Source organism: Perca fluviatilis, chromosome 20 (assembly GCF_010015445.1).
Source record: "Perca fluviatilis chromosome 20, GENO_Pfluv_1.0, whole genome shotgun sequence".
Lineage (NCBI taxonomy): Eukaryota > Metazoa > Chordata > Actinopteri > Perciformes > Percidae > Perca > Perca fluviatilis.
In genome coordinates, this window is record NC_053131.1 from 7,320,655 (window position 1) to 7,464,833 (window position 144,179).

Here is a 144,179-nt window from a genome sequence, read left to right on the forward strand (position 1 = left end):
CTTTTGCACATTAACTCTTTTTACTTGACTCTAAGAGCAAAGAGAATTCAGAATAGACACATTCCCTGTGCCTGGACTGTTTAGTGTATGCACAAATGGCAAATAAAAAATCTTGAAAAAACGTCAACTAGTTAACTAGTAGAGGGTAACTGTTTACGCTGTCTACTAGTACCACTAGTAAGGTCAAAATAGTGCACTAGTAGTACTAGTGGCATCCTTTTTGGTCTTACTAGTTAATAGTGGGACAAAAAATGTCCACTAGTAGAACTAGTGGTGTATTTGCACTTACTAGTTAGTTTAGTTAGTGAAGGGTAAACAGCCTCTACTAGTTAAACGTACGATAACCCCAAAATATATAACATGGGTATAGTCCTTTTTACACATTTTAATGCATAAATATTACATATTATACCTCAAACGAGTTGACGTTTTTTTTGGTTAACTAGTAGAGGAAATTGTCCTTTGACACTGTTGATATGTATTTAATACTCAAACGGCTTTTCATATATTTCACTCTGCTTTGACAGACAATAAGGTAGGAAAATATATGAAACATCCCCAAATACTCTATAATCACGTAACACTGCAGCTCCATGGAGACACCTGCAGTCTCTGACAAAAAAAAAAAAAAGATGGAAAGTATATGAAACTGGACATAAATGTATGTTCACTAGGTATAAACGCATTACAATTTTGAGTAGGTGTTTCCTCCATCAATAAAAGCACTCTACCATGATACACTATATTTTTTCCATCATTTTAATTGAACTCCCCTAACAGTGCTCGCGGTGCTTTCCAACACTGTAACTCCATATTCATCGCAGAGAACAATGGACGCCTGAAGGGGCTTTGTAGCCCGGCTCTTGACAAAGGGCCTGGTGCCGTTTGGAGACACACAGAAAATGCAGCGTGGAGTAGAGAGCCGCTGGACTCACCTGTCACTGCACACTGAGCAGCGTTTCATCTCGCTCACAGCTCATCCATCACTCGCTGACAGCGCTGGAGACAGCGCCGAGTGTTCACTTCTTAACCTGGTTGCTGGAGTGCTAGCAATTTTTACTCTCGGGGACAAGTAAAGGACCCTTTCAGTAAGTAATACTTTGATTTATGTCCAACGCACATATCCGTTGTCCTTGCTTTGAATGAAAAACAATTACACGCTGAGAAACATTTTCTAAGATATATTTCATTTGCATGCAAAGAAGCAACCCGGGTTTGGATCAATGCATATAAATGTCATAGTTCTGAATAACCTTGCTATACGCTCATAATTTAATTATTGGTCATAGGTAGATTTGGATGTCAATAAAACGGCATGGCAAGCGAGCCCTGCTGCTATTGGAATCCTCATTTATTTCCCCTGTAGGCTATTAGAGAAAGCCTCAGTCACTAAGGGAGCTCGCAGCAGAGTCTTTCATATATTTCATGGAAAAGACTTTTAGGAGAAGACTCGGAGCAGACGAGAATATTCTATTAAGTTTTTTTTTGACAAGAGGGAAACTCAATCCCACAGTATTAAAGGTTCATGTAAAGGTCTGACAGCTTAACCTGAATAATACTGAATAAGAAGTATGAACAGTAGCAGGGTGGCTCTGTACAGGCATATTATATATATATATATATATATATATATATAGTTGTACCAATGCTGGTAGTGCTGGATGGATTTCTATTGTGTTTCGTGTGGCTTAGGACAGATTTTTATTATGCATTTTGTTCTTCTCAAAAGGCTCTTGTAGCAATTGTACCATAATGCAGTTTGAATTTTCTTTTTCCTATATGGCAAACACCATTTCCCATAAGCCCTAGACCTTTGTGAGCTAAATGTCACGCCACTGATGTAGTGAAGTAACAAGTACAATAACTGATTCCAAAATGTTGTCAAGTAGATGTTTAAAGTATAGCATTCAATGGAAATTGAGTAGTACAAGTACCAAAGTACAGTAGTAAATGGACTTTCTATTCACTGCCGTTCACTTTAAAATTTTTGCTCTGAATTATTTTAGATTTAATCTGAGTCCCTTGAGTGTGTGCGTACAAGAGCGACCTGTTTAGTCAAGGCTTTTGCTTCATTCAAATGGTTGGAGTTGGACCAGATTAAAGTTTCTAAAGTCAAGAATTAAAATGCAAACGGATGATTTGCAAACTTTGCAAACAAGTTGGCCGCACTGTTGAAAAATGCATGAGCTGTGCTGTTATTTTGCTGCATAAATAAGTGTGTTTCATCATGCTTACACTGGCTGACAGCAGCATTGTGCAAACTACAGGGGGGGATGTTTACATCCATTTCTGTTATTGATCTGTTTGCAGGATGATATCTCAACAAGTTGCAATCTGATTTGGCTGTGATGCATACGGCTCATGATGGAAGCCCATTTTCCACCAGAAAAAAACAAACAAACATGAAAGTTAATCATAATAAAAATGAAACTACTCACGGGAGGTGAAATGTTGACTAAGTACTGTTGGTCAAAACTTTATAATAATAAATATTGAGCTAGTAATCCAAATGGTTACTTGCCATCTAATAATTTGGATTTAGTAAATCTAAATTAGTTAGTCCAAATTGTTACCTAGTGAAAATCGTGAAAAAAAGCAAGTTAATATTTTGAGATAATTCGAAATTATTCTATCTGAGATAGTAAATCAACATTTTGAGAATTTGGAATTCTGTGGAGGTCAAGTCAATTTTGACTTATCTCACAATTATGAATTAATAAGTAACTATTTTAGTATCTCCTGCTCCATCGGCGCAGCGGGTGCGGTATTACATTCAATTTATCGCACCGTTCGTTCCTACCCTCACCTATGGTCATGAAGGCTGGGTCATGACCGAAAGAACCAGATCCAGGGTACAAGCGGCCGAAATGGGTTTCCTCAGGAGGGTGGCTGGCTTCTCCCTTACTGTACGTACACACCGCCGCCGACTTGAGCTGCAAAGAAGCTCTGGCCGCCCTGTCGAGGACGCGTGTCCAAAAGTACGGGGAAGCTTATTGACGCTTTGGCCGCTCTGACGTAGCAGCATTCTTCGATCATGTTCAACACACGATTGAAGAAAAAGCACAAGCAGCCACTGCACGGCCAACACACTGACACTAGAAACCTTTTATGAATTACATATATAATGACAGAATTTGTATTGTTTGTTAGCAGTTAGCTCGCTCGTTAGCCGCTGAACCGCAGCAGAATGCAGGCAGAGCAAGCAGCTACCAGCTGTTGATCCGTGCAGGACTTCACCGTGAGCGGACTGTTTAGAGACCATGTGACCGGCAGGTAACGTTAACTGGTCCCTATACGCAAACAACCTCATATCATAAATGATAGGGGAACCCAGCAACGGCGATTATGAGATTTTCCTTCATTTTCATGGAACTATGTCTTGGTAGGAACACAAGTTTACACAAGTTTACAGCGCGAAGGACGTCTATATTCCGATTGGTTGCTGCCGTTTGCCGCTGATTGCCGCTGAACCGCGTCATAGCTCATTACCATAAAGTTGACCAAAGTTCAACTTTCTGATTGACGCTCTGGACGCTCAAAACGCCCAAAACACGACGCCGACAGATTTGACGCTCCTTGCAGCTGAGAGAAGCCAGCTTCCATTGAAAATGAATGACTTCCGGTATCTTTAGAAGCTCAAGTCGGCGGCGGTGTGTACGTACAGTTAGAGATAGGGTGAGAAGCTCAGTCATCCGTGAGGAGCTCAGAGTAGAGCCGCTGCTCCTTCGCGTCGAAAGGAGCCAGTTGAGGTGGTTCGGGAATCTGGTAAGGATGCCCCCTGGGCGCCTCCCTAGGGAGGTGGTCCAGGCACGTCCAGCTGGGAGGAGGCCTCGGGGAAGACCCAGGACTAGGTGGAGGGATTATATCTCCAACCTGGCCTGGGAACGCCTCGGGATGCCCCAGTCAGAGCTGGTTAATGTGGCTCGGGAAAGGGAAGTTTGGGGTCCCGTGCTGGAGCTGCTCCCCCCGTGACCTGACACTGGATAAGTGGACGAAGATGGATGGATGGATGGATATTTTAGTATCTCATTATTTTGGCTCAAAATGTTGACTTACCAATTTTGACTTATTCTGTTATATTTTTGATTTGCATATGCATCTCATAACTCCATTACCATCAGTATTCGAAGTTTGATCATGCATAATAATGCATGATCTACTACAGGCCTCCATTACTTAAAAATCACAGTTTAAACACGTTCACATAATGTTTGAAAGAGAATAATCTGAGTGAGATCACAAATGATCACATCCCATTCTGTCAGAAAGGAAAGATGCCATCTTCCTGTTCACACCATCTATCCATCGCCGTGTGCCCCGCCCCGTGTGCACACTCCGCATCAGCTCCATCTTGACGGTAGTAGCTAGGTTTCACAGGCCCACTTTAAATTCCCCAGCGGTAGCATTGTGTTGCCTCTGTCATCAGTCATGATCATTTCTGTGTGTGTGTGTGTGTGTGTGTGTGTGTGTGATCAAAAACTCTTTGCAAGGTCAAACTAAAATGTGAAATGTGAGGAAAAAAGGATGTATTGTTGGTGGTGTACATTGTTAAGTCTGTCATTGATGCAACTTTCTAGGTCAGACGTGAGAGGGAGATTTGTACTTTCAGTGGGGCTACCTGCAGCTAGCCTAAGGTTCTAAAAACAAAAGAGTCGGGGCACGAGAGAGAGTGAGCGAGTGTGTGAGAGGGAGAGAGAGAGCGAGAGAGCTGTCTTTCTTTGTTGTTTACCTTGAACGTGAGATGGAGGACGGTTTTAGCATGTGGAACCATTTTCCCTGGCCTTAATGACTCCTAATTTCATGGCAAATAAACTAAACAATGATGCCTTTGAGTCTCTACAAGACAAAATCACATTCCTTTCCAGTTAAAGTGCAGCTCTAAATGTTCCTTTCTTATCTAACAATCGACCTGCAAGTGCACTCGGCCTGTTGTTGTGATCTTGTTTTTCAGGTTGTGCAACGTGTTTGAGGTCCGTCGGTGCCTCAGGTAGGGAAACTATCACTGCAACACTTCTATTACTAAGTGATTTATTTGGTTATTGGCACACTGGTTACTGCAGTGTGTACAGGCTCAGCAGTTAAACTTAAAGGGATAGTTCGGGTATATTGAAGCGTGGCTGTATGAGCTACATCTCCATAGTCAGTGTGTTAGCTCCAGTAGATGGCAGTTGGCACGCCCCCAGTTTGGAGAAGCAGGCAGGAGTACCGAAATGCATTTTAGGCACCTCAAACATCTCTATCAGTTTAGTCTATATATCAACGACATTTCATTTTTGGGATTGTTCAGGTGCCGCCGGAAAATCCTCCGGATGTCCCTCACCTTCCACTTTCTTTGTGTTGCCGTTCGCAATGCTAATCTAGATAACATTGTCAGCTACAGTGGATATGTTGTGTTTAAGAGGCACAGGCTGATTAATTCTCCAGGAACTCAAAAGAACCCTCAATAATCTCCTGTTTGAGGTAATTAGTTTAAACACATTTTTTAGGAATATTAAATGTTGACACAGGGCCCCCCTACAACACAGGAAGACCCCACTTTGTCGCCCCTAATCTCTTGTGCATTAGTGGGTTTGTTAACATCTCTGTTTGTGTATCAGGGGAATGTGTGACTAGGGACAGAAAGCTATAGAAAAACTTATTTCTTTTGCAAATGGAAGTGTAACAGAACATATGAATAAAACAAACATTTCATGTCTTAATTAGCAACCAGGATGCATCTAATGTATCGTTAACCAGTCATTTCCCACAGAGCCACGGCGTAGCTGCAGCACCAAAATGGAAAAACAAAAATAACATAATAGCAGATTTTATCTATAGTTCTGTGACAGCCCATTCTGTGTTTTCCATTAATGTATTCAAATGACAGATGGTATGCATTGTCTTGCCTCTAGCCTCTGTTTTATCGCTGATTGTAATTCTTGCATATGGTAAACAACTATTTAAAAAAAAACCTAGTTAGTAAATCTGTTGTAACACCCAACATTCATTGTATCTGTTGCTGGGTGCTGTGCTGTGCTAAAAAAAACACTGGTTGTAACCAAAACATAAAGCCTCATTGTACTGTTGAGCGTATTTGAAATCAATTGTCTAAATAGCGAGCATGTTATTTAATGCATGTGAAGCTTTGCATGGAAATGTTGAAGCAATACTATAGATGGAAATGTCATGTAATTGCAAGGCACTTTTTTGTAGCTGCACACAAGGAGTTATGATTTGTTTGCAGGACCTCTCGCTCTGTAAATCACCAAGGACAGCTTCAGAAAAACACCAGAGGGAATCGTAAACACGCCATGCCCTCCTCTCCCTCGAATCATCCTGCAAAATGCTATTGCACACTGAGATACCATGACCTGCACCAACATTTTTCCCTCATGATCGCACATCATGGGTGAACATGTCAAAACAGCTCAGAGACGACTCTCAACAACCAGGGCCTTCCCGTCACCCTCTAATCCAGCAATTAGAGACCAGGCCATAGAGATGGAACAGATGTTCCATAAATGGGAATGGCAGAGGGAGTCCTGGCCGCCGATGGTATTCCTAATCTCTCCGAAGAGGACGGCCGAGGAGAGAAAAGGGAGCAGCCACCCTGCTGCAGCACAGACTGGGGTCAAACAGTGCTCTTCTAATCATGGGGCTGTAAGGAGCAGCCACCCTGCTGCAGCACAGACTGGGGTCAAACAGTGCTCTTCTAATCATGGGGCTTGTTTTAAGCACCATCAGTTGCCATTGATGGATCATTTTTTTGAAAGAATATTTGTACATTACGTAGTCTATATCCACGACGTTCCACTTCCGGGATTGGTCTGTTGTCACTCTTTTTTTCGTCCGGATGTCCGTCCCCTTCCTCTTCCTTTGTGTTGGCGTTCTAACCTCTGGTGGATTTCTGAGGACTATGGTTAACGCTCCTCAGATCTCTGCAGGGTAAATCCAGATAGCTAGCTAGACTATCTGTCCAATCGGAGTTTTCTGTTGCACGACTAAAACAACTTTTGAACGTACACACGTTACACCAAAACAAGTTCCTTCCCGAGACTATTTTGCAGAGGCACCGTGGCTCCGTCTGGCGCCCAAGAAGATTGTGATTGGTTTAAAGAAATGCCAATAATCCAGATAATTTTTTTCTCCAATCCCGGAATATTGTTCGGACTAGCCAGACCCTCCTCTGTGGCGCTGTGAAGGAAGGTCTGGCAATGCGAGATTACATTACGCAAACCCACCAGCCTGTCCTCGCAGCTATGACCTACCCATGACAGACTTGGTTATGATACTAGACTGGCCGTAGGTTATGGCTTTACCCGGCCAATGTCCAGAACCACAGCTTTTCTTGATGTGGGAATTTTGGGTACGCGTCCAACAATTTTTTTAACTTTCTGAAACCAACAATCTGACAAGCACGGCCTCATGCAGTATTTGGCCAGGAGTTTATGATATTTAACATTTGAAATGCTCTACTCTTTTTTTCATGATTGACTGACTCAGTCCACAACCTCTTGGTAACCTTCCATTAACAATTAAGCAATACCTTTTACATTACTGTTTTGTTAGATGGGATCAACGTGTGTCAAAATGCCTTCGTTATAGAAAATGACAAGAACAGCTTTCCAGCTTACGTTATACGCTGAAAATTGAAAGTTTTGGCAAAACTTAGAATCGTGCAACAAGATAGACAAAGAAAATGTTTACGGCATTTCCTCTCTAACTGGGAAATTTTGGGATTGACTGGTGGGATTACTGTGGATGAACTACACACGGCGATACACTGGCAGAGGCACTGTCACTACGTCTGGAGCTTGGTGCCGCCCAAGATGATCGTGATTGGTTTAAAGAAATTCAAACAACCCAGAGTTATTTTCTTCTATCCCAGAATGCGTGTGTTGTAGCCAGACCTTACTCCACAGTAGGGTCGGGCATCGTTTAGATTTTAACAATTCTGATTCTAATTCAGATTCTTCCTTTTGATTCCGGTTCTTATCGATTCTCGATATCGATTCTTTGAGGGGTGGAGCTGAAACAGGTCACATGCTTATTTCACAGACAAGAGGAACGTTTTATTTTGATTCAATGGTGATTTACAGTTTTACCGCTTTTTCAATGTAAAATATAGCCTAACTTACTGTAACTGTCTGAGGGACAGTGTTATGAAGATTTGCTTTTGTGGTCTATATTTTTGATAATTCGATATTTAAAAACATTAAAAATGTAATAAATAAGAGTAAAAGGGGATGTTATATATGTTAAATATTTTACTTTAAAAATAAGTTGGTTTAAATGTTGTTGTTCTGTATCACAAATACCATTTTTGATGTGGAGGTCAAATGACCAGAGTTTAATGAAGGCCACACCTGTTGCATTGTGGGTCGAAGACAGACAGAGAGAGCAAACGTGGCCGCAGAGACACAAATGTACGGCTTCAAACTAAGATTATGCACGGTTCAAGAGGCGCACACGGTCATTTTGCACTTGTATTTCAGCCTTGTCATATTTATGTTTAATATTGTTGTACTTTCTTAACATTTAACGTATTGTTGTGAAGCTAACATTGTGGGCCCGTCTAATTGGTGAAAGGTGCTTGAGAGAGTGTGAAATGACTGACAGAATTGCATTTGACTTATTGTATTTTATGTGTTTATTTTTCTTTTAGTTTTCACGGTGTCTTACGATAAAACGTGGAAATAAATCAACAAAGGACATCTGTATGGCCTTACTCAATTGGACCAGTGTATTTACACTTAGTGTTCCGCTTACTGTGCTCCATGGCTGCAACGCAACAAGCGTCTCGAAGTACGGTGGTCGCTACGGAAACCAAAACTTGCGCGTGTTAAATTTGAAACCGATGATTGGATCTGAAACCAAATTTTTCCAAACGATTCCATCTTAAATGGAATTTTTTTAAATGAAGTTGGAATCGGTTCTTGATGCCCAATCCTACTCCACAGCACTGCGGCAACACATTCTCACTCCCATCGCGTAAAATACGGATGCTTTGTCAGGGGCCTTTGGTGTTGTTATTGGCGCTAAAAGTCTCCTTTAGCGTCATATCTAAACACGCTTTATCTAAAAGCGCCGGGTCGGGACTATTGGCGTCACCTTTATTGCAGTTATGTAAAGGAAAAGGTCGTGGGTGGGCTTATAAAAAGGTACGTTTCCATGACACGCGGGACAAGAACGGGACGGTTGGGTTTAGGAAAAGAAGAACGGGACGGTTGGGTTTAGGAAAAGAAGAACGGGACGGTTGGGTTTAGGAAAAGAAGAACGGGACGGTTGGGTTTAGGAAAAGAAGAACGGGACGGTTTGGTTTAGGAAATGTAAACACGAGGGACACGAACCCCGGTCTCCTGGGTGAAAGTCCTGTGTTGTTTGACCCATCCACCCCCCCAACCAACCTCCCTATGCAGATTTTTGGGCTTTCATAATACACCTACCGTTCGTTGCGCCTTTTGCTACTCCATCTTCAAGCGGTTTTTTTAAAAAAATTGCATGGTGCTGCTTCCGGGCTCGTACAACCATTGAGAGTTAGCACCAAGCTCTTCAGCTCTACTGAGCCTTTTAGCCTCTTTCAGCTCATTGTTTTGGTTCTCCAGTGGCACACAGGCTGTATGGTTGAATTTCACAACTCTTATCAACCCCCCCCCCCATAAAACCGCCCACAGACGCCACCCACCCCATACCAACAGCACTGTCTTAAAACGGTAAAGAGCTTGTCTGCACAGCGCTGTTTCAGGTGGTGTGAAACTGATTTGTACAGTCTGGGTTAGGTCCAAACGCTTTATGTTTTGAAGTTGTGTCCAGCAGTTTGACAGTGATCGGCCTTTGGCTGCAAAGTCAAAGACTTTAATGTGCTACAAGTACTTCTGGTGTCCAGAAATCCAAACGCTGTGAAATCAGGTTACAGAAGAAACCTGCTGTGAACACAAAAGCAAGAGAGGAGGAGTAGCTTGAAATGTGTATGTTATGTATTTAGGCATTCATCATTCTTCTATTAAAAAATGTAATAAAGTTGCTTCAAACGTTTCCTCTTTGTAGACTGTATTGTGTTTCCAGTGAGCTGACCCCTCATCACTGTGGAGTCCCTGCACTGAGCAGTCACCTGTCAATCAAACAGTATGGGCGGGACTGTAGTCTTTTCTCCATAAATGGATTTCCTGTCGCTGCAGTCTGAGGATCTTTTCTTTGTTTTTACTCTGTTTCCTTATTGTCCCCAGAAATTATATTCAGCAGTTTAATCTATTATCTATTTATTTATTCATAGAGTATTTCCCTTTTTCTTTTCTTGTTTTTCTGCCTTACTTTTGAAAGAAAAAACGATTGAAAACGAATAATATAGAAAACCAACTGTTGCATCTCTGACCGACATCCGAGAAGAACCCCCGCTGTCAGAGGGGCATCCACAACCTAAGCAGCAAACAAACTTATGTTGGTCCCTAAACTATCATCAGGTCTATTCCTGCTGCTCAGTGGGACTGGGGTTCTCTAAGGAGCGCTGAAAACCGGATTGTTTTACACACACCTGTTCCTGAACGTCACTCGGCTACACGCCTGTCTCACAGGGAGCGCAGTTAATCGCTGATTTGGCACACTTACAGTGACAACATACCAAGGTCCAGTTTCAGAAACTTAGTACACACACACACACACACACACACACACACACACACACACACACCTCATGATGAGACGACCAGTCCGGCCGCTCGGCAGCCATCTTTAATTTTCTGTCAACTGTTGACACACCAAAATAACTTCACAACATGAAGCTATTTAAAAAACAAAAAACAAAAAGAATCCCAACAAATTCAAAGCCAGGCTGAAACTTGCAATTTTTGTTGTTGTCTGCAGACGAAGGCCGATAGTTTGCATATACTGGAACGCTCAAAGCTTTGTGGCTTTGACTGAATGGGAAACAATTAAGTGCTTCTTGGCAGCACATGAAACCAGACAGCGATAAAAATGGCTGAGCTTTTCAGTGAGTGAGGCCCCTCAGCCCGGCCTGTCTGAGTCATGAGAATCTTCTAGAAAACTCTCCTCCTGAACTCCGTTTGTGCTCTTCTGGAGGAAAGAAGAAATTCTTTCCTCTTCCGTTTCGGGAGCACACTGCATCTGCAAAATACAACTTTCTAATCACTGGGAAGACAGTAAATAAATACAAGTTTGTTTAAAAGCTTGTTAGAGAGAACCATTTTTATTTTTAATTTTTCTGAAATGTTATCTTTCAGTCAGCATACAGTCGGGACTCCTGGTGGGCCACTACAACCTTTGAGGATCAAGTTACCGACAGTCATGGGCAGAAGAGCTAGCATGACAACGAGCAGGCAAATCTGCTAGCATTTGAGTTGCGCTTATTGTCTTTTTACCACAGAGGCGTGGCGCTGTGCTCTCTTCGTAATCTCTTCCTGCACAGACATTCTGACCAGAGTTGGTGGAAATCTTTGCCTGGGGTGACAAACCCACACTATTACACATTAGAAGAAATTGAGAAAAAAAACACTGGATCGTAATGTCTTTTGTTGTATGTCTGACAAGAGACGGTCACATGTCATGTGTTTTGTTTATGAAATGATCTCATGTTGCCCATTGCTTGCAGGTTGCAAATTTGAAGCAGATTATAAACTTTATCTGAAACTATCCATGGCTATCTTGTGTTGTCTGAATGTCTTTGTAACCATATTTGAAAATCTGAACATATTCATGTCATCTGCATAAACCTTTATCTGAAATAGACACGAACAGATCAACCCCCCAGAGTAGCCACTCCCATGGTCTTGTTGAACTACAGAAACATACAGTCCACTCGCAGGCGTATCATAATCTTCCATCCCAAATCTCAAGTATTTGAGATAGAAGTTATTTTTGCTTGCACATTCTTGAAGGGGAAAATGTCATATTTCGAAAGGGAGATCGGCATCTTCATTTAGTTTGTTTCTTATCATTATTCGTTTGGGAACTGTTGCATTGTTTACATTGGTAAAAGGATAAGGAAATGCGGCAGGTTGATTACAGTTTCTTCCGATTTCTAAACGACAGGGGGCACAACTGGAGTCACATGTGCAAAACTCAAACTACAGTCTGCACTACCAACAGTCACCTGAGCTAAACAGTTCACATCAGCTGCAAAACTCATTCAAAGCAACACAACTCTTCACACACGTCTCAAAACAGGCTCAGTGCAGCCAAACACTATGCACAAGCCTCACTGAGCTAACACACACTGTCACTCAGAACACACTGAGGGTAAAAACACTAGCATCAAACACCAATACAGAAATTACAAACTTTCTGATCTTTACAGTTTGAACAATTTGAGTGACTTGACACTACTCAACAGTTTATTTAAGGAAAAAATATAGATTGTATAGCATACCAATTTTTACATAAGGTAAACAAGAAGGAATGAAAATCAGCAGTTTTCTTCAATAAAGTATTTTGTCTCTAGTAATTTATGGAATTACTGGGAAAAAAACTAAAGGTACTGTTTAGTAGTAACAGTACCAGAGAATAGTGTGACTAATCCTGCCTCTCTCCAGCATCATGTGGCAAGTTTTCTTCATCACATTGGATATCTGCATCATCTCTAAATAGAAATGAATATGGTGTTTCTATTGCTTTCACCTCCATTACTTTCTGAAAAACAGTAAGAATGCAGTTTTACTATTGTAAAGATATAGTGTTTTTCACTTTTTTTTATAGCTGTGTATATAACCTCAGACATCTTACCTGGACATATTGGTATCTTTGCTCTTTTACCCGTTTCTCTCAAACGGTACAGTGTAGAATTGTTTCATTCTTATTTGGTGTTGTATACAAAAAAAGACTTTCTGAGCTTTCTCTGTATAAATACCATATATGTTCACTAACTAGTCTAAAACAAGACACCTGCTTAGGCTTTCAGCTAAAATTGCAATCAGCAGTGTTTGATAGGCACCAGACTGAAATCTATTCTGTTTTGAATGTGTGGTCAACAGTTTTGACAGCAGTGTGTTAGCATTTGAACAAAGTGCTGTAAATCTACAGTGTTGTGCACGTTGTGGTTAAAGGCATGGGATAAGTGTGTAGAGTTTTGAAAACTGTGTTCAAGCAATGAAAAATGAACTAGAGTTTGGTCCACATGAACTGCTGCTGTGGAGACTGTAGTTAGAGTTTTGCACATGTGACTCCAGTTGTGCCCACTGTCGTTTAGCAATCGAAAAAAACTGTAATAAGCATCACCGCATTTTCCCATTTGCTGTGAAAGAGTTTTACAAAACAATCTATTAAGAATGAATTTGCTGTCTGCGTTTCCATAGTCTGGATAAATGGTACATTTCCGGTATAAAAAAACCTGTCAGGCTTTGCCCCTTCCGCTCTCTGTTTGTTGCCGTTCTCAAAATCCACAAAAGAAACAAACTCCGAGCCAGCAAGCTACACGCTGAAAATGGAAAGTTTCCAAGAAAATTTGGATCGTGCAACAAGGCAGGCCTGCTTGGTTCTTTCGGGGAGTGATTGTAAAGATTTACATGGGACAGTTTGGGACCGATTGGTGGGCTTGCTGTGGAAGAAGTACACACTGAGATACACTGGTAAGAGCCAATGAGGTTTAACCATGTGGCCAGCTAATTTAAATAGCTCACGTTACTGCATTGTGTCAACACTTTACTTCATTTAATATTGTATGTGACGTTTTCTTTTGCAGAGTGCAAATGTTTCACCAAAACAAGTTCCTTCCTGAGACTATTTTTAAGAGCCACCGTCGCTGCGTCCGGAGCTTATCACCGTCAAAGACGATCGTGATTGGTTTATAGAAATACAAACAACCCAGAGTTTTTCCTCTTATCCTAGATTGTATCTGTGGTGTAGCCAGACTGGAAACGCAAGACTAATCCTGTAGAGAGCACCCAAAATTTCACAAATCATGTTTTTCAGGCTTCCCATCGCTTCCCTGTAGTTCCCACCCTGGACAGGCCACTCTTGTCCACATACTTGTCTACTTTTGGTCTTGGGCTGTTACCATTTCATGGTTTGGTGCCCCTTAGTTCCAGTTAAAGGGGGAATCATCATTACAGCAAGCAATGATACAGTATTTTAGGCTTTAAAGAAATGTAACAACCCAGAGCGTTTTTTACTCCTGTCCCAGAATGTATCTGTGGTGTAGCCAGACCTTAAAGACTAACAGGAAAATATCCCCCAGGTTCTGCCGGATGTCTCTCATTTTCTGCTGGATGTTCATCACCTTCCTCTTTCTTTGTGTTGGAATTTTGAACTCAGCTGGATTTCTGAGGACTATGGTTAACTGCTCCTCAGATCTCTGCAGGGTAAATCCAGACAGCTAGCTAGACTATCTGTCCAATCTGTGTTTTCTGTTGCACGACTAAAACTACTTTTGAACGTACACATGTTCCACCAAAACAAATTCCTTCCCGAGGCTATTTTACAGAGGCACCGTGGCTCCGTCCGTTGCATAGATGATTGTGATTGGTTTAAAGAAATGCCAATAAACCAGAGCACGTTTTCCTCCCATCCCGGAATGCTGCGTGGAATAGCCAGACCCTCCTCCGCAGCGCTGCGGAGGAAGGTCTGGCAATGCGAGACTAATGTATCACTAACCCATCACCTTGTAGATGCTGTGCAGCCACACCTCCTCCTCCTCCTCCTCCTCCTCCTCTCCAGCTCCTCCTTCTCTGGTCGGACAGTGAGTGGGTGGTGTGAAGGCATAGACTGTATATATATGAATCTAGTTTAAAGGTTGCAGAGCAGCCTAAAGAGGGACAGTGGGTTTGGCGACCAACAGCCAATGGTTAGCAGAGAGAGGAGTGGGGAGGATGTTGAATGTTGGGGTAAGAAGAAGGAGAAAAAGAGGGAATGGGATGGAGAGAGGAGAGAGGAGGAGGAGGAGGGGAGCAATGGAAAGCATCCACCAGCGCAAACACCTCTGAAACAGAAACATCCATTTAGCAGTGAAAAAACAAGTCCCCCCCCCCCCTCACAAGACCTCCGTGAATGGGCCACTTCAGCGGGCCGAGGAAGTTCCAACGAGGGGCAGGATGTTCCCCTCAGGACGCACTCCAGACCGGGCCGAGGGCCAAAAGCCTGTATACATAGACCCCTCTCTCTCCCCTTGTCACTGTCCAGCTTTGCCCCCCCCCCCCAACCGGGGCAGAGTGGCTTTAGTACCTCAAACAACCCCCCCCCCCCCCAGCCTGCTCCTTCCCCTCCCACCGGGCATTCACTGTGCCGCGGCCAGCGAGGCGGGGCGAGGGAGGGGCGTGGAACTGTCCTCGGCAAACAAAGACACGGGGGGGGGCAAAGACTTTCCGTGATTAAAGAGCAGTTAAGATGCTATGAGAGGCTAATTTGTTCACTGTGGGACAAAATCAACAGGAAACTGGGGGGCAGAAATCTGTGCCGCCTGCATTTCCTGCTGCAAGTTAAAGGAGAACACCGCTTGGATTGGGAGTCACTGAGATCTACATCCAGTTGACTTTTCCCTCACTGCATCCTTGGTGCATGTCTTTATGCGATTCCATTTATTTTTTCCCATCTTAAATATACATGTGTCAATACTATATTGAATTGAAGTGCTGTCAAACAATCCTTGAATTAAATCAATGTTCACATGCACACCAGTAATCAAATCAGGTGAAGAAATCAGATTATTTTATGGAATCAGATGTGTTTACAAGTGCAGCAATGGTCTTAAACCACCATTGACGTTGCAGATGGCCTTCAGTCTTCAGTTTTTTTATTAAATAAACTTTCTTTAATGAATTTATCCCCGTCGGTTTTGTCAACATAAATACACATAGGCAGCAGGCTAATCCAATAAGGGCATATATAATAATGAAATAGCCTAACAATCGCGCCCTGAAGCTAATAGCAACATTATGCTACTACATCACGAGTCAGAAGCAATCCTACGCAGCCACAACTGGAACACAGTTCTACAAGTAATATAATGTTAATAGAATGACGATTTAGAATATGAATGTCAACATTACAGGGTTTGCCTGAAGACGTCTTTGATGTTAGATGTAAGATGATTGGGCCTCGTTCACCAATGTCTTCCTAAGTTTTCTCTTAAATACGTTCTTAAGGAAGTCCCTTAAGAAAAGTCTACGTCTGATTCATGAGGTGTTCTCAAACAGCAGAATTGTTCGCAGGTGTGTTCTTAGAATGATGAATCCCAATGTAGGGGTGGTACGGGTCATGAAAAAACATCCGTTCCCTAGTCTCGGTTCGGAGCGTGTGTGTACCGCACGGTCCGTCAGTACACTGTTAATGGTCACTAACCTCTTACTGCCGTAGCGCCCACTTTATACACCTATGTTAAAACACTTACTGGAAATGACGAGCGGGATGAGCGTGACGAACCTAACCCATGGCAGCTGATCGGACGACCATGGGTCTGCTGCTCCCGAATTTGCAAAACAGACTTTAATGGCGGCTCGTTCAGAATACGATCTCGTATTTTACGAAAGTAGTTTACGGAAACGTGTTTCTGAAAACATTTTAAGCGAGAAATAGGCCGTGCAGTTGCTGAATCTGTCTTCATTTCAGATCGACAAAGGTCAGTTTAAAAGATTTTCGTCAGATTTTGAGAGGCACCGAGCCGACCGCTCCTCAAGTGGAGTGGAGGGTGCTGCTGCAGGTCACGTCACCTGCAGAAATGTCAAGTGGGAGAGATAAGGAAGGCTGCCCGGAGCTGGAGGATGCGCCAGCGTCGTTTATAGTCTGGTGTGTGGGAACATTTTGGATTTCATGTTACCTATGATGAAATAAAACAATATATAGAACTGCCACTGTGTGCATGTATTGTGCAACATGCATTCAATATGCTAATTTTAGCTATGTATCAAATGCTGAAGTATATTCTGGAGTGTTAAAGATTAAAAGAAAAAATAAAGGGCTTTGTGAACCGAAAACCTAACCTTATCCCAACGTCTTCGTAAGTTGAAAGCTCCGTGCCCGTTGGTCCTATTTAACAAAGGGAAAGCTCACGTTATCCCATAAAAGGGCATGAGATGGCAGGGCCGTGTCGTGGCAGCAATAAGAAATGCGTGTTTCTTTAGAGGTACTGCTGAAAAAAGGCCCTTCATATTTAGTAGCGTCAGCAGTGGATACAAAGCAGCAAATAAAACCGATGCAACCTAAGAACAAATCCCAAATAAGAAAACATCGGCGAATGCCAGAATCTTCGTGAGAACTGCGTAAGTGGGGGTTTAAGAACACATCCGTTCTTCAGATGTGAGATGGTGTCAGACTTTAGTCTTTTCAAAGTCTGTTTAAAGTCTGTTTGAGTCTGTATGTTCTGCCATCCATGTCCACAGATTGTTTGTATTCCTCCCCCCCCCCCCCCACGGTTAGTTTGTGTGGAAGGAAAAACGAGCCTCGATATCCGCCACTGTTTGCCGACAAAGAGTTCAGACAAAACAAACCGAGACACTCTGCAAAACAAACTCACTGTCGTGCGTATTCTGTGGTATTTTGGTTTTTGGTTTCGCTGACATAAACTTCCAAACTTCTACCATTTGCTCGCCATAAATCACAAAGTCTGTTTTGAGTTTTTATGTTTTTGCCACGGAACCTGTTTGTTTTTTCCAAAATACACACTCTCTCAGCCTCAGTGACAGACAACAGCAATGACAGCAAACGCTATTATAACATGTTTATTGAAAACCTTTTTCGACAGCATAGTTTGTCAGGCACAGAGAGAGAGAGAGAGAGAGAGAGAGAGAGAGAGAGAGAGAGAGAGAGAGAGAGAGATGTGAAATAGATGTGTTTTTTTCCCCCCTTAGTGGGAGAGGTTTGCCCAGAGGGGTTGTTGTGGTGGAATGTTACAAAGGATTCATCTTGATCAAAACAGGTACATTGCAACAAAACAAGCTTATGAATTACAAAATATGACACAAAAAAAAAAAAATGACACAATGCCAAATGGTTAGTTCCACCTTTCTATGTTAGAAACATGAATACAGAGGGAGGAAAAATAAATTATGTGGGAGTGGAGAAAGAAAATCAAAAGGACAAACATGGTTTTGTCTTGCTGTTGTTAAGAAAAAAAAATATATATATATATTTGGAATGCCAAATTATAAACGGAAAGAAAATAAACTGTATATGAAAATCATTTCCTCTCTAAGATTCTTACAAAATAGCTCACACTGCTATATAAAACTCTACTCATGTACACCAGCAACGTCAAAGCATATTTCAAACTATAAATTAATCGGCACTAACATTGTCGGGTACGAACGGCACGATAAAATGAAAGTTGGGATGAAAAACTGTGAAAAACTACCCATTCCAAAAAAAATTTTAAAAAAGGACTAAAATTAAACCCAAAACATGTGAAATATGTATAGTTTTGATATCTCTGGAAGGAAAGGTTTTAATCTTCAATCCTGATTTTCTTTATGTTGAGCAGAAAAGAGAATAAATAATTCAGTCAGAATAAAGACGACAACGGGGGGGGTCTGTACATACAGTAAGAGCCCCTCCCTGTGGAGCCAAGAAAACATCTTCACTCTTAAGAAACATGTTGCTGTTTTTAACATCTGTCCGCTGTCTCAAGCTTTCAAGAAAAACAATTCTGGTATTTCTGCATTAGAGCTGATTTTTGCTGATACAAATACTGTTGAATTTAAAATTTGTTTTGAGAGTTTCCCCAAGCAAGGGCCCAGGTTTTGTTTCAAAATTGGGGAGGGGGGCACATTATAACCGGAGGGGGGGGGTCAAAACCTTTTGACCATCAAACACCTCAATTCCTGTGTCTGAAATGGTTGGACACCAGAGATTTACTGGTAAGAAGTCAGGCTGGATCCGATTATCTGACTGTTGGAACGTTCGTTTGTTCGGTAGGTATTGGACTTTCAATTTTGGGATTCAAATAGTCGTTATTGGTTTGGTTTTTCCTTCAATACTGTAATACAGAAAATCTACCTGCAACATAATTGCATCCTTTTTACTGCTTCTAGCTTCTGAAATATGAGGATTATTTGCATATTCTCTAATTTAGCTTCCACGTTCTCAGTGGAGGCTAGTTAGCCTAGCATGCAAGTTTCCATTTTGCGAGTGGAAAAAAAACCCCAAAAAAACTTAACAGCCAAATGTGTAATGTTGTAAAAGGGACAGATGTCCTAAATCACTATGACAGTATGAAACCAACACTATGTGGGCCGGTCGCTAGCTGTTTTGAGGTCCGTCTCTTAGCAACGGCAGGCCAGAAGCTGGTTATAGTTATTTCTTTTACATTATGGCAAATTCACACTATAAAAAGAAAGCCAAATTAGCTGGTAACAGTTGTTTGCAATGTAGCTATAGTTGTACAGACAACTAGAAAGTCTCACGTGCCCCAAAACCTCTGCTATAGATTACACACAAACAATATGGATATCAAAATTTCAGTTTGATTTTAAAACACTATAGGGTTATCTAAAAATAAATGTCAGAAAGCTGGAAACAGGCCTGTGTTTCTTAGCATGTGAAACATTACAATTTTGGAGATACAACTTTCCCACGACAGCAACGAAATATATCAGCAAACAGATCGGCCTAATATAGTTTCAAAATAGGATTTTTTTTCTCCTTTTGAAAAACCAGAATCCCAGAAGTTTTTGGAACATGGAATAATGCTTTACTTTTGTCGCCATAAACAACACAAGTTAAAAACAACACGTGCTCTAACAGAGAGAGAGAGACAGAGGCCGTCAGAATCGAGTAAAAAAGCTCGACAGGGAAGCAGAAGGAAAGCCAGGGAGGGAGTCCAAATAAAAATAAAATAAAGGATAAAGGAGCAAAGCCTGATGGGGGAATCAGTATCTAGTAAAATGAGTACTCTACATCATCTTCATTATCTTCTGGCTCTTTAATGAAGAAAAACAAACACTGAAAAGAGGATAGCTATGAATAAAAAATACTCTCACCATAGGGAAAGCTTTTACCCAGCATGGAAGAATAAATAAAACCAAACAGCGTTTCATTAGATCCATCCAACCTTTACACAAGTGCCTTTTTCTCTGTCTTGTTCACTCCAAAAAAAAAAAGACAAAAAAAAGAGGCTAATACTTGCGTAGCCTGCTTCTAGGGACAACTGCTTCTTTTTATTAATTTTTTTTATATATTTTTGCAATTATACATTCAAAACATGATCAATATGAATCAATTAATCTCCTTTTTTTTTGTTTGCGAAATTATAACAGGCACTTTAAAGATTCTGGGCCAAAACTGGAAAACTGTACTGTAAACAGAACTACCAATAACTGGGTGTAACCTTCCACTTTACAAAGGCCTTGTTTCGGTGCATGAACCAATGATAATTTGGTGCTAAACAACATAAAAAGTCTCCCAGTGTAGCAATATGATTAAATACAGATTTCCACTCGTTTAAGTACTTTAAATATTGGGGGGGGTGTGTTCATTAAGTACTGACACAGTCTTGTTGGGTGATAATACAGGTCTCTACATAAACACAGTTCACACACTGGGATAAGGCCGTTGCACAGCGAAGGGTTCCGTTTCCATTTAGCAGCGAGCGAATCATGTTTCTAAACCCTTCAGTTCTGCTTGAACGTCGCTTTCCCCTTTCGTGACCTTTGCTAAAAGCGACGGTGTAAACATTTCAACCCTAACGCTTTCTCGGGGGGTCGGCTGGACCGCATTAATAAAAATTCACCAGTGCAGCGTTCGGTTCATGGGTCTGGAGGACGAGGTGGGTTGGGTTGCGTCCGAAATAGCATCCTCTGCACTACACAGTCGATACGTGCACTATCAATCAACGTGCTTTTGTGTAAATAAAAAAGCAGCGTGTATCTTTTCGCACGCACTAAGCTGTCATTTTCAACGTCGCTTCCTGAGAGCCTCCTTGCCGTTAACCGTGTTAAAGCGGCATCGCCAGACAACGCTTAAATTACTGAAAGAGGTGAATACCTGGGCCAACCGTTGTTTAAATATGTAGAAATGTAAATTAAGAGTCATTGAGGCTACAGAGCTAACGAAGAGCTTGCGAAATAGTATGCAATTTGGTTTCATATTAAGGTTTGGGACAGACTCAAAATGTTGACATGCTGTTTAAGCCTACTAAATAGCACGTTTGTATGGAATTTCGGACGCAGCCATTGACTTTTAAGACTAATTTGGCACATTTCTCCCCCCCAATCCCTCGCAAACTAAGCTAAGGATCCACCACAGACTTTTCTTTTCTCGAGTTTTCTTTAACAAACCAAGATATATATATATATATATATATATATATATATATATATATATATATATATATATATATATACTGTTTATATGTTTCTTTTTTGCTGTGTGATTTGTAAGTCGCACAGCATGCCTTCATTTCAGTATTAATACTATAGAGCAGCGATAAAATCTCAAGCGTCTGGGCAGGTTTTTGTTAGCAACACTCGAGCGCAAAAGGACATGACAGCTTTACCTTTCTGCCTTAAAGGTCCCATGACATGACAATTTCACTTTATGAGGTTTTTTAACATTAATATGCGTTCCCCCAGCCTGCCTATGGTCCCCCAGTGGCTAGAAATGGTGATAGGTGTAAACCAAGTCCTGGGTATCCTGCTCTGCATTTAAAGCTACAGACACAGAAATGGCACATCAGATATAGTATTAGGGGACCACTAAGGTCTATATAAAAGACTTCAGATACAGTATTAGGGGACCACTAAGGTCTATATAAAAGACTTCAGATACAGTATTAGGGGACCACTAAGGTCTATATAAAAGAGACTTCAGATACAGTATTAGGGGACCACTAAGGTCTATATAAAAGACTTCAGATACAGTATTAGGGGACCACTAAGGCCTATATAAAAGCATCCAAAAAGCATCATGTCATGGGACCTTTAAAGCTGCCGAGTGTCTTGCTCAAGGGCACTCTGACACCGCATGCAGCTCGTTAGCATCGACCCTGTGACCGTTCTGTTACAATATAAGAGGCTGAAGCCTTCAGAGTGACCTTTAAAAGGAAAACATCCACCTAAAAAACCCACCTCCACCATCCTACTCTTGTTTATTAAAAGGCAAAGCCATTGACGTTTAACAATCATGCGTGATGGTTAAAGCGGAACGGAGAACCGGTTCTGCACTTTTACTTGACCTAAAAACCCCCAGAATGCATTGCAGCTAAAGTAAGTTTGAGGAGAGAAATTAAACCGTCTCCCTTAAAAGATCTCTCGCTAACACTCGCTCCCCTTGCGTGTTTTCACTTTTTTTTCCTTTTTCTGAAAGCCGCAAGTTGCAGCACGTTCTCCGAAAGGCATTCTGGGAAATGTAGTCATCGCTAAAGTTGTGTCCATCCTGGAATTCATTACCCCATAACAGACCGAGCAGTGAAACCGTATCAGTAGGAGGCTTTTTTCTTCCCTTCGACAGGCCGCTGAGGTTTCTCTGAAGGCTCTGTAGGACTCCCAGCTAGTTGCTGCTGATGTTCAGCAGCGGCGCCGGCAGCCGTGACCCGGTACACACTGGCTGCACAGACGAGCAACGCGTCTAATGATAACAACGCGTAAATGTGAACAGGAGCAGCGGCCGACAGCAGCTCTGTTCTGCTCCCTGCTCCGTTCCCAGTCATCATTTTGTCATGAATTATACATTATGTCATCCACTATTAATCACAGTGATCATTTTTAGGACTCGATCCGTGGATTAAAGGCTTGCTGGACGCCGAGTAGCGCTAAACCCACGGACGGAGCTATAGCGTGTTGTTTGAATCGTGTGTGTTAACATAGACATGAATTTTGCAGTTATGAGGCCTATCCCGTTTTTGATCATATTCGGGATATGATGTTTACATGCTACTCAGAGAAATCATGTTATTCATATCTCCGTAAAGGCTCGCCGACAGCCGTCTGCTCTGAGCTTCTCTCTCTCTCTCTCTCTCTCTCTCTCTCTCTCTTCAGTAAAATATTTTCATGATCTGGTCACCAGGATATGATAAAAGTACGCTAGGAGCTCACTCTCATACACATGAAATATTATAAGAACAGCTGATTTCTGGCGCAGTAAACCGCGGTTTTTGTGCGTGCTATGAAATACAATCCTGCCGGCGCCACTGATGTCCAACACGTCTTTAAGTACTTCAGTCGTACTTAAAAAGGCCTCCCTGTACACATCCCCAAGCGCTTGCTATTTTCTTGCCCAGCAAGAGTTAATCGGTTGCTTCGATATTGCAAACGTCAACTTTTTTTCAAAACCAGAATTTGAACTCTGGCGGCAACATCCGGCTTCCCTTCGGCGGGAGCCTTCAGTTCACGAGTCGCCCCCCCCCCCTTCTCTGGCGCTCCAATCACACTCGCTCTCAAAATTCATCTTTCGTCTGTCATACATTCTTATTTTTTAAAAACTGTAAAAAAAAAAAAAGAAAAAAAGATGGATCAAAAATCAGAGGAGTTTGTGGAAAATAACGTCGCAGTTCTGTTGTAAAATAAGTTACGAAAAAATTTGAAATAAAAATCTTTGCGTACAGTACTAAAATCCTAAACTAGACTTTTCGACCTTAAGAACCCACATGTTAAGTCTATAAATATCTTTACAAATATACACGTTAATTATTCAAATAAACCTTTTCTGTATCACTTTGAGTGATTCAATGTTTTGCACTTTCATGACAGTGTCCTCTAGATTGCAATGCTTCCGTTCTAAAACATTACTTTAAAAAAATTGAATTGCTTGTCTTTTAAGTACATGGCTGTGAACAGCAATATGATACATATTTGCATTTATATATTTACAATAAATCCTTTTCTAGATACATAAAAAAAACAAAAAAAACAAACAACTCAGAACCTTATTGTCCTAATTACTGAATTGCCCTGAAACTTCGCCTTACGCTTGATGAGGAATTTGTTCCATCATTGATTTTCTTTTTTTCGGGATACTAAAATGGGACGTTGGAGAGAAAACACATTTGCTAAATGCTCACCAAACGCTCTGTGGTTGAGCGTCTTCTTGTGAAAGAAAAAAAGTTAGTGAGCGTCTTCGGAAGAACGAGTCCCATCATCGAGGAGATTCTGGCTTTTGCTGGTACAATCGGCAACGGATTTCGCTTTAGATCGCAGACGTTTACGGCGATCTGAGGGCTTCCGAGGTCCTCGCCTACTGGATCGCCAAGCAGTCGCTGACCAATGCCCTTCATTCCCTCCTCTTTAGGAGGCTTTTTTTTTTTTTTTTTATACCAGTAGGCACGGAATGGTTTCCCCTACCCCTTACAGATTGTCCGTAACAAAAGACTGGCCCGAGTACAAAAATATAAATTTCATTTCTGAAAAGACAACGGCAAAAAAAAAAAAAAAATAATCCTTCAATGTTTCAAGAGTCTTCTGGGAGGGAGGAGGATGCAGGAGAAAGAAAAAAAAAAAAAAAAATACTCAGTCAAAGGATTGGTGGGGGGGTTTCGAGCGAGAGTTTTAAGACGAATGGAAGAGCTGAAGCGCTGTGGAAGTATTGCATGCTGAGTTTTTTCCATTTCCATAATGTTGAGGAGTCACTGAGAGGTGTTTTGTTCGTGGCGACCTGTGGGAGGAAGTTAAAGTCCAACTCCCGCACCCCCGTCCTTGCCCCGCTGGAGTTTTTTTTTTTTTTTTTATGTCCTGATCACTCCGTTACTGGGAAGCTGTTTGGGAAGACAGGGCTCGTCGGGCAGCGGGTCGTGGGCGAACACAGAGTCGTCTCCGGACGAGCACGTGCTGTTGGAGTCCTGGCAGGTGGGCGAGTACTGCTCGAAGGGCACCGCCAGGTCCAGGTACTCCTGTCAGAGGAGAGGGCAATGGTTACACCGGGCTGTCACTGTCAAATCCCTTCTGTGCTCACATAAACAAGTCAAGAGTTATAGAGGGTTCATGAATTATCACTCAGGGCCCTGTCTTGCACCCGGCGCAGTGCAGCAAAAAGCCCGACGCAAGTGTCTTTGCTAGTTTAAGACCGACGCAGTTGTCAGTTTCCTGTCCAGCAGCCACGTCGTTTAAATAGCAAATGCACCTGCGCCCATGGGCGTGCTGGTCTTACAGGGAGGTGTGTTCAGGTGCATTCTGGGCGTATTGCTATCTTGAGGCAGCGGGAAGTGATCGTGTCATTGACCAACAAAAACCTGGTCTAAAGTCAATGCATTTCATTGTTATTTTAACAGCAAATTAGTAAAATGCTCCTAGGCTTATGTACAGCGCGCGCACACTATGCTTGTTACACACACACACACACACACACACACACACACACACACACACACACACACACACACACACACACACACACACACACACACACACACACACACACACACACACACACACACACACACACACACACACACACACACACACACACAGGGAAGCGCAGCAGCACACGAACATGCAAAATATTAAAAATAAAAATATTACGGTGCAAATCCTCCATCATAATAGCAATGTGCCAAGGTCCAAACGCGCCTGGCTTTTAAAGGGAATGGGAGATGACACTCTGATTGGTTTATTGCATGTTACGCCCAAAACACACCTATGATTAATGAAGACACTAAGTACAACCCTTTTGAACCATGCGCCCGGCGCACGGAGCCTTTTTTGGGCCCTTAGATTGTTTGTATGTTAAAGAGTAAATTCCATTTTTTTTCAACCTGGAAACCCTATTTTCCTATGTTTTTGTGTCTAGGTGACTGATGGGAACAACAGTCTTTGACGTTGGTCCAGTATTAAGCGAGATTGCTGCAGTCGGCAGCGGAGAAACAAGCTACGATGCAAGTTAATAGGGTGATTGTCCAGCTTGTATTTACCTTCACAAAAGTTGCCATTGACAGTCTCAGATTAATATTCCAAGTGTCTGACAACATTATGGAAAGGATTTCTAAGGAGGTCTACCTTTCTGTTAATTGGGTTGAGTAAGATCCTTTTCTAAAGCCACCAGACTCTATGTAAACAGTAACTTTAGCATCATAAAATACACCTCATTAAAGTCCATAGAAACAACTTTGGGTCGTCTTTTCACTTTTCCAACAATCACAACTCTAGTTTTAGTTGAAACAAACATATAGTTCACCGATTTACATGTGAAAATATGTTGGCTCTATACACGCTAATTGTATTGTTTTTTTCAATGGAGTCCGTGGTTTTAGTACCGGTGACCTCAGAGCTGTTTCTGGTTAAACAGAAAGGTCTTAAAGAGGTTTTAAAAAAGGCCTATCTCTGTAGGGATTCCTTCCCATAATGTTGTCAGACATTGGTTGTAAAGAACATCTTTAAAAAACACATAAACCTCTGTTTTATGGTTGTATTTGAATGTGTTTCTATGTTTGTTGTCCTTGCCCTTGTTTGTATAATACTATGTTTGTGTTTTAAGTTCTTGCTGCCTTTGTGGATTCAGCCTGGTGAGCTAACGAGGAGCAGCAAGCTGGTCAAAGCCATGATCAGCTGATGAGAGGAAACCTGCCAAAGGTTCAGAAATAGATTAAAGAAATCATTACTTGAGGCGTATCCCCGGCATCCCCCCCCCTATGTATTCATATGCCATATGTGATGTCCTGCTGTGCATCATTTTGTATGGCAAAAATGAGCTTTGAGCTAATGCTAGCACGATACATACAGTGGCAACATACAGTATATATCTGTTATTATATGAGGTCTGCTAGGGATAGATCCATCTGTAGCGCTGTCCACTAAAAAGCTATTAACTATGTAAACAGGAAGTTACCGTAGTATCACCAGCTGTAATATAATATGTATGTATGATATAGTTTTTTTCAGGGGGGCCAAATGATACATTAAACTTAACTTCCAATCCTTTGTTAATGTGGTATAACTTTGTTTTATTACCTCTGCCAAGCAGTTTATGTTTTCTGCTCTGTCTGTCTGTCTGTCTGTCTGTCTGTCTGTCTGTCTGTCTGTCTGTCTGTCTGTCTGTCTGTCTGTCTGTCTGTCTGTCTGTCTGTCTGTCTGTCTGTCAGCAGGATTACAGAAACACTACTGGCCTGGTTTTGAAACATGGTGGAAGGGTGTACATGTGATGTGACATATAATGTATTAATTGTATATTTTTGGGATGTATTTGGTTCGCATGTTCGATTCCTCTGTATATCTGGCACATATTTTGAGAGAATTGACAATAGAGTTGACTTGACCTAAACTAAAGCAAACGCTTTGTGTTTTCAAGTTGCGAGTGAGCAGCAGCTGTGCAGGGAGGCTTACATCGGTGGAGGTCATGGATAAAACCCGGTCGTGGTCTTCCACCAGCTGTCTGAAGGTGGGTCTCTGGGACGGCACGGCGTGCCAGCACTCCCTCATGATCATGTACCTGAAACGGCCACATCAAGCGGTCGGTTACTCTGCAGCTCAGCCATTAAACGTGAAATACAAAATGTACAACTACGCTCGGATCTGAGATGGACCGGTTCCAGTGGTTGGTCTACTTGATCTGCAGCTGGATGCTGAGGCTCTGTAATTACGGCTAAAGCAAAGTAAAGGCTCATCATTTTTGGTTTTAAACAGTTTTCACTTTTTATTTGTTGCCAGCTGCAAGAAGACACTGCTCACCACAGTTTACCCCAAAACCCAAATAAGTTGTTAATGCCTCTCTCAAAGTCAATGAAAAAAAAAATTGAATTATTGGCTTTTAAACCTTGTATGAATGTAAAAATTTTAATAACAAAGTATGCCCAGCCCAAACGGGCTCGAACAAAAGTGGACTTGACTACAGCCCTGCTGAGCTGCCTCCTGCTCTAACCGCATATACTATGATTATAACTATAATTCATAAAGACACCTACAGTTCATGGGTGCAATTGGCAGGTTTGTCCATCCGATGCCCCTCCTTCAGCAGCTTAAAGAGCTCTTCTACTGGGATTCCTGGGTACGGCGAGCCTCCCAGGGTGAAGATCTCCCACAACAGCACCCCATAGGACCACCTGAAAACACATACACACACACAATGAATACAGATTAGAGTTCAAACGCCAGTCATGGCCTGAAGCAGCCAACAGGCCTGTGTTCCACAGATAAACTGAGGAATATGGTTGGGTGAAATATTGATCCTCAGTAATGTTTGCTGCACTCAATTTAAGAATCAATTTCACATTCTTATTATCCGGGACACTCTGTCAATATTTGTAAAAAATCAACAACTCGTCCCTCAAGACCGAAGGGAGACAAGACTCAAAGAAAGAAATGGGAATGAAAGGTTTTGTTCGGTTTAATTATAAAATTAGCCCTATGGAGTACCCCACAATTTCCAAAAATGCGTACAAGCCCTGAGCACAAAACATGAATAGAAAGCGTATTGTTCTGAATCTACAGTTACGGTCCAGCTGCTGCCTCTTCCAGAAGCTGCTGTGTCTCTAACCCGAGCCATCCTGTCTTTATCTTTCCGTCTGCGGCAGCAGCTCGAGTCAACTGCTGCGTTATATTCCCAAATGGTTAAAAAAAACAAAAAAAACGAGGGACGGTAATCAGATAATGGCGCTCTATTAACCCAGTGTACTATTGTTGGTCCGTTTCATCCAGTGAAGCAGAATCAGACCCCTCCTCCCCCCCCTCCCCCACCGCGGGTGCTCAGCGGGCTTTATCTAATTAGCCACACTCGGGTCCGGAGGTCGGAACACAGCCGCCGCTACTGGCCGAGCCGCGTGCCCGCCATCCAAACACACACAGAGAGAGCAGGGAAAGGAGACTGTGGTGAAACAGAGAGACGTCGATATTCAGAGGTAGAAAAGAAGAAACAGAAACTGCAGACCAGTGGTGGAAGAAGTATAAAATGTACTTAAAAGTATTCCAAGTAAATGTACTCAATGCAGAAAAATCCTCCCATTTTGGAAACTGGAAAAAAAAAAAAAAAAAAAAAAGAACAGTTGTGTCTATGTTGGTCTAATCATTCCAGCTGGACTTGTAAACTGATATATTGTTGGGTAGTTCAATTTATGATAAGACATTGTATTTTATAAACTGTGTTTTGTGCGCAAAAAAAATCGGAATGCGTAAAGTAACTAAAGCTGTCAGGTGACTGTAGTGGAGTAAAAAGTCCAATATTTCTCTCTGAGATGTAGCGGAGTACAAACGATTGAGCTTTCTCAATCGTGTTTAAGAAAATTAGATATATATCAGCATATATATTGATGTTAGGTTTTAAAATAACACATGCTGTTATTGATTTACTGGTGGTGTTTTCTATCCTATATATCATTTCTGCAAATGCCAAAGGCTTTTGTCTTGTGCTGTATATTTTTCATAAACCAGCACCTTATCCACGGTCTCTGATTTTAACGGGTTATTGCCAGGCCTGAACGTGCCGTGAGGTTTGCTCTCTGCAGCTTTTACAGACTGACACCTCTGAAGCTTTTCAAAATAAAATCCTCACCTCCGTGACATTGGCACTGGGAGAAGAAGAAGAAAAAAAAAATCCCAGGCTGAAGAATTAAAAGGTCAGTATCGGCACTAAATAACCCTTAGTTTATGTGTAATTGAAAAGTGAATTCAGGTCTTAATTTATTGGTAAAAACTTTCACTTTGAATCACAACGTGATGATGCTTATTACTTACTTTCTCTCTGCAAAAAAAAAAAAAAAGTCTAAAACGACAAAAATGGCTCCCCGAGTGTTCTCACAGCTAGTTCTGCCTTTAGAGCTGCACATGTTTGGAAAGCTGCACGAGCTGTAATGCCAACTGCTGCATGCAAAACCTTCCTTTTATCCAGCCCTTTCCTTGCTGTTGCTGCTTGCGTGTCGTTTGGATGTGAGTGCGTGACAGATTGGTTTTAATGTGTTTTAATTGTCTCCCGTCTGTTTCAGTGTAACACATTTCAGTAGAAAAAAACCATCACAGGTCAAAAGTCAGAGTCCCCGAGCGCGTGTAGAGTAAACTGGCTGCAGAGCGACTACTGTATGCGGGGAGGAGGAGGTTTGGCGGGAGGATCGACTCTGTAATCCAGACCTGCTGAAATAACAGAGCCGGCTGATTCTCCTCTCGGCTTGTTCCCAGTCTCGTGTAATCACACGGCGAGCCAGTGTTGACAGGGGCCCGTGTTTGGCTTGGATGCCTGTGCTGGGGACACAGCGTCTGGCTGAGAGGGGGGGGGGTGTTCAGCTACTGCAACACAGATTGACTTTGTGACCCCCCCCCCTCGCCTAAACTGGCCTTTTCTTCTCCTGATCGCAGCCAACACAGGAGCAATCAGAGGTCGGAAAAGGTGCGCCTGGTTGTCTATTCCAGCCAAGGACCCCTTAACTGAAAGAGAGATGGAGCAGGGATCCCCTACTGCCAATATTGAATAAAATTAAGTTTATGTTAAACCGGGCCTACAATAACGTGTAGGGACGCCTAAAGCCTTTACAAAACCCTTTTGTGCATAGAATACTAAGCTATTAAAATAATAATCGTTGGCATGATTTTATACATCCTTCCTTAGGATCTACTGTATCTGTGGATGACTATCTTAGTGACTACCTGACCTATGGACCAGTCAGCCTGTCATCAGTGGGGATTTATGTTTGCTAATAAAATGTTGGATTCACATAAAGACTTCCCCTCTGCAGTGACTCTGAGGACCCCTTAGGTCTCCTAGACCCCCTGTTGAAGATCTCTGGTCTATACAATGGAGAAAATTACTTTCATACTGTCTCCTTGGCTGGATGTGGCCGGGGAGGCACGGGGCTAGGAGCTTTTGGGTACTTTTTCCTTATTCTATGTAACTGTATGTGATGCGGAGGTTGCTGTGGATTGTAATGTCAATGAAATAGCTTCTATATTTCTATTCTTGGAGTGTGTTTCTTTGCGTAAAAGGATAAAAATGATGCCGTTGTGGGAGAAATGTGAGTGACCCCGATTTTCCACTGGGCGCGTCTGCGCTGCGCTCCAGTTTTGTTCCGTCCTCCGCCACGCGCCATACCACACCGGGAGCGTCTCAGAAGCGGAGCGTCTTGCTGTCCCCCTCGCAGATTTGACTGTCTCTGCTTTGTACTTTACAGAACAATCGCGTGTCTGTTAAGCTAGTATCTACCTTCCACTCCAAGCACTCCTGCAGTTAAACTCCATGCCTCTTCTTTTCTGGCGTTGTCCTTATAAAAAGGATCTGTGATGTCTATTGTGTTTCTCTCGTCGTCCGTGAGACGTATACAATATTGGGGTGGGGGGTGTGTTTTGGTAAATTGAATAGATGCTCTCGCTGTTTCACTTCCCGCACCGGCTGTCTGAACGCCCCGCGGCTCGCCTGAAAATAGACCTGGCGTGGATCTTTAGTGGAGCGGAGCGGAGAGCGGCTTCACGCCGGCTTCTGGGACGCATGAGGGACCACTGGATTTAAAACATCAAAGAAATATTCTAACAACTGGATGTTTACGTTTAAAGCTACATTGTGTAAGAATTTCTCCCATCTAGCGGTGAAACTGTATATGACAACCAACTGACTATTACTTTCTAGCCCTTCCTCCTACGGTGGCCGAACCCGAAATTAGCTCTCTCCATCGTTTGCACGCAGCTGTTCTAGCCACTCCAATATTAACTTTGGACTTGTTCCTTTGGTCTTGTTGCCTTGTCGCGTTGTCGAGTAATCTCCCCCTGGCATTCGTCACAGTGCCAATAGGTGTAAGAGGGCAAAAGGCGGAGGTATGTCCCTCTTTGGCTAATGTATTTTAAAGATGGAGGCGCAACATGGCTGCCGCCATTCGAGCGACTCGCTCGTATGTATTCTGAATGATCCTGAATGTCAGATTCTACGCTTACGAGAATACTTTGATTAGTTGGTGGAAGTAATTACACATGAATGAGCACATATTTGTGAAAGAGCAAAGTTTTTTTTTGCTGAGAATCAACTCAAAACATTACACAGCGTAGGTGTAAGATTGGTCAATAAACTTAAAATTGAAAAGAAAAGGTGCGTTTGTCCACGGCGCCCCCGGTTCCTATGAATGGTTGCAGGAACCTGCCCCGAGGGAACACGTCGTGATAAATCCACTGACCCTCTTATCGCCTTCTGTTCTAGGGCAGATTGGAGCTACGCTAATAAACCGCGATTAATCCACTGACCCTCTTATCTCATTTCTGTTCTTGTCTCGTCTGTCGAGACTCTATTGTGTTTCTGTCTCTCTCAGACGTCGCGTCGGGAGAACAAAGAACAAACGCTACGAGGAATGCGGAGCCACTGATACACAAGAGGCTGGGGATTATCAAGTGGGCCAAGAGATGACAGCGAGCGGAAAGATATTTGGAAAGGGAACGCTATGAATCCATTTTCACACGCACAGACTCAGCTTTTGATGCTAACGCGCGCCGTCACGATATTTCAACAACCCGCATTCAGCCGGTGTACAGTGGCGGCAGCAGCTCCACATGAGCGGGCGGTCGGCATGTGACGGGCAGTTTGTGCAAACTCACACATCGCTCTGGTGCGTGTAGACCCGGTCGAACAGAGCTTCGGGAGCCATCCATTTCACGGGCAGACGACCCTGCAACAACAGAGGCACAACAGAAGCGCTTGGGTCAGCAGAAGCGTTCTGTACACAGCAGACAGCAAAACATGGACACTGTCCTCACACCTTCACACCTTCAACTTCAGCTAGTCTGTCATTATCATAAGACGCATTCATTCAACAGGTATACTGTGTGTTGTATAGTAAGAGGTGGGCGACATGGAGAAAATCAAATATATAGATATCGATATTTTTGTCCATCCAAAATGTTTTCACAATTAGGTTTTAGATAAATAAGCATCAATAATGTAGATTTAATGACTAAGTGGTTACAGGCAAATTTTAGAACAGCTAGTAGAGTGTGGTAAGTTCAGAAAATGACTATAGCTCACTATGCTGTAATAAAGCCTTCAAAAGCAGAAATGTAAACAGTTATGCCATATCACGATATTATGATGATAAGATGATTATGATATCTAGTCTCATATCATGATATTACAATGTAGTATCGTAGTATGTAGTAGAGTAATATCGAGATATTGCCCAGCCCTATGTAAAATGTCATTTTATAATCTCTGGACTGTATCAGCTTGGTTAACTTAACTTGCATGCCTTTAACTTTACCTTTCAAATCAAATCCATACAATTTGAGATTTTCACCCAAGCACTGTTATGAAATCTGTACAAAGTATTCTATCAAATAATTAGATTTTGTAGCCTCGAGGAATCTTGAAAGCGCTGTAGAAGATTTATTCCTGGGCAAAATGATCGTGGTCTCACAAAAACCTTCACTTTGTGCATTCAAGGCCTAACATACTTAGTCAATACTTATTTCTGACAGAGAAAAGCTGAGACTCACGTTGGTGGTCTTTTTGTAGTAGTCTATATTGTGCACATCTCTGGCGAGGCCGAAGTCGGCGATCTTCATGACGTTGTCCTCTGTCACAAGGACGTTTCTGGCCGCCAAGTCTCTATGGATACACTGAGGGGAGAAGTACAAACGCATCAGACACACGGCGACACACACACACACACATTCTCGTACACTGATGCACTGTAGGCGGACAACTTTCATTTACCATTGTCTGACTTTATCACCTCCGAATTCCTCCTTACTTCCAAAGTTATTTGGTTTGGAAACGTATTCCAAGCCTTTCATTTACCATGGCTTCCAAATCCGATTCATTTATTTGATATAGTTCCTTGTGTTACATACATAAAGAAAATGAAGAGACTGTTCTCCACTAGCCACTTGCAGTGCAACAGGTAAAGACAACAGTCATACAGACATACGTAAGAATACATAGACTAAAAAACATTTAAAAACCGTTAAAACAGTATTTACTATTTACAATCCTCTCACTGCCTGTGGAAAGAAGCTATTGAGCATCCTACTGGATCTGGTGCTGATGCTCCTGAACCTGTACTGTAAAACTGATTTAAACCTGATCCCATTGAGGCTATTCTAAATTAAAAAAAAAAAAAAAGATCTTAACCGTAGTTAAAGCCTTTCAAGTGTTTCCAATAGGGCTGCAACTACTACTTTTCTCGATTAATCCATTAGTTGTTTGGTCTATAAAATGTCAGAAAATGGTGAAAAATGTGGATCAGTATTTCCCAAAGCCCAAGATGACGTCCTCAAAATTGTGTTTTGTCCACAAACTCAAAGATATTCAGGGAGAAGAAACTAGAAAATATATACATATGCACATTATATATATATATATATATATATATATATATATATATATATATATGCTTTTTGGGTTAGGGAAAGGGAAAAAATTCCACTAATTAACCCTGACAAGGCACACCTGTGAAGTGAAAACCATTTCAGGTGACTACCTCATGAAGCTCATTGAGAGAACACCAAGGGTTTGCAGAGTTATCAAAAAAAGCAAAGGGTGGCTACTTTGAAGAATCTAAAATATAAGACATGTTTTCAGTTATTTCAAACTTTTTTGTTAAGTACATAATTCCATATATGTTCATTCATAGTTTTGATGCCTTCAGTGAGAATCTACAATGTAAATAGTCATGAAAATAAAAAGGAAACACATTGAATGAGAAGGTGTGTCCAAATTTTTGGCCTGTACTGTATATGTAATATAAATCTTTTTTTTAAGATTATTTTTTGGGCTTTTCCGCCTTTATTTTGATAGGACAGCTAGGTGAGAAAGGGGAAAGAGAGGGGGAAGACATGCAGGAAATCGTCACAGGTCAGATTCAAACCCTGGACCTCTGCGTCGAGGCATAAAACTCCAAGTATATGTGCGCCTGCTCTACCCACTGAACCAATATTTTTTCACTTCGCTACATTTAATTAACAGCTTGTTGGCCTTTTCTTCTTTAAGATTATTATTATGTAATTATTATTATGATTTTTTTTGGCATTTCAGGCATTTATTTGATAGGACAGGTACTGCATTTTAAGGGGAGAGAGAGGGGGAATGACATGCAGCAGAAGGCCACAGGTTGGAATTGAACCTGCGGCGGCAAGGACTGGGGCACACGCTCTACCAAGTGAGCTCCCAAGCGCCCAAGGCCTTTTCTTCTTAGGAACAAAAAAAAAAGCATGCCTTCATCCACACACACACACACACACACACACACACACACACACACACACACACACACACACACACACACACACACACACACACACACACACACACACACACACACACACACACACACACACACACACACACACACACACAGAGGCTTAGTTGAGTGAAACAGCGTTTGCATATTAGCATTCACAGCATACACAGCGTCATGGCGGCTGACCTTCTGCGAGGCGAGGTACTCCATGCCCCGGGCCACCTGGTAGGCACAGGACACCAGGTCTTTGAAGGTGAGCTGCTCGTCGGGGATTTTACACGTGTCGAAGGAGTAGTCCATGCCCGGTGGGCGCCGCGCCCGCAGGTACTCCCTCAGGTTCCCTTTAGAGGCGTATTCCACCAGGACGTACAGGGGACCTGCCAGCAACACGGAGCACAGCGTCACTAACAGGGCACAGTTTCTAGCTACTGTTAATCATCTCCCCTGTAATGAAGCGTGGCCTCACCGTCCTGTGTGCACGCTCCGAGCAGGTTGATAATGTTTTTGTGTTTTCCAATCATCTTCATCATCTCCATCTCCGACACCAGGTCTGACAAATCTTTATCTGTGGCATCGTCTGAGACAAACAAAACGGAGCGTTATTGTAGTGAATATCTAGTAACAAAGGACAGAAACATAGATACAAGCAGGACTTCAGTTTGAGAATATAACCGATATGAGAAAACCACAGTGTTAGATGTGTAAAAACAGAGAAGGAAAGACACAATTCTGCTGATTTCCTTCAGGAAAGGTATTTCATTTCCTAGCCCCTCCTTCACTTCCCCCTAAGTGGCTTTGTCACTTCTCAGGCCGCCATTCTAAATAAGAACCTGTTCATAATAACTTGCCTGCAAGTTATTATTATTTTTTATTTTCTGTATAATTATCTTAAGGACGCCCTCAGAAATGAGATGAGTCATTTAAAGGGGTTATCTTTCTAATAAAAAATTAATAAAAATACTCTATAAAAAGAATTTCATTTAATTTCATTTGAAACCTCTATTTAAAACTCGTGGCCCATTGAGGGAGACCATTATTTTCAGTGCACAGCATGCATTTCAGCAAATTACATATCATAAATAATTTAAATTAATAACATTTAAATTAGATACAAAATTTAAACAATGAGGTAAAAACAGACACAAGAAGATACATAGAAGTCATTTATCAAAGACTGATGATGGGGGAGAGACCTATTTTTGAAGTGCTCATATTTTGCTCATTTTCAGGTTCATAATTGTATTTAGAGGTTGTACTAGAATAGGTTTACATGGTTTAATTTTCAAAAAACATCATCATTTTGTTGTACTGCACATTGCTGCAGCTCCTCTTTTCACCCTGTGTGTTGAGCTCTCTGTTTTAGCTACAGAGTGAGACATCTCACTTCTGGTCCATCTTTGTTGGGAGTCGCACATGCTCAGTAGCTAGGTAAGGACTACTAGCCAAGTCAAGTCAAAATTTACTTATACAGCACTATTTATACAGACAAGCTGACCAATGTGCTTTACAGAGCAATAGAATATCACACGACAGACAAAATAAGAAAAATTAAAAACAAATTAAACACTATTAAAAGCAATTGAATAAAAGTGTGTTTTCAAGAGTGACTTGAAAACTGACAAGTCAGAAGCAGAACGAATATGAGAGGGCAAGCTATTCCATAGTGTCGGGCCAGCAATGGCAAAGGCACGATAACCTCTGTGTTTTAACCTGTACCGTGGTATGGATAAAAGTTTCTGTGTACCTGACCTAAGATCCCTGGAAGGAGTGTATTGCTCTAGGAGCTCCGATAAATAGAGGGGAGCTTGATTGTTAAGACATTTATAAACAAATAAAAGAATTTTAAAATCGACCCTAAAACGAACCGGCAACCAGTGAAGGGAAGCTAAAATTGGAGTGATGTGTTCGTATTTACGAATGCCTTTTAAAAGTCTCGCTGCCGCATTCTGGACTGTTTGAAGACGTGTTAAAGTTGTAGAATTTATTCCGTAATATAAAGCATTACAGTAGTCCAGTCGGGATGATAAAAATGCATGTATCACCCATTCAAAAGCTTGAGGACGTAAAAACGGCTTAACTTTAGTCAGCATACGTAAATGAAAGAAACACGAACTAACAACAGAGTTAATTTGTTTATCCAATTTCAAAGAACTATCTATTGAAACACCAAGATTTTTCACACAAGTATTTGTAGGTATAGAGAGTGTAAACGCTTCAGGGATATGATTTAGGCTACTTTTAGGAGGACCAAAAAGTATAAGTTCCGTTTTATTATCATTTAATTTTAAGAAATTTGTAGACATCCACTTCTTTATTTCGTCTAGACAAGCCGACAGATGCTCAGGTGAGTTTTTTCCTACCCGTTTAATGGGAACATAAATCTGAATGTCATCTGCATAGCAATGAAACGACACATCGTATTTTTTAAATATGGATCCCAAAGGGAGCAAATAAAGAGAAAAGCGTAGGGCCCAGAATTGAGCCCTGAGGGACCCCGCAGCAAGATGAGCAGCAGAGGATGTAGTAGAGCCAAAACTAACAGAAAATTTTCGATCAGTCAAGTATGAACTAAACCAATTCAAAACGGTTCCCTTTAGACCAACATCGAGCTCGAGTCTAGACAAAAGAGTATCATGATCCACCATATCAAAAGCAGAGCTAAGATCTAATAGCATTAAAATCATGGAATCTCCAACATCTGTTGTCAGATAGATGTCATTAAAAACCTTCAACAGTGCAGATTCAGTACTGTGGAGTGCCCGAAAGCCGGATTGAAACTTCTCATATATAGAATGTACACTTAAATAGGAGTGTAATTGATTTAATACAACTTTCTCTAAAATTTTTGAGATAAAAGGCAAATTAGAGATAGGCCTATAGTTATTCAGATCAGAAGGATCGAGATCTGGTTTCTTGATTGATGGAAATACTAAGGCATTTTTGAGAGCAGCTGGAAAGATCCCTAGGCTAATTGATTTATTTACAATAGTAAGTAAACTGTGTCCTAGTGTATCAAAGAGTTCTATTAAACTTTTAGGTGGGATAATGTCCAAAGAGCAAATTGTAGGCCTGAGATGAGTGATTATTTCTTGTAGATAGGAAATAGAAACATCCTCAAATTCATAAAAACCTGTGGAGAATGAAGATAGCATAGACGGAGTGGTTTCAATATCATTATTATTCTGACATTCATCAGTAACTGGCCTTTATTTTCAATTTTGAGAAAAAAATCAAGAAAGTCATCGCCATTTAGGTGGGAGGGTACTGGATACGCTTTGGTAGGTGGATTTAGAGCAGAATTTATAGTTGAAAATAGTAATTTTGGCTTTTGTCTATATTTTTCAGTTATTTGTGAAAAATATTGACATTTTGCCTTCTTGACTGCATTTTGAAATTTAGATAAAGCATCTCTCAGTGCTACATAATAAACTTGAAGTCTATGCTTTCTCCATCTTCGTTCAGCCTGTCTACATAGCCGTCTAAAACTGAATACAGTCTCATTCAACCAAGGCTCAATTTTTTTCTTTAAACATCTAGGTTTAAAAGGAGCAACCGAGTCTAGGATACTTAAACAAGTAGAGTTGAAACAGTTAAAATATTCATTCAAATCAAAATTAGGAAGATGACAATCTAAAATTTCACCATCACAGATGTTTTTATACATGTGAGAAAAGTTAGAGATAGCAGTTGGATTTAGAGACCGAAACCAATGAACTGGCTTATACATTGGAATAGACTCAAGAACCAGAGGTATAGAGAAAATGATTGGCTTATGATCAGAGAAATTTAGTTCACTCATTATTATATCAGAGACAGATAGTCCATGTGTTAAAATCAGATCTAATGTGTGGCCCTGAACATGAGATGGGCCATCAACCCATTGATAAAGGTCAAATGATTCCATCAGGTTAACAAATTCCTTTGACAAAGAATCAGTACCACAGCAGATATGAATATTAAAATCACCAAGAATTAAAAGTCTATCATTATTTGTTACAAGTTCACTTAAAAGTTCAGCAAACTCACTAATAAACTCTATTGTGTATTTCGGAGGGCGATATATAAGTGCCACCACAACCGCATTTTCAGCGTTTAATCTAAATAACTGTAATTCAAAGCTAGCCAGTCAGAAGCAGAGTATGAGGGCGTGCCCTGACAGTACCTAGGTAAGGACTCCTAGCCAGTCAGAAGCAGAGTATGAGGGCGTGCCCTGACAGTACCTAGGTAAGGACTACTAGCCAGTCAGAAGCAGAGTATGAGGGCGTGCCCTGACAGTACCTAGGTAAGGACTCCTAGCCAGTCAGAAGCAGAGTATGAGGGCGTGCCCTGACAGTACCTAGGTAAGGACTCCTAGCCAGTCAGAAGCAGAGTATGAGGGCGTGCCATGCTAGCAGCTAGGCGAGCATTATAACGTATTGTCTCTGAAGTAAAGGCTGGACTACAATAGAGCTGTTTGGAGCAGTTTGTGAACAGTGTTTTCTGTTGGAGATGGTAAGTCCCTTTGGGGTGGACTTTGGGCTTTTTCACTTTGTAAACCTATAAATTGCACAAAAAAAGATATAGAACGCAATAAAGGAAAGGGAAAAAGCCAGAAAGCATAATAAGAGCACTTTAATTAAAAAAAAGAGCACAGTACCACCGCTGTCACTCAAAGCTTGTGTACGACGATCACTAACCTTTCAGCATTTTCACAGCGACGTCGAGCGGCTTGTTGGGCTTCTCCTTGTCGATGCCGATGGCCTCGGCCATCACCACCTGGCCGAAGCAGCCCTCGCCCAGAGGTTTACCCAGAGTCAGCCTGAAACAGCAGCAAGACAAGTCTCAGAGCTGGGATTTCTGCTGCAAGCAGTGTTGACCGGGGTTTTTGTGTTTTATTTCTCTCTACAGTTTTGAAGGAGACCAATTTGATTGCCAGGTACAATAAGCGTGGAGGAAGGTGTCACGGCAACCTTGATGTATTGGCGGCTCGCATGCTTTCACAGCACATAACGTTACAAGGACAACAGTACGGTATGTGTCAACTCTGAAATATGTTGCTTGGCAGCCACAGCGCACCATGTTTTTCCTTCTGACAGGCGTTTAGACAACAGTGATGGATGCAGAACTGGACGTTGGTGGAAGAAGTATTTAGATCCTTTACTTATATATTGTTTATATTGTTGTCATATGATCGTTTACAAAGTTAACATTTCAGCAGAGGTGTTAATTTCCATACAGGTTTAGTGGCTCGACAGTTAACGGTGAAGTAGGGGATTTGATTCGCTAACGTTGGAAGCAGGAAAAGAGTCAAAGGCGGTAACCCAAGTACCTACTTAAAATTTTTACTTAAATTTGTACTTAAGTCAATCAATCAATCAAATTTATTTAAAGTGTAAAATCAATATTAGACATGGTCTCAGTGCACTTTACAATTTAAGGAACACAGAAATAACAGACAGCAACCAAACAACTGAATATCATTAAAGCAGTGATAATAGTACAGTACAGTACTTGGGTAAATGTACTTAACGTTCCACCACTGGATCTGGGGAAGTAGTTTTCTTACCGTGTTCGAGGAAACTCCCATTTGGGGTCGGAGGGCAGCTCCAGCTCCGAGACGTTGGCCAGCATGGGCCCGTCGCTGGACGACAGGCGAGCGATCCGGACCAGCGGGGTGTTGGAGTTCATGGAGGAGTTGGAATCCAAGGACACCTGCTTGGGGACCAAAAACAGACTGTTATAGACTCCGAAAGGGACCAGGTGATGGGTCTTTGAACACAGAGACGGAGGGAAGAGAGGAAGACCAACATAATTGTTACTCCGTGTTCTAACCTTCATCTTGATATTAAAGTTAGAATCTAATCTTAGATGGGATAGTACTTTTACAGAGGGAAGAAAACTTCATTCATAAGTTTCGTAATTCTAAATAAATCTCAGTTTATATTAAGAAATGTTTTGGAAACATATTAGACAAAATTGCTGAAAACGCCCCCAAAAAACTAAATTCATCTCACATCATCGCCAGACGGGGATGGAGTACTCGAGTCCTGGACTCAGAGTCGAGTCGCTATTCTCCAGACTCGTGACTTGACGTGGACTCCGAGTCCAAGTCATCAAGACTCGAGGATTTCTGAACTCGGACTTGAGCTTTAATGAAATAGGACTCGGAAGTTGGATGAAGTTTCTGATGATACTTTTTAAGTGTAATAGGCAGTGATGGAGTGCTTAAGTTCTGGACTCGGACTAGAGTCAAAATTGAGCTGCTATTCTCTGGACCCGTGACTCGACTCGGACTCAGGTAATGGTGACTCCCAACTTGGGGACTCGAGACTCGACAGTTGGTGATTTGACCACAACACTGTCGCCAGATACAGGTTTCCCTTGTTAGTCTACAGTAATTGATTTGAAATGTCAACGCAATAACCTAGACACTGAAATGGCAAATATAATTAAAACAGACATGTCCTTGTAAGATGCTGAAAATGTTTAAGCTCTGGTTCGTAGAGAAGAGAAGCGCTAATCTCGGTTCGGACTTTCTTGATGTTAACATTTTTTTTTTTTTTTTTTAAAAGACTGCATCAATGACGGAATAACTTTAAGATGGAATGCTTTTTGGCAGCGACGGACTGCAAACATCACACATCTCAGGATTGATGTCGGAGCTGTGCCGGCAGCTCAGAGTTTCTGTGAAAAACCAGCCTGACTTCTGACACCGGCGGAGACTTTTACAAACAGCCGGCCCGTGGCTGTGCACAGGAGGGAGCAGGCGGTAACAAAGACAAATGAAGAAGGGAGCAGAGGTGGGATGGACGTCTCTATCCATCAGCCAGCTCCATTTCCAGACTGGCGGTCCTGCTGCCGCTGAGCCCGTGGGCTCGACATCCTTCCACCATTTATCTGACTGCTGGGAGGGTGGGGGGGGTTGAGGAATCTGTTTATGTCAGAGTCTGCCCCTTCAGGTTGGCTCCTCAAACAAACATGTCCACTTACCAGACTTCCCTCTTCAACTTCTTCACCCGAGAAAAATGTGAAAAAAAAAAAAATGATGTGAAGCTTAAAAAACAAAAGCATCCCCGACCACAATTTCAGGGGCATGAAAAGTAATATCTGATAGAACATGCCAGGGGTTTTATGGGAGATTTACTCAGAGTTATGAAAAAGAAAGGAGAGAACCGGGAGATTAGCTTTACAAAAACCCAAGCAAAGATTACAGAAAAATGCAATAATATCTTTCCCTGCACTACCTTATAAGAGCATGCATAAGAAGGTAGCAGAAAAAAAGGCTACAATTAGAAAACCTTTTAAAAGATGAGGTTTCTACCTAATATAACTGAACCACGCTACTTTTATGTAACAAGGCCTAATTAGAAAATACAGCATATTACATCCTTTCCAGATGAATCCTGACTTTGGTTTTTAACAGTCATGTGTTTGTTTTCCAAGAACTGAATTATGACTTTCAGGCAACGGTTTTCCGTTCTAAAAATGCATCTTTTTGCATTTTGAGCAGCGCAACCCCTTAATTATGAATATGGAAAGCTGGAGCTCGCACAGAACAAGCACACAGAGGCTGTGGGAGTCCAGCAGGCTGGGGCAGGGTGGATAAACTCATCCGCACTTTCATTCTACCTTTCATTCAGATGATTTTCGCATCCGCAGTGCCTATTAACCCAATAATGGAAGGCACTCTGGATCACCAATATCACAAGAAACCCAAAGAACGAGAGCCAAAGCGCGCTGTCTGAAGATGATATGAGACGGAGAAGTAATAAGAAAAGAAATAGAAGCTCAGATAGAAGTCTTGTGATGAGAGTGAAGTGGAGTGAACAGAGGAGAAGACGGGTGAGGGTCTATTAATCAGTGTGGAGAGGGAACTCTGGCCTGGTCTTCAGAAAGCCTTTGACCCTTTTTGGACTTATTCTCGTACCTGTTTTGACTCCAACCCTCTGATGTATGCTGACTCAAACTTATTTTCCCTGCCTGTCTAGAGAGCTCGATTAATTTGCATGTGACATTTTGTAAAGTAAACTCTTATCTTGTCTTGTGTTCTGAATGAGAGAAAAAAAAAAATTTGAGCGGGAAAAGTATGAAGGGACATTTCACAGTTCAAGGTGTTTCCACTGTTGATTTGTTTAACTGTTTCACTGACTTTTAAATTCAATTCAAGTCAATGAGTATACTGATTGCGATGATTTTTTTTCCCCACAATGGAGCAGCCCTTTGAGAAGCACCGCTTTAAGATATAGAATCCTGTCTATATTGTTGGGTCTTTGTAAATTATAGAGTGTGGTCTAGACCTACTCTATCTGTAAAGAGTCCTGAGGTAACTACTGTTGTGATTTGACACTATAAATAAAATTGAATTTTGGTCCTGAACTCGTCGCGGTCTGCGTTCTGTTTGAACTTGGTCGTGATTTGACTCGGCCCTTGACCGAGGCTGGTCTTGAACCCCCCCGAGAGACAGCGACGCGAAGAGTTTGTGCCGACTGCAGGCTGTGGCGACGCAGCTGCTCCACTTCATGTCTCCTCTCCAAACAGTTGAGGGGGCGAGTGTGCGTTATACAGAGTGAAATCTAAAACTAACACTGACAGTCACGGGAGGGCATAAATATCCCCCGAGCTGAATCTGCTCCAAGATAAATGTGAACACATGCCACCAGTGTGATGCCTTTCCAGCGTCCGCGCGACGTCATCAACACAGCCGCACAGCGAGAGAGCCGCGGCGGACGGACGTACGGTTAACTCTCTCCATTTATTTATACCCTCAGCTTGCGTGGGTCCTGAGCAATTCTTTTTAGAAGTTATGGAAAGTTGAAGAGACAGATATTGCAAATGCACGCGGTTGTGCACGTTTCTCATTGTGGCACCGATGCAAAAAATAAGTGACACTGTTTTTCCATGACCCTCCGTAACTCATTCAGGGCGCTTCCTTGAAGTTACTCCTTCCTTGACTGTTGAGGTTGTTTGCTTAAAATAATTCTGCTGCAGTTCAGTTTGGAGAAAAAGGGCCCTGTTTAAAACAGAATGTGATGCCATCAAAGTCTTGATTTTCAAAGATAACGCCTGGTTTTTCTTAACTTTCTGTGTCTGGAATACACCCTGGAAATTCAAAGGTTTGTGTCTAAAGCCAACTGAGTTTGCTGAAATGTTGAGGAATTAAAAAGAAAAGAAAAGAAAAGCTTAATAATGAGGGCAAAAGTACCTCAGGAATTAAATCATTTCTGTTTTCAATGCAGTTTTGTATGGAAAAAAAGGCCAGATCTGTATAAAAATGATACTACTCTCCGTCTGCATAATGTTGGACCAAAGGTAGAATATTAAATCGAGCTAAACTAAACACAGAGAGACAGAAAAAAGAGGGGAAAGTGTTCATACGAATCTTGTATCTACTTTCTGTTACCTGTCTCTTGAGGGGGAACTTTGACAGCTTCTGCACGGGCGGCGTGGGCAGCGTCTTCTGCGTCGTCATCCGCATGCGGCAAAGGACGACGATGACCACGGCGAGGATGAAGAGCACGCAGCCCGTCACGTAGATGAGGATGTCGGCATAGTAGTCCTCCTTCTCTGGGCTCACTGCTTTGGGAGGAGGAGGTCACGAGCATGGGATCGGTCAGTCAAAACATGATCATTTTGATGCTTTTACCGCCCCTAATCTCATTGAAAATATTTCTTCTTCATAATTGAAAGATGAATGTTGCTTTGCTCAGTAGCACATTTTACCTGAACAGATTGTAAGAAGCACTTTTCTATGGAATAACATCTATAAATCAAAAAAAAAAAAAATCAAAAAAAAAAAAAAAAGATCAGAAGCAATCAGCTTGTAGTTTTATCTCCGCGGCAGGTAATTGCACCTGCAATAGGTTTCTCCCTCGGGAGATAATTATTGTACTTTGTGCCTCGTAGCCTTGAGACATTTACTCAAACAATTTGCGCTGATTAAAAAGCGTCTTACAACGGGGGCTGGATTCAGCTCGTCCAATTACAGGGGCCGTGACACAGTTGCAACGCACTTAAAAACGCGTTAACAAGTAACAGTCTGCGCTAATGTGCAATCGTTTGGTCTGAAAAAGAAGTCAAAGATGTGCTTACTGAGCAAAAAAACAACAACAACAGTACAGATGCAATCGTAGTTTCACAGAGTGCATGACATTTGTGATGGAAGAAATGGCCGACAAAAGTCCAAAGACCACGCAAAAAAAAAAAAAAAAAAAAAAAAAAAAAAAAAAAAAAAAAAAAAAAAAAAAAAAAAAAAAAAAAGGAATGTACCTGGAAGCACCGTCAGCCAGGCAGAGTGGTAAGCAAAGCCGATAGAGTTCCCTGCCAGACAAGTGTACTCGCCCGCATCCTCAAAAGACACATTGGTCAAGAAGAGAATCTCTAGCTCCTTATCTGTAGTGTTAATACCTGCCGTCTGTGGAGGATGAGGGAGGGGTGGGGGGGGGGAAGAAAGAAAGAGAGAGAGAGAGAGAAGAGATATCATGAGCCCCAAAGCTTCTTAGAGGAAACACCAAATAACCGCCTGCTTGGAGGAAAGGACAGGAGGATCTGAAAGAGTCAGCAGTGCCGTTTTATTTGGCTGACAGCACCCACAGCGACACCTGAAAAACACCCAAGCGGCCCCTTCACCACGCTGCCAAAGAAGCCTGCTGGTTCAACCTAAAACCACAGTGAAAAAGTGATTGATTCTAGTATGGCAGTCTGCTTTGTTTCGGTCTTCTTTCAAGCTACTGATGTAGAAGATCATTGAGACATGGTGAATTATCTCAAAAACAGGTTGAACTGTTCTTACTGCAATGTCAGTTTTTATCACTTGTTTTAGCGCTCAGCAATAGACAAAAAAATGGACTTATAAGATAGGAGTATTGATAAGACATCGCAGGAAGAGTTAGAGTTTTCTCTCGGCTGCGGCTGCTGAACAACACACGTGAGTTTAAATTAAACCAGCGAACGCTTTACCCGACACCAGGGCAAAGCAGATCCCTTAAGTGGCAGAAGATAAAGTGGCACAGAACGTGAACATTGTAACTTAAATTCTAGCAGAGGAATGTGTGTGTGTGTGTGTGTGTGTGTGTTGTCCCGTTAGCAAGCCAGTGAGCCGATCCAACCCGCAACCAAGAGGAGCCCCGCAGAGATGAGAAGAAGACACAGCAGAGGATCAAATGTGGTGACGGCGGCAGCCGCTCCGAGCTCAGGATTTACCTGCTTTGTGTATCTTAAGCCAGAAAGCGTTTTCTGACTTGCCTACAAAGTTGGAGGCGCGGCACCAGTACTTGCCGGCGTTTTTCTCTGTCACGTTGGACAGTTTCAACTTACTGTGGGCCTCGGTGTGTTTACTGACAACACTCTGTGAAGGGAAAATCGAGAGGCACAGTGAGGCCCGTGGCATGTACAGAACACACATGCAAACACGCGCACACGCACGCACTTCCACACACACACGCACACGCACACACACACACACACACACAGTGAAGCAGGCTGTCTGTTTGTGAGATTAAAAGCATTACAACGTCAAACCCGTAAGATCATAAACACATACGCACACGAAAACATCGTAACACAAGCTGTCTATTGGTAGATTAAAGGCATTTCAGCGTGTCAATCATCTCAAAGTGTGTGCGCCGCGTGCGTACATAAACACACACTAACACGTGCTCACACACACAAACACACACACACACACACACACACACACACACACACACACACACACACACACACATTGCTTGAGACAGGCTCTCCTGGCAGATGAATAATTAAACGGGCAAAGCACATAAAGGAGAAAACATATCATGTTTTACGGTTTGCTTAATGAACATCCCGGGCTTGGCTCCAGACACCTCTACCCCCCCCCCCTTCGCTCTCTCCCCACAACGGGCCGAGGCCGCTCGTCGTTAACTCTTTTTCCAGGCATCAAAAGAGCAATTCAGGCATTTCTAAAAAAAAAATATATAAAAAAAATCTTGCATGACCCCCTCCTCCCACCCCCAGCTGTATTTAACTCCTACAGTATATGCCACACAGGAGATGTGGCAGAGAGGCTGAATGAACTGTGGTGAGGCCAAGAAAAAAAAAAAAAAAAAGAGAGAGAGAGAGAGAGAGAGAGAGAGGCACACACAGATCTCGGTAAATACTGTTTCAATTATGTGGTAGTCTAAAATAGAGCGTGGAGCCGCAGTCTGGGCTGACAGGCTTACTTTACCCCCTTCACTCTCTCTTTCTTTCTGTTGGCCTGTCTCTCTCCTCCTCTTTCTCCCTCTTCTCTTTCTCACACTCTATATCAGACATGCACCTCGTTCCTAAAAGGCGCTGGACCTTTTACACATCGTGGATCGGGTTACAGGAGTCACTTTTCTCGCGACGGCAATATGATGTGATAATTATTATATATTATATATAATATATATTATATATATAAATATATATTATTATAATTATTACTTCTTATGCACAAAGAAAACGACAAGTAATGGCTGTTTCACGCAGTTAGCTGGTACCTTTAGACAGAGCCAGGCTAGCTGTATCCAGTGGCTATGCTAAGCTAAGACGCTGTACCGCTGTAGCTTCATATATACTGTATCTAGTTTATGGAAGGAGACTGAAGTCGGGACAGTTCCTTTAATGTCACGTCGCCTTGATGGGTTTTACTTTTTTTGTTGCCAGAGAGGAAAGCCTCCTATTAAAACCACAATAATCCTCAGACGATCAGTTTCCCCTAAATGTGTCCTATCATGCCAACTGTTCATGGTACAATATCTATTCTATTTTCTATCTAATAAATGATAAAAAAATAAATTTATAAAGCTTGTTACAGGATCCATCAGTGAGACGCTGGGGCAATGAGCGCCCATCATGCTCACAAAGACGATTAATAATCTTTACATAAATAAAGACATTCACGCCATAACTTAATGCAGAAAAGGCACAAATTGCTGCAGAAAAAAAATCACCAGTAGCCTATGCAGGAAATGAAATGTTTGATATGCTCAAAATTTCTATTTTTGCTCAAAAGTGGAGATCTCAAACCCCCCCCCCACACAAGTTACGCCCTTGCCTCCATCACCTTAAGAACAGGATGAACAGCAATGTCTCAGATTCCAATGTCTTTTTCTGTCGCCTGTTTCTCTCCCCTCCCTCCCTTTCTCGCAACTTCTGTCTCTCTCTTGCTTCTCTTGTGTCAATTTCACCTCTTATGTCTTTCTTTCCTTCTTTCTCGTCCCTTCTGTCTCTGCCTCGCTTACCCCCTGCCACTTATTCTCCGAGTCTCTCGCCCTCCATCTTTACCCACCACTCTGTCACAAATTTTCTCTCTCTCTCTCTCTCTCTCTCCCTGCTGACTTTGCCCTTGCTTGTGTTCCTCCACTCATTTTTTCCATGGCTTTTTCCCTCTTTCCTCTCCTCCTCCTCTTGAAACCACGCGACGCAGCACATGTGACGGCAGCGGCGGTTAACACAGCCCGTCTCTCTCCCTGCGCTGCCGCCACCACGGCAGTTAACTTAGTCCAAACCAGATGTTTGTTTTATTCCCTCGCTCTCTTTAGAGGCAGAAAAAAGAAAAGGGAGAGGCCAAATAAGAAAGCAAAAGGCCTTCTCGCTTGTTTTTTTTCTTCTTCTTCGATGGGAGTCTTCCTCTCTTCATATATATATATATATATATATATATATATATATAAAAAAAACACGGCTCCCAGTGGGTTAGGGTGTTGTCCTCCTCGGTGAGGAATGCTTTCTATTCTTGAACGCCAACGCTGCCCTGGGGAGGTGATGACTCCTCCAGGAGTTTCTCTTTAACAGCAGCAAACCCTCCCGAAAACTATTAACCGCCTCACGCTGCGTTTCATCTTCGGTTCAAGAGGAAGAGTGCTTGTGATTGAGAAATACTTTTTTTTTTAACCCTCGTGTTGTCATTGGGTCAAATTTGACCCGTTTTCAAAGTTTTTTTTACAACAGAAAATATGGGACGTCGAAATAAGCGCTGAAAATGTAAAAAAAAAAAAAAAAAGACAAACGTTAGGAAAAGCAACAAAAGCAATGGAAAAATACTGTCAAAAACACTGACCGCTTTGGTCACTTTTTTTCAACATTTGTATGGCTTTTCCCAGACGTTTATGTGACTTTTTTTCAATGTTTTGGGCACTTTTTTTGACGTTTTTGGTGCTTTTGCTAAAGTTTGTAGGTCTTTCAGTGTTTTTGACAGTATTTTTCCATTGCTTTTGTTGCTTTTCAAAACAAAAAACTTTTGTTGTTTAAGTTGCCTTTTTTCAAAGTTCTTTTTTTTCCCAACGTTTTTGTGTGCTTTACACAAAAACGTTGGGAAAAAAACTTTGAAAAAAGGCAACTTAAACAACAAAAGTTTTTTTTTTTTCATGGTGGACGGGAAGACAACACAAGGGTTAAAGAGCGATGAGATGCGGCGTCAGAGCTGCAGACAACAACGCGTACAGAACAGAACATGTGAGCAGGTTGAACCAAAGAACACGTATCAGCATTGCCAGGCCTATCTCCACGGCGCTGTGGAGAAAGGTCTGGCAACAGGAGCACATACACTCCTGGATAGGAGGAGAAAAAAACTTCTTTAAACCAATCACGTTCGTCTTTGGAGGTGATAAGCTCCGGACGCAACGACGGTGGTACGGTGGCTCTGCCAAATAGCCTCGGGAAGGAACTTGTTTTGGTGGAACATGTGTACGCGCAACAGAAAACTCAGATTGGACAGATAGTCTAGCTAGCTGTCTGGATTTACCCTGCAGAGATCTGAGGAGCAGTTAACCATAGTCCTCAGAAATCCCCCAGAGGTTAGAACGCCACCACAAAGAAAGAGGAAGTTGACGGACATCCGGCCAAAATTAGGGACATCCGGCGGCACCTGAACAATCCCGGAAATGAAACATCAATATGGACTAGAGGGAAGACTATTAAAAAGCACATGGGAAAGTGTGAGACCCAGAAGTATTAAAAATAAAATAAAATCCTTCCCGAGGCTATTTTACAGAAGCACAGTTGCTCTGTCCGGCGCTTTATGCCGCCCTAGACGATTGTGATTGGTTTAAAGAAATGCCAATAAACCAGAGCACGTTTCTCTCCCATCCCAGAATGCTGTGTGAGCTAGCCAGACCCTCCTCTGCGGCGCTGTGATGACTGGCAGCGTGAATGTGTAGATGTGTTCCGGTGGACTGTAGGAACCTCATTTCTGTATCCGTGTCCGTAGACTCGTCAGAGCTGCGGGCCGCACACCCACCTTCAGAATGTTGACGTAGGGAACGCCGTCGGGGCCGTAGCGGCTGCCGTTGACCTCGATGTGTTTCAGCCACTGGATGTGTGGCTGGGCGTCGCTGTACACCTTACAGTGGAACTCCACGTCGCTGCCCACCACGACCGTCTGATTGGCTGGCAGGCCTGCCTGGAGGATGGGCCTGTGGGGGGAACGCTCTGAGACAGAAAGCAGGGACCTGTTAGCACGAGTCATGCATGGGAATGATGTGCTGCAGGAAAATGGAGAGTACTGTACGGGAGTCTTAGAAAATCTTTTTCACATCAACAGCTCTGGGGGTTATTTAACCCCCCTGGTGCATGTTAATGTATTGGTTGTTTACACAGAATTAAGCAGAAGTGAGAGGAAATGGTTCCGTGTTGTTTACCTAGCACATCCAGCTGGTAGGTGTGGGTGATGGCGCCGTACTTGTTCTGCACCACACAGGTGTAGTTTCCCCGGTCTGACGGCACGGCGCTCTCCATCACCAGACTCCACTGTTGGTGTCTCAACTGGGGGGGGGACAGAACACAACCGGCATGCTATGTCATTACAACACAATCGACATTTGTGAGGATACTGAGCCTTTGGTGGAGTTTGGTGTCTTATGTTCAGGCCTGATAGACAAGTGCTCGTTCAGTATATTTCCACTTATGAAGACATACAGCATCAAGTCAAGTTTATCTACTGCATATATCTCCGGACTTTATATATCATCCTTTCACTTTCAGCTAACCCGAACCCTTGAAATAAAACATCACAGAGCAGCCAGGTTGGTAGAACAGAGCGTGCAGTGTGCGCCGATGTTTACCCGAGGTGCAAACCCTTTTTGAACAAACATTTTAGTAAATGGTGGCGCAAATTTAACCTCCCGGTATTAATTGCGTTCTGCTTGACGCAGAACAGACGTGCCTTTTGACACGGTGCACGCGTCCTGATGGGAAACGGCTCTGTGTGCCCACAGCACAAAGTACAACCCCGATGGAAAGGATTGAGGAGCAGAGAGCAGTCCGATTAGGTGTCGGCTGCAGACTCTGGATCTGATTTGATATGAAAGGCTTTTGACACTGAACAAATGTGACGGGACATACTTGGTAATTCTCAGGGTGCTGAAAAATGATGGCGAGAGTTTTACAAAAAAAAAAAACAGAATGCCACAAATAGCCCCTGAGAGCCAGCTGTAATGATCTGGAAAAGTGGTTGGTGTCATTTTACTTTTAGTCCATGCTTACGTGTTCTTGTTTTATGCGTATGTGCTGTATATTTATAGCATATCTAATGTTTTCTTTTAACCCTTCAGTTGTCCTTCCGGTTTTTTTTTTAACGATTTTGTCTCTTTTCAACGTTTTCGGAGCATTTTTTGACGTTCCCCCCCACTACCACCAGTATACACTAACAACAACTTATTACCACTATTTTCACACTCATTTTTGGAATTTATGGTCAATAAACCTCATGTAGCCTATATGAAATTATATCTTACTTTTGAGTTTAAAAAGAGAAAGTATGAATTATTTTGACTGGTATTTAAGATCGGAGGATGGATAACCACAGACTGTCCAAGTTTAGTCAGAATAATGCTATAAAATTAAACAAAAACACAAAATTCAGTGAATGTAGTGAACTGATCCTTCATTTTACTTGTGAAGAGCATTTCATTAAACCATCCGTGTTACTTTTGGGAAAATTGGTTTGAAAGAAACCCAAAAGTTGGGATATAGAAACGTTGAAAACGGCTCCGATTTGACCCGAAGACAACAGCAGGGTTAAGCCATCAACCTGCTAGGGACTGCAGATAAAAAATAAGCCTGCATGGCTGCATGGCTAAATCTGGCACATTTACATGCTGGAGTCATGTTGATTAATGTGCGTTGTCCCTTTTAAATAAAGGAAAGAAAAAGAAAAAAATAATAATTTCAACTCATCGATATAAAGAGCATTGCATGTGGGATTATTTTCATAAGAGAAAGCTCAGTAAAGTCTCTTAAAATCATTTCCTTCTCTCTCTCTGCAGTGGAGGCAGGCAGGATTTCTTTTTCTTCTTCTTCTTTTTTTTTTTTTGCACCTCTGAAATTGGTTCCACTGTGCCAGTCAAGAGCAATCCATCCCTGGAGACGAGTCGCAGGGTAAATTTTGCATACTGTAGTAATTCAAACCAGGTGTGGCTGCAGACAGATACTAACTTGACAGATTCAGAAGCTGCTCTGAGGCAGAGTGAGCAGCACGGCACGGCACGGCACAGCACAGCACAGCACAGCACAGCACAGCACAGCACAGCCCGGCGAGGCGAGAACAGAGAAGCTGCTACGCATCGATGGGCGCGGGCCAAGAGGGACGACCTCTGTAAGCTTAAGTGGAAACATGCGGCGCAGACGCCGATGCTGTGCTCATTGCAGCGACCACGCGTGGAGTGAACTCCTCCGAGAGAGGTCAGAATCACTAAAAGACGGGGAGTGAGCGATGTCAACAAAGAGGCTTTTCAGGGTGGAACACTTAACATCACCTGGGTAGGAAAATGGGCCGACCCAGAGAGGGCTGTGTGTTTTCACAAACGTTTAACCCCACACGTTTGGGTAGGAAGCGTGTGTATGTGTATATATATATATATATATATATATATATATATATATATAGAGGATCATACTCTCCTTCCCTCCTTCTCCTCCCCTCTACATTACAGTATACACTCCTTCAATCTCTCTCTCTTGGAGTCGCATGCGGAAAATAATGTAACAGTGTAAATATTATGCCTGTGTGTGCTTTTTGCAGTTGCGTGGTAACATGGACCAGGCAGCCCGCTCGACACTGGCAAATGTTTTTTTGAGACAGGGTCTCCAACACCCCCCCCCCCCCCAAACACACACACACACACACTTTCAGAGCCGGGGAGTCAAACTGAAGTCAATGGCTGCTCTCATGAGGACATGAGTGACGCCTTCTGCTGCGGTCGCTGAGCACAGTGGAGAGGGGGGGGGGGGAGAAAAAAAGAGGAGACGCGCGAGGAGGGAAGCTAGAAGGTGGTAAAATACGAGCTGAAGTCGATGCAAAGTAGAGGCCAAGACCACCAACACAAACAGATCTGGGATCAGAGTTGTGGTCTTATTTAGGTCTCCAATTCATAAAAACCTTAAAGCCTGAGAAGGTACATTTACTCTACTGTCAAATTTGACCTGTTTTCAAAGTTTCTGTATCAGAAATTTGGGTTTCTTTCAAGCTAATTTCCACAAAAATGACACGGATGGTTCCATTGAAACGCTCTTCGAGTATAATTAATGATCACTTCACTACTTTAATTTAATTGTGGGGGTTTAATTCAATTTTACAGCATTTGGAGATTTTTTTTTTTATTGTTTCAGAACAGTATCCTGACTAAACTTTGACATATACCAGTCTGTGATCCTCTTAATATTTTCCTCTTATTTTAACACCTTAGGCAAAAGAATTTATAATTTCAGCTTTTTGTAACTGAAAAAAATAGGTAGAAAAGTGTTGAGCGTAGAAAAAAGAAACAAAAACCTTGAAAAAGGCATCAAGAACTTTCAAAACGTACATTTTTACTCGGGAGGACAACACAAGAGTTAAGTTAAGGTACTTTGAAGTACTTCGGACGCCACTAAATACAGCTGACTGCTGTAGTTACTTGTGCAGATTCTGATTTTACATTCGCTTGAGATGATTATGGATGCTGTCAAAGAAAAATCTGGCACGGTGACACTGTCAAAATCCCTGCTTAATTTCAGCTGAATAAAACATGTATTTTTGATACAATCTGTAGAGGAGCATGCAATCCTTTAACTTAACCTCTCAGCATGAAAGCCCCCAAACTGGAGATACAACATTTATCACCGGGCTGATTTTTTTTTATCTTGTTATGTACCTACACATTTGGGGATTTTGATAATTTCACTATTCAGTTATTTATTCTATTTAAAAAATCTTCACAATGAGTACTTTTCCCCAAAAAGGTGATAAGAGCTTTGCGTCTAATACTTTACTTATCCTAAAGCGAGACTATGCAACTTTAGAAGGAGGAAATACCACAACGTTCCACTTAGAAATGAAAGTTACATTTATAAGCAACTAGAAGGGTGCTCAGAGAGCGCAGACCTCAGGCAAGGCATGTCCTATCTCCCAATGTTAACGCAGCGTGAATTTTCCCAGTCGGGAAGTCATTTTTCCTTTTAATTCAGACACCACATGAATGCAGCACAAACGCCCTATCTCGCAATGCTAACGTAAGTGAAAAATAATGTGTGTAGCCGCCCCGTGATTCAGCTCCGCTCTGAAATGTAATGGGTTCTTCCTTGGCCCATGCTGCACCCTTCCACCAAGTTGCATGAAAAACTGAACCAAAAACATAACCTCCTTGGTGGAGGTAACCATACAACTGTACGCACTCCGACATGCTGCTGTTACAGCCCGACTTGGTCTGGTATGACCAGTAGCTTATGGTGGCTAATGTTAGCTAATGTTAGTAAACCAGATATTGCTGTGTAATGGGCTTTAACTGAGTAACTTCTATGGCTTTGGAGTGTAATACTGCTGCTGTTATAACATTAGCTATGAACCATTATCCCATATCTGTCACGTATGAGGACAGTGGCCACTATTAGCAAGAGTTTCACAGTCTTGCTTTAAACATTTTTAAATCTGGACTTTGGCTGCCACCACTGCCCTGTTGTTTGTGGTAATTATTAACTTTGAGGGACGTTCACACTTTAATTCCCTTCGGTCTTTCCCTGGGCACATTTAATCATTTTCGCCATACATGCCACTTGCTTTTATGACCATGTTACTCTGTTGAACTGTTGAACCTGCAGCATTAGTCCCCAAACGTGATAATCCCATCCATTCCAATCATGCCAGATTCCAAACAGAATTAAATTATTAAGGAGCTTACGTTAGAGTCATACGAGGCTTTAAAGGTTTTAGGGCTTTGGCTGTGGACCGACAGAAGGGCCCAAGCCATGGGAATGGACAGGGAGTTTTACACTGCAAAAAGTGTGCATCTGAAGGAGCCATTAAACCAACAGAGTATGAGAAGTATGTTGGGATTTGTATTGAATTCAGCATGACATATCTCGAGGCAAATGTGCAAAAAAAAAATGTTTTTGCTTGCCTGCCATGGAAAACAGTGAGGTTACCTCACCACAATGGCAGATTCTTTCAAGTATGTTAATCAGAACACAAATTCACGAGTCAGGAGCCAGCTTAAATGGTTCATAAAGATACAGTCATTTTTTGCAGTGTAGCAGTTGTCTGAGAAAACACAGGAAGCTCTGCTCCCTTTATAGTCCAAAGCCTCCGTCTTCACCTCGCAAAATAGCCCTGTCAGAACCAGCGGGGCCAGTTAGCAGAATTTATGACTGTGTCAGAGCGGACCAGTGGCCCGGATCTGTGCTACCGTCTAATTTGACCTACAGAGAAAGTGGAAACAGATAGACGTGGCCCTAAAGGGTTTGCTATTAGAGCTTGCAGAGTTTGAGGCTCTGTTCCCTGAGTTTGGCTCCATGTACTGTACATCAACATAGAGACTGTAAAATTGCAAGTTTGAGAGTTCAAAGGAGAAAGAAATGGGGGAGAAAACCAAATAAACAGGATAATCTATCTTGTGATATCCCTGATGTATTTGGGTAAAAACGACAGGGGAGAAATGGGGGGGGGGTGAATGACCGTGGAAGGTCTAAAATAAAAAAAAATAAAAAGAGTCCAAAAATAATCTTGCAAAGTGTAGAAATTCCTAAGCGGCCTACAGAGACTCACAATCCAGGCTGTGTTAAAATCTGGACTGGAAAAAACAAGGAGGTAAAGTGCTTAAAGTCTTAAAAAGTAACAGTGTGGAGCCAGTTTAATAGCCCTGCCTTTGGAAACCTGTCAAAACAGGGATTGAAAAATCAGTTATAGCACCGAGCGACCTGGACGAAATGAGACACAATAATTACATTGTCAACTTTTGTTTTGCCTGTGCCTCCGCGGTTCAGCACGAACACAATAAAATCCCTTCCACCATATGTGGCGGCATACAACAGCATTGGCTTTGGCTGTCAAAGCCTCAGGCCAGCTCAATAGGCTGGCGACACGCCCATCTCTCCCCACCTCCGTCTGATGGCTCAATAGAGAGGTGAACTTTAACCTTTGGGCCCTGCCCCTCCATTATGGAGGAGGCGCTGAGCGCCACAGTTGTCTGGGAAGGCGCACAATGCTCCAGCACGTCGTCGCCCTGCTGGAATTTAATTTTCTATTTTACAAATGAGCCACACATCCTATTTACCGTTCCATTTACTTTCAACAAACGTAGCGTTTAGTTCTCTGTGTTGCATCTCAATAGACTTACAAAGCGGCTGTAAGATAGAACTGAATGTCTGAACAACCTCCAGCGTGCTCATGGAAAAGAATCTACTGAGAAGATGTTAGTGTAGTACAACTATCCCGGCCTGTAAAACTGGATAATCTGAGGATTTTCTCCGATTTGTGCTTTGCTTGTACTACAAATACCGACATTTCCGTACTGCAGTTGTTGATAATGATTTATTTCGCTGATACTTCTCTGCATAATTCCAACTTAAGTGTTACCGCTCTTTTACAACTACAAATAGTTAGCATTTTCCCCCAGAAATACATCGAGGAAAAGCATGTGAAAAAGCATCCAGACCATCATGGGAGATTACATAAGAATGTCCACTGAAAACTGTGTGACCTGCACCAACGCTTTCTAGGAAACATTACTGCCCCCAAAAACCTCCTTAAAAAGTTCAGAACACAAATTATCCCTCACAAATGAACCAACATAAAGTCCATTAAAAAATACAACTGAATATAAGAAATGTTCTGTAGGATACGGAAGAGGATTAGGGTCATATGTGAAAAATGTATTTGAGTTTAAAGTCAGAATTCAGACTTTTTTTTTCTCAATGTTTTAACTTTAAACTCAGAATTCTGACATTAAACTCACAACTCAAATACATTTTTCACATGTGGCCCTAATCGTCTTCCGTAGAAGGAAGTGAACCTGATGAGATTATATTTAACCGTATAAAAAATAAAACGTCTTGTCTTTAAGGAACAAAGCAGAACACGGTGCATCCTCAGAAAGGCCCCTTTCATCCACTCCAGTGTGAAGATAGGAGGTACTTTTGTAGGCAGGCAATGGACCTTAATGGCCCCCCCAGTCATTAGCACTTGTGCCGATCTAAAGGCACTTAGGGAAAATGACAAACTGGGATGGAAGGCAGTGCTGAGCGGAGAGGACTACACTGTGCTGATCTGCATGGATCAGTTAGCAAGTCACTTAAAAGTCACCCGTCCAAAAATCAGACACAGTCGCGATTCATTCAGCTGGAATTAACAACGGCTGTCGAATCAAAAAATGATCTTGTCATTTCAATAAGGATTGCCGGGGGAAGACAGCTTCACCTTGAGGACCCAGTTGGAGGAATAGAGTCTTTAGAAGGCCATTGTCAGGCTGTCAGGGCTCAGGGTGCCCTCCCATCTACCGCCCCCCCCCCCTGACCCTGCCAGACGAACGCATCACAGGCAGATGTGAGGGCTGCGACTCAATGCGCTGCAAGAAAAATGTCCATCCTGACATGGATGTCTGTCTACACAATGACGATTCAATCTTCAGCCAGTTCATGAAAGACTTAATACGGATGTTCTTTTCTGATTGCCTCAGGTTACATTTACATCGCTACGTTTTAGTTTTTAAGTGGAGTTTTAAGCCAAAAACGATCTCTGTGCACACAAGTGTTTTTAGCTCCGGTAGAAGAACTGATCTCCGTTTAAACTAACACGCCCAAACCAAAATATCTCCTAAACAGTCTCGTATACTGGGCATGCGCCTGCCAGGGTATACAGGAGTCAGCAGTTGCTGGTAGTTGCCGTGGTCACGTTAGTAGCTTTAGTCGCAGAGAACGGGACGTCGTGAAAGATAAGACCCAATCAGGCGGCGAAACGCTGGCGTCAGCGTCGGTGTTGCCGAAGGTCTCCGTTCGCGGCCGTTGAGACGGCAACGCAACCCCGCAGATTCCAAACCAAAACGGGGTCGGAAGTGTTCCCAAATGTGTTCCCGGTTTAGGGGCTCGGAAACACCAGAGCAGTGGGAATGCGAGGTGTAAACAAAAGATATTGATTTTTTTATATCAAACCGTTGCAGTGTAAATGTAGCCTCAGACTCTCAATCGGTCGACGCAGAACGTCACCCACAAAGAGCCAGGGTCTCTCCGAGGCTTCTGCCTGTTCAATGTTGGGTCAAAATTGTTGGGTCTGTGTAAATGATAGCGTGGTCTCGACCTCCTCTATCTGTTAAGTGTCCTGAGATAACTTCCGTTATAATTTGACACTTTAAATAAAATTGAATTGAATTGCTCTCGTAACAAACAAACAAAAAGTCACCAACAGTGTGTTGGATTTCTGGTTTCTTCTCAGCGTCGTTTGAAACTAAAAACTATCAACGGTGAAAGACAAATGACGCACTTTATGTTTTTCCTGCAGCTTCCAAAAGCTAAAAACATCACAAATGGACCACGATGGCCGTCAATCGCCAGCAGCACAGGACAAAGACAAGACAGGCGTCTTGCAGAAACGTTTGAGGAATAAAGAATCAGGACACCGCAGAGCTTCTCAGTGTTTTACTGACAGGGGATTTCTGGGAAATGCAGTGCACACTGACACTAACAGCAATGCACGTATGGCAGGATGAAAAAGAGGATCTAAAGCATAACCATGTTAAAAATTAGGGGGCAAAATAATGGTATTAGGCACATCACTCAACTTAATTGGAGATAATGTAACGGGATGTTTTTTGTGCACATGTGCAAATGTCTGTGGATTATCTTCAGCAGCTGGGACATTGCTTTTAAAAAGAAAAAGAAAAAGACATTACTGATGAGTTTTTGAATTCTACTTTTTAAAGGATTGAGCTCTGGTGACGAAATTTCATTTATCTCCATTGTGTCAGGCTGGACAAACAAGCCTAATTTTTTTTGCAGGGTGCCGATGGGGTTAGCAGAGGTTTTGACATTAGTATATGTGGGGGTGTTACCCCGGACCCCTCTAAAGCCAGGCCATGTCACAGGCTTGTCTGTCACCCAGCACCCTGGTTCTATAGAGGGTGACCTCTCCGTTCACCTCCCTCAAGGCCAACAGCGGCCACATGGTGACTGGCTAACTGGATTTTAGGGTTCGGGTTAGGGTTTTAAAAAAAAAAAAAACAGCTCCGGGACAGAAGGGAGGGAGGGAGGAAGGGAGGGAGGGAGAGGAGAAGCATGCGATAACGTCTCAATAAAGACAGAAAGGAACGTCTCAATAACTGCCAACTTCAATCTTACATCTCATCCAGACTAAACGTGTGCGTTTAACCCTTGTGTAGTCTTACCGGCGACCAAGCAACTTGTTCCTGTCCTCCCGGGTCAGAACTGAAGATGACCATTGACGTTTTTGGCGCTTTTTTAAAAACGTTTTAGTCGCTTGTTTTCAGCATTTTTGGATTTTCTTTTTTACTACCACTAGTATATACACAACTAACACCAACTTTCTGCCACTAGTCTTACACAGAGTTTTGGAATACATGGTCAATAAACCTCATTTATATGAAATTATGCCTAATGTTTTAGTAAAAAAAAAAAAAAAAAAAAAATCAGATCAGACGAACTTATGTTGATCTATAATCACTATCAACGTTTAGCAACTGTTTTGAAAAGTTCAACTGATCATTCATTTTACTTGCGAAAAACATTGTTAATTACATAAAAAAAAAAAAATCCATGTTCTTTTTGGGGCCATTTGGTTGACAGAAACCCATATTTCTGATATAAAAAAAACTTTTAAAACGGGCCAAATTTGATCCAGGGACAATAGGAAGGTTAAATGGTGCATTTCCATTTAAGGTAGCTGTAGAGTTGGATTTGTTCCAAATAGGAGATACCATCAGTTAAATTATGTACTGAAATCATAATAAGGACGGATATTATGATGGAATTTGGCTGATGGGAATCCACATAGCTCAGAGCCCCCGGGGGGGGGGGAGAAGAGAAACCAGAGAAATGTCTTAATAAGGCCTCGGTCGCCTCATCTCTAGTACAACTAAACTAAAGCTTGATCACTGAGAATGATGTGAGCAGACAAAGGACAGTCTTTTGCAGAGGTCTTTTAGTACAAAAATGCACTGCAAAAAAGGGGCATGTCACTGTATTTTGTAATCAGAATATGATTTTTTTTTTTAGGTGGCTTTAAAGCATAAAGTCTGCAAGTTATATGAGGCCAAGTTCACTGGAGGTGAATTAAAAGAGTCCGTTATGTATGCTCTGACAAGGTAAGTGGTACAAAAAGTTGATTTTTGTGATTAAGGTGAACTGCCTCTTTGACCCATTTATTAAATTTTTTTTAAAGGGTAGCATTAAAAAAAGGATTTGAAGGAAATCTGATTGTGTAGAAAAGCACAGATGACATTAAAACTAGAGCTGCAAAGATTAATTGATTGATCGATTAGCTGTCAACTATTAAATTAATCGCGAACTATTTTGCTAATCAATTGATCGGTTTGAGTCATTTTTGTATGAAAAAAAAAAAAAGAGTAAAACTTCTGATTCCAGCTTCTTATATGTGAATAGTTTCTAGTTTCTTCCTTCCTCTGTGACAGTAAACTGAATATCTTTAAGAACAAGACATTTGAGGACGTCACCTTGGGCTTTGGGAAACACTGATCGACATTTGTTGTAAAACCATTTTCTGACATTTTATAGACCAAACAACTAATCAATTTGTCGGAAAAGAAAAAAATCAACACTGAACTACAACTGCCTGTGTCCAATTTAACGTACAGCACAACTATAACATGTCCTGTTTGGTTGGACACCTACAGACTTTACCAGCACCGTGAGTGCCTGTGTGTTCAGCATGGGTGGCCACAGTGGGAACTAACCCCACAGCAATGGATGGTGCCAAGCTCGCCCCGCTGAGCTATACAGAGCGGAGAATGTACAGGAATTTGTCTCAGTGGCTTGTTGACAACTTAATATCACAGCTCACCCTGACACAACGCAGTACAAGGCCAACAGTTCCTCATGTACGCTGTAAAGGCTTACTATGGATAGTCCGCTATACATAGTACAACTGTGTAACATGCCATAGGAGTTAAAGCAGGGGAGTGTACGGAAGGGCTACTGCTGGAGAGGGAAATCAACTGAGTGATAGGCACATACAACGAAATTCAAGGTGCTACTCCATGGTGCAAACATAAAAACACTAGGGGTGGGAATCAGCAGAGGCCTCACGATACGATATCATCCCGATACTTATGTCACGATACGATATTATTGCAATTTTAAAGATATTGCAATATTCTGCGATATATTGCAATGTATTACATTTTTTTCCAACTTCAGATTTTTCCCTATTTAAAATGATGTCCCGAAAGGACAGTTTTGTCAACATCTGTTTTATCTAAAAAGATACATTTCTCTGTTTGGTCATCTCACTTCAATTTTATTGCTGCAAAATGTGATTGTCAAGCAGACAAACTGACCAACACATATGTCATAAAAGATCGATACTTGGCGTCTGTGTATCGATACAGTATTGCCACGAAAAATATCGCGATACTATGCTGTACCGATTTTTTCCCCCACCCCTAAAAAACACCCACATTAAACTAAGAACATGGATCAGAGAATGTGAAGATGGTAAAAAGATTAAGGGCCCTATTTTAACGATCTAAGCGCAGGGCGTGAAGCGCCTGGCGCAGGTGCGTTTAGGGCGTGTCCAAATCCACTTTTGCTAGTTTGAAGGCGGAAAAAAGGCTCCGTGCGCCGGGCACATGGCTCAAAAGGGTTGTACTTAGTGTCTTCATTAATTCATAGGTGTGTTTTGGGCGATAAACCAATCAGAGTGTCATCTCCCATTCCCTTTAAAAGCCAGGCGCGTTTGGACCTTGGAGCATTGCTATTATGATGGAGGATTTGCACCGTAATATTTTTATTTGTAATCTTCTGCATGTGTGTGTGCTGCTGTGCTTCCCTGTGTGTGTAACAAGCATAGTGTACTCGCGCTGTGCACGAGCCTAGGAGCATTTTACTAATGCTCTGTTAAAATAACAATGAAATTCTGCGCTTTTGACTTTAGACCAGATTTTTGTTGGTCACTGGCGCGATCACTTCCTGCTGCCTCAAGATAGCAATACGCCCAGAATGCACCTGAACACACCTCCCTGTAAGTACAGCACGCCCATGGGCGCAGAGATGGGCGCAGGTGCATTTGCTATTTAAACAACGCGGGAGCTGGACGGTCTTAAAATAGCAAAGACACTTGCCTCGGGCTTTGTGTTGGGCTTTGCGCAAGTAAATAGTAAAATAGTGAAATCATAAGTTACATGCATTGCACATGATTACGTGAAATGCAAGTGCAGCGTAAGTGCTTATGTTTTTTTGTTATTTTATGTGCAGATTGCTTGCTTTTTTTGCATTCTTTAATGAGCCATTGGTGAGTCATATTCTACACAAAAAGGACACTTAGGAGTTTGGGCGATAAGTCAGAGATTTGGTGAACAGAATACATATCCAAGTGCTGTGATCGGTCCGTTTGGGATTCATTTGCTGTAGAGCTGTGCAATTAATCCAATTTCGATCGCAATTTCGAAAAACTATGTGCCTGAGAAAAAAATATTACATGGCATTTTCCAAGTAAGCTCTTATTTTGTTCTGAAGGGGAATTCATAAAGTATAAAGTATTAAGGGAAATTTCACAGCTCAAGGTGTTTTCACTGTTGATTTGTTTAAATGCTTAGCTGTTTTTGAAGTTCAATAAATGCAACGTCTTTCCAAAAGTCAATGAGTAATTATGTCAAATGATGGTGATTTCAATATTGACCAAAATAATTGGGATTATGATTTTTTGTTTTTTCATAAGCGAGCAGAAGCTAGTTTGCTGCTAACAATGCAGCAGCAAACTTTATCATCAGCAAATCTTCACGCATTCTTAACATGCTAAAAGTTGCTGTCGGGGAGCTACTTCAGAGAGTCCTGAGGGCTGGTGACAGGTGTGTGTGTGTGTGTGTGTGTGTGTGTGTGTGTGTGTGTGTGTGTGTGTGTGTGTGTGTGTGTGTGTGTGTGAGAGAGCGAGAGAGAGAGAGAGTGGGGACAGAGGGAGGGAGACAACTGCTGTTGGTCTGCTGGGAGCAGATGTTGGAGATCTCTGTAAACTGTTAATAGCTGCAGGATCTCATTACATTTAACTCTTTAAATGCCAAACCTCCACTGGGGGAGAAAGTGCCTCTCGTTGCCTCACTACCAGCCTGACACACAAACAGCTTCAATGATGACGTTAAAAGATGCACAAAGAAAAAAAAAAAAGTTAAGTTAAAAGTTAGCCTTCCCACAACAGTTCAACATCAAAAATATATATTTTTTTTAAATGTAAATGTCGCAATATTTTGCACTGAAACTGTGTGAAAGTTAGCAATGATTGGAACATATTTACAGGTAAATTCTCTCCCATCATCATGCCTTTATGAAGGCAGCAAGAGGACTGAGAGGGAGAATATATTTTCATATATTTACCTACCTGCCCAGGAACTACGGGCAGAAAATAGCAATTGTGCTACAATCTGGTGCAATGCGTCTCTCCTTGTTCTTATACAAGGTTCACGTTTCATTGTGCACTGTCCCTGTTTGAATTAATTACATGACATTACAATAATACAAAGGAGAGACTCTTCTCTGGGCATCGTTTTAGAATTTATAAGTCATTAAGTTTGAGTTTATTTTGAACCATAACACACGTTTTGACTGTTTGAATTCCGATGCTCTTACCACACTGAGGTTGTCTTTTAATCCCACAGCTCGGGGCCATTAAAGGAAGACAAAAGTAAACCAAGCCCTGTTACTTTAAGCAGTGCCATTCTACACGAGAGCCCAGTGTTTAAAGTCAATCCGACGACAAAAGTGCAACAGCTGTTTGCTGCACTGCATTACTGTCAACATTGAGCTATACACGCGAGCCACGCATGGATCTGGGCAGCGCAGCAGCTCGACCCCTCCGAATGTATTTCCGTCAGCCTAGCTGGGGCTGAGAGCGCCCTGAGTCCTGCTTCCCAGCACTCTGCTTCACACGCCTCCACTTATAGCAACTCACACCGGGGAGCATCGCAACACTCGTACTGATCTACTGATGGACACAGCCTCGCTGGAGTAGCAGGGGATTAAGATGCCTTGCTAAAAGGCACTCCGATGGTAGCTCAAGCACCGATGGTGCCCTTGCTCCTACTATGCAATATGCCATTTCTATTCATCCGCACCTTACTGATCTGTAAATCGGTTATTATCATAACTCTTTTTCTATTTCTTAGAATATTTTTTGTATATTTCTCCTATGTCTACTTAATGTGTATTTGTCTTGTTCTATCGTTCACAGTACCAGAGTAACCGAGAAAAACGATTATTTTGCACACAACATTTCTCAAGTAAACTCTTATTTTCTCTTGTGTTCTGAAGGGGAATTTAAAACGTTGTAATCTTCAACGGGAAAACGTTTTAATATTGACCACACTGACCACAATCCAGGAGCCCTACTTGAAGTCAAAGTTCTCTCACCTTGATTCCTCCCATCCTCTGCTCTCCCTTGAACTCTTTGCCGTTCTTCAGCCAGTGGATGGTCGGCATCGGGTTTCCGGACGCGGCACAGCGGAACTTGACGGTGTTGGCGGCTGGAACCGCCAGGAGCTTTTTGTCCATCCGGTCTGGCCTGGTCCAATATGGAGCTTCTGTTGGTGAAACACAGCGCAAGGGGTTGCGTGAGTCATGGGGTACTTATTCTCCAAAACAGAACAGACACTCTATTCGGATGGTTGTATGGTAGTTCTGACATATCTCAAGTCTCAAGTCATTCGAGTCGCAAGTGATTTAAGATAATCTATCTCGGGCTAAAGTAAAACGCTCAAGTCATTTGAGACCAGTCCACGTCAAAGCATCAGTTCAATTTAGACACGTCACGGTCGTGTCCTATTCGTTTGAGATGAGCCGTGTCTCGAGTCAAGTCTCAAGTCCATAAGGGCATGAGTCATGAGTCTTCATAAGCAAACTGCAAGTTGAGATGCAGACCTTTCTGGTCAGAATCCTGAACACAAAATGACAGAGGATATCAAATGTCCCCTTTGGAAGTGTAGCTGGGACTCTCAAGTCTCAAGTCATTTGAAAAAACTCTCAAGAATCGAGTCATTCCATACTCAAGTCATTTGAAATAACTCAAGTCATTCCATGCTCAAGTCATTTGAAATAACTCAAGTATCGAGTCATTCGAGTCTCAAGCCATTTGAAATAATCTATGTCAGGCTAAAGTCTGTTAGAGCAAGTCTCATGTAATACAAGACGAGTAAAGTCTCAAGTCATTTGATACAAGTCCAAGTCAAGCATCAATTTAATTTAGACGAGACAAGGTCAAGTCGGAAGTCATGCGAGATGAGCCAAAGTCTCAGATGATTTGAGACATGTTTGAGTCAAGTCTCAAGTCCACGAAGCCAAGTCCTAGTCAAGAGTTAATAGGGGTATGTAGCTGGGACCAAGTCCTTTCAATGAATATGGTTCTGTGATAGAAACAGGTCAAAACCTGAGACCAGGTTTTTGTTCCCATTTTGTGACATGAATCTGACTTGATTTGCCAAGATGTACTGCTTTCCTACCCTAACAGATCACTCCCTAGTTTTCCATTTTCTATGTTCTTAGATCATAGACATTTTTGGGAAAGACCCTCCAGGAATTCATAGATACATGTTTTTGTAATTGCTAAAAGATGGCCCAGCCGTTACAACTTGCTCCTCTGTCCTGTCTTCAAATTGGTCCATCTTGGATGAGTTATGTACTTTGCCAGAACAGATGTAAGGTTGAGGTTTCACTGGAGGTCTTCCCTCGCCACTCTGATAAACAACATAGTGTACCTGCACCCATTATTCTCCAACGTCAAGCCCGCCCTTCAGTCCCAATAGAAACAGTTAAACGGTGTGAAACAGCTTGACAGATGCTGAAAGGACACAAAACATGTGCGTGAAGCGTCACGAGGACCAAAGAAAGCTTATAATCTCTCTCCCCCCCCCCCGATAACAATGCAAGAGTTCATTTGAGTCGTCCGATCCTGAGAGTTTGGAAACCTGTCAGAGCGATTTATTGAGTTGTATTGAGAAGACAGGGGACAAAGAGGGTGTAGCGAGTCAGAGAGGCCTATTGTTCCGCTGTGTGGGTGTGGAGGGTGAGAGCACAGAGGTATGGCTCACTCACTCTCTTTATGGTTCTGTGGGAGTGTGTGTTAGTGGGTATGTATGTGTGTGTGTGTGTGTGTGTGTGTGTGTGTGTGTTTCCCAGGACAAAAGCTGGGGAGGTGGCTGACCAGTCATCAGATGTCTCTTTTACTTTCTAAATGCAGGAGGAGAGAGAGGAGATAATTACCATCTCAATGTCTGCACTCTGTGTGTGTGTGTGTGTGTGTGTGTGTGTGTGTGTGTGTGTGTGCGCGTGTGTGTGTGTGGGTCAACAAAAGTTGAAAAAGTAATTTTCACCCTCGAGCACCACAGGTTGTTTTTTTTTTTTTATCTCATTGGGACATCTCCGGTGAGATGTCAATCACAGAATACCTGTCTGCGATTGGCTCTGATCTACAGCATGTGTGTCTGCTTTGTGATATATATTTCTGACACACATTTCTTTGACTCCTGCCATCAAACTTTGGCTTGGTATTCACAGAGTAATTACAACCAGAGCAGGAGAGAGAGACTCAAGTGATGAAAGACACAGACGTATCTTCTTAGAAAGCAAACAAACGGAGCGTCGCTCCACTCTACTGAACAGACTGTTAACTCGGCGTGTGTTCGCAAACTCTAATGGAGCAGCTGAGCAGCGCTCCCTGCTTGAGTTAGACTCCCCAGCTCGCTAGGACAAACGCTCTCCACGTGCAACCACAGACACACACACACACACACACACAGCCTCCACCTTAAAAGGGAAATATCTGTTAGATTTCATTACTTCTCTCTCTCTCTCTCTCTCTCTCTCTGTCTCCTCTGTCTCGGCGTATTTAGAGCGACACTCGGCGCAGCGTGGGACAACCCTCCAAGGAGTCTGAGCACATTGTTTTCTTGGCATCGTAATCAGCCACACACACACACTCGGTTCAAACAGAAACACACTGAGGTTTTTTTTTAAAAACAGTCTCTCTCCTGTTGTGTGGTCCTCCTCCTCAGGCTGCTGCTGCTGCTCCTGAACTCATCTTGGCCTGAAAAACACTGTCCTGCTGCTGCTGCTGCTGCTGCTGATTCTTCAGCCACGATGATGTTTTTAACCCAAAATAGGACGCTTGTGTGGGTTCAGCACGTCTCCATGGTTTCCCCCCCCCCCTCAAAAAAAAAACCACCCTGAGATTGGTTTATTCGCTGACCTTTAGCTGTGCTAGCTGCTGTGTTTCCGCTAGGATCACCTGCCAGTCCAACTGAGTGGGCAACTGCAGTGGCGAAATCCTCCTTCATATTTCCTGGCAATTCGTTTTCTGTAAGTAGGCTTTTTTTGTCTGGTCAGAGCTCACGCTGCTAATGCCAACCACGCTGTTCTTCTTTTACTTGGGGAAATCATCTTAAGAATATGCATCAGGAAGAAAAAAAAAAATATGGGATAAAAATGCATAGAAAGAAAACCCCAATCAATAGGTAATTATGAAAACGAGAAAAGATTTAAGGGGCAAACTGTATGAAGTAATAGTACTGTTTTTTACTTAACGTAATGAGCACTGAGTGTAAATAAAGAGATGTTATGATGTACGACCGTATGAAAATAGATGATGAATTTCCTTATTTTGAGCCATTTTATTGAAGTAAAAAATGCTGCATTTTCTAATTTAGAAACAGCAGTCGATATTCGAGTTGAAGCGGGTTTTTGATTGACTGGTGGGGGTGTTTCCATAAGGTCTTCTCTGAGCTCCCTGAGGTGTCCACCTGTCACCTGCGGAGGGTTAACCTCTCTGGGAGCCTAAAAATTTACGACTGTGTGGTTTGTTTGGTTTTACACCTTAAACACACACACACACACACACACACACACACACACACACACACACACACACACACACACACACACACACACACACACACACACACACACACACACACACACACACACGATATGTCTACTGGGGGGAATAGCATTCTATTACAGCTACCAGCTACCAGTACTGTATTCGGATATTCTTCTGAAGCATCGTCCAAACTTTTCTGAATACTTTCAGTCGGTTTAAAATAACACGATACGTGATTTGACAGCAAATACAGAGCGGCTTCATCTTTCAAAGTTTGACGAGATCCCAAATGGATCTGTACTACTTATTTTCTATTATCGCTGGCAAGCAGGTGGTATTTTCAGTTAGAGGAGTATCTCAATATTGTAACTAATTTCAATGGTATTCGGTGGAAAGTTAGGCAATAGGCCCAACAAAAGTATCATTATTAAGTTACTTTTTGGTGGAGATCCAGGAGCTTTTCTAATGACTTCTTTTCTTGTAAGATAGGGCTTTTTATTGTTCTAACTACTGCACTCACTCACAGGAAGGAGAATCTGTCCCATGTATCCCACGATAGTCTGTCACTGTGTGTATAATAATGCAGAACCAGAAGCTAAATGCTTCCTATTGCTAAAATAACTTCAGGGGACTGTGCAGCCTTGCAGGGGGTAGCACTTTTTTTTTTTGTTAACAACATAGAGCATGATTACATTTTCTTTGTGTTTGCACTGAGCTTTGCAGTTCCAAGTGTTCCACGCACAGGGAAACACACCCCGTCACACACACACACACACAACCCCTGTATCTCTCTGTTCCCTTTTCCCTCTGACTCCTGGCTCTGTGTTGCGGGTCGAAGGAGCGTGACTGCGGCTCTCTATAAACCCCGACTGCAACAGCAATTAGCCGGAGCAGGACACGGCGCGGTGCTGGTCGCCGCGGCACAAGGCCCTTCAGCGCTCAGACACCGATCTGGGGGAGGGGAGGTGGAAGGGGGTTTGGTAATTGTGTAATTGTATAATTTGCCCTCGCTGACGCCTGCGAGCACACAGGCAAGATTTCATTACAGATTACACTGGGCTTCTTTTGAAGGCACGCTGCCCCTGGAGGGCCTGCAGGGACTCAGGGCAAACAAGAGTCGGGAGGGAATGGCGGCCGCCGAGCAGCGTAGCGTGGCCCGGCGTCCGGCTCTCTGCTCTCCTGCCAGGGTAAACAAGGAGGCTGCATAGCTCAGGAGCACAGCACAGATTAGGCTCTGTTAACATTCCTCCCCTCTCCCCCCCCTACACACACATACACACACAAACACACACACACACACACACACACACACACACACACACACACACACACACACACACACACACACACACACACACACACACACACACACACACACACACACACACACACACACACACACACACACTGCCCTTTCACTTCACACAGCCTCCGAGTGTTTTCCACTCTGCGCAAAAAACCACTCACTTTTCATAACTCTCACACATCGTGTGGGGGCGTACGATGGGTTGATCTCTGACCATTTCTTTGCTCCTCTGTCAGGTCAGCACGACAACTCCAAGCCAGCCGATGACTTTTGAAACTTGGTAATCGTCCAAAATAACTCGTTTAAGGGAGACGACACACCTCTCAGGATCTATTCGGGCATTATCAACCCGCCGTTGGCAGGGCTGTCCTCGACTAAAGACATTCTTGGTCGACTAAGGCTACGTTTACACGTGGCCGGCTATTTTCATGAACGGACATTTCAACCTCTCCATTTTCAAAGATAACACCGTGCACAGCTGTCAGTTTTCTGAAAAGTGTTCGCTTACACGTACCCGTGTATATACGCCGTCAATGGCGCCAAGAGCACATCAAAACCTGTAGGTGGCGGCGTAACGAGGTATCGGAATCCCGAAAATAGCAACAACAGCAAGGAATCACTTCCTCGGCTGCCTTAAAACCTTTTCAGAGGCGACTTCTCTGTTTGCGTGTAAACGAAGGGCCACAAACGAAGGGAAATGTCTCCGCTTTTCAAAATAACCATGTACGTGTAAACGGGGTACCACGCACATATGATTTTGTCGACTAATCGATTAGTTCAATCGACAGATGTGCGCGCTTTGAGTGGCTGCAAAGACTAGAAAAGCTCAATTTAACTATTAACCCAACGTTTACGTCTGTAAAGTGTCTCGAGATAACTCTTGTTATGATTTGATACTACAAATAAAATTGAATTGAAATTTTGAATTGAAGTCCATTTACCATCTGTAAAACCGGGTTTCTCTATAAAAGTACCACTTGAAATCTTGTGTTAAATCTGTGTACCACCTGTGCTCGTAGGTTTCTGGGAATTAAATCATTGACTTGATTAGTCAACGATTTCATTCCAAGAAACCTACGACTAATCGACTAAAGAAATCGGAGTTGATCAAAACCAAACCAAGACCTAAACGGCCGATTAGTCGACTAAGACTAACAGGACTAAACATTTGAACAGTTTATTTTGCAGAGGTTGTTCCCAAAGGAGATTTTATTGGGAGATATTAATGGTTTGGTGATGTCCTTATCAGTAATCACTGTCACACTTTCACCTGACAGGACTGACTCGAACCGACGTCAGCACACCCATGTGGTTTCCTTTGTGCTGCCTCTCACAATAGAAATGTCAGCCTCCCACTTTAGTCAATAACATGCAGAATGTCCTGTGTATCTGCCCGAACAGTGTCGATTGCCTGGAGATACAGAGGCAACACACACACGGCTGCCGTCTCTCTCTTCCAATAAAAAATAAAAATAAAAAATGAAACACAAATCTGGTGTCAATCCTACAAATTGGTCGATAATATCATTTGCGCGCCAGAATTACTGTGGGCTGCCGGGCAGGAATCTATCTCCTCTGCCGTTTTCCCAGAAGGCCGTGCTGAGCGAGTTGCGGAGGTTAGTGGAGAATGAGCTCATGACTGCAGCAGCTTGCCTGGGCTTTCTTTCTGTCTGTCTGATCGTCTCGCCTCCGATAACAGTCGGCTGTGGCCAGCAGCGGCATCATTTCAGCTGGCAGCATTTCAACAAATCTTGAATAATTGTCACTCAGCGATTGCTTTCTATCCCCTTCTCCCTCATTAATAGCCTGACTCTTTCCCCATCTCCACATCTCTGTTATCGTCCCTCTCTGCATGTGGATGTGGATGTTCTTCCGCTCGCCGACAGGGACTCTCCGTCTGGCTATGTGTGGCTCTTCACGTGGCCTCCTTCCTTGCCATAGCCGGCTAATTAGCGCTGGTTTAGCGGACATTAAGCGGCGATAGGGGTTTAACGTTTCTGGGCTAATCCCTCTCCCTTTTGGCCGGGAAATCTGAGCCCCGTATGTCATGAGGTAGACTTACATCCAGAGATTAAGTCTGGCAGTCTGAGGCTATTTACTGGCATTCAGGATGTCTGCAGTAAAGCTGCTGCCACTTCGGCCCATTTAGAAAACACTTGAGGCTTTCAGCGCCAAGTGAAGCTGTGCATTCAAACACATTCAGGTGGTTTTTTGGTGTTTTTTTTTTTTTTTTTTTACATTGCAGGTGTTAAGCTTATCCATAGCGACTTTCGGGTACAAAGACAGCAACAAGAAGCTTTCTGCAGTGTTACTCTGCAGCTTATTCTGCTGCTTTCTCCTGTAATCTCTCTGGATAAGAGCACCAGCTAAATTCCTTGAAGAAAAAGGCAATGCTGTATGAATATAAAGCCTACATAAAGACTACATTTTGAATTGTCCAACATCTGAGGTGAGCAGAACGCAGGGATTAAATGTTAAAAGTGAACCATGACAAAGAATATTAACAGGCATCACTGTGTTCATTACATTATGTAAATGCTTGAGTGCAACTAAGCGCAAAAATAACTATGATTACTTGCTTTCCGAGTCGTAAAATGACAGGATTAGGAAAAATTAGGAGGTGATTTCTTGATCCATAACTGGGCTTTTACTCGTTTTTCTTACTGTTTTTGACAGTCTGTCTTTCTCAAAGCTGCCTTTGCATGCTGCCATCAGCAACAACTGCCTCATTAAAATACAGATTTCTTTCCTGTCTCCAAACAGTGAGGAAATCCTGAACATATTAAAAAAATAAAAAAAATGGCAGAGAAACAGAAAGTCAGCAGCTAACCAGAACCCTCAACAGCTTAAATAAAAGAAATAATAAACAAGTTTTGACATGATGTCGTTATTAAAAGCTATTTTGCCATGCAATTTTGGGGGATTTGTTTTTTTGCTTTTATTTTGATAGTAGAGCACTAATAATATACAGTCTATGAGAGCACCTCTCTACTATCAAAATAAAAGCACAAAAAAAATGTGGGAAGAGAGAGATTAGGGTTGACAATAAAAGTCCCCTCTAACATCGGACATACACTTGCCACTTTATTAGGTACACCTAGCTAAAACTTATAGAACATTCCTTCCTGAAGGTTATAATGTTCACTTGTCCCTTTTTCCACGCCAAATCCATTATTTCACGTCTCTCTCTCTCTCTCTCTCTCTCACTATGTAATCATTGTAGTGGACAATAGATTGGGTGAAACGTTAATGACGAGCATGCGGCCTTTGGGGCTGTTTCCGTAAGCGCAGCGTGAGTCACTCTCAGTGTTGTGTTTTCGAGTCGAGTGCGGCGACAGTTGATTTGGTCGGAGCTTTTGTAGCGACTTTCACAAAGAGGCTTTGATTTCGGTTGGGCGTCCGTCTGTCACTTTGTCACTCCAAACAGTTCCACGTTTCGCCTCTGGCACCGATTCTGTCGAGCAGTTCAGGTGGACTGTGGACTTCAGTTCAAGATCTGATGGGCTTGTTTGACACTGCTGGCATGCTTTTTGGCTGTCTAATCAAATCCTTTGTCTTTGAACTATTGTGAACCGTCAACGTATGCACACAACAGTTATGCTATGAAACTAAAAATAGTAAGTACATTTTAAACCCACGCAAATTTTGATCCAGCCCGCAAATCAATTTAGGTTCACAATAAATCGGAAAACTGTTTTTCAAACTGCAATTACGCAAGACTAGCAAGCAGAATTTGGCAGATTTGCCGACTTTGAGACTCAAAATATGACCACGGAACTGGTGAGTTTGCATATTTAGGCTGTGAGACAGGTCGCTGCGAGTCGGCTGTGTGAAAGCCTGCTTTTCAAAATGTAATGTTTTGCTTGATTTGCTCAATTCTATAATGGCTAAGCTTTTACTTTTTTGCTGACTTTTTTATGGCTTTATGTCGGCCAAACTGTAAGTGAGAAGACTTTATAAAAGCATGTCAATAAACTAAACTTGATGAGATTCTCATTTTTCAGTGTGGCCCTTGAAATTGAGTTTAACACCCCTGTTTTAAGGGCTTATTTTTAGAATATAGATTCTGCGTCATACAAGTTGCCACCTGCTCATCAGATAAACATTCACACACCGATGGCGAAGCATCGGGAGCAAGTGGGGGTCCAGGGTCTTGCCCAAGGACACTTTGACATGGGACTGCAGGGATCCAAGGGATCGAACCGCCACCCTATTGTCTCCATCTATCCCGTTATCTCTTCCTCTCTCACCATATTTCCATCATTTCATTTCTCTTATTTTTTCCCCGTCTGTCTCTGAGCGTCTGCGCCTCGCCTTCAGCCGCCTCCCTCTGTAGGCCACAACAAAGGCAGCCCAGTGTTGCTTTCTGTCTCTCCGGAGTCATGCTAGCTGACAGAACAGGGCGTCCAAAGCGCACAGCAGCCAGCAGAAGTCATCTTTCATCCTTCTTTGTTCACCTGCACCTGAACCCCGCACGTCTCCGAATGCCAAAACTGCTCCCATCACAACGGAGCGCCGAGAGGGGTGTTACCTGCCGGAGAACCTCAGGCTTTTGATCTGTGCGATAGTGGCGGTTAGTTTAATGCCCCCCAGGGAGAAGCTTCAATTTGAGCACGGCGAGACAGTGAGCGCTTATGAGAGCCGTATAAAACCAATTACAGATATATAACATCTAATCAGTTGCATACACGCACATGATAGTCATATAATTGCCAATAAAAGCTCTTTTCTAAGCAATTATTGTGGCTTCTACAGACACAATCTTTTATCACAGTGACAAGCGAGACTCTAAAATGTTGATTAACCGTTGACAACATAAATAAGGTGAAGGGACTTTCTGTTCCACAAGAGGACTGTGGAACTACAGCAACCACTTTGCTCGCACTTTTGAACCTGTTCATCAGGTTTGCTAATAGTTCAGGGTTAGCAACACACAACAATCCCTAAGGTAAATGGAAGAGACTTGATTCGGAGTCAGAGGGTCTGCAACCTTTGTAAGAACCGCATGGCGGCAAGTATCATACTTTGTGAAAGAAATATAAATATATAAACCAAAAAGTTACTTTTAAATTAGGTTATTTCTTTGAGCAAGAGTTTGTTGAAGTCACTTATATTGCTCTGCAGTCCTTCTGGGTGCCTTTTCTTGTATCAATAACGTATCATGAATGTTTGTACTTACATACTAAGTAATCTTGGTCTCTGAAAGATAATAAAAATCACAACCTCAAAATATAAGTAAACAAAACAACTGTGGTTCGGCTATGGTTAAGATTAGATCCGTGAATTGATCCACACAAACTTTATAATCAATATATCCGATATAGGGGTACAATCTATCTTTTCACAACCTTGAGCCCTATTCACAGGGGACTAGTATGACCTGGGGACCTCTAGTAAGGTGTAATAATTGTGGAGGTCGTCTGTGATCTTAATCCTGTGCAAATATGCCATGTCAGTCATTTAGGGTTGCGTTGGCTGTGTTGGCAATTATAAATCAAAGTTTTGACCGAGCCTTGAAATCATATTTGGAGGATAATGTCTGTCAATTTGAGTAACATACAGACTTGGCATATTCATGTCAATGTGCCGCACTAAAAACAGAAATGGGAAGGTAATTTCTAAAGAGAGTGTCATGTGAATGGGGCTTTAGTTTAAATTCTGTACTTCCCAGTCATGCGAATTTAGCTCCAAGGAGCTCATTCCCCGGAGTTCTTATGTTTTCTCGCCACGCAGTTTTCGTTGGATTGGTGCGGCACCTGGATCGTGGTTGCAGCTGCTGCCGTGGTCCTGCTCGACGCCCTACTACGCCCTGCACTGCTACTACTATTTTTTTTAGTCATAGTTCTATTATCTTTATTGATACTATAATTGCTACTGTTCATCATACCAACTGCTATAATTGTTATGAATCATATTTCTCCATATCTGTATATCTGTACCAGTGTCTCTGTGTCCCAACCTGCAGCAGCAGATGGCCCGACTACCGCCAAGAGTCAGGGTCTGTCGAGGTTTCTGCCTGTGAAAAGGAGGGTTGCTTCTGTCGCACCAAGTGCTTGCTCCTGAGGGGGAAATTGTTCGGTCTTTTTAAATTATAGAGTGTGGTCTAGACCTACTCTATCTGTAAAGTGTCCTTCGATAACACCATTAATAAAAATTGAATTGAATTTTTGATGGAAGGGAAATGAAGTTGTAGAGAAATGTAACAATATAATATCCAAACAAAGCTGTTTGGATGTTATATTCAGCCTCATTCTGACCCGCTCACAGCCGTTAACAGCTCCCACTTCATTCGGCAGTCGGCGTGGCAGCAGGTGCTGCTCATTAAGCTTAACGACGCAGCTCACGCAGCTTTTATGGAACTCAGGTTGGGTTTTCGACATGAGAATTCGAGAACACATTAATGCTTGGTGTTTAAGTGCTAAGAATACTGTTGCTAGGTGGCCAAAAACTGGAGGTCGCTTTGTTGTCCTTTCAGAAATGATGAATGATTATTTTTTCCTAACATTTCAATGACATGTTTAAGAATATTTTAATTTCTGATACAAAAAATGAGTTTTCTGCGCTTCTGCAGACCACAACAATCCGGTGCAACCAAGGCAGGACAAAACAGTGTAAAGTAACAAAAAACATTTGCCGGTGCAACACATTTTAATTTCTGAATTTCAGTCAAAGTTCTTTTCCTTTTCAGGTTCTCGGCTTTGTAAGATAATTGTATACAAGGTTGTTAATCATGAGCTCAAGGCTGTCAGTTTACTTACTCAGTAACACCAAACAACATTGTTTAAAAAAATTAAAATAAAAACATAGTAATTAAGAATTCACCATTTCCATTACCTGCATCTTCTGGATCTTCGTCATAATCTTCATCGTCACCAGATGACAGAGAATCTTAAAAGAAAAGACACAAACAGTGGAACAAATGTTTAGATAAAAGCTAATGGTGAACAAATCTCATTTTGCATCTGTAGGCCTACTCATTCATCTGGACAACTTCATTCTTCAGATGACTTGAACTACATCAGCACATCAGATAGCACAAAAAGTAGGCTACATCTGGAAAAGCTTGTAGCCCACAACTGACTGTGTGCAAGACAAGAGGGAAATGGAGTGGGGGGGGGAACAAAGCGTTTTGTGCATGTGAAATGCCCAGTGGAGATTAAATGGTGTGTGCTCACCAACAACTATGATTAGACATGTACACACAGATAGTCTACACGCACGCGCGCGCGTGCGCGCGCGCGCGCGCGTGCGCGCGCGCGCACACACACACACACACACACACACACACACACACAAATGCATATTAAGCTCATTGAGAACCTCATGAATGAGTCTACAGTTCTCTGCAGTGTGGCCAAAACATTTCCACAGACGTTAGAAATGGGAGTCATTAGTCCTGCTGCGGCACACACATACAAAACCAACTTCGTCTTTGCAACAAACACAGACGCTAACGCTTGCTAGCAGTTTAGCGTATCGGATGACGTCTAATTATTCTCCAGCCGCAGATACGGCTGTTTGGATTTGCTGTATCGCACATTTTCACGGCTGCGTTGTAATTATTTTCAATCTGACCCCGAGGTTTTCTGGTTCAGCTTCACAGGTCTGGGTAATGAGAGCCAGCTGCTACCTCGACGACCGCGGTGAGCCAAAACTGCTCCTGGAACTCCTGACGAGCAGGTTTTAGTTTCTATTATTTGACATCTCAGTCCACGACTCAACTTGACTAGCTACTGTGGTGCTGCTCGACGGAGAGAATTCGGACTCACATTACAGTTTGCATAAGTTCCATCACTGTCAATTTTTGTTTTTTACAATAAAGTAGTGAAAATGAGAGAAAAGCAGGGGCCCTTCAGACAACAAGTCTACTGCCATGCTAGCAGCACTGTGAGACTTCACTTGAGCTAAACGCTAACGTCAGCATGCTAACATGCGCACGGTGACGATACTAACAAATGTTTACCATGTTAACGATGTTTGTTGACAGGCTAGCATTAGCTAATTAGCACTAAACACAGACAACAACAAACCCCAGATTTACCATATTAGCTTAAGATGCCTTTTTTTGGACACGAGAAACAAGTGGACGGTCAATTACGCCGACTGCACTCTAGTGCACAGTTAAACAGCTTAAACAGTACTTAAATCAGCAAATAACGAAATTTAGTTTTACAATGAACAGTCATGAGAAATGATATTCACGAGATGTGGCTTAAAAGCTCCAGAATATTTCCAGTAGGCCTAAGTGGACCTTGTGCAATAATATCTTTTCTTGGGTCAATAATGAACGTTGAAGCTAAAAACTGAACATTTTCCTTTTGTTTGAGCTTGTTTGAGCTTGAATAAGGCAATAAGGCAATAAGCCAACACGGTGGAACTGTGGGACCCGCCCCCCAAAATAAAAACTCTTTGGATCTACACGATTCACGTGGATGACATTTTCCCATTCAAAACGGCGATTTTCACCGAAAAGCGACTAGTTTGCAGGTATAACAAGCTACAACTCTGAGCCAAAATCTCTCTCGGTAAAGGTACAGACTAGTGCCAACGACAATTCAGCTGAATCTGTCCCAGTCCATTTGGAAATACGTATTTTAGCATACTATGTGCTTTTGCTAAAACTAATCTACACACAGGTATACAACATATGAGCTATGTACGTCTACAAACAATTCTCGAATAGCCCTCCAGACATTTATGCTGCATCTACAAAAACCTCTGAACAAAAGTTGCTCATTTTCATACAGAACTTTGTCCACGCTCACATTACAGCCTCTTGCTTTCAACACGTGTGCTGAGTTTGTGTGTGTACAGTATGAGCCGGCCGCTCTCTGCTGTCTGGACGCCGTCCAGGTGCTAAATCTGATACCGCTCCTAAATATCTGACACCTTACTCAAATATTTGAGGGAAAACACAATAGTCCATGTGTGTTTTAGATGAAGCCGAGGCTCTGTGTTTACAGTAGAGGGTTAGAGAGCAGGATATTGCCGCTACGTACTGTAAGAAGTCTAACTTTTCCAAGAAATTTGAAAAGCGTGCTGAAATGAAGTGTCGAAATGATCTGAAATGTCTGACAACGTGCTGCGATGAATTCTGCTTCCGGTGTGGGGGTTTTCTCCTGAAACAAGCAGAGCTGGACGCAAATGCAGTACTCTCACCTCATCTCAATGGGAGACTTTTTTTTGTTGTTGTTGTTGCTCTAAAATCTGAGTTTAAGATGAACATAACGTGGAAGGATGGATGGGTTCTTCCTTTTAGTGATTCAGTGATTGTGGGGACTGTGTGTTGGCATGGTGGGGTCCTGCAGTCTGGAGATGATATGTGGGTCCAGGGGGAGAAGCTGTCCACCTCTGATCAGTCCTAGAAAAGGCCATTTTCTCCCAGGCTTGGGGCCAAATACATGTATCTCTGTGTGTGTGTGTGTGTGTGTGTGTGTGTGTGTGTGTGTGTGTGTGTGTGTGTGTGTGTGTGTGAGAGAGAGAGAGAGAGAGGGAGGGAGAGAGGCGGGGGGGTGTTTGAGAGGGAGCAAACTCATTTCTTGCCACCCCATCTGTTTTCAATGATGAAATGTTTCGAGCTAATTGCTTTCTAATTAGTTGTCAATAACAGGCTCAGCTGGTGTCCATGCGTTTAACGGCAAAAAGCCGCCTGACTTTTAAGCTACTGCTCGCTCCCTTCTGACCCCCCCCCACACACACACACATACACACACCTTCTCCCCTCCTGCATTCCTATTAGAGCTCTGTTTGCATCACACACTTGTTTAAGACGTTACTCATCCCCTCGTACGATAATGAATTTCACCTTTGACTGTGCATCATGGGGGGGGGTGGAATCTGTGTGAAACTTGGCTGGGTGATAGCCGGTGAAAGTCCGTGCTGGTGTCATGCTTTTGTATGTGCGTGTGCAGCTTGGCAGGCAGCTAACCAGGAGTTGAAACCGAGCAGGAGAAAAATAATAGACCTTTTCTCCTGAGCAAAAGTGTTCACTGTTTTTACGGAGCGTTATGAAAAGCTGTCGTGTCAAGACATCGCTGCTGTAACTGTTCCACTGTGTTTGTTGATAGGAAATACTTTTGATTCTCAGTTGTCTGTCAGACGGGCAGAAAAAGCTGAGGCAGGTCGGTTTTCTGAGAGTTCCACGGGGTGCAGCCAAAGGGCCTGTTTCCATTGGAGCTCTGCTAGCGACTCGAGTATCTTGAGAAAAAGAGTATGTTTTTTGGTGTTATAGCTTATTTAAAGGGCAATGTCACTGCAAATGTGATTTACATCTCTTACATCTTTTTTTACATTCACATTGCAAGGAAACAATGCTATGTCTATTTCTTTAGTTAACTCTTATTGAAGTACTTGAGTACGACTTTTAGAAGGCCCAAGAGGTAAAAGTAAGAATAAAACGTTAAATCATCTCATGAGTAGAGCTGCAAAGATTAACCAATTAATGGATTAGTTGTTAAAAGGAGCTCTAAGTGATGTCACGCGTTTTTTCAGGCTACAACATTTGTTGTCACATACAGCAAACCGCTAGCTGCCTGTTCCCTGAACACACTGTAAAAAAACGCGGTCTCTGTAGACAGCCCAGGCTCCACAAACGGCAACACAAACAAACTGCGCCAACCTGCGCCACCAAACATAATAAACAGTGTTCCAGCCAATAACTGACAAGAAGGATTAGGGGGTGGGGGGTTAGTGCGTGGAAGGGAGGGGGAGGGGACGGAATGAGGAGGAGGGAGGGGCGAGCTAGCCTCCGTTTTGTTTGACAATACTTTGAACCCAACATCGCTTGGAGCACCTTTAACTATTGAAGTAATCGCCAACTGTTGATAATCGATCGGTTTGAGTCATTTTTTATAAAAAAAAAAAGTAAAAATTCTCTGAATCCAGCATTTTAAATGTTAATATTTTCTAGTTTCTTCTCTCCTCTGCGACAGTAAACTGAATATCTTTGAATCGTGGACAAAACGAGACATTTGAGGACGTCATCTTGAGCTTTTGGGAAACACCGAACGACATTCTTCCCCATTTTCTGACATTTTATAGAACAAACAACTAATCGATTAATCGACAATGAAAACTATGGTTAGTTGCAGGCCTTCTCATGAGCAATGGCTGCTCTAACATCCGACCTCCTGTCCAGGGTCTCGCTATTGTGCCGATCAGTCGCGGAAAAAGTATTCAGATCCTAGTAAAAGTACTAATACCACACTGTAAAAATACTCTGTTACAAGTAAAAGTCCTGCATTGAAAACTGGTTGACTTTGACTTTTTACTTAAGTAAAAGTATTAAAGTATCTACATGTGTTTTATGTGCCTAAGTCTTAATTTGTAAAGTAACTAGTAACTAAAGCTGTCAGATGAATGTAGTGGAGTAAAAAGTCCAATATTTCTCTCTGAAATGTAGCGGAGTAGAAGTAGAAAGTGGCATGGAAAGAAAAGACTCAAGAAAAGTACCTCAACATTTCTACTTAAGTACAGTACTTGAGTAAATGTACTTAGTTACATTCCATCACTGGTGCTGATGAAATGTAAAATGCTCGGGCAAAATGACAAAAGACAGGTGTAAAATCAGCCTCTTGTTGCTCTCACCTGTCACCCGGAGGGTGTAGTTGCTGAGCAACGCGTTGCTGCGGGCGAGCCGGCAAGAGTAGACGCCCGAGTCCTCGTACGACACGTTGATGATGCGCAACATCCTCTGGCCCAGCCGCGTCCTGTTGCTAGGCACCAGCCCGGCGCCGTCTTTGAACCAGACGACGGGCTCTGAGCGCTCTTCCAGGTCGCAAGGCATTTCCAGCGTTTCCCCCGTCCCCAGGACATAGTCCTCCAGGAAGGCCGTCTCGCTGGACACAGAGTCTGCACACAAAGACAAGACAGATGCTTTTCACCATACATCCACCTTCATGTTTCATTGTAAATCTGTCTTCAGGACTGTGTTAGAACCCCGTCTTGTAATACATCTTTCAATTTGGTATTGTGTTTACTTATTATTATTTACAAAGCTTCTTAGGAGCCCTCCAGAGAGCTCAGCTACTTTCCCCCCTTTTCTAGTATATACAGTATCTCACAAAAGTGAGTACACCCCTCACATTTTAGTAAATATTTCATTATATCTTTTAATGGGACAACACTGAAGAAATGACACTTTGCTACAATGTAAAGTATTAAGTGTACAGCTTGTATAACAGTGTAAATGTGCTGTCCCCTCAAAATAACTCAACATACAGCCATTAATGTCTAAACCGCTGGCAACAAAAGTGAGTACACCCCTATGTTAAATTCCCATAGAGGCAGGCAGATGTTTATTTTTAAAGGCCAGTTATTTCATGATTCCAGGATTCTATGCATCCTGATAAAGTTCCCTTGGCCTTTGGAATTAAAATAGCCCCCCCACATCATCACATACCCTTCACTATACCTAGAGAATGGCATGGGGTACTTTCCATAAAATCATCTCTCAATGCAAATCAAACCATCCATGGCAATCTCTAGGTATGGTGAATTTTTTCAAACGTTGCCACCCTAGCCATCTCTCTCGAGCCCACTCCTGGATTGACGGCACCCCTTCATTCCTCCATCCTCTTAAAATAACCTGTCTGGCTATCATTAAACTAGTCTGGACCCAGCTTCTTATGTGCTAATCTATCCCGTTTAGGATTGACCCATCTCCCATTACAATTCATCTCAGGCTGTACGGAACCTGGGTCCCTCCAATCTGACGTAGGTTATCATGTATCCCGGTCCAAAATCCCTGGACCTTATCACAGGACCAGAGGATATGTCTTTCAGTTATACAGCAAAATCACTTTGTAACAAAAGCTTAAATTTACAGATCGCTGTATGCATTCTATTTTGTCATCTATCAAGTAAAAATGCCAAATATTCTCTGGTGCTGCTTCTCAAATGCAGACGTTTGCGTCTGCATAGTGAGATGCTTCTTTAGATTGATATCACTTTAAATTGAATACTTAATGCGGTTTGGACTTTTTAAGATAGAGAATAACACAGCAGGTTAATCAATAATGAAATTGCTACTAGCGTCCCGCTAATCATGGACACAATGTTGGCTATATGGAGGGAAAACAAGGCAGCTCAGCCAGGCGAACGTCTGCCAGTTTGCAATCCTGTAATATCAGAATCACTTTTCTCCCCACAGGTCTAGATTGTAAAATTCGAATAATTAAAGCATTAGGACTTTGTATAAACACATTCTTCCTTTTTCCCCTCAGTGTAAGGCAAACTCAGTCACAGTTTTCTCAGTATAAGAAAAGACCCCCCCCCCCCCCCATCTGAAACAAAGAGGCAGTGATGCAAAATTAACTGCCGACCCGCTGGCGAGCTATCCACTAATCTGCCTCTGCGAGTCAGAACGGTGCAACTTCTTTATTCCAGCGTGAAGACGAAGACAGATCTGGGCTGTGTGGAAATGAACCTCCCGCCCTTCTCCGCTCCAACCTTCCCTGTCAAACACCAGCTCATTTACTCCAGGAGCTCCATGTGCCAGCTCGGTAAGAGCCATGGGAAAATCAACAAGTTTACTGGCTTTCGCTTAAAAACGACGGAGGAGACAATGGAGGGCACGTCTGGATAAATAAACAGTGGCTCTCCTCGCGTCCTCCCATCAGAGGTCTCTTTTAAACATCATCGCCGTCACAGGGAGAGACAGAAGTAACCTCGCGCGCCACTTTGGCCGCTCTGGCAACCGTTCGAGCGAACGCCGTGATGCACACAAACACAAGGACACTTCTGAGCACGCAAACAAACGCACGCACGCTTCCGCATATGCGAGACGTGTAGCACAAACAGCCGCTGCTCGGGCAGTGGAGTACACGACGTGCGCTTGTTTGCGCACACTGATGCACACATCCATGGGAAAGACTGAATTAGGCGTGTTAAGAGCGTGATTTGTGATGGCAAATACACCGAGCGTCGACCCGCTGAAAGGGCAGCGAGCCTGTGTCAGGCTCGCTGCCCTTTCAGACAAGCAGCGAACGTGAACGCAGCCCTCTCTCTCTCTCTCTCGCGCTCTCTCTCTCACACGCACAGACAGACAGCCTCGAAACCGAGATTAGTAAATTGGAGTTGAGAGGCAAGGTTGGAATCAAGAGCGGCCCAGACAAGACAATCTTCACGGGGAATACGTAATAGGTGCTCTAAATTATAGATGGGTCTCTTTTCAGTGGGAGACAGGCGGCTGGTGCGGACAAAACGTGAGCCAAGGAGACGAAAGAACCCTCGCAGACAGACAGACAGACAGACAGACGTGCTGTTTATGTGGGAGAAGCAGCAGGTAACGCTGCCAGAGCTCCCTTGAAAAACACCAGTATGTTGGCATATCATCAGTGCTCCGAATTTAAACTACGGCGAGGATTTTCTTCTATATACTGCAGGTCTTAAAGGCCCCGTATAATGCTCATTTTCAGGTTCATACTTGTATTATTGTTTCTACTAGAACACGTTTACATGCTTTATTATTCAAAAAACACAATATTTTCCTCATACTATCCGTCTGAATATGCCTGTGTTCCCCCTCGGTCTGAAACGCTCTGTTTTAGCGCCTGTCTCTTAAGGGCCCCTTCCGAAAAAGCCCATTCTTCTCTGATTGGTCAGCGTTTCTGAGTCATCCACAGCCGGGGAATGACTGTAACGGCACTGTAGTGGCACTTTCTACCTATTTATTTATATATATATATATATATATATATATATATATTTATTTACTTTTCCAGTATTAATGTAGCACATTGACCTGCTGTATAATAGAGAAAGACATGGACATCTCGGCTTTTACAATATGGGACCTTTCAAATAAAGTGAACTGAATAGATGAGTTGTGAATTGTTTTCTCTCTCATTACTCCCATTAAAAAAATCATGGAGATCTTAAGTCAATAATGTGCTTTAACGCGGCTGTGCAGTTCTCTGCGTGGCCTCTGGCTTTGACAACTATATTTACGACTTTTTTTTTTTTTTTTTTTTTTAAAGCAGAAAGGCCCATTCAGGAGAAGGAAAAACACAGAGGCCACGATGCACGGTGCATAAATTCAAGCCCAGCATGAATGGCTCGCTACCTTCGTGCATTACTTATGACCTCTGTGAAAGGAAAGGAGAATATCTTAGAATATCTTCAGGTCTTAAACATGGGGAATTGGGCTTTATGGGGTAGATATAATAATCTCCAGAGACTCATAGCTCACTTTGGCTTCATGGAGCAGCAGCAGCAGCAGCAAGCACAGAGGATTTACGGCAACTGTTTCTTTGTATTAGGCACATATTTACTGCTTAGAGGATATCTTCAGCCAAATTACAAAAAAACTTTTTCTCACTTCCACCTAATGGTATCTAACATTTTTCAGTTTTATATGCTGAGGTTTTTAATTCGTTATTATCTCTACATCTACACATGTACTTGAAGCCGCCTCTCTGGAGGAACATATGGATTAGATATTATAGCTTATTTCATTAGGAATAATCATAGCAAGGCGAGGCGAGGCAATGTGTTTGTGTGATCCTATTGTAAAAAGGAATACTTTTGTTTTGATCTCGGGGAAAATAGATGGGAGGAACGTTTGTGCACCGGCTTGAATGCTTATACTGCCAGAGGCGAAAAACAAATGCAATTTACCGAAAGAACAAAACAAAACAAAGATATATCCCTCATACATAAAAACAAAATTAATAAAAAATAAACTAAATAAATCCATTTTTCAGGTGTCACAAAGCCCCCTTTTGTCGGCCACCGTCAGCAACAAAATATCTGCTTCAGATGCTGCGCTTTGAAATGCAGATTTAAATGTGGAGTTCAAAAATAAATAAAAATAGAGCTGCTTTGAATAAAAGTGGATTTGGACAACCTTTGAGGACCGATGTAGCAGCCGCTGAGGCTGGTAGCTGCCTCGCTGTACTTTCAAGTGAACGTCCTGCAATGTCCGGTCCTACGCTTGATCACACTGACGAGAGACAGTTCTACCAGACTCTGGTCCACTAGCCTGGTCCTACCAGACTCTGGTCCATTAGCCTGGTTCTACCAGACTCTGGTCCATTAGCCTGGTCCTACCAGATTATGGTCCATTAGCCTGGTTCTACCAGACTCTTGTACGCTAGCCTGGTCCTACCAGACTCTGGTCCATTAGCCTGGTCCTACCAGATTATGGTCCATTAACCTGGTTCTACCAGACTCTGGTACACTAGCCTGGTCCTACCAGACTCTGGTCCATTAGCCTGGTTCTACCAGACTCTGGTACGCTAGCCTGGTCCTACCAGACTCTGGTCCATTTCATTTGTACAGAGAGTCTGGCCATTCTCCGTGTTAACTTCCTTGAAGGCAGGTACTCTGTTGAAGTTTAAAACTATTGGATCTGCCAGAACCAACCGCTAACGTTTGGTCGTGACGTCGGCTTAATGAAAGTGCCCGCTCTCCCAAAGTTGACTCCGAGTCAACTTTTGCAGAGCGGTAGCCAATGAGAGGGCAGACTCGCGAAACGTGCCTCCAATATGTTCTCCCGTACAAACACACATGCTACATTTAAAACTACGAGCAAATGAAAAGATTGATTTTCCTATTGCCTACTTTATGATACGTCTCTGTATGACTACAGGGATGTTAACAGCTATCTTAGCAGAGGGTCGCCCAGGCAGTTGGTATACCTGCTGAGTTTTTATATATATTCGTTTTAGTAGTAGCAGCATTGTAGTAGCATTAGCATTGTAGCAATGCCAAAAGCTGGTTGCTTGCTGGTGTTTACGTTCTTTGTCTTCTGGGAACCTCTTGGCGACAAACGGTTTGATTTCAAAGCACTTGGTGAATAAATCAGACCTGAAGTGATTCTGACGAAGCAGATACATGAAAGCTCGCATCGACATGTAGACATTCCCGCTGTTTTCTCGTCCGGTGTGGCATGTGTGAGCTATTGGCTGCCTGGTGTGTGTGTGTGTGTGTGTGTGTGTGTGTGTGTGTGTGTGTGTGTGTGTGTGTGTGTTTGAAGGGGGTGGGAGCTCTCTCGCCGGAACCTGGGGCCAGCTGGAAGCAATGTGTGATATGTACTCTTTGAGCGCGTGTGTGTAAATGTGATATCTATGTGTGTGTATGTATCTGCGAGTGTAAACGATGAACTGTGTGTGTGTGTGTGTGTGTGTGTGTGTGTGTGTGTGTGTGTGTGTGTGTGTGTGTGTGTGTGTGTGTGTCTGTGCAGCACAGGCTGGACGGACGGTCACTCCATAAATCAAGAGGCCCCTGCCCTCCTGGCCCCTTCTTACCCTTTGGGCTCGATATCATAACAAATAGCCCTTCAGAATAATATAAAGTCTCTCTTTGAGATACTGCGGCACGCTGTGCGTTAACGCGTCGCATACAGACTCCGTCTTCTCTGTGCGTCTGAAGAGGTTTATTTATCCTCTACAAACTTCTCCAGGGGCCGGTGGGCAGGCTGCGGCCCTAGGGATGAAAAGACCTCTTTATGTGGGAAAGCCTTTCTACGCCTGCCTCTCTCTAACACACACACGCACACACACACACACTGAGCGAGGGATCCTGGAGGAACAGGAAGGAGTGTAGACCAGACCGAGGAGCTGTCGCCATGGCTGCTGTCATATCAGGTCACAGGAGGGAACACGGATGACGTATAGCTCAGTAAACACACTTAGTTCCAGTTTATCCGACTAAGTTGTATGTTAAAGGGGCGATAAAAAGAGAGTTTGACCACTTTATGACACGGGCTGACCGTCTGTGGCAGTCGATAGGGCTGTTACATTAATCTCAATGGCTACGTTTCCAAGTTTCCTCTCCTGGAGAAGGAAAGCGATGCTTTTCGGTGTCCCATACAACAAAACTGCATTTTCAAATACGTTTTTCGAGGGAAATGTATTTCCCAGCGACCGTCGCACGCTGTGACACCGTCGCCGTTTTAAACACGGGGGTTAACACTGTGAATGGTTGAGAAAAAGATGATGGTTTGGGTTCAAATAATTACGTTTGTTAGGAAGTTTAAAGTGCCCATATTATGAAAAAAATTACTTTTTTTCTGGGATTTGGGGTGTTTTGTGTCTCTGGTGCTTCCACACGCATACAAACTTGGAAAGATACGGGTTTCTGAATGTGTCCTGCCTTCAGTCTCCAGGTGAGCTGGTCAAAATCTGCATGGCTTTCGACGTCAGTAGCCGAGACGAGGTGGCTAACCGCTAGCATTCTAGCGCTAGCATGCTAGCTTGTTCTCAATGGCAAAACACTGCTACAACACTGTCCCTGTTCTGCAGGTATTCCCCGCAAAGTTGGAAGTGCGCCCTCGTTTAGAAGAAGTCTCCCGGCTAATCCTTCCTTGTACAGGCCGAAGTGGTTTAAACAGCTAGCTAGCCGATAAGATCCTTACCTAGCTACCGCGCATGTGCGACTGCCAACAAAGATGTTACAGCAGTGAGATGTCTCACTCTGCAGCTAAAAAAGGGACCTGAACACACAGGGTGAAAAGAGGAGCTGCAGCAATGGGCAGCACAACAAAAAATATGGTGTTTTTTGAAAATTAAACCATGTAAACCTACTCTGGTACAACCTCTAAATACAATTATGAACCTGGAAATGAGCATAATATGGGCGCTTTAAGTTATGTAAGTACGTTAAGTTAATGTGTCATTGCGGTGCATGCAAATGAACATGCAAAACTCCCAATACGTTATGTACACTGTAAACCTTTGATGTAAATTCACAGCTAAAATACTCTCAGTATCTTACTGTTTTAATATTATACAGGATCATACTGTAAATGGCAATGCATTCTGGGAGAAAATAATGAGCAATATCTGCGATAGTAGAGATGTCACAGAACATTGAACTTTTTTTTTTATTATTTTCTAATGAAAACCTTGCACTTATTTGAATGAAGAAAAACTGTCAAATGTGGCATTCAGGTGAACATTTTTACTTTCTTTTTCTTCAAGAGCAAATCCGTGACTTCAGACTTTGCCCCCGTGAACCGGCCCACCTTTTTTTTTTTTTTTTTTTTTAAAAATATTTTTTTTTTTTTTTTATTTTCAATTATTTTTTTTTTTTTTTTTTTTAAGAAAAAAAAATTTTTTAAAAAAATTAATATTAAAACCCCATTTTTAGTTTTTTTTTTTTTTTTTATTATTTTTTTTTTTTTCCCGGGTTTTTTTTTGGGGCGCCCCTTAACACCAAGAGCTTGAGTGTACAGCAGGTAAAAAAAAAAATAATGGGGAACTCCACATTAAAGTTAAAATGAGTGTGGAAACTGTGAACGCTAACACTGAAATCTTTAAAAGATTGTTTTGTGTCTCGGTGTGTGCGCAATGTTTCCTGGTGCGTGTCCCTCTTTTCAAATTCAGAGTGAGGAGGGTGTTTTCTGTCAGTAAATAACTACATGGTGACATCACTCTGCTGGCAGTTTGATGAATTCATTTTCTGCTCCGGAGGACATAAATACAGACTTTTTTTTTTTTTTTTATCTCTGCTGTGCTGAAACACATTTAGTAACACCAGATATGGTCAGAAAACAAACAACATTCTGTTAATTTAGTATCAATTAAAACTTCCTCCTGACTCTTGAGACGGTTTTAACATTTCCGTTTAAAGAATAACGCCCCTCTTGTTCCGGCCAAGCCTGCTTTGCATAAAGAAACATCCCGCAGGTTCAAACAGGCCGGCGAGAAGGATCATAAACAGTAAAATATATTACAAGACTCTGGTTCTGTAGGGGGAGCTTAACAGGTACTTTTATAGAGTCTGGTAGAAAAGCAGAAACACACACTGTACCTTTTTTTAAAACCCTATCTGCGTTTAAATCACTTTTGAAAGTGATGTATTCCAGATGGGCCGGGGGAGACATTCATCTTTATCAAGCTCCCTTTTTCTCCTCCTCCTCCTCCTCCTCCACACTACACTGAGCTAATAATACAACCAGGCCATGTTTCCAACATCTGCTCTCAAACCAAACATTTCAGCGACAAATGGCCTTTTTTTTATTGCAGGTAATTAGTTGTTTTGCTTCCTGCTACTGGAAGAAAAAAAAGAAAAAAAGAATGGACTCTCCTTTTCTTTTTCTAACGGGGAGAGCAAACTCTTTCCACATTTCTGCCAATCGGTGAGCATGTGTGTGACGCCGGGATGTGTGCAGTGCGTCTGTGCACATATGTTGGTACACTTAATCTGGGGTTTTCTGCAGTGAAAGGAGTTCATATTAGGGCTGAACGATTCATTGGTTTCAAATCGAAATCGGGGGTTTTGAAAGAATGCGATTGGCTAATCGTGAAGATGGCGGTTAATCGAATGTTTGGAGTAACGTTTGGTTTAACATTATTTATTATTTTACTGTTTTTTCATACGGTTTTTCAAACACCAGATTGTTTCCGTAAATGTCCTATTTTCAGTGGATCTTTCATTTATTTTGTATTACTTTATTTAACATGGTGGTAGAAGGTGCCATATAGACGCTGCTATTGGACAGAAATTTCAGATTACAGGAAAAGTACAGACATGTTTTATTATTATAACTTAAGCTTTACATGATAAATGTGTGTTTGACTGTTCAATGTCCCATGCTTATTAAATGAACAACACTTATTGCTGCCAGTTCATATCCGTGTTCTCATCCCTGCATAAGAATATAGAGCAGTTTTTAGTTTTTTGGGGGGCATTTTTAGGCCCTTATTCAGACAGCTGAAGACATGAAAGGGGAGAGAGAGGGGGGAATGACATGCATTAAAGCACCGCAGGTCAGAGTCGAACCCGCGGCGTCGAGGAGAAAACCTCCATATATGTGCGCCTGCTCTACCAACTGAGCCAACCCGGCCACGATATAGAGCATTTTTGATTGTGTCTCATGTTATAATGCTCCATGACATGTTTTATCTGTTACACAGTGGATATTGAGCTTTAGCTTAACTTTAAAAGAGAAAAAAAGCACAAATCGAATTGTAATCGCAATATCTGGCAATATATATATATATATGGCAATATATATATCTGGCTATATATACATATATATATGAATTAACATTTCAAACTTTCTTCCACAATGTCTCCACACTCCCAGATCTCAGCAGTTAACTTGGTAAGTACAATCTTATTAGGAATGATAGGAATGATGCTAAAAAAAATAAGGCCTGAGTTGTAAAAAAAAAAAAAAAAGCGAGATTATCTATTAGAATTAGAAATGTGCTGAAGAGCCAGCGCCCCACACAGACAGCCAGCCTGCTTCAGACCGTGATGTCAGCCGCCCGTCTGCTCGCTGCGTCCCGCCAACACATTCTTTAACTTCTACTTCCTATGCTGAAAAAACCGGACCGGCTGCCAACTCAACACCCCCTCACACAGGCCAGCATCACATGACCTTCAAACAGGATCTGTTGAGCCCCCCACCCACCACCGATCAGCCCCCACACACACACACACACACCTCCATAAAGAGCACATTTCTCTTCCTCCATTTCACAGCTATGCCTATTGTAAATCCTGCTCGTCCTGGAAAAGCTCCCTCTTCTTTTTCTTTTTATCCCCCTCTATTTTTTTTCTTCTTTTTTGCAATGTGCAGTGAACCCCCCCCCCCGGTCCCCCCCGGCCCCCACCTAATCTCTGTTTAATATGGTTTGGCCGGATGTAAAATACCTTTAGACAATGGCCTTAATCTGGGGCAGCCTGACAACCTCACACCGTTTGCAAAGAAGCCTGCCAGGAGAAAGATGGAGAGAGAAGAGAGGTGGCTCGGCGGAGATCAAGGAGGAAAGGAGAAAAGAGAGGAGAGGAGAGGGAGGGTTTCCCCAGCTTGTTGCCTCTATTCTTCGCCGAGCTGAGCCGCGCTTTATCAAAAGGAGCCCCTAAAATCAAGTTAAGGATAGACGTTGCCTCTAAACATCCCGCCCGGCCTGTGCCAGCCCCACCCCCAGCGCCCGGCCCGCTGTGCCGGCCGCGTAACGAGCATCGGAAGCTACTGTACATCCAGAACATATTGGCAGCGCATCGTCTTTGCTCCTTTCATACCCTCGTCATCACCCCCACCTACCCTCCGTCCCATCCAGCCTCAGAATAGGGCCCGGGGTTCTGGTCCATGGTAATTGTCATTCCAAAGACGAACTGGCCTAGTTTCAATTCAACAGACAAGTGTAAGAAGAAGCCCGGCCCACAAAAGCCAGGATGTCTGCCGAGTGTGTGTTGGACTACCATACAACCTGAACACACTTCCCTTAAACAACACGGAGGAACCAATCCGATTACCAGGCAGCTTCTTTGGATCTCAGAACGTGGATGTCAAAAGCTTGTTTTTTAAGGCAGCAACTTTAAATTTTCCCTTAACAAAGATATCAGGGGGTGGTATTTCAGGAGTCAGCTGTGCAGTATATTGATTTAAGGTTACTCTGGGAAGGCCACGTGATTTCACACACACACACACACACACTGGAGGGAAAACCGATGCTAGGTCAGCACTACTGTACCCTGTGAGGCTTGCTGAAATTGGGGCAAGAGCACAAAAATAAACGCGTGTGCTGGATGTGGAACAAAAAGAAAAAAATTGTTCTATTGAAATCCAAGACTCTTCCAAAACTGTTCCCTCCTTTAAATACCTGAGAAATGAAGGTACCATCATAAAGTACCATCCTGGCAACATTGCCTGCAATGGCCAAATACAACCAGATATTACAGGAATAACCAGTGAAAACAGAATTAAAGAAAAAAATAATAATTTAATGGAATACCATATGTCATATCAACATAACGTGTTGCACAAACTGCACATGATTTGAATGAATTACAGAGTTTTAGTGTTTTTAGTGTTTCTAAAAAGTTCAAAGTCTGAATGCGTCTTATCCAAAACCAGGCCAGGCCAAGAGGCAGCCGATGGAAACCATCTCTGAACACACTGGTCCGGCTCAAACGGATGTACAGTGCTGGGATAAAGCCGGACATAGTTTCTCTATCAGAAATGTTGGGTTTCTTTCAACCAAATTGTCAAAGAAAATAACATGGATGGTTCCATACAACGCTCTTCACATTCAAAATAAATGATCAGTTCACTACTTTCATCGAATTTGGGTGTTTTATTCAATTTGACAGCATTCGAAAATAAATTCATAAAAAGAATGTTGAAAAAGGTGACAAAAATGTCATAAAAAGCTTCAAAAATGTGGGAAAAATAACAAAAACCTAAAAAAAAGGCCTTGAAGGCCTTGGTCTCGTCTCGGATATCAACTGCTTTTTCACCAATCACCATTATTAAAAACAATTACTCATTGACTTTTGGAAAGACATTTATTGAACTTAAAAAAAAAAAAACTGTCCCTACGTCGCACAAAATTAGAGTTTATTCCAAAACGTAATGGGCAAAATAATCGCCTTTTCTCGATTACATACGTTTTTGTGATCGTGATAAAAATATGATTAATTGCACAGCGCAAACTACGGCTGTGTAAAATGCAGAAGTGCATTGAGATTTCTAAAATCAAGCTGGAAACTTGCAGCTTTTTGCCGTTTTTTTTTATCCACTGAGGGTCTGAAGGTGGAGGCGGGGCGGGGGGGATCAGCGTTTACTGCTGTGTTTATGAAGCTGTTTATTAGTGCGCTGGGACTGCGAGGGTCCGTCTCTATTGGCCTGGTTGTTACCTCTCCACGGGAAACCTGCAGATGCTCTGCCATGTGCTTCTGATCACCCACAAACACTCAACTTACCAGACTTACTACTCGTCTTCTATTATTTGTCTCTACCCACTTAGTCATTATATTCCCATTACTGGTGATTATTAATCCAGAATGTCATTGTGTCAATATTTTTCAAAAGCACCAATAGTCTACCCTACAATATCACCGCAATATCGATATTGATGTAAAATATCGTGATATTTGATTTTCTCCATATCGCCCAGGTCTAAAACTCGCCGATAAAGAAAAACCAGAATCACGTTGAAGAAGCAAAAAGCGACAGGGTTATTAGCATATCGACTCTCCTGGGCCTCCATCCGAACAAGGCGAAACTCTTCAACGCGGGACTGGGGCGCGTTCGCTCTCTAAACGGTGTGCACCGTGTTGCTACGGTTTCCGGGCTGAACGACATGTTTCCTCGGAACGGTGTGAAACTTTGAGATATGTTTGCTCTGGTTTTATTGGCTGTGTCCCAGGTGATACCGAGTCAGCAGAGACGTGTCCGTAAAGTCGTGGTTATATAAAGGCAGAGCGCTTGCGCACACAACAGGGCGTTCAACGCACCCCCGTTTGTTTAAAAAAAAGGTGTTGCTACGTCGTGTCGGGAATAGTCTCGCATTGCCAGACCTTCCTTCACAGCACTGTGGAGGAGGGTAATTTGTAATTCATTTATTTATTTGAACAGACAGTGTCTTGTGCCAGGTTGTAGCAAATTGCTAGTTTCCGCCCATAGTCCCTGGGCAGGTAGATGGCGCAATGAAATGCAGACAAAGTATTTACAGTATACAATACAGATACATGAAGTCATAAAAATCTACAGGCATTACTGTCCCCCTATCCCACCCCATAAACACACAGTAATTTAGCGCATCAGTTCACTGGTGGGAGCAAGTCTGCTTTGTTAACAACCAATGCTTTGCTAAGCGTGAGAATGAGCGCAAGTTAGTGCATGAAATTAGCTCTGTAGGAAGAGTATTCCACTGATTTATAGCCACAAAGGAGAATTATCGTCCTCCCAAATGCAGTTTTGCGTTGTGGAAGACTACATCTTCCGGCTTCCGTCTGGCTAGTCCACACAGCATTCGGGGATGGGAGAAAAACGCGCTCTGGTTTATTGGCATTTCTTTAAACCAATCGCAATCGTCACGGGCGGTGCTAATCGCCGGACACAGTGACGGGAAGGAATTTGTTTTGGTGGAACATGTGTACGTTCAAAGGTTGTTTTAGTCATGCAACAGAAAACTCCGATTGGACAGATAGTCTAGCTAGCTGTCTGGATTTACCCTGCAGAGATCTGAGGAGCAGTTAATCATAGTCCTCAGAAATCCCCCAGAGGTTAGAACGCCACCACAAAGAAAGAGGAAGGTAACGGACATCCTGGCGAAATGAGGGGACATGCGGTGGAATTTCCAGCGGCACCTGAACAATCCTGGAAGTGGAACATTGTCGATATATGTCGCGGCCCTGGTGTGTTGAGTGTGTTTGCTTGTGAGAGCAGGACGAGAACAGGAAAGCCTGTAATCCCATCATCCCTCCCTCCAGGACCCGGCCTTCACTTACAGCACACACAGGCCACAGAGAGCAGCCTCTGTTTGGGACAAAGAACAACTGGAGCACAGTTGTCCTGAGACATCTATACCAGACATCTCTACTAACACAGCCTGAACTCTGTACAATAGTCCTTCAGAACCAGGGCTAAGAAGAAATAACTGAAACCGTATATAGCCAAAAGAAAGCTTGCTCAGTTTTTTTTTTTTTTAAGTGGTAAACATGTACAAAATCCTCACTTTGCAATGTTGATGTATCTCAAGAGAGAGCGTTAGCATTGCTAACTAATTAGCCGTGCCTGGCAAGTACATCAGAACCGTTTCAAATATTTTTTATTAAAAGCATTTGTGCATAGGTTTTGACGTTTATATGCAATATGGAACTTTGCAAATATTTTACAAGCTAATTACATATTAAAGATGAAGAAGGGAGAAAAAGAAAGGGATAAGGAAAAAAAAGAAGAAATTATATATATATATATATATATATATATATATATATATATATATATATATATATATATATATATATATATATATATATATATAGTAACTCCCGTCTAACTACCCGTTAACCCACCCATCCAGCACTACCTGTGATTTTGGTGTTTGTGTTCAGTTTGTATGTTGATCGAGTTCCAGTTTACAGCCCGACATATCTATGGTAACCACTTCAGTAACCATGGTGACTGCGCCTGTATGCGCTCCACTATGGCCTACAGTCCTGCTTTGCCATTCATCAAAGAGTCAATGGAGGTTTCCTACGGAGGACAATGCGACAGTATAGTGCTGCACACATGAACATGTTCAATTGCTTTTCCTATTCAGCCGGCGCCAACGTGCCACTGAGCAAAAGCGCTCGCACTTGACTTCCAACCGCTCCAGAGGAGCGGATCATTGGCCAACGGTTTGGGGCCGCGGATTGAAACGGGCCACAGGAACAGTTCTAAATCATCATCCCGGCACTGAGGGTGAAACTAATTGATTATTGGATCTTTTAACCCTTGTGTTGTCTTCCCGTTGACCATGCGAATTCTTAAGATAATTTTTTGGGCATTTCATGGCCTTTATTTCTACAGGACAGCTGAAGACATGATAGGGGAGAGATAGGGGGTAATGACATGCAGCAAAGGGCCGCAGGGCGGAGCTGAACCTGTGGCCACTGCGTTGAGTAAACCTCTATATATGGGCACCTGCTCTACCGGGTGAGCTACCCAGACGCCCTGGGTTACATTTTTTAAATTAAAACTTTTAGTGCGGACATTTTTCGAAACTTTTTACGATATTTGCTGTTTTTTTTCTGCGTTTTTCTTTTTTCCCAACATTATTTAAGCTTTTTCCAACATTTTTGTCGCCTTTTTTCAACGTTCTTTTATCAATTATTTTCTTCAAATGCTATGAAATTGAACAAAACACCCACATTCATTGAAAGTAGTGAACTGATCATTTATTTTATTCATAAAGAGCATTCTAGAGAACCATCCACGTTATTTTTTTGGACAATTTGGTTAAAAGAAACCCAAATTTCTTATAGAGAAACTTTTGTGAAAATTGGTCAAATTTGACCCGAGGACAACAGGAGGGTTAAAGAGTATTCTTATGGCATTCTCACCGTTTTTAGAGTTAATACAAGTGGTGGAATGCAACTAGGTACATTTTAGTACATTATAGTTCCGTACTTAAGTACAAATTTGAGGTACTTGTACCTTAGCATTTTCTCTTCATGCCACTTTCTACTTCTACTCCGCTACATTTCAGAGAGAAATACATTAATCTGACATATTTCTAGTCACTTTACAAATTAAGATTTTTTTCACACAAAACACGTGTACTTTATAAAATACGTTGTTTTATTATAAATGAAACTAGCCAACAATATAACGGCCTACAAGTCCAGCTGGAATGATTAGACCATTAAACACAACTGTTTGGATCCTTTACACTTTCTACAATGTGAGGATTTTTCTGCATTAAGTACTTTTACTTTGAATACTTTTGCTTTACATTATCCTGATGATACTTACATACTTTTACTTAAAGTGCTCAGGGCTTTTTCCCTTTTCCTTTATTGTGTTATATATCTTTATGGACACGTTATAGGTTTACAAAGTGAAAAAGCCCAAAGTCCCCCCAAAGGGACTTACCATCTCCCACAGAAAACACTGTTCACCAACTGCTCCAAACAGCTCTATTGTAGTCCAGCCTTTACTTCAGAGACAAACATGCGTCACTTTGTAACACATGTTATAATGCTCACCTAGCTGCTAGTGTGGCACACCCTCATACTCTGCTTCTGACTGGCTAGTAGTCCTTACCTAGGTACTGTCAGGGCACGCCCTCATACTCTGCAACTGACTGGCTAGCAGTACTTACTGCGCATGTGCGCCTCCCAACAAAGATGTAACAGAAGTGAGATGCCTCACTCTGTAACAGAGAGCTCAACACACCGGGTGAAAAGAGGAGCTGCAGCAATGTGTAGTACAACACAAATATGGTGTTTTCTGAAAACTAAACCACATAAACCTATTCTGGTACAACCTCTAAATACAATTATGAACTTGAAAATCAGCATAATATGAGCACTTTAAGTAACATTTTCAATGCAAAACTTTTACTTTTACTTTACAGAGTATTTGTACAGTGTGGTATTAGTACTTTTACCTAAGTAAAGGATCTGAATACTTCTTCCACCACTGGTTGATACTATAGAGGCAGACAGGAAATGAGTGGAGACGTAACATCCAAAAGTTCCCAACTGGAACTGAACCGGGGTCGATGTGGTTATACAGTATGCAATAAATGCTCTTAACTAAAACATAACATTAATGAGCACTGCAAAACATTTGAGCCAACAAAAACTACAAAGTCTTGGTGTTGAGTGGTTATTTCCAGTGTTGCAACTTCTCCTCGTCAGCAAATCAACGTCAATAAAGCTCAAAGAGAGATGACAACGACATCATGATCCTTCAAGAAGTCCGCAACCAAGTTCCGCTTCAAAAATGGCCAGACACACTGCTTCCCTGGACAACAAGAAACAAAAACCGGGGGCTCTTACACTGTTACTAAATAATCTACTGTTTTCCGATTCTGACTTTGCGGTAAAACGCCGCAGATGAACCGGCACGCGCTGCGCCAGAGATGAGGGGAGAAAGTTGTCACATGAGGAAAAAATGCACTCAATTCCCAGATACACCGCACTCGAAAATAACATTTCATGGGAATTGTGAAACAATTTCTGACCTGGGTTATTTAAAAAAAAAAAAAAAAAATTTGAGTCGGCTCGACTGTCACTGCTCTGCCGTTAGCCAGCACAACACCAAAGTCTCTCTTTCTCTTCTTTCCAGGGAGAAAAAAAAGCCTTCCATTACGCTCTGTAGACGGTACCAGGGTTTATTATTTTAGCTCTCCTGGCGAAATAACATAAGGGGAGAGGGGGGACGGGGGAGGGATGGAAGCCCAAGTTTGGCTTCAATATTAGATGTGTCAGCTAGCCTGGACGTGGGGGGGCTTTAAACAGAAGTGCATGTGATGGCACGAGCGGAGACCCTGGGCCTTTAGAACCAAGTGGCGTTTGAAACCGACCCCGATCACGGAAATAGTGCACTATATAGTGTGTTCGCCAATTTGTGGTGGTGTTGGAAATCGTTTTTTATTTTTTATTATTTTTGGGGGGCCAGCTTAGATATGAAAGTGGAGAAAGAGGGGGAAGACGTAGGAAATCGCCGCAGGTCGGATTCAAACCTGCGACCTCTGCGACCTCTTTATATGGGCGCATGCTATACCAACTGAGCTACCCTAATTCTTAGCGCTTGGACCTGCAACAACTGAAAAGGATGATGAACACAGCTAGAGAAAGAAAGGAAGAAGATGGAGGAGGAGAGGGCAAATTGAGAATCAGTGTACTCATTGCAGTCCTTGTTTAACGTGCTTTGGCAATACTGTTCTTAATTATGGTCAAGCCAAGAAAGCTAATTCTGGCAGACACAAAGAAGAAGAAGAGGAGGAGGAGGAGGAGGAGGAGGAGGAGTGAGGATGGAGGAGGCGGAGGACGAAGGGACAGAGTGAGCAGATGTGTGAGTGTGACCGCAAGGAAGGAGGGAGAGAAAAAAAAGAGAAGAGGAAAGAGAAAGGGGAAGACAGAGAGGGAGGAGGAAGATGAAAGGGACACACACACTTACATGATGAGCAAGGAGGGGAGCACACAACCCTACACACACACACACACACACACACACACACACACACACACACACACAATGCTGAACATTGTCTGTTGGCTCTCTGTTTCCATTCACAAAAATGTAAATGGGGTGCAGCAGAGCCAGACAGGACAGCTCTGCTTCTGGTTAGTGGTCAGAGAGGGAGAGAGAGAGAGGGAGTGGGAGGTGTGGATTAGTTAATATTTAATATCTAAAAATATCAGATATGTCACAACATATTGATGAATGGAGACATAGCGTATAACATGGTCATAGGTTTGAATGTGAAAGTGAATGGCTGTCTATATGTGTTTGGGGCGCTGAGATAGTGTATAAAAAGTACAAAAAGAGCTCTCTGTGTTGACAGCTCCTCTGTGTCAAATATATATATGGTGTTATTTAAATAAATGTGGCTGTGTTGTTTCAGGAGTAACAAGAAAACTGAAACAGGACAGTTGAGCAAATCCAAGTAAAGTAACATCAGTAACGTGTAAGACATCAAATGGAAGCACAAATAAACAGAAACTACCAGAATACTGTGTGTTTGTGTGCGTAATGTGTGTGTGGCTGAAGAGCTATTTGGGTAAGAGGGGGAGTCAAGGGGCTGAGTGATGGGTAAGACAGATCAAGCCTGGACTGTGTCTCTTTCTCCCGTGTGTGTGTGTGTGTGTGTGTGTGTGTGTGTGTGTGTGTGTGTGTGTGTGTGTGTGTGTGTGTGTGTGTGTGTGTGTGTGTGTGTGTGTGTGTGTGTGTGTGTGTGTGTGTGTGTTGGACTCCTTACAGCTCGGCACACAACCTGCCATCTGTTTGCCTCTGCCAACAACTAAATACACTCTTCCAATGGGGTTGGCACAAAGCAGGGACACACACACACACACACACAGACAGACATGTGTATACATGCATGAGGACAGTGTATATTGGCTGCTTTTTGCAATTGCCATCCATCACAACAATTCAATCAGAATTATGCAATTATACAAATGGAGGCCATAAATCCAGGTGTCAGCCACCGAGAGAAAGAGAAAGAAAGGGAGGGAGAGAGAGAGAGAGAGAGAGAGAGAGAGAGAGAGAGAGAGGGAGAAGGAACAGGGAGAGACGGTTGAAAGGAGATACGTAATTTGCAATAAAACACCATCAATCAGCCACTTCGCAGCACAAAAATATTTTGTCAGATTTATCTGTAGCTCCAGCTGACAAACCCCTAGCTCCCCCTCCCTGCACGCCCTACAGAAGCAGTCCTCCTGATACGACACAACGGGCCTCCTTGTCCCCCTCCATGTTTGCCTTATCTGTTAAGTATCTCAACAATTTCCTTAAGGGGAGCTTTGTAATTAAAAACCCACCGTATTTCAACGCCGCTGTCAGCCAGCGGACTAAGAAGCACGCTGAACCGCAGCCAGAGGTAGAGCAGAGGACTAAACTCTACAGGTGTGTGTGTGTGGGTGTGTAACATAGAGTGTGTGTACCTGCTGCAAAGACATCTTTAGGCTGAAACGGGCCGTACAGGCAGCCTTCAAAGGGCTCAGTTACTGATGAGGGTTTGAAAATGAACAGATATCTGGGAAGATTTCAAGCTTAAAATGTGTTTGTGCAAGTGTCACATAACGTTGGTGTGCCGAAAGGGAAAAAAAGTAAAAAGACCAACAAAAAAAAAGAAAAAAAGAATCCCACTGCGAGAAAAGGTGGTCGGGGTCTGACGTGAGCAGAATACACAGACAGGTCTGTATTTCCATCCATAATTCATCGAGTGACACGCAGAGAGGGTTTCAAAGGGCATTAATGAGGTGTATTAATACATACATAGCTGTGGCCTGCAGACAAGGTTGGTACCAAGGCCCCTGGCTGACAATGACCTACTGATCTACAGCTGTCTGCTAATTCTTTCCATACACGGAGAAAGCTCGACGAGGTGTACACATAACCCCCACCTGAGACGGTCTGATGACTTCTGGGAGGATTTGACACTTTATGACTACAGAGGAAGGGATACCAGTGGCGGTGATCATCTATATCAGGTTACTTTTATCTTCAGTCAAATAAATAAACCCATAAATAACTGAGATCTGTTTTTTGTTTTTTTAAGATTATTTTAGGCCTTTGTTATGCAGGGCAGCTGAAGATGTGAAAGGGGAGAGAGAGAGGCAATGAAGAGTTGAACCTGCTGCCGCTACGGTAAGGACTGAGCCTTTGTACATATTCTGCGATATATTGCAACTTATTACCTTTTTCCCCAATTACAATTTTTTTCCCAATTTCAAATGATGTCCCCAAAAGGAAACTTTGTCAACATCTGTTTCATCTAAAAAGATACATTTCTCTGTTTGTTCATCTCACTTGAATTTTCTTGCTGCAAAATGGGATTGTCAAGCAGACAAACCGACCAACACATATATAATAAAAGATTGATGCTTGGCGTCTGTGTATCGATACAGTATTGCCACAGAAAATATCGCGATACTATGCTGTACCGATTTCTTTCCCATCACCCCTAGTCGATAGTAGGGTTGAGAATCCCCACGAAGGCCCCACGATACGATATTAACACAATACTTATGTCATGGTACAATATTATTGCTATTTTAAACATATTGCGATATTCCGCAATATAGTACAATTAATTACCTTTTTTCCAACTTCAACGTATGTCCCCAAAGGAAAACTTTGTCAACATCTGTTCGTTCATCTCACTTCAATTTTATTGCTGCAAAATGGGATTTTCAAGCTGACAAACTGACCAACGCTGTCATGAACACCTTTCATAAATGTTGTAGGCACCTGAAAAACTGAAATGTTTGTATCACAGGCTAATACACCTTAATTAAATACAAACTGGTGTGCACTGCTGTGCTACTGCAGGTATTTTGAACAATGCCACTTGTACAAAAGAAGTTGTGCAAGGCCAGTCACCAACTGGGGACTTTGAAATGTAGTTTGAAAGTTCAGCTCATTGTTTTAGTTTGGTTGTTTTACTGGTTTGGTTTACTCTTACCGCTCTAATCAGTGTCGTTTCCAGATTTCTATTTCAATCAGGAAGTACTGTGTAAAAAAAGTAAACAAGATTACAAATCTGACCAGACAGTCAGTGCCAGATAGCAGTACTTGACAGGTTTTGATATTCAGTCCTACAGACACATTGAGTTTTAGTCAGTCAAAAAGTCAAAAAAGTATTGCCGTTTAACACCAAGCCCTGGTCCTGAAATATGAGGCACATTTTGTTTCACAATTTAGTCTCAGTCAAGCCTCCAGTGTGTGATCTGATATGAAAACCTTTAATAACATTTTTCTTAGCAACAGGCTTTTTTCCACTTGTGCTCAACTGTGTGTTATCCTTGGAAAAACACTGCGTCTAGACAGTAGTACTCTGAAAGTGCTTAATGAAAATCTCCCTAATACATAATGTGCTTAGACAGATGACACAACAGAGTAGAATATCTTCAAATGTTATTGAACATACACGATTCACAGTATCGTGTTGTCGAGAACTTAAATATGATCATAGTGTGTTTTTATTATTAAATATACATTGACTTTATAGGCGTTTTTTCTGTATCCTGATTGACTGACTGAGGAGTCCAGGAGAAGCATCCTGCTATGATAGCTTTATAAATAGGACTCCAAGTTGTGTTCAATGTTTAATTCCCATCCAACAAAGTGTCTTAAGTGTCCACTGGATTAAGTGTCTGATGGACTGAGGATAGAACAGCCATTGTTCAACGAATCGTCCTTCTCCAAAGCTTATTTGGCCTGCGCGCTTCCCACACTTGCCAAAAGATTTCTTGATAATGTTGCCAGGGAAATGAACATTCATGCAGAGACTCCGAAAGACAAAGTATTGCAGCAGAGGAAGAGAAACCGCTTGGCGGAACTTTACGCTTTAGTTGTGATGAACGGTCCAATTTTCAGAGACTCGCATGGAGCACTACTCATTTACATAACAGGATGAGTAAAGAGTAGTGATGCTGAGAGCCCCACAGACGATTACACTATCATCGTACTGGATAAAATAACCTTTGCATGAATGCACACTTGAGAGGCAGAACTACAGGAGTGAAAACACGCCGAACTTCAGGAGAACAAAAGCCCAACTGATCAGCAGAACTGTGTCTGGGTGGAAAAGTCTCCACTGGGTATTAGTGACCAATGTTACTTTTATAACATAAATGGCATATGTGGCCAGTGCGCCCGTTATATTAAGAAGAGTGGTAGGGAGTGGTAGAGAAGAAAAATGAAATGAACAGAGAGGAAAAAAACAACTAGAAAGAGAATGACAGAGAGAGTAAAGTGGCGTGTGTGTGTGTGTGTGTGTGTGTGTGTGTGTGTGTGTGTGTGTGTGTGTGTGTGTGTGTGAATTGTAGAGCCTGAGCGTAAATCTGCGGATGGTGTGGTTTTAACGAGTCTTCTAATGACCCAAACAACCCCTGCTGATATTTACAGTCCTTGCCAGGGGGAAGGTAGGGGGTCAGTGACCTCACACACACACACACACACACACACACACACACACACACACACACACACACACACACACACACACACACACACACACACACACACACACACGCGCTTTCTTCTCTGGTTGAAGGGCATAATGACCACACACACCCATGATGTCTATTACTCTCTCTCACACACATAGACACAGAGACAAATACAGACACACACACACACACACACACACACACACACACACACACACACGCTTTCTTCTCTGGTTGAAGGGCATAATGACCACACACACCCATGATGTCTATTACTCTCTCTCACACACATAGACACAGAGACAAATACAGACACACACACACAACACACACACACGCAGAAACATATACACACAGACATACACACAGACTCTCTGCTATCCTTTAATTTTACCGTTCCCTCTTTTCATCTAATTTTAACTGCCTCCCTTTCATAATCTGCCTCTGCTCATCCAGACATAACATTCACTTAACTGCAGACTCCACGTAGGCCTGCTCTGTCACACACACACAGAGCAGATGAGCAGAAAACGTAATGTGTTGAATTTATATATCTGCAGTTGCCAGAAAAGGTCGGAGCAGAGGAGCCACATATTTCATCTGAGCTCCACGGGGGGACCGGCGGGACGTGTGTGTGGTCAGTAAATACAGAGGGGAGAAGAATAACACACACACACACACACACACACACAAACGCACAAACCCCCTTTGTCATCATTCTCTCACATTGGTCAACTTGGCCTCTCAAACGTTTTTTTCCCCCCTCAACATTTGGAAATGTCACCGGATGACATAAACAACACCGCTCTCTGAGACAACATTATGGTGGGCTTAATGGAAACAAGGAATTACATCACACACACACACACACACACACACACACACACACACACACACACACACCATAGTGTCATATTTCACACATGCATAAATAAATAAATACAGACCAGGAAAGATTCATTCCAGAGAGCATTTAACAAGTAGGGTTGTCTTGTGTTTTCTGATCAATAAAAATCTTCAATATTTCTTCTTCAATAGAAAGCTGTTTTCTCTTCTCAAAAACATTCCTGCGGTGGTCCACAAGGGTCCTGCGGTCACATTCATACATTAATCTATGACAGCTGGATTAAAACCATTAACAACTTTGATCTATTAATACGGTTGTCCAAATCGCAGCACAATTACTTTTAACCTTTATTTATTTACATCCGGGCTGTAAACTTTCAAGGGCATTAATCCATAGCACCTGTTCATTTGTGACCCAGAAGCAGATACACACATTATTCTACACACACACACACACACACACACACACACACACACACACACACACACACACACACACACACACACACACACACACACACACACACACACACACCACAAACCTAAGTGACAACTTTGCCCAGTGCAGTGGCGGCTGAGGGGAAATTGTGCCATCTGCCAGTAAACGAGTCATTTTATCCCCACTGCTCGTCCATCTGTGGACATGGGGGTACTCTGCTGGAGGCCAGGGGGCCGCGGGGGAGACGAGACGCAGGCCGGAGATGCCTACCAGGCACAGAGGCCGGTCGCAGATCAGCCTGACGCAGAGCTGCTTTTAAATCTACTGGGGCAAGTCGGTGTCAAAACTGAAGTCAAAATGCAAGTCTTCTAAGTCTCTGAATGCTTAAGACTACATGACATTTGAAAATGACTTCCAAGGCTAGGGTTAATCATGCTTTTTTTTTGCATTGTTGAGAATACATCCTTTCAATGCCGAGGCCTAAAACTAAAACATGCAAAGTCTACTTTTTCTTGTTCCAGGCGTTAGACCAGGCCCTGCAGAAAACCTTTAGTGTGTATAGCGTAGTGTATAGTATAGTATAGTGTGTAGTCTTTGCCGCATGTCGTTCCCGTCTCTCTCTCCTTTCATGTCTTCAGCTGTCCGATTTAGTAAAGGCCTAAAAATGCCAAAAAAAGCAATATTTAAAAAAGAAAAGAATAGTGAAAGGGCAGCTCATATCCTCTTCAGGGCGACACGGCCCGGCTGTATTTGGCGGCATCTGCATACCGCCCAGGTACACCGAGATCACAGCCTGAACACCCGCCACCCAGAGGGGTTTAAAAAACACTGGGCTCTTTGGATGATGCCAAGCATGATAGGCTGTGATGGCTCCCAGCAGGGAAGGCAATCAGGCGGACAGAATCACAACACTTCTACTGTAGCATTGGGATTTTACATGAGAGAGGGGTGAGGGCGGGGGACAGAAAGAGGAGAGGAGGAGAGGGGATTCTTTTGGTTACACACAGGTAGAGGCTGTCAGATCGGCCTGACGCAGAGCTGCAGTTCAATCTTTTGGGGCAAGTCCGTGTCAAACTGAAGACACAATGCAAGTGTTTTTAAGTCTCTGAATGCTTAAGACTACATGACATTTGAACATTCCTTCCAAAGCTGGGTTAATCGTGCTTATTTTTGTGACTTAAGTCCGTGTCTCAAGTCTTGAATTTACATCTCTGGTCTGACCTTGGTTATTCGGAAGATAGCCTTGATATACAGTGCACTATATGCACGAGTTACAAAAAAAACTATACCACACACCATACCATACCAACATACCAAACCATATCTGCAAGATGTGTGTGCACATGCTCCTGCATTCATTTGAAAGGATTTTCCTTATGGGGACCTCTTTTTTTAGAACACAATAATTTCAGAGGTCTCCAGACTGTATAAACAGAGCCATGTCCCTATAATGTCATGATTACCAACACACACATACACACACACACACACACACACACACACACACACACACACACACACACACACACACACACACACACACACACACACACACACACACACACACACACACACACACAGCTGGATCATATCCCAAAAAGCGCCCGGCTCCTTGTCTTGTCTCTGTACTGAAGCATGTAAAGTGTGTCAAAGACTCATTTTATATAACTATCGCATAAGACAGAGTGAGGGGGACAACACTTGGCTAATGCCTCAGAAAAGAGATTACTCTGCTGTGTTAGTTTTTTTGGGCAATATGGAGAGATTAAAGCAAACACAGTCAACGTTTACTTTGGACTGATCTTTGGGTATTTCTCTGCCTCGAGAACAAAGAGGGAATATCGCGCTAAGCTCAGCGAACCAAGAAGAGTCCAATTAAATCCTCCTCGTAAAAAAAAAATAAAAAGACTCCGCCACATTCGTATAAACAATAAATGTGCCTTTTGAAATGCCCCTATTTGAAGTGATGAACAAACAGAAAACTCAACGTGGTTCAAAGCAGATGTCATATTAGCATTGGAAAATTAAGAGAGGAACAATTGAGGGTGGAAACAAATGTGTATGGGCAGCTACACATAGTCTTTCTTCTCTCTTTTTTTGGACGAATACCCTTCCAGGCTTCTTTTATCCTGTTTTATGACTGAGTGTAAAGCCAACTTGAGAGGGGGAATTGTTCTGAGCTCTGTTTTTCTTGTCGTGCAGCAAGAAAAGTGTCGCTTTAAGTTGTCTTTTTCCTCACCTCACGCCTGAGCAAAGGTGCTTCTTCTGTCTGACGGACAGTCCAGAACCAGAAGACATTCACTTCCCAGTGATATAAAACAGGGCACAGCAGCAAATCCTCACATTTCATTATTTGGCATTTTTGCTTGATGAATGACAAATGATCTAATCGATTCATGGACTAACGGATACCAACCTAATACAACAACCAATAAGAACAACTGTGTGTGATCGTTCCCGTCTCTCTTTATGTGTTTAATTCTCATGGACTTGGAAGAACAGCCTATGAGCGGCAATGAACATCTACTTAGATTTTGGCTGCGAAGGTGACAGAGAAGGCACGAGAGACAGTACGTTTACATGCACAGCAGTAACCGGCTTCTGCCAGTTCTCCCCGTATACATGAGTGGGGAAGAATGGGAGAAATGACAGGGGTAACTCTACCTCCGGTATAGCAGGTGGCGCCCTGCCGACGCACAACACTAGCTTTTACTTCCGATGACCTATGTCAAAATTACACCGACCGGCCACTAAATAAATTCAAATTTAACAACTTCGTGTTTTATTCACAGACTCTTGTCACAGCGTAGGAAAGCACAGTGTTCTCGCCAGATGTTTAGCTAACTAACGTTAGCCAGCGGCCGCGTCGACAGCCCCAGAGATGGACAATCTGTTTAGCCACCTCCCTGTGTCTGCTGCTGACTCGGCAGGGAGTAAAACAGAAGTCTTCCCCTCTGAGATAGCTACTCTTTGCACAAGTATCCAGCAATAACAAGTCGGTTGTATTTCAGTGCACTAAGCCTTGTTTTCTGTCCTGAAATTGCTTCAAATGCTCTCTGGTGTCTGGATTTCTTTTAAAGGCAACTACCGGTGTTGTCTCAGCACTATGTAAGAATATGCCAGGGTTTGATATCGTGTCCTACCTGTGGGCTGAGCGGTGGGCAGCCTGGCCGGAGTGACGCAGAGAGGCAGGAGGAAGGAGAGCCAGAGTGAGCACCACAGGGCCGCCATCCCTCCGGGCGACGAGCTGAGACGCAGAGCGGCGAGGCCCGACTCAGACGGCATCCTCCGTTAGCATGCCGTCCTGCAGAACGGCGGCCTGCGGCGCCGCGAGAAACTATCCAACGACTCCGCGACGCTGACCTGGAAAAACGACAAAATTGAGAAATCAATCAAGAGCACGGATGACACGGAGACGTCTGCGTGTTCATCGTGAGATTCTGGCTTGGGTTTGACTGGAGGTAGAACTTTGAAACTCTGAAATGGGAACATTAGAGCGCAAATTAAAACACAGTACAAAGAAGCGCCTTTGGGTGTGCACACATGCTGCCATGTTTTGACCTGACATTCCACAAAGATTTCGAGGATTAGAGTGGAAATCCCGCTTCGCAGTTTTTCTCAGAAACTTTTCTCAGAGCACCAAATATTAATTAGCTGTGTTCGAAACCGTCCAACCCCCCCCCCTATTCGTTTCTTTCTTTTTTGAAATGGTCAAATGGGAGCTCTGATATAGGAACAGCTCAGGAAACCTTATGTACCGTACACCCCCCGGCCTAGAATGCAAGTTCATTAACCAATCCATTAACTTTGCTGCAACAGGATTAGTTAAGGAGGAGGAGGTGGGGGGGGGGGTCACATTATTTCAGACCTAAACAGCCTGTCAGTCCTTTCCATGGGACTCTTTTCTGCTTGAGAAACTCTTCTGCATGGTTTGGCAACCGACTGACACGGATTCACTAATCTTCCTGCGGGAGGAGGAATGCCGACGTCTACAGTATCAGTTGCCCAACGTATGCTCAGGCTGCTTGCCCCACACAAAAAAAAAAAAAAAAAAAAAAAAAAAAAAAAAAAAAAAAAAAAAAAAAAAAAAAAAAAAAAGGGAGAAAAAGAAGAAAGAAAAAAGAAAGAGAAAAAAAAAAAAAAAAAAAAAAAAAAAAAAAAAAAAAAAAAAAAAAAAAAAAAAAAAAAAAAAAAAAAAAAAAAAAAAAAAAAAAAAAAAAAAAAAAAAAAAAAAAAAAAAAAAAAAAAAAAAAAAAAATATGGTCCAGCTTCAGAATAGCCTTGGCTGTGAGACGTCCACCCCCGACAAAAACAGACACACAGGTTTGGCGAACACACATGCAAACATTTCAGAGTGGGCTTTGCTTCTACACACAGAGGTGTATTGTGTACACACACACACACACACACACACACACACACAGTCCAGAGTAAGATTGTGTTGTCTTGAGTCTTAACAGCGATGTTTTTCTTTCTCTCCGAGGAACCTGTGACCCACTCCTTGCTCAGCACAAACTGAAGCGCATGCAGGCCGGCCCCTGCGAGCCTCCGTTTTGCACATTATCACTCTCCAACGCAGAAAACACCAACTGGGGGGGAAACTTCACAAGACAAACATGACTAGATACACACACACACACACACACACACACACACACACACATGCAGTGTTTTCCTTAGGTTTGAGGAAGACTTCGGTGCACACATTTTGCGGTAAGTTAATGGGTCCTCCCGAGTCCCATAAGAAAAAGGTTTACGTTTTTCAATTTAAAAAAGATGAAACTGCACCATGATTATTACCATATCTGTAACTAAAACTTTAGAAATGCTAGATAATTCAAACTTAAAAAAACTTTTTTTTTTACGCTCACATTCTTTTTACATTCATTTAGCTTAGGTGGTGCACAAAACGCCTTGGGTGCTGCGCCCCAAACCTTATAGTGTAAGGGGAAAACCCTGCACCCGGAGTCTAATCTAAACACTGCACCTTTTCAGGCTTCAACACACTGCAGCCTTTTTATGTTCTCTATAGGCACTTGGATGAACTCTTCTCTCTCAGTCCATCCTCACCCTTCTTACAACACAAGGCGCCTCCGTGCTGCTGCCGTTTGTTTATGCAGCGCGATAAGGCCTCCGCTCTCCAGGGCGTGGAGGTACAGCTGATCGGCAGGCCTCTCAGAGTTAACACACACACACACACACACACACACACACACACACACACACACACACACACACCTAAAAATATCTCAGCTTTTGTGCAGCCACTTCACTTCGAGAGCTGACAAAGTCTCCTGGAGTCGGTTCGTGTCAACGTGCAGATGTGTTTAGACAAGCAGCATTACAGCCTCTCCAGCCACGGGAGAAGGAACTAGGAAACAATACAGGCTTTGAGATTGACTAATTTGGTGACAGGTAATGGTTGAGACTACCTTGTGTACAAAGTGAATCCTTGGGTTTTGAGGAGCAGCAACAGCGTTGCAACATGATGTGATTGATAGCACGAAAAGTGGAACAAATGAAATCTAGGTAACGTGTGCCCTTTCTTGACAAAACAGGAACCTTACATCCTCTATTTATTGCATTTTTTTTGAAATATTGAGTGATTAAACTAAGCACTTTTTACACCAAAGTGGACATGCTGAACATTGGAAATGAACTCCTCACACACTCCACCGGCGACTGAAAACACTTTGATTTCACTCGACAACCTCAAGAAGCGGAGAAGAAGAAGAAGAAGAAGAAGAAGAAGAAGAAGAAGGAAGAAGAAGAAGGAGAAGAGGAGGAGGAGGCGGTATGGATCCCAAAGACCCAGCGAGGAGTTCAAAGCACCCAAAGTGTTTTCGTGCTAATATTTTCTTAACGCATGAAAGAGGAACACAGCCACGGCGGTGAATAATACATGAACATTAATCATGCAGAGCTATCCACACATTGTAATAGCTCGGAGGCAGAAAAGAAATGCTTTAACCGGGGTTCAAATCCCTGTCATCCCTCTCCCCTCTGTGAGGATCACATGCTAGTCACACCTCTCCGCAGCATCAGTAATCTTTAATAATTAAAGCCGGAGAATCAACAGCCGGGGCTGGATTGACTTTGTCATTTTTTTGGGGGGGGGGAGGGAAGGGGATAAGAGGATTTTTGGGAGAGCACAAGTGCAAACAGCAGCCGGGGCGAGGGGCACAAAGATAGACAGGCCATGCAAGTGGGTAATCTTCCACATCAGTGCCTCTTTTCCCCCCCTCCTATACCCCTGTTATAAACATTCTCCCATGTATTCTCGTCTCTTGCCTCGCCACTGCTCTTTTATCACAACGCCACCCTCGGGGCAGAGGAGCTATCGATCAGCTGAGAAGCCGAGCCGAGCCGGGCGTCTTGAAGCTGCCAGGTGCCGTGTGCGCCCAGGGGCGAGGCGTTGGCCGCACGCTGCGGACGCCTCGGAATCTGACACTTGTGGCCGACGCTGCACGTGTAAAAGACTGTCAGTGTGTTCTCCAAAGGATTGTGGATGACTTAGTGTGCGTGTGTATTTGGCGGAGGGTTTAGAGGTCCTTCCTCAAGAAAATGTGACGTTTTTCCAACACCTGCACACACCGTCTTACTTGCAAGAAAAAAAAGAAAGACCGAAAACGTTGCCTACTATTACATGTATTATGTTTTTTTGCAAGTTAGACAGTGTACGGGAGCTTCTTTGCAACTTTTGACTTACTCGTCCCCATCCGAGACACATGCCTCACGGGGTTTTTTGTCAATACCAAAATATGCAATTGCAAATTGAGTCAGGCCATTATTATTACCATATCTGTATCTACAACTTTGGAAAAGCTACAGCAGATCATACATAAATAACACTCTAAAAGCTTAAAGACACAACTTGCTAAAGAAGTCCACTGGGGACCGACTACAGCCATCAGGACACATAGAGGGACACGCTTGTCCCTCTGGGAATATATAAGAAATATAAAAAGAGAGCACAGTATGCAAACCAAGGGAAAGCAGGTTGATTTAAATTACTTAAGACATAGATTACTCTCTTTGATAGTATATTAACAGCAGCTACCGTGGGAAATGAAAAGACTGTAATGCTCAATGAGGTTGATATAAAGTGTTTGAACAGACTCAGACACATATATAAGACCTTAAAGAGTTATTATAGTGAAGCTGTGGGGAAAAAGGGAACACCATAAAGTACTACAGTGATACGGTCAACTCTCTTTTGAATGTTACAGGATGAGTTTCTACAGAAGTAGTCAAGGTATATAATATAAGAATACATTTCATAACTGAGTGCCATAACTGAGACATTCTGAGTGACAGGGGACCCACCGAGATACAATAAGATGTTAATCTGCAAACGCGGACCAGATAAGGTCACAAAGACATCGTTTTTATTGAACTATTATAGTAGGTTAGTGTTTGAGCATGAAAAAGATCAGCTTTTCGTCTCAAAGTAGAAATGTTGGGGGCCAATTAAATGCATTATTTTCCTCTTTAAAAAAAAAGACCAGAGAAAAAAAAAAAAAAAAAGGCAACCAAAACTCCACGGTCTCAGGCCAATTTGGGTAATGAAAAGAGGCAATCACAGTCTCAATTTGGAAGCGAAATGTGTCTGAGGCACGCCTCTGATTGAAAACGCTGCAAACTGGCATGCGTTATTTCTTGGGTCAATAGATACAATTAATTTGCAGCTAATGCCAGCTATTATCATCCGCACGCTTGTTTTTAAGGCTCCGAAATTGAATAGGCTAAAGCAATGCAGCTCCCAAATCTTATTTCAGCACCCCCTCTCTCAAGGATGCTAATCCGGTTATTTTCTCCGGTGATGGTTTGACATGATGGGAGTCAAAGCTGAGCTGAGTGGCCAAAATCACCATCTGAATCCGATTGAAGCGCGCGTGTTTGATGAGGGGATGACTGATGTGCTGCTGAGGAGAGAGAGAGAGAGAGAGAGAGAGAGAGAACCGCACAGCTCGTTCTTTCAAAGGGAGGAGAGAGAAGAAGAAGAAAAAATGTGCCGCTTTCTGGAGAAACTTCAGAGACGATCAGAGGCATTAGGGCGCGCGGCTCTGTGAAAGCGGCTGATGCGTAATTCATATTTCTGCTCCAAAGCACATAAGACGTCACTGTTGCAGTGAGAAGAAAAGGCGTGTTCATCCTAACCACCATGAGCACGGCGATGAAAGTCAATAATTGACTTTTTGACAGGGATATTATGCAGGGGGAACGTTTAGTTGATAAAGAATGGAAAGCGAACTTTTATTAGACCCATCTAATGGGCATCCTCAACCCATCCTGATGGACAGATAAACGTGCGCAATTGCACAATTCATAGGCTACATCTGCTTTTTTATTTTTTATTTCAGGAATTTTCTAGAAACCAAAGTGTCCATATTATAAAACTGGGCAGATTGAGGCGGGTCACTGCCTCGAGATGGACTTTTTATTTAGAAAAACTAAAATATCTTTAAGCAAGTGGATTTCCATTCAAAATAAAGGAATTGGCTCAACCAATTGCCACTTCCAGGGGTGGGGGGGGGGAGATGTCTTTTTCAGCTCCGCAGCGTGCGTAAAATTCACTACCCTGCGCCACACACAGTGCAACCAGAATGAATACGCTGAGAAACAGAAAAAAATAAACCTGTGCGCGCTTTCTCCAAGCCAGGGTGATAGAAATGCGCGCAGAAAGCTCCGCTGACACCGGCCGAGGCGCGCTGATTGCGCACAGCCCGGGGACGGACGAACAGTTCCCTCTGCGGCACCTGTGCGATGGCACGGTACGCTTTACGCGCGCACACACACACACAAACACACACACACACTGTACATACTTTTCAGTACCACACGGCTATTTAACGCTAAGTGATTGGAGAGCTCAACCTGTCTGACTCACAACTACAAGGAAGTGGAGCTATTTTTCTCAGGACATAGAGGCTGCAAAGAGTTGTCCGTGAATAATAATAATAATAATAATTAGTATAATAATAATAATAATAATAATAATAATAATAATAATAAGATACTTACCCAAAGTATCCCGTTGTGACAGCAGATCTCAGTCTTTCAGATGTCACCAAGCATTGATTTAAAAAAAAACAACCACACAACAGTTATTCTCCCTTAAACTTCATAAAAACCCACAAAACAACGTTAAAATCCGTAAGTCCTCGCGCATCGGGCAGCAGTTTGGCGACAGCGGAGGAGAAAAAAAAAAGAATAAGAAAATCCCTCTCACGACTTGACAGCGAGAGTCCTTTGGCTCGTGCACCGCCGCTGCGAAAGACAACTTCTTCTCCACTAAATCCTAGGTTTCCACTGCGCGCTGGCGTCCAAAGTGTCCAAACGTCCAGAAGGCGTTCATGGTGTGGCGCGCATCAGCGGGGCAAGTGTGGCAGTGTGAAGTCCAGCGGACCGGACGCAGTGAACGCGGCTGCTCGCTCGCTCGGCTCCAGCGCCGATGGCCGTCGGTGTGTTGCGCTGCCTCGGATCAGCCAACTCGGACTGGTGGCTCTCCGCCGCTGGCTGTCTGGGAAGTAGCTGGCAAGGTGCTGCCGTCACCACACACGGGCTGGGAGACACGACGAGTTCCTGTTTGCACCTTCAAAATAAAAGCTTGACCGATGAACCAGTGACGCATTGCTTGGCAGAAGGCTCTGTTAAATGCGCATGGGCGTACATTTCATCTAACAGATGGGGGGGGCAATAGACTTAAAATTGTGTAAGAGAGTTCTTGTAACAGGCTATGCGAGTTGTGGAATTCCAGAAAGTAGGCTGGCAATGCTCTTATATTCATTTTAAACATTTAAAGTGATTCTTTTCTCTAATTACAGATGATGCTGAACTGAGAACTGAGCCTCCTTAGCAAGCAAGCTAGCAAGCAAGCTAACTAACAAGCTAGCAAGTTGGCCACTAAATTAGTAAAGTTTAATGACTTAATGTTTCATTCACACACTGTTGTCACATTGTAGGAAAGCACAGTGCTCTGGCAAGATGAATGACAACTTTGTTAAGCTCATTTTCTGTAACTAGTGAAAGCACGTTGGGTGGAATTAGTGAGCTAATTTAAGATTAACTATCCATCAAGCTAATTTTACCAAACAAGCTTAGTAACTTAACTGCTAACATAGTGGACTCGTGGAAAAATACATCAATTTGGCGTCATCTGTATTAGAGAAAATAATCACTATATCCAATGTTTAAAGTGAATAAAACAGCATTGCCAGCCTACTTACTGACGCAAATCATTCTCTCTCACCGGATTTCTGTGTACCATTAACATACAGGGGGAAAAAAAAGCAGTGGACCAAACCACTGTAAGGCAACGGAGGGGGGACTCAAAATCTTTCTTAACTTAAAACGCATTTTGTTGCCCCCTGTGCGTTTATACTGTTTTACTACTTACACAATTATTTCAAGTATATAATATTTACAATACAAAGCGTGGCTTTAATGATATTTATATAAGGGGGGACAGCCCTCAGATGGGGTGGGTCCTGACCCCCCCACGTGATTTCCGCCTATGCAAATGCGAGATATAGAATGCAGGTATTATGCTGCCTTCCAGACACAATTTTTAGTTCGTAAGTTACGACTTCAAGTCGCGTTCCAGGCAAAGTCACGACAAACCCTTCTAGCTAGCGTTAGCTAGCGGCTACCTAACGTTGACGTTAGCTAGCGCTAGCTGATACTAGCGATTTCTAATCGGCGACATATTTTGGGCTTCATGTAATAAACATAACCTGTAGTAGTACACAATCGTATGGGTATTGTTTTGATTACAATGTGCGGAATTACTTTACGTTGCCTATTTATGTCTATTTATTTCTATTTCTCACCCGGCGTCTGTACAGCATCAACAGGGGGGCGCCATTGTTGTTTATGTGTGTGTGTGATGTCAAAAACTGTAACTGGGAGAACAACCATCAACCAGTTCACGGGTAGTAAGTTACGGGTTTGACTGCCGTTTACGTGTACCTCTTTTTCTTTATATTTTTTATGTAATGTAGGCCTGTTTTTTATATTTTTTCTTTTTGCTTGATTCTTTCTATGATGCATTTTCTCAATAAAAAAACAAAACAAAATGCAAGATACAGAAGTGCAGTAGCTATATGCAGAAAACTACATTTTGGCAAACGTTTCATTTTTACAGGGCAACCTAAAAGGATGTGTGCTAAAGGTCATGTTCAATCATTTGAAAAAGTTCAGTTGTTTTTAAATAGATAGATATTTATTGATCCCAAAAATGGGAAATTAGAGTGTTCAAAATATCAGTCAACAGCACAGAATATACATGACATACTAGGATACAATATACATGAAATAATAGGATACAATATACATACATACAATATACATGAAATAATAATAGGATAGCATATGAGAACATATAACAAATAAGCAATAATCAAGTGCAATAAACAATCCGCCAAAAAATCCAACCTTAAACCATGTGTTGAATTTTTTTATGATATATATATATATATTAGCACAATTTCCCCCAACCTCTCAACATTGTATCATCTGCTTCCATGTTTTGTGTTACTTGTATCAAGGTATTTTATGAGCAGCTTCTCGGAAAAAGTTTTAAGCCAAATACAAAACTTGACAATAATTGTATGAGTAAATAAAAAAATAAAAAGTTATTAAAGTAGGCTTTGTATCGTACAAGTGCAAATAATTCAGGTGGATCGCAATTAAGCCATCACAGGATCACATTCTGCTGCAGCTATACAGAAAAGACTTTTATTTTGAAGGCTCGCGTGTGTTTCATTGTGTGTGTGTGTGTGTGTGTGTGTGTGCGTGTGTGCGCGCGCGTGTGTTTGTGTGTGTCTGTGTATGTTGCAGACTTGACGCTGCTGCTCTACGCTGCTGCTCTTCTCTCCAGTCCCACCGCGGGTCCGGGGCTGCCTCCGCCGTAGCGGGAGGAGGGAGATCAGATCCCGGCGCACCGCTCCCCCGGGGGCCGCTGGAGGCAGCAAGTGACGCCTGGTGCTTCTCCAAGCTCCTCTCACGACTCCTTTTCGTTGAGGAAAAACTCAATCAGGCGAGGCGTTATTGCCAAAGCTGTTGTTGGAGTTCTGAATGGTTTACAGTCAGTGGTGGCCAATGTTGGGTTTGGGAACCCACAAGGGGACCTGGAAGGAGCCCTAGGTGGTCTTTGGGGAAAAAAGAGAAATACCTTAGCTATTATGTCCCTCCGTGGAGTTTAATACAGTGACCGAATGTCCAGAGATAGTTATTGTGATCAGAGAATTCACGTCTTTTCAGTTATCTCCATGGGCAGTCATTAGGGGAAAAAAATCAGGGGGCCCAGCCCAGAGCTGCACACGTAGGGGCCCTGCAACATGTCAGGGATTACAGATATTTTGTGTATGGTTGTGTGCCAGAGCTGTTTTTGAACTATTCTCTGGTGGAGCCCCTGATTATTGCCCCCCCCCCCCCACCCACCAGGCAGAATGGCCTTTGAGTTATTAGAAGATTGCGGCTCAGACCAATGTTTGACCAGTCAGCCCTAAAGTGTGCTGAGTAAACAGTAAATTACCATTTAACACCCATTTATTCTGCCATATACTTCCACTATTGGGCTAATTACTGCTGTCAGGACAGAGGCGATAGCCGCTTTAAACAACGCTCCAATTACTGTCATCTCTTAAACTGTGTTTGGAGAAAGCAACTTTATGACGCCATAAAGCAGAGCGGCCCTCTGCTGAGTGACGGCGAGGAGGCTGGGTGGAGTGTGCCGCCATCCGTCTGTGTTTGTCCAGTAAAGGGACTGTGATCTGTGACAATCCACGTAAACACGTCATAAATTACAGAAAAGAGGATACGAGCATCATCAGGTAGAGAGATTGCAGACCTTTTATTGACGAAACCACTAAACAAGACCCCTTGTATGTTTATGAGGTGTGAGCAGTTAAGGATGATTTTCTCCTCCCAGACTGTTTTATTTGAATAATTTAGGCAAAATTGATTCCATACTTCAAACGCAAAAAGCTAAATCAAAGTAAGAGCTGGATAAAAAAATATAATATTATATTAGAACTGTTTCTGTGGTTGCATTTTCTACATCTACTCCAAAAATTCAGTATTTAAATCAACTAAACTGCTCAAAACTCTGCGATAATGGCAATAATGTTTATTTACACTACCTATAAACAGTATTCAGCCCCCATTGGAAGTTGCCGTGCTTTGTTGTTTTACAGCTTTGACTCAAAGTAGATCGAATTGTTTTTGACAACGAACAAAAGAAAAAGACCTTTTAAAAAGTGAAAACAGATTGCTACAAAGTGATCTGAATGAATTGCAAATATAAAATACCAATGACATGTCTGCATAAGTATTCTCCCGCTTTAATAGGACAACGCGAATTATGACTGGTGCTCAGCTCGTACAACAACCCAGTCTCACGGCAGTTTGTGAAATGGTCACGTTATTTAATCTATTGATTCGTGTTCACGGGGACGTTTTTGTCGGGGATTTTTTTTCGTGGTGGCCAGCACGAAAATGTAAACTAATGTAGCTCAGCGAAAATTCTTTCAGGAAGACCTAACAAGTAATCAGTCCCTCCTAAAGCGAATCAGCGCTGGAGGCGTTCACCTTCTGATAAACCAATCAGGAACGGCTAAGGATCCCATAGGCCAATCACAGCGTCTCATCACTGGTTTAAAAAGCTGCTGCTATCAGCTGTCATTTCAGGAAGACGTTGTCCCTCCTCCTCCCCTTCCACCTCCCGTCCTGGTGGTTCTCCGGCTGTCGCTCCGATGCCTCCTAGGTCTGGTTTTCCGGCTTACATCTTGGTTCACTACCCCTATATTAATTTATTAATATATTAAATGTATTAATAACGATGGAGTCCAATCTCCAATACATTGTACATTACATGCTGTGGTATCTTAAAACCTTTTGCATATCTGCAAACAAGTCTCTCCTGATTGAAATGTATTTAAATGGGAAGCATATGTCGTGGTCACAGCACGACTACGGTAGCGAGTGGTATGAAATGCCAAAAATCCGCGTAAGGAGGTCGGTTGGGGTGGTGGTGGGTCAAACAATTCAGGACTTTCACCCCCGAGGCCGGGGTTGTTTCCCCGTTAACCGTCCCGTTATTGTCGCGCGTTCCCTGCGCTCGTCTCCCGGCGTGTGAGGCGTCCTCCCCCGCAATCTCCGTATAGACCATTTGGTGCTGGCCACCACGAAAAAAACGAGAAAAACGTCCCCGTGAACACGAATCAATAGACTAAAAATAACGTGACCATTTCACGAACTGCCGTGAGACCGTGCTGCGTACAACAACGCAGCTCAAAAAGTGCTGAATCGTTCCGGTAAATTCCTTTAAACACATCACACACTACTGTACATACTGGGGCTGACTGGGACAATATGCTTTTGTCCCCATTCGATTCTTTCACGGTACATTCCATTTGTATTGGGATTTGTACTGCGATTTGATTATTGAGTATATATATATATATATATATATATACACATACATACATACATATGATGAGACATTTCTAGAAACTAATTATTTTCTGAAAAAAATGCACATCACGTGTCAGTCTGGCTGTATTTCATTTGTAAAGAAGTACATGAGATAGATTTTCTGCATTTTCTGCTTTCGCTCAGTTTTGCTGGAAATGGATATGATATTTTGGATATTTTGCTGGTCACAATTGACCTGTTTTCTTTTCTTTTTTTTAATATATTTTTATTGAAGGAAGAACAGAGTGATGCATCACATACAGAAGAAGTTTAACAATACTCCTTGTTTTTACAGTTTTTTCCACTTTCCCACAACCCACCCAAAATTGACCTGTTTTCTAAATGTCTATATCAGAAATATGGGTTTCTTTGTTACTACCTAATTGTAATTACCCAAAAACACGGATGATTCCATACAACGCGCATCGCAAGTACAATGAATGATCGGATCTCTACTTTCATTGAATTTTGGGTGTTTTGTTCAATTTTTTCGCATTTGAAAAAATAAAAATCTAAATGTTTCGAATCAGTATCTTACCTTGAACGTTGACATATACCCTTCTGTGATTATCCTACCTTTATTTTTAGTCTGAATAATTCACAATTTCTGCTTTTTTATCTCCAGGATTAGGTATAATTTCCTATAAATAAGGTTTATTGATCATGACTTCCAAAAATAAGTGTAAAACTAGTAATAAGTTGATGTTAGTGGTGTTCAGACATGGTAGTGAAAGGAAGTGTAAAACGGAGGAAAAAGGGACCAAAAACATTGAAAAATGCCAAAAGGGTCGGAAAAAGATACAAAAACGTCAGAAAAAGTGAAAATTTTCATTTTTGACCTGGGAGGATGACAAGTGCATGGTCCAATGGAAGACAACACAAGGGTTAAACAGAAAATATTAAGGTCAATCATTGGTAAATATAAAATAAATGAAAAAAAATATTGATTCTGGGGAAAAGAATCAATTTAAGAAAAAAAAATCGTCACAGTAAAAATGACGATACCGATTTTTTTTTTGTGTTCCGTCCCCCTACTACATACTGGTGATGATGCCTCAGTGCTCAACCTCATGGGAAAGTACACGGAGAAACAACAAGCCACTCTAATTAAAGCAAGCAAAGAAGAAGAAGAAGAAGAGAGCAGAGTGATGATGAAGGGCCTTTGGACTAACGGTGCTCTGTGAGAGCCATTGGTGGGAGGAAGGGGGGGGCGAGCTCGGGAACAAAAGCCAGGCGGTCAGGAGGAGAGGTCATACAGATGGTGAGAATGCTCAGTCAGACAGCTCGAGTACTGATGGGCACACTGACCAAATGACCCCTTCACACACACACACACACACACACACACACACACACACACCTCGGCTCTCCACAACTGCTCATGTTAGGAAAAACAAAACTCCTTTCTGCACCCCCGCAACACCCTAACTTCTAAGGAACACACACACACACACACACACACACACACACACACATTCCTCGCCCCCCCCCCCCAGCCCTCCAGGGAGCAGATCAGCAGGAGATGAAAGGTGAGGCGTTTTCATTTAAAATGGAGTAAAAAATTAAACAACAACAAGAAAAGCCTCCGAGTTGAGAGTGATTACTATCAGCTGCCATGATCCAAAGAGGGAATACAATCCAGAATCACTTGAAAACCACTCCAGTTTATCTGGACGGTGTTATCATGGTGCATATTTCCACTGACAACCTTAAGGAGCTAGCAGCATTGACTGTTTTCTCTTGGTCTGTGTGTTGCACATTGGCCGTGCGTGGGGCAACCAGCGATGGACTGCCGGTGGCTTTGTGTGGAAGAGAGGAGGAGGACAAAAAGCAGCCGGACTAATCATTAACACGAGTGATCCCGGCCGGACAAAGGGAGGGAGCTGATCACTGAGGACACTTCACACTCCACTGCTCTCTGCTCTGTACTGCTGACCCATACACACACACACACACACACACACACACACTGCGCATTTCACTATCTTTGTGGGGACCCGCCATTGACATAATGCATTCCCTAGCCCCTTACTCTCACCTTAACCATCACAACTAAATGCCTAACCGTAACCCTTACCCTCACCCTAACCATAACCTAATTCTATCCCTAATCCTAAAACCAAGTCTTAACCCTCAAACAGCCCTTTAATGTTGTGGGGTCCAGCATTTTGGCCCCACAAAGCTGTGGGGCCAAGTATACCCCACAAGTATACTGGACTCCCGGTTTTTGGACCCCACGAATGTAGTTAAACGAGAATACACACACCCGCACACGTGCAGATACACACACACACACTCCTCGGCTCTCCACAACTGCTCATATTAGGAAAAACAAAACTCCTCTGCTGATGCACCCACACACACACTCTCTCTCACACACACACACACACACACACAAACACACACACACACACACACACACACACACACACACACACACACACACACACACACACACACACACACACACACACACACACCTCGGCTCTCCACAACTGCTCATATTAGGAAAAACAAAACTCCTCTCTGCACCCCCCCACCCCCTGTAATTCCCTAACTTCTAACACACACACACACACACTTTGTCTTCATTTGCTCTGTATAGTTCTTTTTTCTTCTTCTTTTTTTTCTACTCTTATATTATTTGTATATACCTTGTGTTTAATTTAATCCTATTTTTTATTTATCCTTTTAATTTATCTATATTTCTTTATATATCTATATAAGTCTTTGTGCTGCTGCAACACCTGAGTTTCCCCTCCGACTGGCTAAATCAATCAATAAAAGCCAATGTTAGTGTATAATAACTTCCTCCTGTGTCCCGTACATGCAATTTATCGGTTATAAGGGGTAGCAAGTACGCGCTTCTTTATTTTCAGCAGCCACTAAACAAAAAGGTTGGGAACCACTGCTATATACACATATGTAAAACTTAATTTTATTATCAAGCAAGTCATAAAATCTGCCAATGCAATGAGAACATTTAGAGCGGTTTTCAGTTGAAATCAAGTTGTTTCTTAGACTGTTACAGAAATAAGTGCCTGTATCATGAAACAAGAAAGAAAAAAAGGGCTCTCGGAAGGTGCTGCTGAAAACTCAGCGACATAATATTCATCTCATGACATGATTGAACCATGCCACATCCATATTTTGGTGCGACATGGCTAACGTGAGCCCTCTAAGCTTAAGAACAGGTTAAAAACAGCAAATTGCAGAGTTCACCAAATTTCAATAATGCAAAAACGTTGTGAGCGAATCCGCTGTTTAAGGAAATCTTATCTAGTCATTTCTGTTTACCCCAGTCGCAGACATTTCAGCCTGCTACCAGTATATGCTTCTACATCACAGGCGTCAGAACGCAGGGAGATGTGTGTGCAGTGAATCTCATGTAACCACATGGGATGAGCGCTGAGCACCCACACCTCCGAACGAAATGAGATCAGCAGGTTTGAAGCTGAGCGCTCTCTGCAGGGTTCCAGCACGCGCTTCGTGTTGTCTCTCCGGCTCTGCTGGCTGTAATGGCCTCTGTAATGGAAGCGGTTTTGCAGTAGAGGGGAGAGAGAGAAGTGAGCCTTGTTTGGCACAGTCGCTCCCCCATTACACTTCTCTTGAAGAGCCCCGAGCTGCGAGTCATTTTCGCACTGTGGCTTGATGTTTTCCTTGCTGTGAGAGGGGAAGGCCTTGTTGGTGAGGCTTGACAGCTTGACTCGGAGCTCCTGGGCGTTTGCTCAGAAATCCATCTAAAGACCGAGGGAGAGTAAATCAACACTAGATCACTGTGCTCAGAACTCTCAGATGAGACCTTAAGTTCCCCCTGCGAAGGGGACTGTTGTCTCTTGTGGCAATGAGGAAACTGACCGTATGAACTCAACGCGTTCTCATGAAAGTACGATATCGTACGAAAATGTATGCACACCAATTCCATATGATATTCTAAGAAAATAGAATGAGATGTTGCCGTTTCAGTCAGGTACACTCTCGTCACAGATTTAACCATTTATTGCAACAAATGGAAATACAGGTACGCTTGGCACTGATGGCTCCGCTCATGATAATGCTCCCTGGACCATCCAAGCAGCATGCTAAGCTGAAACAGGGAGCGCAATGCAGAACCCCACACGCCCCCACCCCCACCCCCCGGCTATAAAAGAGTGAGCCAAAAGAAAGACATTGTAAACCATTTTAAACTTTGGGTCATGTTAGGACTCTGATCTAGAAAGGTGGAGGCTGGGGTGGTGGAGGCAAAGCGTTGCCAGCGGCAGCAGAAGTGAGTATAGCAGCGTCAGTGAAGCATGGGATCAGTGAGGAGGGAGTCCCTTTTAAAAGGGACGCCTTGATGTGAGAATGGCTGTGATTGGTGTGTGTCTGATAGGAATGATAATTCAATTAGCATGCTGCATGAACTAACACCAAGCTTAATTTACGGGACAAAACGTGACTGTGAGCTGGCTACAAAGCACCGCAAGCTGCCGGTTGTTTTGGCGGACATTAAGGTTAAGTTTAGCAGACAGAAAGTCAGCGTCACGCGGTGACGACGGTGAAGAGAAAAAAAGATTGTGGTTCGGATTAAAACACTCCCAAGGAACGACCATGCGGTTCCTGGGCGAAAGTCTTCTGATTTCCTGGAAAGCAAACTCCCCTCTGCGACCTCTTCTCTATGCGGTCCAGAGCATTCTTATACAGCAGCAGTCTTTGTGGTGCATATGGTAATAAATATGTGGCATGCTTACGAATTACAGTGCCTTACTTTTCGTAACTATATGAATGAATGGTTCATGAGAACAGCCTGCAGTTAATTAGAGATATTAGCTGTAATCACATAGGGCTCATTTTACCTGGCCATTGCGTTGGAAACCAGTTCTGGTTTGGGGATTCATTAAGAAACTTGCTTTTTGATTCTACTTATTACCTCCTACAAAGTTTGGACCTACTGGGCCTCCACACATCACCAGTTATGCGTCTCACAATAGAGTTGCATAGTTTGAGGAGTTACTTTGGATGGATATTTCTCCAGATGACTGCTGCTGTATATTTGAATGCAGAATTCTTTAAAAGACGCTTGCAGTTAGGACTCAGCTGTAAGTGCTTAACAAAATATGCAATGTTTGTCCCTGTGAAGGCAAAATGAAATGGAAGGAATGTGGAGACTTTTCCCCTGTATGACAAATAAGCTTATTGGGGCTCCTGTAGCAGGGTTGTGAATAGGGCTAGGCAATATTGTCAATACAATATAAAATGTCTATCGTATTTATTTTTACATTTTATTTTACATTTCTATCGTGATGCACATCATTTGGCCAAAGTTTTACATTGATGTTAATTTTGCACTAAAATGTTTAATAAGAAAACACTTGGTCTCACTTGGTTTAGGGGTTAGGGTTAGGGCTGAGGGAAGATAGGGTTAGGGAAGATAGGGCTAAGGGAACACAGGGCTGAGGGAAGATAGGGTTAGGGAAGATAGGGCTAAGGTAACATAGGGCTGAGGGAACACAAGGCTGAGGGAAGATAGGGTTAGGGGAGATAGGGCTAAGGTAACATAGGGCTGAGGGAACACAGGGCTGAGGGAACACGGGGCTGAGGGAACATAGGGCTGAGGTAACATAGGGCTGAGGGAACATGGGGCTGAGGGAACATAGGGCTGAGGGAACACAGGGTTGAGGGAACATAGGGCTGAGGTAACAGGGCTGAGTGAACATAGGGCTCAAGGAACATACGGCTGAGGGAACATAGGGCTGAAGGAACGTAGGGCTGAAGGAACATAGGGCTGAGGGAACATAGGGCTGAGGGAACATAGGGCTGAAGGAACATAGGGCTGAAGGAACATAGGGCTGAGGGAACATAGGGCTGAAGGAACATAGGGCTGAAGGAACATAGGGCTGAGGGAACATAGGGCTGAAGGAACGTAGGACTGAAGGAACATAGGACTGAGGGAACATCGAATTGAGGGAACACAGGGCTGAGGGAACATAGGGCTGAGGGAACATAGGGCTGAAGGAACATAGGGCTGAAGGAACATAGGGCTGAAGGAACATAGGGCTGAGGGAACATAGGGCTGAAGGAACGTAGGACTGAAGGAACATAGGACTGAGGGAACATCGAATTGAGAGAACACAGGGCTGAGGGAACATAGGGCTGAGGGAACATAGGGCTGAAGGAACGTAGGACTGAAGGAACATAGGGCTGAGGGAACACAGGGCTGAGGGAACAGACACACTCTCGTTTTGGGAGTCATTGGCAATCAGCCTATTCTGTGGTTTAGGTATTAGGATGTTTTGGAAATTTTCTATATCGGGATAGAAGATTTAGGACTTATCACCCAGCCCTAGTTCTAAATGTTGTCTTCTTACTTCGCACCATCTGAATTTGAGGTTTGAATCCTCCCGATCTAGTGAAAACCCACTGAATTGGTCCTCCGAGTAAATAAAACCAAGTTCGTTAAAGATTATTTGCCGCCATTCAAAGCTGGTTTGGCCCAAAAGCACCGAGATGCTAAATCTTGTGGGTGTTGTCCCAGCACACAGAGGGTTGTTGTTCTACGCCCGGGCCCTTGGCACACACCGTCCGTCTCCGTTTCCAGCTCCGGCTTTACCTCCTTTCTGCCCTGATTATAAGCTGAGGTGTAAAACTGAGAGTCAACAGAGGAAACAAAACAAGCCCTCAGCTGTGTTTGCATTTACACTCACCCAAATACAACTCCAAGAGTCAAAAAGCAGCTCTCGTCTTATCGACCTGCCTTCCCTTCCCAGGGAACTCAGAGAAAACCTGCTGTTTACAGGGGATAAACAGCAGAAGCACTATGCCACACATATCCATTTATATTTAAACTACACGGACATAATCAAACAAAGAGGCAACGCTCCTTGTGAGGCCAGGGAGCGAGCTAAACGTCTGGCTAGGAGTTTCTGTCTCTGTTTGCATAGCAGCAAAAAAAAGAAGAAGAAGAAGAAGAAAGATTTGTAGAAATGAGAAAACAAAAGCAGAATCAGATAAAAGAGGCAACATTTTTGGGTAGATTTCTCTTCCCATGCAGCCTCGTTTTATTCCAGCACAGGCTTAAACACTTCAGTCGGATCAAACAAAGCAGCGTTATCTAATCGGTAGACCTGAACCGTCAAGTGATATCTTGGTTAAATAGGCAGATGGGAGTGCTTGACAAGAAGCACGGGGTAGAATTTTTTTTTTTTTTAAATGCGAACCACAGCCTGCTGTGTATCTGGAAGAGTTGGCCGACTGCCTCGCTGCCAGCCAGACAGTGTGAAGAAAAAAAAAATAAAAAGCTCTCTTGAACTTTATTGAATCAAGGTGGCGATGGTGGAGACACGGATCTGTGCTTGGATTGCAGTGAATTTGTACCTCCCTCGCCACTCACACAGTCTGTCCAAAATAGATCAGCAAGAAGTGCAAAAGGAAGTGATGTGAGATACACTAACTGAGAAACTTAAACATCACAATCAGACTAATTCTACATATAAGATGGCAGAGTCTTCTAAGCTTTCATTCTTTCTTTCTTTCCATATTTGTTCCTTCCAACCATCCTTCTGTCCATCTTTCCCTCCTTACGTCTTTCTTATTTATTTTTTTAAATGTCCTTCTTTACCTCCTTAGTTTCCTAGTTTCCTTGTCTCTTTCCCAATATCATTCTTTTTTACGGCCACTCCTCCTTCCTTATATCCCACTTCTTTCATTTTCTTTCCTTTCTTAATTTTCTTAAAGGTCCTATGACATGCTGCTTTTTGGATGCTTTTATATAGGCCTCAGTGGTCGGAAGTCTCTTTCCTGAAATTCAGCCTTGGTGCAGAATTACAGCCTCTAGAGCCAGTCCCACAATGAGCTTTCCTTAGGATGTGCCATTTCTGTGTCTGTAGCTTTAAATGCTATTGAGGAGGAGAGAGGGGGGGCAAGGTGGAGGGTGGAGGTGTGACCTTGACCAACTGCCATGCTTCGCTTGTTTGCAAGCCATGATGTCTCTCTCTCTCTCATGGGTGGGCCAAATTCTCTGGGTGGGCAAAGCAGAGAAAGGGGAGGTAAGCTTGCTCCTTATGACCTCATAAGGAGAAGATTCCAGATCGGCCCATCTGAGCTTTCATTTTCTCAAAGGCAGAGCAGGATACCCAGGGCTTGGTTTACACCTATCACCATTTCTAGCCACTGGGGGACCATAGGCAGGCTGGGGGAACTCATATTAATGTTAAAAAACCTCATAAAGTGACATTTTCATGCCATGGGACCTTAAGTTTATTTTATTCTCCTGTCTTTTTTATTTATTTCCTCCTATCCTTCCGGCATTTCTTGTTTCCTTTACTTCTTTCTGTCCACCCTTCTTTTAATTTGTTCCTTCCTTCCCTCCTTATACTCTCCCTTCTTTCCTTATTTCTTGTGTCCTTTCCTCCAAACCTTTTTTTCTTTTCTCTGCTTTATTTCCTCCCTTTCTTTTCTTTTCTCCGTAATTCCTTCCTTATTTTCTCCCATCTTTACCTCCGTCAAGGTAGTGTTTCCGGCTTGGTTTGTCTGTTGGTTTGTTTGTCTGTCAGCAGGATTATGGAAAAAACTTCTGGCCAGATTTTTATGAAATTTGGTGGAAGAGTGAACCATGGGCCAAGGAAGAACCCATTCTACTTTGGAGTGGATCTGTATCGCAGAGCGGATACACAAAAAAATAATTTTTGTCCAAATAGCGAGATAGTTCCCATCTAGGAAAATTCCCACTGCATTAACATTGTGAGATAGCCATGCTTTGGCCGAGGTCTGCGCTCTCCAAGTGCCTTTTTACATTTTTCTGTTCTTCTTTCTGTCCTTATATCATTCTCCTCTCCTGGTATCTTTCCTTCTTTAACTAAATCGGAAAGAATTAAAGCCACAGATAATTGGTTATTTTGCTTCTACATGCATCTGTGCTACACAAATCCTGCTTTCCCATATCTTGCAGGAAAAGAATCGGGGAAGCTATACTCTCTTGCCTGTTTTTGATTATGGAGATGTGATTCATAGGCACGCTGCGTCTTCAACGTTAAAACCCCTGCATTCGGTCTATCATTCTGTCCTTAGATTTATTACAGATGCAAGTTATAACACTCACCAATGTCTTTTGTATGATATGACTGGTATGAGGCGAAAATGCTCATTGGTTGGTTTTCATGTGTAAAGCACTTTTTGGTAAATCACCCCATTACATTTCCATCTCCTTAAATCCATCTGTAAATATATTTCCCACTCGTTCCAATGAATGGCTTTTACTTAAAGTCCCTCATATCGGGCTGAGCTTGGCAAGACTGCTCTTTCATTTGACGCTCTACATTCCTGGAATGTGGCACAAAGCACCTACGAATTGGTCTCTCCCCCATCTATCAGTCAATTTAAGGCTTTGATAAATGACTTCTATGTATCTTCTTGTGTCTGCTTCACCTGGTTGTTTAAACTTTGTATCTGTTGCAATTCAAATGTTATTGTCTATTTGCTGAAATGCATGCTGTGCACTCGGTCATATTGAAAATGAGGGTGTCCCGCCCCGAGTTTTAAATATAGGTTTGAAATGAAAATTTCTTTAAGTTTCTTATAGTGTCTTACTGTAATGTGTCTTGATGCTACTTTTACAGAAGTGACTAATCAGACATTTTCTTCCATCACTGTTAGGATGACAGCAGGGCTTCGCGATCCGTTCCGGAGGACGCTCCAAGACACACAGTAGACAGCACACTATACATTTCACTGTGCAAACATACATTGAACACAGCGGTGAGCAGGCACACAGCCAAAACAGTATACAAGCTCTTGTGTTAAGGTTACATAAACTCAGCTGTCTCTCTGCCTCTTACTGGCTCAGCTGCTCCTCTCAGCCACAGTATCGGGTTTATCTTGCTCTGATCACACCGCATCGCCGCTACATTGGTAATAGTCTCACATAGCCAGACCTTCCTCCACAGGGTCTGGTTAGTCCACACAGCATTCCGGGATGGGAGAAAAACGTGCTCTGGTTTATTGGCATTTCTTTTAACCAATCACAATCGTCTTGGGCGGCTTTAAGTGCTGGACGGAGCCACGGTGCCTCTGCAAAATAGCCTCGGGAAGGAACTTGTTTTGGTGGAACGTGTACGTTCAAAAGTAGTTTTAGTCGTGCAACAGAAAACTCAGATTGGACAGATAGTCTAGCTAGCTGTCTGGATTTACCCTGCAGAGATCTGTGGAGCAGTTAACCATAGTCCTCAGAAATCGGAGGTTAGAACGCCAACACAAAGAAAGCAGAAGGTGACAATCGCGACCCCTGAATAATCGCGGAAATGAAACGTTGTCGATGTAGGTTTAAAAGCAGTATTTTTTGTGTGTGCAGAATATCGCATATAATTGATCATGGTTTAATGTTACCAATATAAACATAATCCCTGACACATTTTGGGTCAAATGTAGTACTTCTTGCCATCTACATGGTGTCAATAGCTGTGTTTCCATTCAATCCGCCAGTAAACAGAGTAGAACTGGAAACATGGAGAGAGGTCTTTAAGAATTTGGTTCAATTGAGCGAGTTGTAATTGTTCTTTCATGTCAGCTAGAAAAAGCCATGTGTCATGCCGTCCAGAGATGAGGACACGTTATGGGAATATCTGGAAAGACACCGGCAACGGAAACGCTGATCAGTCCTGTGAGTTAAAATGTTGCTTCGTCAGAGCTTATTCGGCAAAGCGTTTCCATTTTCCATTCATTGCATCAACTCTTTTTCAACAAAGGGTTAGGGATCTCATATCACGCGTCCGTAAAAACATTTTTGCACAATTGAGGAAGTCTTCTAGAATTTTGCCCTTTCCATCAAGCTTTTCTAATGTGATACTACGAAATGCTAGCCTAGAAATCTAGACGCACCCTAGCGGCAGCAAATGTAATTTGCAGCCAGGGTCAACTCTCCGTTGGTTTGCGAGCTGGAAAAACCAAACTCTAGTCAGGCCAATCACATTGTGTATAGAGTCGGTGGGCGGGCTTAACATAATAACAGCAGAGTTGCGACGGTTCGGTGTGAATTCCCTGCTACTTGAAAACAAAGATGGCTGCTGCTGCTGGTGATCAGCGGCCTTTGGAATCGGCTTTGGCCACGACTCTCGAAGATTTGGAGTTTAGCTTTTCTTTGAGAAAAGAACAAAGAATGGCACTGAAGTCACGCCCGCCGATAGGGGGGGACAAACGGGTCTGTTGTCCCGGGCCCACAGTAGGGGGGGGCCCAGAACTGGGCCCTCATTAAATTATGGAATAATTGAAAAACATTTTTTTAAATAGGCCTATTTGTGGAAAAAAAAAATTTAATATTTGAGTTACATAAAAGCTTTTTATTTGTTTTCTTCCTAATTGTCCTTGAAATAGTGGTCAAGAACCCCCCCACCCCCAACACAAAAAAACTTATCAAAAGTTGATGTTGTTTTCAATAGATTTGAAGTTCAGTATGCTCAAAATGTCCGGTCAGCACAAGTCCGGTGCTCAGAAAAGGAAGGAAAAGAGAAGAAGAAAATAGAGGCCTTAGAGATTTTCTAAACAAATATTTTTAAAAAAAGGTGGTGACGGTGAAGCTGGAACTGTCAACGTAGAGCAAGGTAAGAAACAGCGCAGCCAACGTTTACGAGCCATGTAACGTAAGCTAACAGGCCAGCTCTCATGTTAACGTCCATTAGCTTGTATAAAATCCTGAGACAACACGTTCTCAGAGAGAACAGAGAGGAGAGAGATCCAGCTGCTGTCAGGTGACAGAGAGAGTGATGCGGGAGGGGCCCGCTGCCTCGCAATGGAGGGACAGAGTCAGGCTACCGGTGAGAGAGAGAGAGAGAGAGAGAGATGCGGGAGGGGCCCGCTGCCCTGTCGGAGAGTCTGAGCAGGATGGATCAGAGACTGATCACATTAATTTCAGTGAGAGATGTGAGGAGAGGAGAGGAAGATCAGATTAGAGGAAGATCAGAGGAGAGGAAGAGCATAGGAGAGGAAGAGCATAGGAGAGGAGCAGGAGAGGAAGAGGAGAGGACCAGGAGAGGAAGAGCAGAGGAGAGGTACAGGAGATGAACAGGAGAGGAGAGGAACAGGAGAGGAAGAGCAGGGGAGAGGAAGAGCAAGGAAAAAGGAGAGATCTGGGCAGGGGGGCCCATCTAAGCTTATCTCGTCCCGGGCCCAGGCAAGACTGTCAGCTGGCCTGACTGAAGTCATTCTTAAAAAAGGAAGGTGTGTTCGGAGTTTTGCCGACCGGATATGGAAAAAGTTTAATCTATCAACCAGCGTTGCTCTGCTTGGTTGTAGCGCTATCCTATTGCGTGCAGAGAGAATTTGAAAGACAACCGTTTATCCCGCCCCTCGGATTGAGCCCTGTAAATGGTGTGTTTCCAGACCCCAATATCTGATGTGGGTCTGGCTTGTCAAGCTAACGAAATGCGCATCAAATTAGGTGAATGGAAACATTTACTGAGGACAATAATACAGCTGTTTAAACATTTAATTAAATCTAAGGTGTTAGCAGTGAGTCAGAGGTCTGGATCAATGCCTAAAAATCTGTTCAAACCCGAGCCATTGCATACCTAAGCGAAAGTTACGTCACTTTGTATCACACAGTTTTCATCTATCTGGCTGTAAGCCAACATCAAAAGTCAGACTTTGTATACTTCCTTTTTGTTATGAATTTAGTTCAAACATCAAATCATCTAGCAGCAACATTGGGAAAAAAGAAGTATTTCAGCTTTGAGGAACTGACAGATTTGCTTTCTAGCTTTTTAACGATCCTTTACAAGAAAGACACCTGACAGCGATTGAGTGCTTAAAGGTTCAACCCGTCATGTAAACCTAACAGATAGAAGCTATAAACGTGTGAAGTACCACTTAGGCTTTACTGCTTTCTTCGCAGACTGACAGATAAAAAAGAAGAGCAATAGAAACAACTTGATGAGAAGGTGTCAGGGGTCAGAAATTCTGTCCGACTGCAACATGTGACCTATTCCCTGTACTAGATAATCTCTTATCATGCATGTTTTCAGCTCAGGATCTCTTCTCTGTGCCTGACAAGAAAGAAGAGAGCAAACCAAGGAGCGCTGTAAAGACAGATGAAAGGCTATTTTCTGTCCCCTTCTCATTCAAAAGCTATTTTTAGCCTGCATTTTTTTTACAGAACCACTCCCTTAGTTTCTCACCGACATAGAAAAGCCGCTGCAACAACCGAGGGCTTGAAAGAAAGATACAGTTATGAGAGGAGATGGGAGAATATGCATCTGCATGTGCGTGCATGCGTGTGCGTGGGTGTGTGTGTGTGCGTGTGTGTGTGTGCAGGTCAGCGCCAGCACGTCGACACAGCTGTGCCAATGTAGCGCAGAGGTGATCGAACAGGTAGGGGATGGTTGGGGTTTGGGTGATTTTAAGAAGGGTTTTTACGGAAGAAAAACAATTCTTCTGTGCAGGAAAATACACAAAGACTTGGAAAAGTAGGAAAATCCCGCACACTGCTCTTGCTGCAGCATCCCCATTTATATAAATCGTATAAGAGGAAATACTCCAGAGGGAGCGAAACGTGAGTTTTTCTTTAATAATGGTGATTCTGCAGCAAGAGCAGTGTGCGAGACTTTCCTTTCCTCGCCAGTCTGATGTAAGAAGGGTAACAAATGAAAATGACAATGGCTATTGCTGTTAACAGTGGTGCCGCGTTCTCCTATGATTCAGCTGTGCTGCAGTGTTGTGCCCTTTCAACTACTGCCAGTTCTTATCACATGAACACATTGGAGAATATGTTGCCTTCATCTGACAGAGCGAGATATTCTCTCTCTCTCTCTCTCTCTCTCTCTCTCTCTCTCTCTCTCTCCATATTTGCTGCATGTGGCTGTTTTAATGACTGCGTGGGAGGGCATGGGGGTGGAATCTCTGACCCCAGTTTCTCATGTTTCTGCACAGACCTGCCGGGCTCGTCCGCTGGATTGCAAGTGCAGCAACGTGGGAGGAGAGGTGGAGATGTAGGAGGGGGGGTGGGGGGTTGTGGCGTGTGGACTCTCACACGGCCAGTTGGACCTGTTGGTGTAGCCTGGCTGAAAGCTGCGCAAAGCACCTTGATGGCTGACGTCAGCTAGACTTGATTTACAATCTGCCAATCAAACTGGATGTTATCCCATGTGCTGTGAAGCGTTACTTCATCGGCGTCCAAACAGGTGTGCATGACAACAGGTGTGAATGATCAGTGCTAATTCCTTAACCACTGTTTAAACACAGCATGGAACACACGAATTGTGACTGAACATTGTGTAAACTGTTTCCATGCTACTGTTTGTTTTACCTCTGCGCTTCACCCAGGGGCGATTTTAGCCCCTTTTTAGGGGTGCTGAAGCATTTCTAAACCTGATCCCGGCACCCTTAAAAAAATTATTGCTAAAAAACAAACAAAATAGTCTGTGTTAATCCATTGTGAGCTAAGGAGTTCTACTCTAGGAATATGACAGTGAAACTAAACCCAGAATCTAAATGCCTAGGTCCTTCAGAAAAAAAAATCTGAGCCATTTTCAGAAAATAGTGCTTGGCAACCATTAGTCAAAATGGCATAAATCTGTAATTTTCAAAAGTTATTGATACTGCATTTTGGAAATGTCTCCTTACTCATAGGTAAATACCAAGTTTTGATCGTAAAACCACCTCACCTGTGTAGCAATAGCTTAGCGTTAACGTAAGTTTTCTCAGAATTGTTGGTGTCCAAAATGATGTTAAAATGAACAGTAGAATAACGTTTAAAAAACTACATTAAAAGACTGCCAGGCACCCCTAAAGCTCTGATCCTAGAATCGCCGCTGACTCCACCACTGTTCACTGAACCCAAGCTAAACAGTCCAGGTGAAAATGAACTTAAAATGCAAAAGGAAACTTAGCTGTTAGGAGGAATGGTTCTGTACAACGAAGAAAAAATGAATAGTCGATGGTGGCTATGGACATCCCCTGAGCCCACCATTGTAATGCGCAGCAGAAAGAGGTTGCACTCTACTTTAGATTCTGGCCTTTTCTTGTTGCTTTCTACCCACTGCAGCTTTAAGTTATGTAACAAAACTTACTTATTTGAACCCAAATCATGATCTTTTCCTAAGTCTAAGCAGGTAGTTTTGTTTCAATTCACAATGTTAGCAACGTGTTTCAAACTGCAAACGTTTCACAACATGTGCATGTCAGAGTACCAGCGGTCATACGTGTCATTTTGGGAGTTATTGGCAAAAACCCTATTGGCAAACAATCTATTCTGTAGTTTAGGTATAAGGACGTGTGATCTAGATGCCAGCATATTTGTCACCTTTAACATACTCTATATTGACAATGTTTCATTTATGGGATTGCTCCGGTGCTGCCGGAAATTCCGCTAGATGTCCCTCATTTTGGCCGGATGTCTGTCACCTTCTTCTCTCTTTGTGTTGGCGTTCTAACCTCCGGTGGATTTGTGAGTCCTATGGTTAACTGCTCCTCAGATCTCTGCAGGGTAAATCCAGACAGCTAGCTAGACTATCTGTCCAATCTGAGTTTTCTGTTGCACGACTAAAACAACCTTTGAACGTACACATGTTCCACCAAAACAAGTTCCTTCCCGAGGCTATTTTGCAGAGGAACCGTTGCTCCGTCCTTTACGAGACAATTGTGATTGGTTTAAAGAAATGCCAATAAACCAGATCATGTTTTTCTCCCATCCCAGAATGCTGCGTGGACTAGCCAGACCCTCCACTGCAGCGCTGTGGAGGACGGTCTGGCAATGCGAGACAAGCTTCAACAAAAACATGTCCTGTTTCACAGGAACCAGTGTGACAAAATTGCACTTTTTGGGACAATAATAAAAAAAAATATTTGTGCCATGCATAAAGACCATAACGCTTTGTGTGTGCACATAGAATAGTGCTGGGAGGCGGTTTCACCTGAGTTCCTGCCCTGAGCAGTGAAAAGGCCTGTGAGGGAGTGTTGTTGGCAGACGGCTGGTATGTCACTGCGTTTATCAATCATCACTTTGCCTCAGCTGGCCTCGATCTGTCACATAAAAGGCACGATAATACCTGAGGTGAGCTGGCTGTGTGTTGGAGTGGAGGCGTAGCTGTGTGGTGGGACAAGTTGTCCACATTTTGTTATGCAACTGATGGGGAAACGGTCTGTAAGAGAGGTATTCACACAGTGTTTAGTTTTAGTCATTGTTTCTAATAGGGCTGAAGGATTTGGAGAAGAAATGTGATTGCAATTTTTCTGGCAGATGTTGCGATTATGATTCAATTTGCGATTATTTTTTGTAGTTTAGCTAAAGTTCAATATTCACTGTGTAACAGATAAAACATGTCATGGAGCATTATAACATGAGACACAATCAAAACTGCTCTATATTCTAATACAAGGATGAGAACATGGATATGAACTGGCAGCAATAAGTGTTGCTCTTTTAATAAGCATGGTACATTGAACAGTCAAACACAGAAGTTGTAATAATACAAAAACAATTCCAATAAAAAATCTGTACTTTTCCTGTAAACTGAAATGTCTGATCTGCCTCAGTTCAAAAGCAGCGTCTCCACATGGCACCTTCTACCACCATGTTAAATAAAGTAATACAAAATAAATAAAAAATCCACTGAAAATACGATATTTCTGTGAACAGTCTGTGATATGTAACATTATTACAGCATTCATCTTATGAAACAGTCAATTTAATGATAAAAAGAGGAATAAAGAATGTTAAACCAAATGTTAGACCAAACATTCAACTAAATATTGCACATTCAGCCCAAGTTTCTAAATTAGTTTTTTTGTTTATCATTTTTTGTTGGTTGATTTTGGTTTTTATTCAGATCATTCAGTTATTTGTTTTGATTGTGATGAACACTCCAGCTGATGTTGTCATTTGAACTACATATATCTATTTTTTATTGTCTACGTGAAAGCTGCTGTAGCTCAGGAAGCCCTCAGAGCTCGGCTTATTAAAGAATAGATTTGGTAACAGAGAGGTTGTCAGTTCAAGTCCGGTTTAAGTATGTAAACCTGTTTGTTTTTTTTGGTCTCTTGAACAAAAAAAATGTTCCAACTAAGAAATAAGACACTTCCATGTTGCATGTTCCAAGTTTTTTAACATCTAGGTTTTTAATTAATTTTATGCATTTGATTATTTATTTGGTTTAGCATTGAATTATTTACTCACTTGTTTTATTCAAAGTTTAGTTATGTATTCATTAATTAGTTTTTGAGTATTTTCCTTTAGGTGCATGTTTTAAAGTTTTTGGTTATGGTAGTTTTTGTGTTGTTTTTATATTTAGTGTTTGCGTGAGAGCTGATGTATCTCAGCAGGCCCAGCAGGGTGGGAAGGTAGTTTGGAGGTTGTGGCTCCAAATCTTCAAATATATAGCTTAAAATAAGTAAATAAAATCTGTCTATTGCAAAAACAGCATGTGCAACAGAGTGCTCATTGATTGGTCATAGTCTACCCACATTTCCATGTATTGCTACATCGCAGCTAACTGATAAACACAACTGTTATCTACCCCGACTGGTGACTGTGCTGCAGTGTTGAAATCTAATGTTGCACATCTGTTAGCTCGCACATGGCCACCGCTGCACCTGCGTGCTCTGTCACATGCTATCAGCGCACAAACACTGAACTCCACATGGGGATTGTGAGCTCTGCTCCCAGACGGTGGGAATTTGCCAAGAGCAGCTCAGCGCCTCTCCGCCGCAGCAGCGCTCGCTGAACAGAGCAAAAAATGTGAACGCTGCATGTCAGTTGCTTTCCCTGAGGCCTCTGGATCGAAGGCCCGTCAGCAAATTCTCACAAAAAGATCTGACACAATGACATTTCTGTGTTACCTGGGCTCCACCTCTTAAGCGTGATTTATGGAGGTTCCATGCAGAGCTTTCGTCGTAGACTACCTAAGTGGCCTGAAATTTGAGTTGGTGTGTGCGTCAACCTTTTTAAGAGAACAGCAGGGCCGCCGTGTGTGTGTGTGTGTTAGGGAGTGTATGGTAGAGCGAGTGAGAGAGTGATGGCGATTAGCTTTGGAGCGAGTACCGACTCTTGAGTCATAGTGAGAGAAACAAAGTGTCTCCTTTGTGCTCTCTGACCACGGTGGGAAATGTGGAGCAGGAAAAGTTAACCCTCTCCTTGATTTCATGTTGTTTATGGAGAAGGAGAACCAGGAAATGCAACGCAACGCTACCAAGCCACGGCCTAGCGATGTGCGTAGTTAAATTTTTCGAGAGGCGCGTCAGGCTACGGTGTAGGGTCCGTGTCTCCACGTACCTACGTATACAAGCCATGGCGTAGATTTAACGCACAAGCATAAATTACGCTTGAGGAGCCACTTTGGGATAGCCGATGAATTTGCCTAATTCTGATTAGCCTCCCGCTGGGTTGCCTCTCTGTTTGTCACTGGAAGGTAAGTTTGATTCAGTGGTTTCTTTAAGTCTGTGAATGGGACAAAAAGGCCCTCGCCGCTCCAAAGCTATTAGCCCGCTCTCTTTCCACCTGTCACACATTGGTGACTTTATTTCGACTCAGCCAAGGCCCCCCGGCAGACATCAGAGAGATCATCTCCGTCTTAAGCTAAATGACTCCAACAAGCGTTGCGGCTCTCTCCCCTTCTGTCCCCTCCGTGACCCCCCGCGACCCCCTCGGCACCACGGGCCGCCTGAGGAGCAGAGGTCTGAGCCCAGGCCAAAGGGGGGAGTGGCCATGGGAAGAGAAGGGAGATGGGCCCAAATGAGCTCTGTCATGCAGAAAACTGCAGGAGGGTGAGGCGACAAATACACACTCCCACCCCCCACAGATATGCACACACAGCTGGGACAAAGAGTGATACACACACACACACACACACACACACTCACAAAGACGCAACAGCAATCATGCTTGGTTTTTTCTTTCTTCCTCACTCTCTGTCCCTTGTGTTTTCTCTTTCTCTCTCCCTCACATTTTCCTTTCCTCAATCTCTCTCTCTCTCTCTCTCTCTCCCCCATTTACACACACACTCACACACACCACACAAACACACAATAGCAGCTGTGACAAAGCCCTCTGCAGGATTAGCCAGCCTTTGTTGGCAAAACACAAATTACAAGTCTTTTAGCGCTGGCTCCTCCCTCCCTGCAAGTGAGTGAGTGAGTGAGTGTGTGTGTGTGTGTGTGTGTGTGTGTGTGTGTGTGTGTGTGTGTTTGTAAGACAAAGATAGAAAGTGTCTGTGTGCAAGCATGTTCATGTGTGTGTGCGCTCATGCTCAATATGATACAATCATACAAGCGTGCAAAGCTTTACATGTGGGTGTTTCGGTGCTTGTGTCATGCTGTGTGCAGTGTGTGTGTGGGTGTGTGTGTGTGGGTGTGTGTGTGTGTGTTTGTGTTTATGTGACGGGGGTGTGGATTGTTTTAAAGAGGGGGTTTTGTTATCAGTCCCAGGCCAGCAGAGAGAACAGGCGTAACAGAGAAGAACCCTCGACAAGACTCCGTCTGAAACACCAAGGAGGAGCAGGCTGTCAATTAGAGACGTCTCATTTAAAACTGCAGTGCAGCTGAGTTGGTGCTCTCCCCCTGCTTTAGAGGGTTCAAACCCCCTCAAATCCCCAATGGTTCTTTACAATCTTTGTATAGTCACATCTGCAGCAGAGGATGAGCTGAAGGCGGCAACGCTGCAGGCTGCTTTATTCACCGTTTGTCATTTGTCTTCATTCAGGTGATGCCAAATACCCAGTTAAACTCTGCTAATGTACAACACAGGCCCATTACCACGCTCACTTACAGTGTGAAAAATAAGGTGTTCAAGGTTACTATATGGAATTTTAACAACATCCTTGCTTTGGTGTCGCACTGACTGCTACAAGAAATCATTCCTACCACAGGCAAAACAACTTTTTAACACTGAGCGTTAGATAAGACTCATATACATCACAATACTGCACTACGTGCAACTTGCACGAACATAGGTTTGACTTACATCTTTATGAATACTATTTAAGTAGCTTGTACATTTTTATTCACCCACTTGTACATACGTTTGTACATTCTTTTCTTTGTATTTTTTTATCTTTATTTTTGAACAGTTGTTCTTGTATTCCATCGTATTTATTATTTCTTGTATGTTCTTGTATGTGTGCTGTGTGTCTTTTTTTGTGCTGCTGTAGCACTGAAATTTCCCAATTTGAGATCAAGTTAAATTTTCTTCTAGTGTATCGGCATCAACTTGTTTCAAAGATTTCTTTTTTTAGGATGAAAGCATCCAATTTGGGAGAAAAAGAATTTAATTGCGAGAAATGACGTAACTCCTGTTTTTGAACTGGTTTTGGCCACATTTTCACATCAGCTGTTTCACTGGAATGAAAATTCTTATTTCAAAGCAGCGCTGAATGCCCATTGTTCATTTATTGAATCCATATTTGTTTTACAGTTTTTCTCAATTCCCTATCTTGAAGAAATGTTTCTTTTCCACGTTTCCTCCGTGAGTGTACTTTGTCCTTCAGAGTCCTCTCCTCAAGCCAACACAAGCAGAGGAGTTATTGAGTATCGATCTGTATTGATCAGCACAGGAGCTCAGCAATCATGTGGGCTTTGAGGTCAAGAGGTAAACATGTGCAATAGATAACAAGTCTTTGTACATCCATCAGTTTGTCTCGAACCAGTTATGGTGAGAAACCAAAAGTGAGAATGATATGGTTTACCATACCAGCGGGGTTCATCTGAAGAGAATGGCCCTGGAAGTGCTATTTACAATTGTTGTCATTTCTATATGTTCTGAATTGTTGGTATTGCCTCTGCAGTGTGAGGAAGACTGCACTTTACTAGCCAGACAAGTTCAAGCATTTACCACTTGGGATGAGTTTTGATGCAAAAATTACACTGGATCTGCATCTTTGCACATCTGCCGGTCGAATTGGGAGTGGGGAGTTTGAATTTTTAAACGTCAGGACCAGAAATTATGTAATTTGAATCTGTAAACCAAACCAGGTTTTAACAACCAGGGAAGTCAGTGGTGCTTTAATAAACCACATTCATATCAAAACCCAGTTTCATTGGAAATATATGCAGTTTATTACATTTATCTTTACATTAAGACAAGAGGCACGTATAGTTTTATACCTCGTAAATTAATTGCAGTCATTATTAATATTTTAAAACCTGCACTGTTGGCATCAGCTTGTCTTTCTCTTCTCCACTTGTATTTGTGTACTGGTCCTGGTTATGATGCATTACTACCAACAACACCCTCTGCAGTGGTCACATATGTATATCACGTCACGAACATGGATGCATTAAAAAATATGATCAGAAAAGTGCTCTATAGTGCCACTGGTGGTCAAAAACTCCAGAGTGGACCTTTAATCACAATCAGAAAAGGATTTATTGCCAAGTAAGTTACACTTACAAGGAATTTGCCTTGGTTGTGCATACATGAACACATTAAACATTAATGTGAAATAAACAATTGATACAGAAACATATGTACAATATAACTGTTTAACATTGAGAAAAGTGATCACACTGACCACACTGGCTAAATTACAGGGAATGGGACCCTCTTCTCTTTGCCTGGGGTGGCTTCAAAATTAATTTATGCCAATATTACCCATGGCACAAACTAAACCTGAATTAGAGCAACTTTTAAAAATGGAGCATTGCAATTAAACCCAAAAAACAATGACACATCATTTGACTGCATAGTGATTGAATGATGAATCTTTCCCTAAAATATATGCAATTACTTTGGAATAGAATTTGGAATTTTTTTAAAAGTTGTGAGGTAAACAGCTGTGAGATGTTACCGCCTTTAATCAGTTAAGCACCGAGGTCAGCCGTGTCAATATTTTCCCAAATCTGCTCAGCGTTGTCTCCTTTTATTTACCTTCCCTCTCCCCCTTTTGCATTCCAGCTACATCTTAAGATGGCCCAGATCACTTAAGCCACTGACCATATGTCATAACTCTGCACGGGATTAGGCACATTCTCCACTTTATGGGCTAACTTGTGGGAAAGTGTGTGCAGCGCTGGACTACCAGTATTACTTGGAGAATGAATACAATGTCTTCAAACAGGGCTTACTAGAGCAAGAAAAACATACTGTAACATATATGGATATATTTATAAGGGCCCCTTACTCATCACAATAATAATACATGCATCTGAAATGCTATTGATGCATTAATAATGCCACAACCACACAGATTTCATTTTCAGGTGGCGCAGTGTTTTTATTCCTGTTTTTGTTTTGTCTCCATCGTTGCTAAGAGCTAATCAGTGTGGTGTTTCTGTGCTTTATTCACCTGTCAATCAAACACAATGGGAGGTATTGTAAAGTCCGACTTGCTTCTTTTGTAAAGTCAGCTGCATCACTTCCTTTGTACCACTGAGTTTCACTCAGGTAAGTACAAACACAAGTTTACACCAGCAAATGTAAATGCTTCTATATGCCGGATAATATATATATATATATACAGTGCCTTGCGAAAGTATTCGGCCCCCTTGAACGTTTTGACCTTTTGCCACATTTAAGGCCTCAAACATAAATATATAAAACTGTAATTTTTTGTGAAGAATCAACAACAAGTGGGTCCCAATTATGAAGTGGAACGAAATTCATTGGCTATTTCAAACTTTTTTAACAAATAAAAAACTGAAAAAGTGGGCGTGCAAAATTATTCAGCCCCTTTACTTTCAGTGCAGCAAACTCTCTCCAGAAGTTCAGTGAGGATCTCTGAATGATCCAATGTTGACCTAAATGACTAATGATGATAAATAGAATCCAGCTGTGTGTAATCAAGTCTCCGTATAAATGCCCCTGCTCTGTGATGGTCTCAGAGGTCTGTGTAAAGCGCAGAGAGCATCATGAAGAACAAGGAACACACCAGGCAGGTCCGAGATACTGTTGTGGAGAAGTTTAAAGCCGGATTTGGATACAAAAAGATTTCCCAAGCTTTAAACATCCCAAGGAGCACTGTGCAAGCGATAATATTGAAATGGAAGGAGTATCAGACCACTACAAATCTACGAAGACCCGGCCGTCCCTCTAAACTTTCAGCTCATACAATGAGAAGACTGATCAGAGATGCAGCCAAGAGGCCCATGATCACTCTGGATGAACTGCAGAGATCTACAGCTGAGGTGGGAGACTCTGTCCATAGGACAACAATCAGTCGTATACTGCACAAATCTGGCCTTTATGGAAGAGTGGCAAGAAGAAAGCCATTTCTTAAAGATATCCATAAAAAGTGTCGTTTAAAGTTTGCCAAAAGCCACCTTGGAGACACACCAAACATGTGGAAGAAGGTGCTGTGGTCAGATGAAACCAAAATCGAACTTTTTGGCAACAATGCAAAACGTGTACGTTTTGCGAAAAGCAACACAGCTCATCACCCTGAACCCACCATCCCCACTGTCAAACATGGTGGTGGCAGCATCATGGTTTGGGCCTGTCTTTCTCTAAGCCGGACAGGGAAGATGGTTAAAATTGATGGGAAGATGGATGGAGCCAAATACAGGACCATTCTGGAAGAAAACCTGATGGAGTCTGCAAAAGACCTGAGACTGGGACGGAGATTTGTCTTCCAACAAGACAATGATCCAAAACATAAAGCAAAATCTACAATGGAATGGTTCACAAATAAACATATCCAGGTGTTAGAATGGCCAAGTCAAAGTCCAGACCTGAATCCAATCGAGAATCTGTGGAAAGAACTGAAAACTGCTGTTCACAAACGCTCTCCATCCAACCTCACTGAGCTCGAGCTGTTTTGCAAGGAGGAATGGGCAAAAATGTCAGTCTCTCGATGTGCAAAACTGATAGAGACATACCCCAAGCCACTTACAGCTGTAATCGCAGCAAAAGGTGGCGCTACAAAGTATTAACTTAAGGGGGCTGAATAATTTTGCACGCCCAATATTTCAGTTTTTTATTTGTTTAAAAGGTTTGAAATATCCAATAAATTTCGTTCCACTTCATGATTGTGTCCCACTTGTTGTTGATTCTTCACAAAAAATTACAGTTTTATATCTTTATGTTTGAGGCCTTAAATGTGGCAAAAGGTTGAAAAGTTCAAGGGGGCCGAATACTTTTCGAGAGCACTGTATATATATATATATATATATATATATATATATATATATATATATATATATATATATATATATATATATATATATTAGCGTTGGCTCTTGTTAATTGGGGATAGAGAACAGTAGAAAATGTATTAGTTTGAACAAAATAAAGATTATTACGTCAACTAGGAGTATCTCAAAATCACAATTTCAACTTTTTGGCATGTTAATAATGCTGATCTCATTCCATTGGCAGCACCCTTTACTACTGAATCTTATAACACACTGATGACCACAACTAAACCAAAGGATTCCAAGTTGAATGCAACACCCTGATGATTCAAAGGCATAACTGAGAGGAACAGATGTCACAATCACAGATTGCAGTTTCAAGATTCAAGTCTTTCTTGTGTTTGCATTGACAGTGCACATATGTACATTTTAAAGCTTTTTAAAAAAAAAAAAAACTTTCCATTTATTGTTTGTACGTTTTGGTGTGCATTCTTGACATTGATATATATTGATATACATTGACATACATATACAATCCTCAAACATATTCCTCACATTCAACAGGAGATTTAGATGTAACCCTAATGCTTAGTACTTTACACTGGCTTTATTACCATAGATGTAGACCTGGATACAGCGTTGGAGGCGGAGCCCTGTTCATTCCTATGAGAGTTGCTGAGTGGTGCATGAAGCCTTCTTCTCGTAGAGCAGGCGCACTAGAGACCTCCGCCGGCCGAGGTGGCTACTTCCTGTTTAGCGCTGGGCACGAATTCTGATAGTGAAACAAGTCATTTCGCGGGGTTGTGACGCATGATGCTCAAAAATAATTATCCACTGATTTACAGATGTCTCTTTCACCATGTAAGTCTACGGGGAAAGGTCTTTTTGAGCCAGAGGGCATCACATGACGGGCTGGGAGTTGCAATTCCACCATTTGGCCACTATGTTCAATTTACTTCAAAGCCTGGCACACTTCCTGGGGGCCTGT

At 42.6% G+C, this 144,179-nt stretch overlaps 1 protein-coding gene across 12 annotated transcripts; it reads right to left on the bottom strand.

Moving 5' to 3' along the window:
• Positions 1-24,535: 24,535 nt before the first annotated feature.
• On the bottom strand, positions 24,536-114,441 carry fgfr3 (fibroblast growth factor receptor 3). Of its 12 annotated transcripts, none has more exons than XM_039786058.1 (18): positions 113,717-114,441; positions 107,836-108,055; positions 81,136-81,399; positions 76,384-76,437; positions 64,784-64,953; positions 50,590-50,713; positions 50,190-50,380; positions 46,151-46,295; positions 44,346-44,527; positions 40,518-40,663; positions 39,649-39,770; positions 35,439-35,549; positions 35,159-35,349; positions 33,228-33,350; positions 32,334-32,404; positions 27,740-27,877; positions 27,162-27,267; positions 24,536-24,736 (listed from the first exon to the last, which is right to left on the bottom strand). In XM_039786058.1, the coding sequence occupies exons 2-18, from the start codon at positions 107,975-107,977 to the stop codon at positions 24,572-24,574; spliced, it is 2,445 nt and encodes an 814-aa protein (XP_039641992.1). In that variant the 5' UTR covers positions 107,978-108,055; positions 113,717-114,441; the 3' UTR covers positions 24,536-24,571. The 12 variants fall into 12 exon arrangements, with proteins under 12 accessions (XP_039641992.1, XP_039641989.1, XP_039641985.1 ...); XM_039786055.1 differs by having other exon boundaries at positions 44,346-44,524; positions 76,372-76,437; XM_039786051.1 differs by having other exon boundaries at positions 76,372-76,437.
• Between the last annotated feature and the right edge of the window lie 29,738 nt (positions 114,442-144,179).

Bases quoted from the DNA above. Each gene is read 5' to 3' on its own strand.
- fgfr3 (XM_039786051.1), bottom strand. From the start codon at position 107,977: ATGCCGTCTGAGTCGGGCCTCGCCGCTCTGCGTCTCAGCTCGTCGCCC. The intron at 27,878-32,333 runs GTGAGTTTGCAC...ATGTGTTTTCAG, and splicing joins TACACGCACCAGAGCGATGT to GTGGTCCTATGGGGTGCTGT. The intron at 24,737-27,161 runs GTAAGCCTCCCT...CTCCTCTGACAG, and splicing joins TATCCATGACCTCCACCGAT to GAGTACCTGGACCTGGCGGT.